This window comes from Sceloporus occidentalis, unplaced genomic scaffold, assembly GCF_023333645.1.
Source record: "Sceloporus occidentalis isolate IW3139 unplaced genomic scaffold, rSceOcc1.0.p SCAF_1, whole genome shotgun sequence".
NCBI classification, from domain to species: domain Eukaryota; kingdom Metazoa; phylum Chordata; class Lepidosauria; order Squamata; family Phrynosomatidae; genus Sceloporus; species Sceloporus occidentalis.
The window spans coordinates 5,899,704-6,035,879 of NW_028316981.1; the positions used below are offsets into that span (position 1 = coordinate 5,899,704).

At 42.3% G+C, this 136,176-nt stretch overlaps 5 protein-coding genes and 1 long non-coding RNA gene across 6 annotated transcripts in view; 3 read left to right on the forward strand and 3 right to left on the reverse strand.

Annotated features, from left to right (window-relative positions):
* Positions 1 to 7,717: 7,717 nt before the first annotated feature.
* Positions 7,718 to 14,195, forward strand: LOC149320495 (uncharacterized). Its single transcript, XM_089501394.1, has 4 exons — positions 7,718 to 7,796; positions 8,988 to 9,114; positions 9,685 to 11,004; positions 13,446 to 14,195. The coding sequence occupies exons 1-4, from the start codon at positions 7,722 to 7,724 to the stop codon at positions 13,538 to 13,540; spliced, it is 1,617 nt and encodes a 538-aa protein (XP_089357520.1). The 5' UTR covers positions 7,718 to 7,721; the 3' UTR covers positions 13,541 to 14,195.
* A 2,898-nt stretch (positions 14,196 to 17,093) lies between these two features.
* On the reverse strand, positions 17,094 to 31,044 carry LOC149320496 (uncharacterized). The gene is made up of 5 exons (XM_089502612.1): positions 30,645 to 31,044; positions 29,078 to 29,204; positions 25,547 to 26,926; positions 22,922 to 22,928; positions 17,094 to 18,517 (listed from the first exon to the last, which is right to left on the reverse strand). The coding sequence occupies exons 1-5, from the start codon at positions 30,981 to 30,983 to the stop codon at positions 17,290 to 17,292; spliced, it is 3,081 nt and encodes a 1,026-aa protein (XP_089358738.1). The 5' UTR covers positions 30,984 to 31,044; the 3' UTR covers positions 17,094 to 17,289.
* Positions 31,045 to 33,971: 2,927 nt separating this feature from the next.
* Positions 33,972 to 51,651, forward strand: LOC149320497 (uncharacterized). Its single transcript, XM_089500894.1, has 6 exons — positions 33,972 to 34,009; positions 38,449 to 39,285; positions 41,053 to 41,173; positions 41,746 to 41,828; positions 43,965 to 44,091; positions 46,263 to 51,651. Exons 2-6 carry the CDS (start codon positions 38,809 to 38,811, stop codon positions 47,615 to 47,617), a joined length of 2,163 nt encoding a protein of 720 aa, XP_089357020.1. The 5' UTR covers positions 33,972 to 34,009; positions 38,449 to 38,808; the 3' UTR covers positions 47,618 to 51,651.
* A 4,683-nt stretch (positions 51,652 to 56,334) lies between these two features.
* On the reverse strand, positions 56,335 to 73,483 carry LOC149320498 (uncharacterized). Its single transcript, XM_089501033.1, has 4 exons — positions 73,334 to 73,483; positions 69,022 to 70,009; positions 66,241 to 66,358; positions 56,335 to 62,673 (listed from the first exon to the last, which is right to left on the reverse strand). The coding sequence occupies exons 2-4, from the start codon at positions 69,799 to 69,801 to the stop codon at positions 61,613 to 61,615; spliced, it is 1,959 nt and encodes a 652-aa protein (XP_089357159.1). The 5' UTR covers positions 69,802 to 70,009; positions 73,334 to 73,483; the 3' UTR covers positions 56,335 to 61,612.
* Positions 73,484 to 105,349: 31,866 nt separating this feature from the next.
* Positions 105,350 to 136,176, forward strand: part of LOC149320499 (major histocompatibility complex class I-related protein 1-like) — a 50,171-nt gene continuing 19,344 nt past the window's right edge. Inside the window, exons 1-2 of the mRNA XM_089501950.1 lie at positions 105,350 to 105,533; positions 113,959 to 114,234. Of these exons, the coding sequence (XP_089358076.1) occupies positions 105,437 to 105,533; positions 113,959 to 114,234 (373 nt within the window). The 5' untranslated portion in view covers positions 105,350 to 105,436. The remainder of the gene's footprint in view (positions 105,534 to 113,958; positions 114,235 to 136,176) is intronic.
* LOC149320500 (uncharacterized) lies at positions 121,875 to 130,025 on the reverse strand. The gene is made up of 3 exons (XR_016278829.1): positions 129,977 to 130,025; positions 124,783 to 124,847; positions 121,875 to 122,039 (listed from the first exon to the last, which is right to left on the reverse strand). It is a non-coding gene; the product is annotated as an uncharacterized LOC149320500 (long non-coding RNA).

Consider the following 136,176-nt stretch of genomic DNA (forward strand, 5'->3'; position numbering starts at 1 on the left):
TGAGACACACCTAGAACTCTTACATTTGCTGCTTTCACATTAGTGTGTGCTTTCAGGTTGTTTTCCGACTTACGGCATCCCTAACAACCTATCATAGGGATTTAATGGCAAGAGGGTCAGGATTGCCTTTGCCCTTCCCGGAGGCTGAGCGAGTGTGACTTGTCCAAGATAATAATAATAATAATAATAATAATAATAATAATAATGTTTTATTTATAGACCGCTATTCCGCAATGATCATAGCGGTGTACAGTAAAAATTGAAATAGAATACAATACAAAATACACAGTGACAGTTAAAGGAGGGAGTGGTTTTCCATGGCCAAGTGGGGATTCAAACACTAGTCTCCAGAGTCATTGATGGGGTTACACTGCCCCTGAAACACCAGGCTCACAGTTTGGATGTTCTCCTGGGCTCAGCTCCAAGCCCTGGCGTCCAGGTTTCAGCAGTGGCCATTTTCACATTTAAAACTGCTGCACCAGCTGTACCTATTCCTTGAGACATCAGATCTGGCGCGCACACACACACACAGAAGTGATGTTCAATAATGAAATAGACCCCCTTAGAAGATGGTGATCTGTCCTTTACTAGAAAATGTTAAAACAAATGTATAGTCAGCCATCTGTATCCACAGATTCAACCATCCACAGCTTGAATATATTCAGACAAAATATAAATTCTAAAAAGCAAATTTTGATTTTGCCATTTTGTACAAGGGACACCATTTTACTATGTATTTTATATGATTGAACATCCACAGATGTTGGTATCCACGGGGATATCAAGGGCCTTCTGTATTCTCTTTGTTCATCTATTATTTTACTAATACCCTGCCTTCCTTCCAAAGCTGGGACAATGAGTGTTATTTTTTTCCAAATGTTACACAATTACAGCACTTTGACCCTACTTTGAATGCTAGGATTTGTAGTTTGGCCAAGTATTTTAAATTCTGTGCTAGGGACCTGTGCCAAAGGAGTCACCTACCTTGGCTCGAAAGGGCTGCATGCTTTTGCTCTCAGCTTTGTGCCATCATATTTTTATTAATTGCCAACCTTTTCTCAGTCCAGGACTTAAGATGGCTTATAAAAGTTAAAACAGTTAGAGATAAAAAAAATAAACATACCGTATATACTCAATAAGTCGACCTCATGTCTAAGTCGAGGGCAGGTTTTGGGAGCCAAAATTATGGACTTTGATATGACCTGTGGATAAGTTGAGGGTAAATCCTAGGGGCATGTGACAAAAGATGTAAAGGATGATGGGAAGGAAGATGATGCCAAAGAAGTTAGAAAATTCTGGCAGGCATAACTTTTTGTGCTCATCCTAAAGGCTGGATGGATGAGAGAGTAGAGGGGATCCATGCTTCTTTTTAGTGCTCCCAGGATGGACTAAGCTCTCACCTTTTATTACTCTATTCAGAGAAAGGGGAGGGCTCCTTTTTATATCTATATAAGAGTTAAAGTACAGTATGTACATTGATCCTTGGATAAGTCGACCCAGGTTTTTTGAGTCAATGTTTTGACCAAAAGTTTTAGACTTACTGTATGCATGAGTATATACAGTAACAGCATACAAAGGTTTACAATATAATGAAATATCACACCAGCAGGCTGTCCTGCCACAATTGTGCTGGTTTAAGAATGGAAGCATACCAGTTTGACCTAATTTCTTATCACAGCTTTCCCCCACGACAGCGCTTCCACAATTCACAGTCACATAATCAGTTTTCCACACTGCCAAATGCCACCTTCCAGGAGGAATGATGAGAATGAACAATCATGGCTGCCAATTCCCTCCTGAAGCCAGCTGCTGTGTGAATATGCACCTAGCAGTTGACTTCAGGAAGGTGTTTGGCACTGCAATCGCTGAGGGGAGGAGAAGGGGAGAGGAGCACAATCACACCAACTCACACCATTGACTGTCTGAGAAATGGAACTGCAGCAGAAGGCACCTATCACACGAAGACAGGAATAGCAGTGAGATTGAAAGCCTATGGACAGGTTTTGCCTGTTAATAAAAAGTGCACTCCAGCAACCAATGGAGTGAAGAGCGGACACGACATTGCATGATAAGTACCAACCAAATATGCTTTTATCCTGTTAAAATTCTGCTTTTCTAGTTGTTTTGATAAATTGCCAAATTCATATTCATATTTTTTTTGTGCTTTCAAGTCATTTCCCACTCAGGACGACCCTAAGGCGACCCTATGATGGGGTTTTCTTGGCAAGATTTATTCAGAGGAATAAATCTCATTGCCATCTTCAGGCTGAAAGAGTGTGATTGCCCAAAGTCACCCAGTGGGTTTACATGGCTGAACCAGGCTTTGAAGCCTGGACTCAGAGTGATAGTCCAATGCTTAATCCATGACATGATGCTGGTTATATTTATATTTATAAATAGATATTTGTATATAAATGAATCTGAGCCAGGCTTCGAAGCCAGGCTTCAAAGCATTTGTATATAAATGAATTTAATGTGATTTTGGTGAGTCTTACTGTTGCACATGATACTAACTCTCCTTTTGGAATTGGAAGGGACCACAAGGGCCATCTATACAACCATGTAGGAATACATAACTAAAGCACTCCCAAAAGATGCCCAACCAACTTCTGTTTTTTAAAAAAAAGCTTAAAAGAAGGAGAATCCACCACCCTCCGAGGCAATCTATTCCACTATTGCAACTCTTTACTGTGAAGACGTTCTTCCTAATGTTTAATGCAGGGGTAGGCAACCTATGGCCCGCGGGCCGGATCTGGCCCGGCGAGTCCTTGGGACCAGCCCCAGCCCGGTCCTGCCGCTTATTGCCGCTGGGGCCTTTGGCCTCTCACACAAGGGCATGGGGCCTTTGGCCTATCAGGAGGAGGCGTGCAAGCGGCAGGCAAGGGGGGCAAGGGGGAGCAAGCGGCAGGCAAGGGAGGGCAATTGTCTATAGAAGCCTCAGAAACATGCATTTATATGAACATTATTTTAAAAATCAGCCAATTTTTCTGCGTGTCCTCCATTTTTTTAAAAAAAGTATCCTCCATTTGAAAATTTTGTCCTACATTTGTCCTGATATATATATATATATATATATATATATATATATATATTTATTTTTTGGCTTCGGCCCCCCAGTTGTCTGAGGGACAGCAACCCGGCCCCCAGCTCAAAAAGGTTGCCTACCCCTGGTTTAACGTTTATATTTTTTGCCATTTGAATTAATTGATTCATATCCTAGTCTCGGCAGCAGCATAAAACAAGCTCACTTGATACCTAAGTTACCAATGGCATTGCTGATATCCTAGCATCAAGGACCTTTCCCCATTGTTCGTTTAGTGGTTTGTCACTGAATTTCAGTGGCAGTCTGAATTTCAGTCAGTCATCTGAATTTAAAATAAATAAATAAAATTCTAAGGATGGGTAAGCCACATTCCCAATTTTGGTAGAAAAGAGGAAAAATATATGGGAAAGTTTTTTATGGTTTTTTTGGGTTAGGTGGCCATGTTCTAGAAGAGTTTATTCCTGACGTTTGCCTTCTAGAGCATGGTCACCTAACCCGAAAACCCACAAAAACTATGGATGCTGTCCATGAAAGCCTTCAGATTTGGGAAAGCTGGTGCTTTCATAAATGAGAGTTGAGAGAGTTCTCCGGGGCTTATGTTTTTCCCCTTCCTAAAATGTGCCTGAGAGCCAGCATGATGTAATGATTTGAGCACTGGATTAGGACTCTGGAGACCAGGGTTCAAATTCCAACTCAGCCATGATAACCCACTGGGTGAGCGTGGGCAAGTCATGCTCTTACAGCCTCAGAGGTTGGCAATGGCAAACCCTTGAACAAACTTGCCAAGAAAACCCCATGATAGGGTTGTCTCAGGGTCACCAAAAGTCAGAAATCCTGGATGTGGCCAAGGTATGACAGTCTCAGTTTGATCATCTTGGGTTCTAGTGGTATCTTATTTGGCCATCCATGGTGTCCTCAGCACTCTTCTTCAGCACCACACCTCAAATGAATTTATTTTCTTCCTGTCAGCTTGAAGATTAAAATAATAATGAGATATATAAATAATGAGAGCCAGTGTGGCATAGAGATTTGAGTCTCCAGAGTTTCCAGAGACTACAACTCTGGAGGCCAGGGTTTGATTCCTCACTCAGCCATGGAAACCCACTGGCTGACCTTAGGCAAGGCACACTCTCTAGACTCAGCCTCAAGGGAAGGCCATGGCAAACCTCTTCTGAACAAATCTTGCCAAGAAAACCCCATGACAGCGTCTCCTTGGGGTCACCATAGGTCAGAAATGACTTGAAGGCACACAACAACAGCTAAATAATGGGATAAAATACATTACTTAGTCTTAAAGGCACCACTAGATTCCTTCCTCCTGCCCTTTCCCTTTTATATTGGAGCTTTGTTTTAGAAAACTCAAGAAATGATGGACCTTGACACTATACTGCTCTGATGAGAGATCAACCTACAAATCAAGAAGAGGAAGATTGGAAACCAGTTTAAAAAATCATTGGAACAAGAAATGGGCAAATTTAATAAACACTGAAAAATAAATAGCATTGTATGTAATTGACCAGTCAGTCTTGGAAGAAAGTCAAAATAAATGGAGAAATAAGGAAATAAAGAATGAAAACGCAACTATATAAAATGATTTAGGCTTCTTTGCCTCTTCCCATTCCCATGGCGCCCTTTCTTTTTGCCTTTCAGGACTTCTACATCTCCTCATGATGCAACCAGGTAACAAGATACATTTGGTGAAATCCCCTCTTATGCACAGCCAGTAAAGGGACAGGTGTGTTCTCCAGGCCTCATTCCCACTTACAGTTAATTCGGTTTCCGATCCAAATCGATTAATACGTTGAGTAGCAAAGCATGGTTCACACTAGGTTTGCGCCAATCAAAGCATCTCCTCCTCCCCCCCCCCCCCAGTCAAGCCTGACCCTCCCAGTCCAGGCAATATGCTGAGGAAGGGGCAAGAGGCTGCAGTGGTGGAGGTTCCCTCTCAGCGCCTGATCTTTTGCTTCACCCTCCATGGCGCAGGTGAGACATGTGGCTATGGAAAGCAGCAAGGCTCATCAAAGGGGACTACTGGCTCTCTCCGGGAGAGGAAGGCCAACTCTGCGCCAGACCATCAGTGCTGCGCCACCGCCTGTCCCTTAAGGTACCTCTGTTTCAGGGGGCTCCCCAGTGAGTACGGTGGGGAACCCTTGGGAGGAAGAAATGGTGGTTAGGGAAGTGGCATCGACAGTGCAGCCATTGTAGGAAGCCCCCCCCCCCCCCCCCCCCGGAAGCATGAGAAGAGGAGGCAAGCACACCTTCACCCACTTCACAGGGAGCATATTCGAATCCACACTTGGTTGACACTTGGACTGAATCACTTTACTGTAAAATAAATTGTTTTATTGAAAAAGACACAGAAAGAATGTTAAAATGACGTGCATTATATGGGTCTAGCACAGGGTCTCCCTCTCCAAATCACTTCAGCAATTCAGATCTAGTGTGAACCAGGGTCGTTTAAACCAGTTCGAAATGATTTGTGAACCGGTTTAAAAGGTAGTGGGAATGAGGCCTCAGTTTTAAGTCTGGCAACTTTAAATGGAAGAGAATTTCCCAAATCTGTATTTACCCAGCAAGGGTTAAAATGATAAAATCTTGGCTCCTAGAGAGGCGTCTAGCAAGAAGGGGAGGAAATCCTTCCTATTCCTCCTCCCAGAAGGCAAACCCACTTTTGGAGCCTCTCAGCTGGGCTGCAAAAAAAGTAAGTGTCCAGCAGATCTATGGGGAGATGGAGATCTGCAAAACCAGATTTGGTTGGATAGATTGCTTTGGTTATAGGGAAATGCACATAAGGGAGAGATGGTGGAAAGGGGATTTTTTGCTAGTTGGGTGGATGAGCTTTACAGATTCAAAACACTATGGCCAGAGCTGCAGCATTCATGCTGTATATTAAGGAGACCATTTTCACTGCAAAAATGGGATGGGGGCAACAGAAGGGTTTGGCCATGGGTCACTCAGAAAAGTGACCCATAGGTACAAAAAGGCATCTCAGTGTGCATCTTGTTGCTGTTGTGTGCCTTCAGGTAATTTCTGACAATGGCAGGTTTCTTCAGAGAGATCTTGCCATTGCTATCTTCTGAGGCTGAGAGAGTATGACTTGGCCAAGGTCACCCAGTGGGTTTGCATGGCTGAGCTGTAATTCGAACCCTTGTCTCTAGAGTCATAGTCCAGTGCTCAAACCACTAGACTGGCTGTGAGTGTACATTTACACTGTAGAAATAATCCAGTTTGATACCGCTTTAAGTGCTGCAGCTCCATCCTATGTAATCCTAGTTTTGTGTGATATTTAGGCTTCAGAGAGCTCTGGTGCCACAACAAACTACAGATCCCGAAACTCCATAGCATTGAACCATGACAGTTAAAGTGGTGTCAAACTGTGTTGTATCTGCAGTGTAGCTGCACCCCCAGTTAATGTATTTTAAAGTATGTTGCGAAGCTTGCAAAACACCAGATCAATTTAAAATGCAATATGTTTCACTCGTGGAAGGGCTGGAGAAACTTAATAAGCTTCCACACATTATGGAAGGTGGCCTGATCTAATGCTTTGAACTGTTAAGAACATCTGATGACCTGTGATTTCCTTGCAAACTTGGGTCCCATCTCCAAGATATCTCATTATGCATATCCAAATATTCCCAAATCCCCAAAACTCCAAAATGCAAAACACATTTGGTCCAAAGCATTTCAAATAAGGGGGACTCAACCTGTAATTTCCATTTTAATATTCACATGTACAGATTTGTGGTTCTTTAACATGCTAGGAGGTAGCTGGTGAGGCAGGTTAATCCGCCTTATCTTTTTCTCTCTGCTGATTATCTTGCCTATTGTACATAAACTCACACAACTGCAGTAGGATTAGCTAGAACCAAATCCCATTCTTTCCCGGCTACAGCTTTTATTGCATTGTTTATTGCCGAGATGTCGGTAAAAAATGCTACTCAAAGTCTTGTTTTTCTCCGGCCCTCTTTCACCATGCTCCTAACGCTGATGCTGCTAAAAAATAATCCCTTCCAGCTAGACAGAGAACAAAAAGAAAAAAGAGGGGCTAAGTGGGTGTAAAAAGACTTATTTATTTATTTATTTATTGGATTTATATTCCACCTCTCCCCCAAAATAGGATTCCAGGTGGCTTACAATAATGTGAAAAAGATAGTGGAAAAAATTAATGATTTTAACTGTTTTTAAATTCTGACTATAAGTTTTTAAAATATTTTGGGGGCATATGCACATCTGGGAAGGGCAGGTGTAAATGTTGTGTTTGTAGCTGGTTTGGGGTCATTTTGGCTGGTTTTAAAGTGGTAAAAGTGGCAGGAAAATATATTTTTAAAAAATGGGTTCAGGACCTTAGGTTGCTGGGAGGGATTTAGAAATCACAAAAATAACGCCCACTGGCCACATTTTACCCACCCATAAACTAAATGAACTAAGTTTTCCTCCATTCTGTTGGTTCAGTGTTGTCCTTTGTCTGGTAACCCTGATCCTCAAAATAACCTGAAGTGTAAAACCTGTTTTGTCATGCCTTTCCAATTGAGGAAGTGCTTTTGCTTTTTAGAGCCCATGTAGATTTTTGTACATTGGTTAGCTAGTCATGTGTTTCTGCAGCTGTGAAATAAAACATATATGGAGAATAAAATGTCTTCTAATCTCACCACCTTGATCTCATTTTGTAGGGCATGGAATGAAGCCCGAAACACATCCTTATTCATCTCTTTCTTGTGGAGGAATGGAAACGGTTTCCATGCAACCAGATCAGGTACTTATTTATTTGTAATACAGTTTTCCCTCCTTCTCCACAGATTTTTTATCACCAAAAAAAAGTATAAATTCCAAATAGCAAACCTTGACTCCCCCCCCCCCCTCCATTTTATATAAGGGACACCATTTTACTATGCTATTGTATTTAATGGGACTTGAACATCCATGGATTTTGTCATCCACAGAGTGTCCTGGAACCAAACTGTACTTAGGCCATACCTTTCAGCCAGAAAGGATCCTAGAGTAGCTTTCAAATAATTCCCTTCTCTCAAGCTTTCAGTCTAAGACTGTATCTGCACTGTAGGAATCGTCCAGTTTGACACCACTTGAATTGCCATGGCTCCATGCGATGGAATCCTGGGATCTGTAGTTTGTTGTGGCACCAGAGCTCTCTGACAGAGAAGGCTAAATGTCCCATAAAACAACAATTTCCAGAATTCCATAGCTTTGAGCCAGTGGTGTCATTAGGGGATGTGCGGGATGTGGACCAAAATGGGTGACACCCAGAAGAGGGGTGACACCTGCTTGGAATATAGAAGGAGAGTTTCTTAACCACATTGACGCTCAGCCATGATGAAGCTGTGCCTGGCTGCTCTTCTGTCCCTCAGACCAAAGCAGTGGCCATTGGAATAGAGTGAGGGCTTCTCCCTGGCTACTGGGGCCAAGGCAAGATGCAAAGCAATGGTAGTTGGAATATGAAGGTAGAGGGAAGTCATTGGGGAACAGTCCAAAGTAACCTAGATGCTTTGTTTCTGCTGCATACCTCCCTGGTCTTGAAAGAATCTATCCTTTTCCATAGGCTTCCGTGAAAGCTGCTGACCACAGAGGCTAAGAAAGTCAGCAAACAGTTATACCCACTGCAGTAGGCCCTTGGTATTGACTGGGGTTTAGTTCCAGGACCCTCCGTGGATACCAAAATCCATGGGTACTCCAGTCCCATTAAATATAGTAAAATTGTGTCCCCTATATAAAATGTCAAAATTCAGGTTTGTTTTTTGGACTTTATAATTTTGGGGAATTTTTTCAAGCTGTGGATACATGAATTCATGGGTGAAGAATCCATCAATACAGAGGGCCAACTGTACTCATAACTTCCATCCATCTTGGCAGCTTAGTTTGCTACCAGGATTCTGTTTTATAAATAGCTGCTGCATTAAGTGTGAAGCTGAAAGGTTTCCTCTTCCTTCAGGCTCCAGTGACCTTTGAGGAAGTTTATGTGAATTTCACTGAGGAAGAATGGGCTCTGCTGGATGCAGAACAAAGGGCTCTGTATAAGGGAGTCATGGATGAGAATTTGGCCCATGTGATGTCTCTGGGTAAGCAGTTCTTTTCTCATTGGCTGATAAAATCAGTTTGCAAATTATATGAAAGTTTAAATAATATGTAAGGAGAAGAATGTGTTTTCTTCTAGTCTTGGTGGGCTTGGGACTCCCAAACGGTGTTTAGGTTGACTCTTCCTATCTGGAATTTGAAAATACTCCAAAATTCAAATAAATAAATAAATAAAAATGCATGAGTGGCTGAGATAGTGACATCTTTGCTTTCTGATGGTTCAGTGTACACAAACTTGTACACTGTTTCATGCACAAAATTATTAAATATATTGTGTAAAGCTACCTTCAGGCTATGTATATAAAGTGTATACAAAATATTTAGACTTGGTCCCATTTCCAAGATATCTCATTATTTATATGCAAGTAGCCCACACACACACAAAAATCCAAAATCCAAACCACTTCTGGTTCAAAGCATTTCAGATAAGGGAGACTCAGCCTATAGTGGAATGAAGATTCCTCTGTAGATGTTCTATTAGAGTCAGTTGATTTTGTTCCTGATTTGAAATGTCATTTTTCATTTTGGCTCCAACCAAAATTTTCTTTTTGCAGCTGCTGATGTTGGAGAGAGCAGAAATGTGAAAAAATTGCATAGATGGTGCTTGGAAAGAGTCATTCATAAAGATGAGAAACAATTGAGAAGGAAAAGTGAAGGAAAAAGTGGAAAGAATGATTCTTTTGCCGTTTCACATGGAGAATTCCACGAAGCCCCACTACAAGAAAAAACAGGGAAAGGCAAAGAAAGGCAGAAATGTCTTTTGTGTAAGAAAATGCATTTAGAGAAGGATCCTCTGAAATGCACAGAATGCAGCAAGTATTTTTGTGCTTACTCAACCCTTGAAAGACATCTGAGAATCCACACAGGTGAGAAACCGTTCATGTGCTCGGAATGTGGAAAGAGCTTCAGTCAGAATGAACACCTTGTTTCCCACATGAGAATCCACACTGGTGAGAAACCATTCAAATGTCTGGAGTGTGGAAAGAGCTTCCGTCAGAGCAGAAACATTACTTCCCATATGAGAATCCACACAGGGGAGAAACCGTTTCAGTGCTTGGAGTGTGGGAAGAGCTTCGGTCGGAACACACATCTCACTTCTCATATGAAAACCCACACTGGGGAGAAACCATTTCATTGCTCAGAATGTGGAAAGAACTTCAGTTGTAAAGAAAGCCTGGGTTCTCATAAAAAAATCCACACAGGGGAGAAGCCATTTAAGTGCTTGGAATGTGGAAGAGGCTTCAGACAGAGCGCACGCCTGACGGCCCATATGCGAACTCACACCGGGGAGAAACCATTTAAGTGCTTGGAATGTGAAAGGAGCTTCTGTCAGAGCACAAGTCTTACTACCCACATGAGGATCCACACAGGAGAGAAACCATTTAAATGTCTGGAATGTGGAAAGAGGTTCTATTATAAAATCAGCCTTAATTCCCATCAGATGTCCCACTCAGGGGAGAAACCATACAAATGCTCAGAATGTGGAAAGAGCTTCACTGGAAGCTCACACCTTGCTTCCCATATGAGGATCCACACAGGGGAGAAACCATTCCAGTGCTTGGAATGTGGAACGAGCTTCAGTGAAAAAAGAAACCTGAATTTCCATCAAAGAATCCATGCAGGGGAGGAACCATTTAAGTGCTTGCAGTGCGGAAAGAATTTCAACCACAGAGTCAGCCTTACTTCTCATCAAAGAACACACACAGGAGAGAAACCATTTAAATGCCTGGAGTGTGGGAAAAGCTTCAGTTGGAGCTCACACCTTGCCTCCCATGTCAGAACCCACACAGGGGAGAAACCGTTTAAATGTTCAGAGTGTGGAAAAACCTTTCGGCAGAGGATACACCTCACTTCCCATCAAAAAATCCACCAAGGTGAGAATGTTGTGGATTTTCCTCTGCCATCTGGCTATCAGTTTTTGTGCATCACTGGAGAATACAGTAATATTTGTTCTAATGATAAGAGATAGAGATTTCTGTTGCTCTAATAAAAGGGTTTTGTCTACAGTCTGGATTTATAGCTTCTAAAATCTCTCTTATGCTAGCCATCTTTTTCTCAAACAACAACTATTATATCTTCTCTCAAGGTCCTCTGAAGATTGCAGTGACTGTTGTAATCACTTTGAGTCTGGCTGTGGGGACAAAGAAAGCCAGCATGGTGTACTGGTTTGAGTGTAGGACCTGGATTCAGTTTCCTTCTCAACCATGAAAACCCACTAGGTAACCCTAGGCGATTCAAATATATTCAGCCTCAGAAAATCCCATGATTGGATTGCCTTAGGGTTGCCATAAGTAGGAAACAACTTGAAGGCACATAACAACAAAAAATGGGGAAAAGGCCAGATGCTTCTGTAGTCCTCCCAACTGTCCTCCAGGCATAGGTTGTTTGAGGGTACATAGAGTGCTTTTATGGTATGTTAGGGGTGGTGGCTTTAGTTACTATAGAGCAGTGGTTCCCAACCTTCCTAATGCCACAACCCTTTAATACAGTTCCTCATGTTGTGGTGACCCCCAACCATGAAATTATTTTCGTTGCTACTTCATAACTGTAATTAAATACATGTTTTCCAATAGTCTTAGACGACCCCCAAAGGGATCCCGACCCACAGGTTGGGAACCGCTGCTATAGAGGAAAGAAGGGAATACCAATCTCCACAGCAACCAAAAATAGATGTACGCAAGCATAAGTTTAAGAGAGCCAGTGCGGTGCAGTGGTTTGAGTCTTACGCTATGACTCTGGAGATCAAGGTTCATTTCCCAGCTAGGCCATGGAAACCCACTGGGAGTTTCAAGCAAGACCCATTTCTAGACCTACCTGAACATCCCTGATCTTCCATCCTCACAGTCTTCCAGCCACATATTAACCAGCCATGACCCTGTTTAGCTTCTGAAATCCAATGAGACAAGAGGTCTTCAAGTAGGGTGTGTTCTTTGGCTTTGTGGTTATAGAGATCAGCAATCACTTTCTTGCCCTCTAGTCTAGAATATCTCTTGCCCCAACAACAGCAAGATTTAAAAAATCAGGAGGCTATAGGACTGTTTGAACCCCAGCTTTTAAGGATTATCTCAGATTAATATGCATACAAGAGACAAGGATAAAGGAAAAAAACAAAAGGCACTTGAGATGTTTAAAATTAGGAAAAGACTTTATTTCAACTTCTAAGCTTAAGAAAAAGGGAGTGGTAATATATGTTAATCTAAAATATGAAGTAAAAGAAATATATAACGATCCTGGCGGACATTATGTCATTCTAGAACTACAACATATGAATCAAAAAATTCTTATAGTAGGATTGTATGGCCCATTGGAGAACAAAGGTAAGTTCTATAAAAAGTTAAAAGAAAAACTAGTGAAAACTATACTTACGTTAGGCGATTGGAATGGAGTGAGTGACCCAAAATTGGATAGATTTTCAGAGCGTAAGATTAAAAAAGAACAAGGGAAACTACCACAAGAATTATTTAATTTAATGGATGCAATAACAATAGGAGATGCATGGAGATTGAAATATGGAAATTGTATAGATTTTACTTTTTTTTCTAACTCACACAAATCACACAAGGGGTGTTGAACTGGAGAATAAACCCCCCTTCTCCTGATAACAAATAACACCGGCCCATATTCTTCATCATCTGCTTAGTTATGAATGTATATCTAAATACAGCTGGGCCTTGGTATCCACTGGGATTTGGTCACACACACACCCTATGGATACCAAAATCCATGGATGCTAAAGTCCCATTATATACAACACCGTAATAAAATGACATCACTTATATAAAACGGCAAAATCAAGGTATGCTTTTTGGAATTTTTGTGCTTGTGAATATTTTCAAACCCGTTGGTTGAATCTGTGGATCTGGAGGACTGACAAATGTCTCTTGACTCAATCCCTCAAACCAACTTAATGAGGCAGAACCACACTGAGAGATTATCTGTTCCGCTGACTATCATGGCGCAGGAGGATGACATTTCCAGTCCTTTCCTGCCAGCAAGGAAGTGAGGCTATGATAACAAATTATGATCGGGATCCTGCTTTTGATTGTCGCAGCCGTGTTTACTGGTGGTAAAGGGCTGGAAATGTCATCCTCCTGCACCCCGGTCACCAGCATAACAGATGTCCATCTCTTGGTGCGTCTTCTGCCTGTTAAAGTAGGTTTGGGAGGGCATTTGTGATCATGGCAATAGTCCCATAGTCTTAATGGAACAGTTACAGATTCATAACTATGTTACAAATCAATAACTGCAATACAGAATACCAGCCATCATCTCTCTAACTCCTGTTCCCTACATGGGATGTTTGCTTGTGTTTCAGATGCTGGAGCTGCTGTCCCTGGAGGTACTAGTATCCCTGAATGTGTTAGTGAATACGCAGGCATTCAGACCATTCTTATGATCATTCCAATGTAGACAGCAAAAAAGCTGTTTATGTTCTTGGAGCAGATTGGTGGAACAGTGGGAGAAGTGTCCGAAAATTGGAGACTTAGTGGACAAGGTTCCCAGTTGGATGGCCTTTCTTGCCTTCCTTTGGATACTCAGCTAATGGATCTTGTCCAGGGGATCTTCTAGCTATTTCTGCCTTATACCTGTCCAGAGAGGTACCGGTTGAGTCTCACTTATCCAGAATTCTGAAATATTCCAAGAAACCAAACATTTTTCATGGGTGGCTAAGATAGTGACACCTCTGTTTTCTGATGGTTCAGTGTATACATACTTTGTTTCATGCACAAAATTATTAAAAAAATATTGTATAAAATTACCTTCAGGCTGTGGGTATAAGATTCCATGAAATGTAAATGCATTTTGTGTTGAGACTTAGGTCACATCTCATTATGTTCATATATGCACATACAGGTATTCCAAAATTTAAAAAAAATCCAAAACACTTCTGGTCCAAACATTTCAGATAAGGAAGGCTCAACTTGTATTTTGCTTTTTCATGAAGATCAGAAAAAGGCAGAGGAAATTGCAAATGTATATGTATATATCAAGGACAGCATGTACATATAGAAAAAAGAACAAATGAACTTTTTTGTTTGTTTATTTATTTATTTAATTTGTAATACAGAAAGATAATTGAAATTCTCTCTCTCAGGAGAAGTTGTTTCCCAATTCCAGGAGTATTTCCAGTGAGAATCACTGTCAATATCTGTTACTTTTACATTTTTCTCCTGAATAAATATTCCTATTTCAATTGATTTGCTTTGTTTGTATAGATAATTTTTTTATTTTATTTTTTTGCCAATGAAATGAATCCTAGCAAAGGGATTCAAATAGGGTTTGCAGTCTGGTGAAGTACAGACTCTCCTGTATAGTTTGCACAGACAGCACAGCTGGGAACTAATACCCAGTTCAAGAGATATTTTGTTTGGATAAGGTCTCATCTGGAATACTCTGTCCAGTTCTGGGCACCACAAATAAGGAAAGGACCTTACCTACTCTTCACAGTTGGTTTAATGTCTCTTGCAAACCTCTTGGCCAAAATGTGACAATAAAAACCATGGTCTGTGGGTGCCTCACAGCTCCAACTTCTCTGTCCTAGATTTTTATAGTTGATAACAACCATGCTGGCATGCCCATTTTTGAGTCTTTTTTAAAATAAAATAAAATAAAATAAAATAAAATAAAATGTATTTCTGGAGGAGGATTATGGATACCATGGACTGCTAATAGGTCTGAGAGCAAATCAAGCCTTTCACTGGAAACCAAAATGATCCAATTGTACTGTAGTTTGAGAAAATTGTACTGTACATCATGAGAAAAGCAGGACTTGCTAGAAAAGACAATAATTCTGGAAAAAGCTGGAAGCAGTAGATGGAAAAAAAGAAAACAGCATTACAGATGGATTGACTCAAATCAAGAAAGCCACACTGCCCTGAGTGTTCAAGACCTGAGCAGGGCTGTTAAAAACAATTGCTGGAATCTTATATCACCATCTGTGTTATGTAACTTTACCTATGCACTAGATCCCCTGTATCCATGCATCCAGTATCCATAATTTCACCTATCTGTGAAGAGCTACAGGTCCCTTCTGATGCCTTGCACTGCCCCCACAACCAAAAATGTTTTCTATAGTATTTTCTAAGTCCTCTAGTGCAATTCTATGGTGCGCTTCCAGTGGAGGTTAGAGTCACACTAGAAATGCCTAGAGGGGTTATCTCTAGGAATCTTCCTGCATCTCTCTATGGTCAACTTCTGCAGGAAATTGTTCATTCAAATAGGGTTTGCTACTCTGTGAATTTTGTTGTCCACAGCAAGTCTGGGAATATGATACTCTAAGAATAACCTTGCAAAGACTGATGACAGGGCATTAGGAAGCTTGCTCAATGTAAATTGGGGCTCAATATGCAGCAGGACTGATATGATACATATTCTGTTGTGCACTGATCCTGTTGCACAATGGTCACTTTGCCAGTAAGGGCTGTTTGACAGTGGAATACCCTCCTTCAGAGTCTAGTGGTGTCTCCTTCTTTGGAGGTTTTTAAACAGAGGCTGGATGGCCATCTGTTGGGGATGCTTTGATTGAGATTTCCTGCATGGCAGAATGGGGTTGGACTGGATGGCCCTTGGGGTCTCTTCCAACTCTACGATTCTATGATTGTTCTTTGGTGATTGGCTATTGTGAAGTTTTGAAAAAAAATTTTTTTTAGAAACACTGCTAATAACTTTTTGTCTTTGACATGCTGTAATGACTTGATGGAATTTATGCTTAGCCAGAAGGTGATGAAATAGGCTTATTGAATCCCAGAAATCCAGGGAAACTAGTTGGAAGTAGTGTTTATGTACCTGTAATAGTAGTTGTTTGATTGTTTTATATGGTGTTTTGTGTTTCTGTTGTATGATTGTTGTTTATGCCTTATAGATGTTAATGAATTTGTAAAATTATGATGTTAAAATAAACAAACCAAGAAATAAATTAATAATGTAGTTTGACACAGCTTTAATTGCCATGGCTGCATACTATGGAATTCTGGGGTTTGTAGCTTTGTGAGATATTTACCCTTTTCTTTCGGAGAGCTCTGGTGCCCCATCCAACTACAAATCCCACGATTCCACAGCATGGAGCCATAGCAGTAAAAGTATCAAACCATATTATTTCTGTTGTGCAGCTAATAATAATAATAATAATAATAATAATAATAATAATAATAAAAGCTTTATTTATATACCGCCCTTCGAAAACATCAGGACGGTTTACAGCAATACAAATTACATATACATAAAGTAACAGGGCAGGAAACAACAACAATAATACAATTAACTTAAAACTCATGCCGGGTCATCAGTGCAGCTGGCAAAAAAAAGAGGGGGAAGGCATTCAGGGGGAGGAGTCAGGGGTAGGCCTGCTCAAAGAAAAGTGTTTTCAACCCCTTCTTAAATTGGGCCAGGGAGGTAGCTGAGCGGAGTTCAGTGGGCAGCGAGTTCCAGAGGGTGGGGGCCGAGATGGAAAAGGCCCTTCTAGAGGTGTTAACTAATCTGGCCTCTGGAACTCTTAATAAATGCTGCCCTGTTGATCTGAGTGTGCGGGGCGGATTGTACGGAGAGAGGCGGTCCTCTAAGTACCCTAAGTAACAACCTCATTTCCTGCAAATCAAACTCCAAATCCATGAAGAATATTCAATGGGAGGAACAAAGAGGCCTGTGATCTCACTGGAATGGAGACATATTGTTTGCAAAAGAGGGATCCCTGTTGAGATGCAAACAGACTTTAAATTTCCTGGACTTTGAAAATTTCCCTATTGTTGCATGGTCAGGAGAAGGAACCTGACTGCAAAAGATATCCTTCCCTGTCTACCATCTTTATTAAGGACTGAAACAACATACAGGCATCTGACTTACATCTCCAATTGTTTTTTTTCCCTCCTGTTTGGTTTGTAACAACTTGCCTGATGAAGAAGCCCATGGAGCTTCGAAAGCATGCAGCAAGTGTATTGTGCATTTCGATTGGCCAATAAAGGTATCACTGATGGATTTTTGTTTGTACAATGAAAGGCAGCCATCCACCATCTTTTCCCAAAGTGTCTCACAGCATTTAAATTGCCTCTTCCCTCTGTGGGTGATCTGCAGTAAAACAAGGTGTGAGATCAGACTGAAACTCTTGACCACAAACACTGAACTGGCATCCTACCAGTGTTGAAGCTCTTTCAGTATTGCAAACATTAAAGTGGTTTCCCCCGAGTGTGCTTTTTCATATGGGAAGTCAGGCGCCAGCTGTAACGGAAGCTCTTTCCACATTCTAGGCATTTCAACTCTTGGTCCCTCGTGTGGGTTCCTGTATGGAAAGTAAGGGTTGCTTCCTGACGGAAACTCTTCCCACATTCCAGACACTGAAACGGTTTCTCCCCAGTGTGGATTCTCATATGGCAGGCAAGGTGCGTGCTCTGGATGAAGCACTTCCCACATTCCAGACATTTAAATGGTTTCTCCCCCGAGTGGGTTCTCATATGGGAAGCCAGGGTTGTGCTCTGACGGAAACTCTTTCCACATTCTGAACAATGAAATGGTTTCTCCCCTGTGTGGATTCTCATGTGGCAAATAAGGCCTGAACTTTGACTGAAATTCTTTCCACATTCTGGGCATTTAAATGGTTTCTCTCCTGTGTGAACTCTCGTATGAGAAGTAAGGTCTGTCTTCTGCCTGAAGCTTTTCCCACATTCCAAGCATTTAAGGGGTTTCGCCTGTGTATGGATTTTCATATGGGATGCAAGGCCTCTGCTCTGAACAAAGCCCTTTCCACATTCTGAGCACATAAATGGTTTCTCCACACTGTGCACCTTCATATGGCAAGTAAGGTGTGCACCTTCACAGAATGTCTTCCCACATTCCAAACATTTAAACAGTTTCTTCTCAGTGTGGACTTTCATATGGGAAGCAAGGTATGTGCTATACCTATAACTCTTTCCACATTCCAAGCATTTAAATGGCCTCCCCTTGGCATGAATGTTCATATGGGAAGCAAGGCTTGTGCCCTGATGGAATTTCCTTCCACACACCAAGCAGTGAAATGGTTTCCCTTCTTTGTGGATTTTTGTATGGGATGTGAGCCGAATTCTCTGACTGAAGCTCTTTCCGCATTCCAAGCACTTAAATGGCTTCTCCCCTCTATGGGCTCTCATATGGCGAGCTAAGTGTCCCATTGTACTGAAGCACTTTCCACATTCCAAGCATTTAAAGGGTTTTTCTCCTGTGTGGATTCTCATATGGATAACAAGAGTTGCACTGCTACGAAAAGTCTTTTCACATACTGAACATGCAAATGGTTTCTCCCCTGTGTGGGTTCTCATATGGGAGGTAAGGTTTGTGCTGCTATTGAAACTCCTCCCACATTCTGAACATTTAAATGGTTTCTCCCCAGTGTGGACTCTTATATGGGAAATAAGGTATGAGGTCCGATTGAAGCTCTTTCCACAGTCATAGCATTTAAATGGTTTGCCCCTTTTGTGAATTCTTTCGTGTTTTTCAAGGCTTGAATTATCCCAGAAACTCTTACTGCATTCAGAACATTTCAGTACTTTACGCCTTGTGTGGATGTTCATATGAGCATTTCGACTTGCTTTACAACTGAAGTTTTTCCTACACAAAAAGCACATATATCTTTGCTTGCTTTTACTATTCTTTTTTCTTTCATGGTGCAAGTTTTTGTACAAATTATCACCTGCTGATGCAAAAGATTCATTTCTTCTTCTGTTATTTGCTTCACTTTTCTTTTTCTGTCGTTCTCCCTCTTTCTCACTTTCTCCTTCCAAGCATCCTCGATGTAGCTGTTCCCCATTCCAGATCTCTCTCATCTCAGAAACTGAAATTTAAAATAAATAAATAAAGAGAGGCGAAGTGGAAGGCGGAGTTTAAAAGCAGTAACCAAAATCTATGAACGCAAAAACAGCTCACAAACCAACCAGATTGAAAGAGGACATTCTGAAAGCACAACAGTAGACATCTGTAGACTGTACATTGCTGTTGTACATTGCTGTTGTTTTTTAATTAAGCAAATGGAAAAGCCAATCTTACTCAATGATGTCACATTGGCCAGATTATCCTCCATGACATCGCTGTGCAGAGCTCTTTGGTCCGGATCCAGTAGAGCCCACTCCTCCTCCGTGAAATACACAGCAACATCCTCAAAGGTCACTGAACCCTGGAGGATGAGAAAAAGTTTTAGCCTTAGAGATTATCATGGTCCCTGCCTTATGGACTATAGTTCAGAAGAAAACAAAGCCAAGAAGCTGACTGGGAGTTGAAGTGCAGGATTCAAGCCTCCAGTAATAACATACCATATATATTCAACTATAAGTCAACCTCATGTATAAGTCGACGTCACGTTTTGGATAAAAATTATGGATTTTGCTATGACCCATGGTTAGGTCGAGGATAAAACTTGGAGGCTCCTACAGTGTGTGTATATGTGTGCGTATGGCAAGAGAGACTCTCACTGAGGCTCTTCGTTTCAGCCAGAAGTGCAGGAGGAAGAGGACTCTGAAACAAACAGCAGTATCAATTAATCACTCAGGACTCTTTCTGCTTGGTGCAAGAAAGAAATAAACTGTCTGCCGAATGCATGGGGAAATCTGAAAGAGCTGCTATCACATTACCATAGTGACTTGTAAATAAGCCAACGTGGGATTTGGGGATCAATTTTTAGGCATACATTTTTAAACTTATAGACAAGTATATATGGTACTCATTCTCCCCAAGAGGGTGGTTTTGAGAGATCTAAATGTTACCAAACAGATTCTTTCAAGTCCAGTGAAACAAGGGAGAGAAATACTGAGGCAAACTCTTGATCATCTCCCCAGTGATTGCCCCCTACCTGATCTCCTGGCATGGAAGCTGTTTCCATTTCTTCACAAGGAAGAGGTGAGCAAGGATGTGTCCCTGGCATCAGCTGAACACCTGCAAAAGAAATCAAGATGATGGAAACAGTTTTTGTTCTTCTCTGTATTTTGAGGTTTTCCTTCTGGCAAAATATCTTTCTTCCTATTTTTAGGAAGTTTAAACATATACAAATTCCTATTTTTAGGAAGTTTAAACATATACAAATTCCTATTTTTAGGAAGTTTAAACATATACAAATTCCTATTTTTAGGAAGTTTAAACATATACAAATGTTTAAACATGTACAAGTATTCCTAATAGTTTAAACATGTGCAAGTATGCATCAGTTATCAAAGTAGATGTGCTCCTAGTCACTGGTTATTTAACAGAAAATTTGGTACTAGAGGCACAAATAACATAGATAGGGTCCCACATCATACCACAAAAACAAGAGGAGGAAGAGGAGGAGAAGAAAAAGAGGGGGGGGAGGAGGAGGAGGAAAGAAGGAAGGCAGGAAGGAAGGAAGGGAATTCCACACGATCCACAAAATTTTTGATTCAAAACTAACAATACGAACCTCGAAAAGGAAACAAGACAGGCAAGCTTTCAGTAAATAAAAAACTGAATTGTTTAGGGACCATTTCAAGGCTTTCAAATGCATCTGGGAATGACTTTTACTTTCACTAGCCTCCACTTTCTTATGATTTCCATTCTGGTGGCAAAACCTGTAGATGTATGCTTTTTGAAAATGTTGGAGGTAGCTCTTGAGGCTGTCTTATCTGTTCTCCCCTATTCTCTATTTCATGGGTGCGTAGTATGAAATAATGGAAGCTGCCACTGTTTATCTTGCCTGTTGTAGGCAAGCAGACACATGTGCAGTAAGACTGGCTTGAGCAGAATCCAGCTCTTTCCCAGCTCTAGCCTAAATGGACGGTTTACGTCAGACACACTTCTATAACCCAACCAAAAAAGAGCTGTGTCCCTCCAGTCCTCTTTTACAGTTCTCCCAATAGCAATGATAAAAAAATTCAACTACACAGAGGATGAGTGGTAAACAGACTTTGTAAAAAAGAGTTTCACTATCAGTGGCTTTGTTAATTGAGGTATGCCTCTACTCAGACTCTGGAGAGCTCCATTTCACCAGCCTAGTGAATATATCAGAGAAGGAGGCTATGTAATAACATGCTTACTAAATCCTCACCCTGAACATTGGTTCCCACACCGTCCTCCTCCTGGATCCTCAGGAACAGTGGCCTCTCTCTGGTGTCTGATGGGACTCTGCACTTCCTGCAGGAGGCCAGTTCTGAAGAACCCTACACCCAAAACAAAATCTGGAATTTCAGAACAGGACTTCAGAAAGGAAGTACAAGACAAATAGTGCTGGCAAGATACTAGATGCCAAAATAAGTGGAGTGGAGATGCTTTGCTTGGACAATTTAAACACGAGATTATGCACATTAGCAATAGCAATAGCAAGTACATTTCTATACCGCTTATCAGTGCACTTAAGCACTCCCTAAGCGGTTTACAAATTGTGTCCCCAACCGTCTGGGTAATCCTTTTAGCCACCTCCTCGGAAGGATGCAAGCCTAAGTCAAGCTTGACCCCTTTCGCTGGTATTGAACTCGCAACCTTATGGTTTTGAATGAGTGGCTGCAGTGCAGGCATTTAACCACTGCGCCACATTCTCAGTTCCTATGAACCATCACCACTTTTTTTCTCACCTGCTGCTTGTCCTGCTTCTTATCCACTGCTTGACTAAAGCGGAAGCCTTCTGCGATGGACACCATCTGAGAAGTGGATTCCAGCCTACGTTTTCTGTCTCAGCCTTCCACCTCTGGTGAAAGAACAATCTGGAACAGGTTCTAGAGTCACCAGGTCTAGAATCTCAGCCTTGGTGTGTTTTCCTGGCTGCAGCCACTGGCAGCCACTATTATTATGGTTTGAGGACCAGCTGAAACTTTCACTTACATTTCCATCTTTTCTTCCTTCAAGTGGAGCCAAAAGACTTACAGTGATTTAATCTTCCTGTAGGAAAGACAGAAAAAGACCAAACGTTGCATGGTCAAGTCCCAGATCAAAGGCTCCATTTGACTGGCTGCTGCAGGAAGAAGCACCCCAACCATTGTCTGTCCCTGGCAACTTCTCTCTGCATACCTTCTCTGCCTTCTCTCAGCTATAATTTATTTCTTCATAGAATCATAGGATCATAGAGTTGGAAGAGACCACAAGGGCCATCCAGTCCAACCCCATTCTGCCATGCAGGAACTCACAATCAAAGCATCCCCAACATATGGCTATCCAGCCTCTACTTAAAGACCTCCAAGGAGGTAGACTCCACTACACTCCAAGGGAGTTTATTCCACTGTTGAACAGCCCTTACTATCAGGGGGTTCCTCCTAATGTTGAGCTGGAATCTCTTTTCCTGCAGCTTCCATCCATTGCTCCAGGTCCTAGTCTCTGGATGGATGTGGGTTGTGTGGGGCCACTCAGAAAAGGCTCAGCTACTCAGGACCCTTTCCTTTGAAGGGAACCTAAGGAAAGGGGGTCTTCTTCATAGGCTATGGATACAGAGGAAAGAATACCACCCTCTTCCTATAGTCCACTACCCACCTTCCCAAGGGATCCTGGGGTTTGTAGTTTTCTGTGGCACCAAAGCTCTCTGCAGGATGGAGCCATGGCAGTTAAAGTGGTGTCAAGCTGCATTAATTCTGCAGTGCAGATGCAGCCTCACCTGGTCCTTTCTGAGAGTCAGCAAGAAGGGAGGCTCCGGAAGTTGTTTTGGTTCAAGGGCGGAAGGAGGGAAGCAGAAAGGAAGTGGCTGCTGGAGATCCCTTCCCTTCTTCCGGTTGTCCTCTCTAGGACTGAGGATGCTGTACTTCTATGGCTCTCAAACTTTAGGCTTTGACTTCAACTCCCAGAGGTCTTAGCAAGGATGGCTAATGCTCAGGAATCTTGGGAGTTGAAGTTCCCCAAAATCTGGAGCCTCAAGGATTGTGAGCCATGTCACTTCAAGCCTTTTCTAGCTAGGGGTGAAAACAGTCAAAAGGCCCCTCTAGGGCTGCATCCACACTGCAGAAATAATCCAGTTTGATACCACTTTTAACTACCACAGCTCTATACTATGGCATCCTGGGATTTGTAGTTTGATGGGGGCAACCAGAGCTCTCTGACAGAGAAGCCTAAAAATAGCTCACATACATAATGTTGCATGAAATATTTCTGTTCATTATTTGGGAACCTTACAAAGGTTTCCAGAGCTTTGAAACCCCAGTGGAAGAATTAAATCTTTGGACCTCTATAATCAAGTGAATTCATCTTATTTTGTCACCATGGATGGGAAAAGTACTGGAAGGGAATAGATATAAAGTAAAATATGTTGATAGTAAATTTCTTGGAAACTCTTCAGCGATAGCTGCTTTTGTTAGTCCATTGCAGAGAAGGAATCTAGTAGCACCATTAAGGTGAATGAATGTCTAGTAATTGAAAAGATTGTATGTACAGCGCTGTGTAAATTTACAGCGCTTTATAAATAAAGGTTAATAATAATAATAATAATAACAATGGATAAAACCTAGGAGCACATAACCGTATGGTGCAATTACTTGAGTGTTAATAATAATAATAATAATAATAAAATTTTATTTATATCCCACCTCTCTGGTTGGATTCGAGGCAGCTTCCAATAAAATACAATACAGAATGCAATAAAGTATCCAACAAAACCCATTATCCCTGCCTCTCATCACTTAAAATACCAATTTAACAGAGGCAATGGTGAATAATAGCCAATGATAAAAGAATGTGTTGGACTTGGGACTCTGGAGACCAGGGTTCAATTCCCAACTCAGCCATGAACCCACTGGGTGACCGTGGGCAAGCCTCAGGAGAAGTCCTTGGCAAACCTCCTGTTTTCTTCCCAAGAAAATCCCATGATAGGTTCACCTTAGGGATGCCATAAGCCAAAAATGACTTGAAGGCACACAACACACAGCACTTTTAAGGCTTATTTCTCTCAGAATTAGATTTCTATTCCACTTCTATTCATTGCAAAAGACAATAATGATTTGTGAAGTCGACAGCTTTCATGGCCAGCTTCCATACTTTTTAGTGGATTTTCAGGCTATGTGGCCATGTTCTAGAAGAGTTTGTTCCCGACACTTCCCCTTCCCAGCATCTATGGCTGGCATCTTCAGAGAATGCTGGCATGGAAGAGAGTAGTGTGTGTGTGTGCACACACACACTGTGTGACCCTAGGTTGGGAGGAACGATTCCCATGTTAATCTGTGTATTGTTCTGTTGTTGAATGGCAAGGCCTCAGGATAGGAGGATATGCAAAGAGGATTAGTGTCTGCTTAATTAGTGGTCCATTATCTGCATTATCGTGTTCCTTGATTTGTGTTTGAACACTGTGTTTGGTGGTCCCTATATAGACATGTCTGCAGCTGCATGGCATGCAGGAAACTCCTGCAGCCATAAGAGGGCCTCTCCGGAGGCAGTTGATGGCTGGGAACAGTGCGAGGGAAAAGGAGGAAGAGGCGCATGCTTGTTCCTCCTCCTTCCAGACCCTTCCCGGCCTTCAGCTGCCTCTCCAGACACAGCTGAAGTTCAGGAATTGCACGGGGAAGAAGAGGCATGCACCTGTTCCTCTTCCTTCTAGGTCCTGCCTGGCTTTCTGTTGCCTGCTCGCATTCTTCCCCCCCTCAACCCCTGGGGCATTCAGCTATCTCTGGAGTCCCACTGCTGGAGGGCAGAAGTCCTGCGCCCGGAAGGTGGAAGCCTTGACCCTGGCACTGGGTAACACCTGGTGCTGGAAGGCCTTTTAGTTTGGGTACTTGTCCCCAAAAACATTTGCCATCACTGCTTTAGGGTCACCATAAATCAGAAATGACTTGCAGGCACACAGCAGCAACAAATAAAATAAATGCAGGTAGTTGTTTTTCAGTCTGTATTATTCCCACCATGAGCTTAAGAGTGACCTTGAGTGAAAACATCAACAATCACACCCAGAATGGTTTCTCCTGCATTTGAAATCGCAAAAATGCCATGTATGAGTGAATGAGTTATTGCATTATTCCTGTACCAGAGTGTATTAAAGCCAAAATTAAACTTAGACAAAAATATTCACTGTTCAAGAGTAAGAACTAAAACAGTGACAATTTAATACTAGGGAAATTATGTACCTCTTCTTAAAACAGACAAACTTTACCTGTGATGTACATAACATTGCTAACCGCAAGGGAGTGGGCTTGAGAATGAATGGAGAGATACATTCCTCTTAGTTTTAAATTTCTGACAATTTACAGAATTGGAATCCATATAATTTTTCCTGCACTTGTTGGGTCTGCAGAACAGTTCTCCTTTATGTCCCATCAGCTGGGGCAATACACTGTGAGAGGACATGGAAGAGGGCTTCCTCTGCTCTGGAATACTCTCTCCTTGGAGGCCCAACTGGTGGAAATACTGGATTACTCTCACCTCAGTGTCTTATCTGATGTAAAGGAAGGCTTGTGCTGTCCCTACAGGTCTTCTTACTTTCCAGGCATTTAAGCAGTTTTTCCCCTGTGTGAATTTTCATGTGAGAAGTAAGGCCTGTGCCCCGACGGAAGCTCTTTCCACATTCCAAGCACTGAAATGGTTTCTCTCCCGTGTGGATTTTCATATGGGAGCTAAGGTTTGTGTTCCGGCTGAAGTTCTTTCCACATTCCAAACATCTAAATGGTTTCTCCCCAGTGTGCATTCTCATATGAGAATCAAGATGTGAGCCTCGACTGAAACATTTCCCACATTCCAAGCATTTAAAGGGCTTTTGACCAGTGTGGATTTTTTGATGGCAACTGAAGGCACTTCTGTCACTGAAGCTTTTTCCGCATTCCAGGCATTTAAAGGGCTTCTCCCCAGTGTGAATTCTGGTATGGGAAGCAAGGTCTGTGCTCTGTCTGAAGCTTTTTTCACATTCCAAGCATTGAAATGGTTTCTCTCCTGTGTGGATCCTCATATGGCGAGTAAGCTGGGTACTCTGTCGGAAGCTCTTTGGACACTCAGAGCATTTAAATGGTTTCTCCCCCGTGTGACTTCTTGAGTGGGAAGTGAGGGTTGTGCTCCGACTAAAGCCCTTCCCGCATTCCAAACACTTAAATGGTTTCTCTCCTGAATGACTTCTCACATGGGAAGCCAGCGGTGCACTCTGACTGAAGCTTTTTCCACACTCAAAGCATTTATATGGTTTCTCCCCAGTGTGGGTTCTCATATGGGATGTGAGGTCTGTGCTCCATCTAAAGTTCTTTCCACACTCCAAGCATTTAAATGGCTTCTCCCCGGTGTGGATCCTCATATGGCGAGCAAGCTGTGTGGTCTGATTGAAGGTTTTTCCACACTCCAAGCATTTAAATGGTTTCTCCCCTGTGTGGATTTTCATATGGAAAGAAAGACTGCTTCTATCACTGAAACTCTTTCCACATTCCAGGCACTGAAATGGTTTCTCCCCTGTGTGGATTCTCACATGAGAAGTAAGGCTTGTGCTGTGGCGGAAGCTCTTTCCACATTTCGAACATTTAAATGGCTTCTCTCCTGTGTGGATTCTCATATGGCGAGCCAGCTGGGTGCTCTGTCCAAAGCTTTTCTCACACTGAGAACATTTATTTGGTTTCTCCTCTGTGTGGATTCTTTGATCTATTTCAACAGTTGAATGATCAGAAATACTCTTGGTGGCTTCTGAACATTTTCCACTGAGCATTCTCCACTCAGCATTTAGATTGGCTTTAGAAATGAAGCCTTTACTACACAAGGGTGACTTATTTCTTTCCTTGCTTTTGCCTGCCTTTTCTGCAAGTGGGACTTCATGGAAAGAAATAAAGGTATCATCACTTCTCTTCTGTTTTAGTTCACTTTTCTGTTTCTTTTCTTTCTTTTCTTTACCAATGACTCTTTTCAAGCATCCCCTATGCAGTTCTTCCTCATCCTTCCTTCCTCTCACCTCAGGAACTGAAATAAAAATAATAATAATTCCTTGTTTGAGACAAAGTGAATAATAACGTGCCAAGGCTCCTGCCACATTGCAGAATTAATACAGTTTGACATTGCTTTAACTGTTATGACTTCATCCTATGGAATACTGGGTTCTGTAATATTTGTGGCACCAGAGCTCTCTGACAGAGAAGGCTAAATATCTCACAAATCTCAGAATTCAAACTGCATTAAATCTGCAGTGTAAAAACAGCCCAAATCAGGGAAGAAAACAAAATAGTAATAGAACACATAGCACCTACGGAAAATATTTGCATCATCCCTTATACACCTTTTGTAAAAGAGCTCATAAGACTTCCAAAGGAGACCATGAGGTGCTGCTCCATGTGCTAGATATATCCTTGGCATCAAGCAAAGGAAAAAGCTTAGAGTAAACAGAGTAATCTGGTTAGAATCCAAGGAACAAATGGATCCTCAGATGGAGGGATCAAACCAATAAACTGTGACAAAACAAAAGAAGAAGAATCCACCGTCATTCCAGTGTATTACAATGAATCAAGAGCACACAGAGCTTGGAAATAATTTGTTATAAACTGATTTCTTACCCATATGTCATTATTGCCATTATTGGGCATTATAATGCCTATAAGGTTATGCTTTTGGTCAACAAGCCTCTTCTTGGGTTAACTTGAGGTGGTGGTGGTATTATGTTGTTAACTAGTAATGCTAAAAAATATAATAAGTTTTAAATAAAAAGTAACATCAACAAAATAATTTTAAATTAAAGATGGTGATATACAGTCAGCCCTTGGTATCTGCTGAGGTTTGTTTGGTTCCAGGACTCCACTATGAATACCAAAATACATGAATGCTCAAGTCCCATTGTATACAATGTCATAGTAAAATCACACACACACACACACACACACACACACACACACACACACAAATGGCAAAATCAAAGTTTGCTTTTTGGCATGTAAAAATATATGTATTTCCAAGCTGTGGATAGTTGAATCCATGAATGCATAATCTGTGGATATGGAGGGCCAACTGTACTAAATAAATAGTCTTACAGATGTGAGGTCCAATTTGCATTACCCTAAGTTACAATTTTTCAGATTGACATCATTTCCCCAGAAATAATTAAATAAATAAATCTTCCCCACAATATAGAGCTCTCCCAGCACATGTGCACAGTTGAGCAAGGTGAGACAACAAAGAGATGAGCTGAAAGATGGAAGTTTTTTGAAATGTTAGCATGGATTTAAAACAGACTGCATTAATAATCTAGTTTGAGACCGCTTTAACTGCCCTGGTTCAGTGCTAGGGAATCCTGGGGTTTGTAGTTTACTATGGCCTCAGAGTTCTCTGACAGAGAAGGCTAAATGTCTCACAAAACTACAGTTCCCAGAATTCCCTAGCAGGGCAGTTAAAGCAGTCTCAAACGGGATTATTTCTGCAGTGAGTTTTGGACCATAGATTTTTGAGCAGTAAGCCAAGTTGACCGGACTGGATGTCATCTAACAGCCCAGGCTGAGGAAGTGGGAAGGGAAGAATACAACTACAGTCTTGGTGTTATAGGATGGAAGGGGTTTCCTTTTGCTTGCTTAAAAGGGGGAGCATGTGAGGGAAGGAAGATATTCAAAAGTCAAATATTACTTAGTCTTTTGTGGGTTTTTCGGGCTATGTGACCATGATCTAGAAGAGTTTATTCCTGACATTTCACCAGCATCTGTGGCTGGCATCTTCAGAGAATGCTGGCATGGAAGAATGGGGTAGTATATATACTGTCTGACCTTGGGTTGGGAGGAGTGATTTCCATGTTAATCTGTGTATTGTTCTGTTGCTGATGGCAAGGCCTCAGGGTGGGAGGATATGCAAATCCACAAACACCTGGACAACTTCAACAGTGAAAGCTAATTGCCCCAAACAAGCTGGGTACTCATTTTAGCAACCTCAGAAGGTTGCTAGGCTGAGTTGACCCTGAGCCCCTGGCTGGGATTGTGGTTTTTGAGTGAATGGCTGCAGTACAGGCATTTAACCACTGCACCACCAGCACTCTGAATTTACGTTACAATTCCAGGAAGCAACCTGGATGTAAAATGGAGACCCCCCCCTGTGTGTAAACAAAATGGTTTTAACACCCAAAGAAAAAGAAAAGCTTACCCAGAGACATCACATTGGCCAGATTCTCCTCCATGACTTCCCTGTGCAGAGCCCTTTGGTCTGGATCCAGCAGAGCCCACTCCTCCTCCGTGAAAGGCACAGCAATGTCCTCAAAGGTCACAGGGCCCTGAAGGAAGAGGTAGCAATTTCAGATTCATGCAGGATGCTATGGTTTCACCCCTATGAAGGTGAATCCAGGAATGAATGGAACCAGCAATGTGCATGTGAGCAAGAGTGTGTGATTCAATCTGACAAAAATATATGATGGGTGATAGCTGGCTTGAAATGGTATATGTGAAAAGGACCTAAGGGGGTCTTAGTAGACCACAAGCTAATCAAGAGTCAGCAGTGTGATACTGTAGGCAAAAAAGCGAATGCAATTCTTCACTGCATAAACAGGAGTATAAAGTCCAAATCAAGGCAAGTAGCAGTGCCACTCTATTCTGCTTTGATCAGACCTCACCTCAAATACTAGTTCTGAGCACTAAAGTTCAAGCAAAATATTGACCAGCTGGAGTATGTTCAGTAAAGGGTGATCAAGATGACCAAGCAAGGGTCTAGAAACCAAGCCTTATGAAAAACAACCTAGAGCTGGGTATGCTTAGCTTAGAGAAGAAAAGACTGAAAGGGGACATGATATGCTAGACACTAACATGGCTATATCTTTGAATTCTACCACTTCAGGGGACATGGTAGTCATCTTTCTATATGTGAATGGATGTAATGTAGAAAACGGAGCAAGCTTTTTTCCTGCTGTTCCATCTCTAGATGTTGTTAAAGAAAGCTTTTAGGAATGCTTTAGTTGTATACTCCTGCATGGAAGGGGCACCCGTGCGGCCCCTCCAATTGCAAGGCTGCTGCCACACTGCAGAATCGATGCAATTTGACACTGCTTTAAACATCATGGCTCCATCCTATGAAATCCTGGGATTTGTAGTTTGTTGTAGCACCAGAGCTCTCTGATAGAACTACAAATCCCAGAATTCCACAGCATTGAGCTGTGGAAGTTAAAGCAATGTCAAACAGTGTTAATTCTGCAGTGCAGATGCAGCCTAGGTTTCTATGAGTCTATGAAATCTAGGGAAGTGTACAGGAAAAACCCCTAGCGTGTCAGTCCACCATCTCCACCACCAAATGTAGTTATGTAGAATGCTTTCAAAGACAGATAGTGCCAGAATATGTATGTGCAATGTTTGCTTAGATAATTTGTTTACTTATTTAGACAGGCTTTTAAAACAGCAAGTTATTAAGGCATGTGATGGGGTGTGGTTATATTGTTTTGATGTATTTTAAGCATTTTAATCTTTTTAAAGTATTTGGTTTTAGCACTGAATTTGTTTTAATTACTGTAGTAATTTAATTCTATTTTACTATACTATTTTTGTATGTTTTTAATTGTATGGTGTTTTTTAATGTAAGCTGCCTTGAGTACCAGCCCTGGGAGAAGGGTGGGATGATGATGATGATGATGATGATGATGATGATAGTAATAATAATAATAATAATATACACCAAACATTGGGCATATTCCCAGCCTCTTGGAATAAGCAGCATATAAAGCCCTCACCAACTCCTTGTCTGCGGCCTGGCCCAAAAGGAAACCTTCAGCCAGGGCCACTGCCTGAGAAGTGGATTGTGGTTTGCTTTCTCTGACCCAACTCTCCATTTCTGGTGGAAGGACAGTCAGGAATTGTTCTCGGACCACCAGGTCCAGGATCTCCATCTTGATATCTTTTCCTGACTTCAGCCACTGATGGCAAAGATCATAAAGTTGGCTACACACTGCCTCGGGCACCTCATCTTCCCAGGAAGCGATCTCCTTAAAACGCTGGCTCTGCACGTCTGAGTTGTGGGTGTCTCTAACTTGAGATGTCTCCGTTTTTTCCTCGCTCTTCCCAACCTCCATGTGATCAAGTTCTTCTTGGTCTTTATGACCAGCTGAGTCTTCTACTTTTATCTCCAGCTGATCCCACTTCAAAAAGAGCCAAAAGAACGACAGTGATAGGGTCTCCTTCTTCCTGTAGGGAAGACAAAACACCAAGACTCAGGGCCGGGAACCTTAAATAAGTTATGGTCTAATTCAAATAAACCACATTCTATCACATATATTTAAGTCAATAAATATCCTCCATCCCAACTCAGCAGGAGAGAAAAGCTTCTGCTGAACTTAATTCCCTTTTCTTTGATTCCCAACTTGGCCATGAAACCCACTGGGCAAGTCAACACTCTTTCAGCCTCAGGGGAAGATAATGGCAAACCTACTCTGAGCAAATCTTGCCAAGAAACCCCCATGATAGGGTTGCCATAAATCAGAAATGCTTTGAAGGCAAACAACCACCACCACTTGTCTTGTTTAGACGGTAAGCCTAGGGGCAAGGGACTGTCAAATTAACAATTTGTGGGCCAACCTAGGAGCCTTTTTGGCTGAAGGGCAGGGTATAAATATTCCAAAATAAATTAATAACATTTAATTCCAATAGATTTAAAATTGAGAATTGTGTTGAATTTTCTTTACTTCACTTCATTAAATAGCTGGTCCTCCATATCAACCAATTCTGCACCTACAGATTCAACCATCCATGGCTTGGAAATATTTGTGGGTTTTTTTTTAATTCCAAAAAGCAAAGGTTGATTTTGCTATTTTATATCAGGGGCACCATTTTGTCACACCATTCTATATAACGGCACCTGAACATCCATGGATTTTGGTATCCACGGTGAAGGGTCCTGCAACCAAACCCCAGCAGACACCAAAAACCCACTTTATCTTACACTGCCAGCCATGCAAAGTCAAGCCCAAGAGGACGTTAAGAAGCTGGTGTGTGTCCAGAGGAGGGTGATCAAATGGTGAAGGGCCTGGAAACCATACCTTATGAGGAGAGACTCAGGGAGCCTGGGGAAGAGACAGTTAAGAGGTGATATGATAACCTTGTTTAAATATTTGAAGGGATGTCATATTGAGGATGGAGCAAGCTTGCTTTCTGTTGTCCAGAGAACAAGACCCAGAACAATAAAAGCAATATTCTTTTAATATTCTGAGGTACACTGCCTCCAAACAAGTTGTCGGTCTCTCATCCAAGTGCTAGCCAGGGCTAACCCTGCTTAGCTTCCAAAACGTATCCTGAAATCTTAAACAGTTCTGGTCCCAAGCATTTTGGATAAGGGAAACTCAACCCTGTAAAGCCTTCAGCGCCTGGTCTTCGTTGTTGGTCTCGGTCTCCCATCCAAGTACTAACCAGGGCTGACCCTGCTTAGCTTCCAAAAAAGAGACTTGGTTTGGTGCTTTTAGGGTGCAGGGATAGCATAACTGAGAAATGACTTGAAGACACAACACCACAATAGATGTACTAGGAGCTGCTTCTTAACTGTCAACCCTGCATGTCCCTCTGCCTTATTGTTGTTATTTTGCAAACCTGGCCACACTATGTCTTCCCTCTCCTCCAAAAGATGCAAAGAACAAGCCTTTAAGCAAAACACTGGGGTCTTCCTTCCTTCTGGCCACAGGGGTCCTTGGAACTCACCTCCACCTTTTGCCCCAGCATGGAATGCAGCTGGAGCCTGGTTTGGAGACACTAGAAGTGGATTGGAACAAGGGAATGGTCCCTCAGATCCAGCCCCTCTTCTTTAGAGGTCTCTCTATGACTCTGGGCTCTATCCCTTTAACCCTCTCTTGGGTGGTACAAAGTTGAAACAAAGAGGGTTTATTATGAGTTTATTAGGGTTTATTATTTTCATACCCCAAAGAGTTTGAATTTGAATTGACATTCTCACACACTAATTGCATATATAGGTCTGTACCTGGCTTCTACTCCACCAAATGCATCTGAAGTATTATTTTTATTATTAGTAGTAGTATTCCCACCTTTATAATTATAATAATAATCATTATAAAGTGGGATATAAAATTGTTGTTGTTGTTTAGATCCCACTTTAGAATAATAATAATAATAATAATAATAATAATAGAATTCAAAGACATAGCCATGTTAGTCTGCAGAATCAGTACGTAGAGAGATTTTGTAGCACCTTTGAGAGTCACTCAAAGAAAGAAGTTGGAAGCATGAGCTTTCCTAGACTTAAGTCAACTGTACTTCCAAATGTATCTGAGGAAGTAGACTGAAGTCCAGGAAAGCTCATGCGGCTGACTTCTTTCTTTCTTTCAGTGAGTCTCAAAGGTGCTACAAGATCTCTCCACATACTGATTCCAGAGACTAACACGGCTATATCTTTGAATTTCATTTATTATTATAGTTAATAATTATATACTCTTTTTCCCTTCCTTTCCCATCCTCCTATTTTGTTTTTTTTAATATGTGATTTGTGTTTTGTGATATGGTATGTGTTTTAAATGTGTTTAGTGACAATGTCAGTTATGTATTAGTTTATGTATTAGTCTTGTCATGTTTTATATTGTCTTTTATATAATAAACTATTAAAAAACAATCATTACATAAAATAAACATACTCTGTCATGCAATGTTTATATTACAATGTGTAGGACAATAATTAAATATAAAATTCATGTCTAAAATTCATGATTTAAAAACTGCCTGGATAGCATAGGATGAAATAGATTTCAACTAGTACTAGTTTCCTAGTTACACAGAAGAAACCCACTGGGGGACCTTGGCTACAGTCAACAACAGCATGTGAACGCCCAGGACTGCAGTGTATCAGTATTGCCTTTTTGTGCAGTGGTTAAAGAACAGGGCAGGGCTTGGAGGAGGCACATTACAGTACTACAACCATCACAGGGTTAAAGCCAGAGAATGGAATACTAGAGAGGCCCATAGGAAGAAGGAGAATGCGTCACTTCCTATCCCCCATCCTCATTCCACTCCCCCTCCCCAATTCCCTGAGAAAGCAGCCCCTCTTTGTCTTTTATTCCACCACTCCCACCTCCAAGAAAGAACCGAGCCAGCACCGGGGCTGGTGAGTCCTCCTCCTCCTCTTTCTTTGTTAGGGATGCAGAGGGGGGAGAGGAAGGGAAGAAGGGGGAGGAGGGTTGGGTTTACTGGGGGGACTGAATAAAGGAGGTTGTTGGTGTTGTGTGCTTTCAAGTCCTTTCTGACCTGTTGAGACTTGGCAAAATTGGTTCAGAGAGGTTTTCCCTCCCTCTGAGGCTGAGAGAGTGTGACTGCTTGACCAAAGTCACCAAGTGGCTTCCAGTGGCTGAGCAGGGGTTCACACACTCAAACCACTACACTCATAGAGTTGGAAGAGACCCCAAGGGCCCCCCAGTCCAGCCCCATTCTGCCATGCAGGAATTCACCATCATAATAGTATCCTAGAGTTGGAAGAGACCCCAAGAGCTCCCCAGTCCAGCTCCATTCTGCCATTCAGGAACTCTCAACCAAAGCTTCTGTTTCAAAAACCTCAAAAAAAAGAGACTCCATCGCTCTTAAAGGGAGCATATTCCACTGTCCAACAGCTCTTACTGTCAGAAAATTCCTCCTAATGTTTAGGTGGAATTTCTTTTCCATCCATTGCATCCATTGCTCCATGTTCTCCTGTTATCTGGAGCAGTAGAAAACAAGCTTGCTCCCTCCTTAAATACCCTTCAAGTATTTAAACAGCGCTCTCATATCACCTCTTAACCACCTCTTCTCCAGGCTAAACATTCCCAGAACTGGACACAGTATTCCAGGTGGAGTCCTGACCAAAGCAGAATAGAGTGGCACTACGACTTCACTAGATCTAGACACTAAACTTGTATTTAATGTAGCCAAGAATCGCATTGGCCTTTTTAGCTGCCGCATCACACTGTTGACTCATGTTCAACTTGTGGTCTACTTGGACTCACATGTTAAACCCTTATCCTTTTACGTTAAGTCCTTTCCCTTTCACATATAGCCTCCTTAAGCCAGGTGTCCCCCATCCTATATCTATGCATTTCATTTTTTTTCCTACCTAATTGCAGTATCTTACATTTCTCCCTCTTGAAGTTCATTTTGTTAGTTATGGCCCAGGCTTCTAATCTATTGAGCTTTAATCTATTGAGGTCATATTGAGGTCATTTTTTAAATTTTGATCCTCTCCTCTGGAGTATTAACTATTCCTCCTAATTTGGTGTCATCTGCAAATTTGATAAGCATGCCTCTTATGCTTTCATCCAAGTCATTGATAAAGATGTTGAATAGCACTGGGGCCAGGAAAGGCCACTGTGGCACTCCACTGGTCATACAAAGATATACAGTCACCCCTCCAAGTCTGCAGACTTGAGATCCATGGACTTGGAAATCCACAGAGGGGAGACTGCCATTAACATGAATGGGGCACGTGCCCCATTCAAGCCTATGGGGCTTGAATATGCACGCATTTTGGAACTTGCGGGATCCCCCGTGAGTTCCAAGGGCCTGCTGTACATATGTCATCACATCATACACATGTGTGTGTGTGTATAGCATGTACAGGCAAATAAGGAGGGAGTTGTTGTGTGCCTTCAAGCCCTTTCTGACTTAAACAGCTTTCTTGGGAAAATTTTGTTCAGAGGACGTTTGCTATTGCCATCCTCTGAGGCTCAGAGTCTGTGACTTGAATGTCACCCAGTGGGTTTTCATGGCTGAACGGGGATTCAAACTCTGCTGTCCAGGGTGATAGTAGGGCGAGAGAGTGTCCCCAAAATGTTGAGATGCTCAGCCTAGAGAAGGAAGACAAAATTGGCTAGAAAGGCAGGGGAGGAACTTGTGGTACACTACTTTTATAGGGAGGTCTGTCTTAAGACAGCATTGCCAACTAAGGTCCAAAACACACTGCAGAAATAATCCAGTCTGAAATGTCTTTCACTGCCCTGGCTCAGTGCTAGGCAATCCTGGGAATTGTAGTTCACTGACACCAGAGCTCTCTTGACCACGAAAGCTAAATGTCTCACCATACTTCCCAGGATTCGCTAGCATTGAGCCAGGGTGGTTAAAGCGGTCCCAAGGTGGATTATTTCTGCAATGTGTTTTGGACCTAAGATTTGTTGTTATGAACTGCAGCTAACTCAACTTCGACTTATAGCGTTCCCATGAGTGCATCTACACTGTAGAAATAACCCACTTTGACACCACTTTAGCAGCCACGGCCTCATCCTACAGAACCCTAGGATTTATAGTTTCGTGAGGTACCGACATGCTTTTGGCAGTGAAGGCTATAGAGACTTTGTGAAACTACATAACATATCTCAGGATTGCATAAGATGGAGCTACAGCACTTAAAGAGGTGTCAGACCATTGCATTTGTGAAAGAACTATGCGTGGTACATTTTTATTGCATTTTTGAAGTTCAGCAACCAAAAATACACTAAAGGGTTCGAACAGACAGGCCAAAATAAATCTGCTTCGAGTCATTTTGGAAGTATACTGTTTAAATGACACATTTTAAGAGGCCAGAAGCTGTGCCAAAGCTGTGCTCCAGTCTTTAGGACTGGAGCGTGGCTTTGGCGTGGCTTCCAGACTCTTGGGGCGCATGCAGCATTTAAACAGCATACCTCCAATGTGACCCGAAGCAGGTTTATTTTGGCCTGTCTGTTCGGGCTCAAAAACAGCTACAATCTTGCAGAAAGGTTTGTCATTGCAGGTCTGTGTAAAGGTTGTGTAGAAGACAGAATTTCAACAGGTGTCACTTGTCACACAACCAGGTAATAAGCAACATATGCTGACATTTCTTCTTCTGCCCAACCATTAAAGGTGCATTTTCCCCTCTCCATTTTTCCTTGCGGCAGCTCTGAAATCGCAGAGGGATTGTCATCCCAGCATCGACTAGTCTTAGGTCCAGGAGACACTGCAGAAATAAGCCAGTTTGAGACTGCTTTAACTGCCCTGGCTTAGTGCTAGGGAATCCTGGAAATTGTAGTTTATTGCAGAACCAGAGCTCTTTGATGCAGAACACTAAATGTCTCACAAAACTACAGTTCTCAGCATTCCCTAACACTGAGCCAGGGTGGCATTCTTGTTGTGAGCTTTCAAGGCACTTCTGACTGACGGTAACTTTAAGGCTCCCAAACTCTGGCCTTCCAGGTGTTTTGGACTTCAGCTCCCAGAATCCCAGCCCTTCTGAGATATGAAGTCCAAAACACCTGGAGGACCAAAGTTTGGGAATCACAAGGCAAACCTATCACAGGTTTTTCTTTTGCAAGATTTGCTCAGAAGGGTTTTGCCTCCGCTGTCCTCTAAGGCTGAGAGAGTGTGATTTACCCGCATTTCCATGACCACAGGTGGGGATTCGAATCCTGGTTTCTGGTCATAATCCAGCCCTCAAACTATTACACCATACTGTCTTTCTTCAGGTGGTATGCTAGTATTTAAAAGTTTAAAGAGAATCAAAATGCATTCATAGAAATATGAGAAGCAACCTTCTCCTGTGTGAGACCCTCGTTCCATCTGGACCAGGATTGTCAATGGCTCTTTCACGTTTCAGTCTGGATTCTTTGTTAATCCCACTGGGAGGGATCCTTAGTATTATTCCTTGAGTCCAATTTTGAGAGAAAGGCAGTGTATAAATGAAATGTAATAAAAATAAAGCAAAATAAAATCCCCTTGTGGTCTCCCATCCAGGCCTGACCCTTCCTAGCTTCTGAAATTAGACAAGAGTGGGTGTCTTCAGGGTGGCATGAATGATATGTAAGTAACATTCCCCACCATTATAGAATTAAATCCTAGAGTTGGAAGATACTCCAAGGGCCTTCCAGTCCAACCCCCTGCCATGCAGGAAGACACAAACAGAGCACCAAAGTGCACAATCAAAGCACTTTGATACATCAGATCTTCAAAGTTTGGGGAAACAAGTTGAACTGTTCTTCTTTTTTGTGGTGTAAAAATCCATCCCTATCCTTTCTGTCAATTCAGCCTCAGGTACCAACATTTTCTATTAAAGTAGTAATGCCAATTAATGCATTGACTTTGTTAACTGAGCCACGCCTGTATACCTGTGATCTTGCAGCAATCGTTTTTGTGGGTATTTGTGTTTTTCTGCATAAACTGCCTAATGCTACTTGCAAGACAGGGAAGGAGATAGATAGAAATCGGGACACAAGTATCCAAGACAGTGTGGTGTACTGGTTTGATCATTGAGCTGTAACTCTGAGAACAGGGTTGGAATCCTGATTCGGCTCAGCCACTGAGTGATTTTGGGCAAGTCACACATTCTCAACCTCAGAGGATGGCAATGGCAATGGCAACCCCCCTCTTAAGAAACTTGACAAGAAAACCCCATGATAGGTTTGCCTCAGGGTTGCCAAGAATCGATTTGAAGGCATTCAACAACAAACCCAGGGCAAAGAGTTTGTGTTCCTCTTTTCTGTTACATCCCTTGGATCTGAGTCAAAACAAATCATTTCCAAGGGTAATCGACATTTCTACCTTTTAAGTTGCTTGCTTCATCTATTGCAGGTGCTATTGGATCATTCCATCCTGCCTCCATGTAGAAACCTGAGAGCTCCAATTTGAATGAGTCCCAGAACTCTTGACTCATAGGATAGAACTGGTTATAATTTCTTGGTGTGTCTTATAATCTATCCAGACAAATCTGAATTGAAGTTGTAACAGATCCGCTACTAACCCCCTTGAAAATGAAGCAAGAAACCGGTCCAAAGATCTAGGAATTTTTATCTCCCCCCTTTTTAGGAAGAAGATCTGAACCATAATTGGAATCCTTTCCTTCTGCCTTTGAAACAGCGAAGTGGCTCAATGGTATAACATTTTACACCAAGAGTTTCTTGGTTTGCCACACCTTAGAAAGTCAGAAAAGAAATGGGAGCCTATGGAGGTGATTTTTTGGCCCAGATGTGGACTGCCTTGGGATATAAATGGAAAATGGCAGAAGAAGAAATACCTAGGCCAGAAGTAGGACAAGACCCTGAAGGCATCCAGGCTGGGAGCAGAGGGGAATTCTGGGGAAACATGTTTCAGAAGATGACAAGCGAGAAATTGCTCAGTTGGGAAATCCAGTGCCAGCACTTCCGGCAGTTTTGCTATCAAGAAGACCAGGGACCTCGAAAGGTTTTCAACCAACTCCGTCATCTTTGCCATCAGTGGCTGAAGCCAGAACAACACACGAAAAATCGTATCCTGGAGTTAGTGATTTTGGAGCAGTTTCTGGCTGTTCTTCCCCCAGAGATGGAGAACTGGGTGAGGGAATGTGGGCCAGAGACTGGTTCCCAAGCGGTGGCCCTAGCAGAAGGTTTCCTGTTGAGTCAGGCAGAGGAGAAGAAGCTGGAAGAGCAGCAGGTGAGAAGAGTTTCCTCCGTGTGGTTCTACAGAGCTGAGAATACGGGTTGAGTCTCCCTTATCCAGAATTCCGAAAAACAAAATAATCCAAAAACTCCAAAAACCCCAAAACCTTTTCAAGGATGGATGAGATAGTGGCAGCTTTGCTTTCTGTTGGGTCAGTGTAAACACACTTTTTTCATGCGCAAAAATATTAGAAGTACACTGGTGCCTCGGGATACGAAATGACCGCGTTACGAAATTTCCGGGATACGAAAAAGTTGGATTGAAAAAAACTGTTCCGGGTTACGAAATATTTTTCGGGTTACGAAATTAATTTCGGCGCGAAATTCAAATGCTATAGGCTTCCAGCGCTAACGGAAAGCCTTTTCGGGTTACGAAATTTTCGCGTTACGAACGGAATGGCGGAACGAATTAATTTCGTAACCCGAGGCACCACTGTATTGTATAAAATTACCTTCAGGTTATGCATGTAAGGTATATATGACACTGAAATGAATTTCATGTTTATACAGATGAGTCCCATCTCCAAGATATCTCAGTATGTATGTACAGTGCACCTGCACAAAGCACAGGCTTGCCATCTACAGTTTGCACTCCCACAGATGGCACACCCTGGCTTTTTCAATGGACGCATGCACATGTGACGGTGCAAGCAAGAGTACGCATTCATTGAGAAGAACGGGACTTAAGGTCCCACGTTTTTTACTATCCTCAGTAGGATCCTGCAGAAAATACTTTTGGTTCAAAGGATTTTGGATAAGGGAGACTCGACCTATGAACAAAAATACAAGATTGTCTTAGTTAACAAAGGCCGAGTACATACCTTCTTTTCTGGTGCGGGCTGGCAGTGGCCTTTTTTCCACTGGAGGGAAGCCGGAACCCAAAAAAAGCAGGTTCTTCTCAACCCGTGGCGGTAGCGCAACAAGTGCACCACTGGTGCACTCGTTACGTAAGCGCTGCGAGATGCCGTGCGGACACCACATGGTGCTTGCATATCAATGGTGGTGCCCATGTATACAGGGCACCGCCATTAAAAATAAAAAATAAAATAAAACTTTTATTTTTATCCTGCTTTTCTGTGATGAGACAAAGCAGCTCACAACACATTAAAATATTCACATTCAACATTATGTCCCAAATCCCCCCCCCCTTAAAACAGGATTAAACATGATACAATTAAAACTGGTGATTAAAATATCTATTAACAATAAAAAATTGTTACATCCTCATCACGTGCGAGGGTTGCGGGGTGTGTGGGCACTCCAATTCCCCCCCCCCCCAGGCAACCCAGCACGTGACAAGGGCATCAGAAAAGTCAGTCTGTTCTGGGCCAAAGCTTCTGATAAAGAAGCTCCTTTTAAAAATCTACCCCCCCCCCCGGACTCCCTTTTCACTTTTCCTTCTTTGTCTAGCTGGAGGATTTTTTTAGCAGCATCAGCATTGGGAAGATGGTAGAAGAAGGCTAGAGAAACAAAAAAAATCCATACCAAGATAGCAGCAGTGTGTCTACAGTAAACAAGACAATAAAATCTGAGCTGCGAAGGAGTTGTGATTCTGCTGTTTACTCATCCTACTGTAGTTGTGTGTGCCAGTCTGTGTGTGCCGGTCTACAAACCAAGTAAACAGCTAGCTACCTCTAGAATCGCTCACTGAACATGTGTCAACAGCAAAATAGAGTGAAACGTCCCAAGCTTTTTGCTGCTACTGTTCTTCTCATCCTCATTTATTTTCTTTACTCTGGATATTTCCTCACTTCTTTTTCAGGAATTATTTGTGGAAAGGAGCACTGATTTCTCAACGGTGATGGCATCTTCAAAAAGCATCAGCCAAAAACCACTGTTCCGGTGGATCGTAGAGAAGTGCGACCAGGCAGCAACCTCTCTGCGTAAGGCTTACAATGGCATAGTTCTATTTTCTCTCAAATTATTTCTGTTTTACGGTGACCCTAAGGTGAACCTATGATGCGGTTTTCTTGGCAAAATTTATTCAGAGGGGTTTTTGCCTTTGCTTCCCTCTGAGGCTGAGAGAATGCAACCTGCCCAAGGGCACCCATTGGGTTTCTGTGGCCATGGTTTCCAGAGCTGTAGTCCAACATCAAGTCACTACACCATGCTAGCTGTCTTTCTTTCTCTTACTTACCTGCAACTGGGATGCTTTTATTATGCCCCCTGAGTTTAAGGAGAGAAAAAGATGCTCATCTGGAATCTCAATGGTTTAAAAGAGGATTGGATGATTTGTCTTACCAAAGTAATGACATATGTTACACATCCCTGCAGCTTTCTCTCCCAGTGATGATGACTTTTTAATCTCTTTGCAGTTACAATCTCTATGCCCACTTTACTTTTGCCACTACGACACTCCTATGCTGCCTCTTGCTCCCTGTCGCCCATTTTTCTAGTTACAACAGCCCATAATGTTATGATCAGTGTATTTCCTTACCACCTCTGTCTTTTCTAGATGACAAAATGAAGCCAGCGTTCCATTCTCGGTTGTCTCCTCTTTGTGGTGGAGCGGAACTAGCAGCCGTGCAACCTGATGAGGTAGGGATCTTTGGCATGGGTGAGGGAACCAGCTAAGGGCTGGAGAAATCTCTGCCACTTTGCTTCAGTGATGGCAGCCTCAAGAAAGTGAAGAAGGCAGGTCATGGACTGTAAACTCCTTCTGAACCTCTCTACCTACAGAAATACATCACTTTAACTATACAGTCGGCCATCCATATCCACAGATTTTGCATCCACAGATTCAACTATCCACGGCTTGAAAATATTCTAATCAATAAATCAGTAAATCCAAAAGCTGACCACAAGAAGGTTTGGCTGGGATGGGCTGGCTTGTCATAGATGACAGCTCCTCTCCAGAGGAACACACAGGCAGTAGGCAGAGGAAACACTTCCTTCCAGCCATAACACTCCACGATTCTACCTGTTTCTCCCCAATGTGCATCCTGCTCCTAAGCAGGCAGAGAAAATCCCTTCCAGCTGCAGTAAAATACCAAGGTTTCAGTTTCTTCATCCTCCTCACACACAACCTTCTAAGCAGGGAAAGGAAATATCTTCCACCAAGTGACAGCAGGATTTACATTCCCTGTTCTAAACAAGCAAAGGAAATCTTTCCCATTCTGCAATGCCAAGAACACAGTTGTGTTCTTCACTTACCCTTCATCTACCCCTAGGCTGGTAGATGAAACTCAGTTTAGTCATTTATTTATTAAGGTGTTTCTGGCCTGTTACAGACTGCCAAAATAAAGCTGCTTCGGGTCTCTTTGGAGGTATGCTATTTAAATGATGCATGGGTCCAAAGAGTCCGGAGGTTGCACCAAAGCCACACTCCATTCCTAAGCACCGGAGTGCAGCTTTTGGTGCAGCTTCCAGATTCTTGGGATGCATGCATCATTTAAATAGCATACCTCCAAAGAGACCCGAAGCAGCTTTGATTTGGCAGTCTGTAACAGGCCTCAGTCCCTTCCTTTATCACAGGATCTCAAGGGTGGAATAGTAAGGGTGCTTACTGTTCAAAAATCCATGCTAAAATTCCTTGATCTCTCAACTCATCCTTGCTTAACTCACTCTGCTTAACTGCACAGGTGTGGTAGAAGAGCTATGTGTCATGGGCAAGATTATTTATTTATTTATTGAAAAATGTAAATTTGAAAGGTTGTAACTTGGGGTAATGCAAACTGAAACTCACCTCTGTAAAAATATTTATTGAGTACAGTTGGCCCTCCATATCCACAGATTCTGCATCCATGGATTCAACCATCCACAGCCAGCAGATATTATACTTCCAGATTGTGACCATAAGGATAACGACTTGATTGGATCAAAGATATAAATTGTATTTATTTATTAAGGTGTTTCTGTCATTTCCCATTATCACAGGATCTCAAGGGTGGGATAGAAGTCTTTTAACATATAAATAAAATAAGCAGAGTTCCTCTTATAACCTCAAGCTGACAGTGCAGTCACAGTCTAGAAGTATAGGTACATATGTGGCTAGTAGCTTTTCCATGTGTATTATTTTCCCCGAAAAGTAAGATTTTCAAGGTTTATATCTTTTATTCATAGGTTCACAGCATGAGTCAATAACAATAAATTTACCATTCAACTAAACCATCTCTCCATAGATCCAAATGTCACATCACATGTCACTGTGGGTGAGATGGAAATTCCCTGCTGTCATTGATGAAATTACTTAAAGAAATCCATGTTGAGCTTAGTTCTGACTGGTCATTTCTGTCATCTTGTACTGTAGATGTAAGCTTTTCCTTAAGTGCTGTTTCCCAGTTTTAATACTTCAGTTGAGAAGTGGTCCATTCCCCCCCAATTCTGAGCTATTATCAGTCTCAGGTCCAGTGGTTTTAAGAGCATTTTTCCTTAGAACAGAGCACTGCTCTTTACCTGATTTTTTTAAAAATAACCCTCTTGAAGTGGCCTTCTAGTCCCACAAAGAGATCAAAGTTTCCCTCTCCTGTCTATTTTAATGTTGGTGGTTATTACCACATGTTGTGGCAGTGAGTTCTGTGGCTTAATGACATTCTGTAGAAAGAACAAAGGCAGTATAGGTTCCCATCTCTGTACTAGGGATATTGTTATAAACCTCAGTCTTGTCTTCCCACTGACCTGCCATCTTTATAAATTGAAATGGCAAAAATATTTGCTTCTCTCCTGTTCCTTCAGGGCCAAGTTACCTTTGAGGATGTGGCTGTGTATTTCACAGATGAGGAGTGGGCTCTTCTCGATCCCGACCAAAGAGCCCTGCATGTGGAAGTTATGGAGGAGAACTGTGGGAATTTGACCTATCTGGGTAATTCTTTTTCTTCTCCCATTGATTCAATAGATGCTCACATTAAAAAGGGATTGTTATTGCCTATTTATGAGGACCTAGCAACCTTTGTTGTAGTTGTTGTGTGCCCTCAAGTTGTTTCCAACTTAAATTGGCTGTAAGATGATCCTATCATTGGGGTTTTCTGGGGCTGAGAGTGTGTGATTTGCCCAAGATCACCCAATGGGTTTCCATGGCTGAGTGGGAAATCAAACCCTAATCTCTACAGTTCTAGTCCAATGTTCAAACCACGGCACCACGTTGACTCTCCTTTATCCAGGGTCAAATCCCTTAGCAGGATTCTGAGGAATCTCTCAAAAGCAAACTGTATTCAAGTGGTGGTTGGTGGTTACCCTGACTGGGCTGGGGTGGGGAAGCATACCTACCCTGGGTTTTAGTCCAAATTTCAAAGACACTGTTCTAGGTGCTTCTAATGATTCTAACTGTCCTAGTCTACTCATTTCCCAGATCAAGTAAGACTCGAGGGTCTAGCAAAGTGAATCAAAATCAAAAGTGTATCAAATGTTTTGGTCATTACATGAAGATGTTAAGAAGGGATGCAGCAATTACACCAAATGTAAAGTTAGCATACATCCCTTCAGTGGATCATAGGTATCCTTTATCACAGTTACCATTCACCAGGGTCCCTATGATGAACTAGATACCACCCCAGTGGACCAAGTTCTTAGACTGAACTACAGCTGATTGCACCCCACTGGCCTGATTGTACCTGATCTTTAAATGATCTTTCCTTCTTTTCTATGAAAAGTGCTGGCAATTTCACTGGTGAAGGGGGAAAAGAGCACTCCATTCTAACAAAGGAACTATTTCTCAGGCATTCTGGAATAGGAACATACTAATCTATCTCTGTAGCATGAGCTGACACTGGACAGGCTGCAAGAATAACTGCAGCTACTGAAAGCCACTTTATTATTATTGTTTACTAGAGGCTTGCTTGATTAACTAGTACATGCCCAGTTACTATGTTCTGTATCCCTTAGAAATAGCAATAGCAGCTTCATTTATATATGTATGTGTATGTATTTTATTGGACTGTGATCCCGCCTCGATCCACCTGGGACAGGCGGGAAATATAAATAAATAAATTATTATTGTTGTTTATATACTGCTTCATACAACTCTAAGCAGTCTCTAAGCGGTTTACAACTGGAAGCTAATTGCCCCCTCAAGCTGGATACTCATTTTAACCACCTCAGAAGGATGCAAGCCTGAGTCAAGCCAGAGCCCTGGTTGGTATTGAACTCGCAACCTTATGGTTTGTGAATGAGTGGCTGCAGTCCAGGCATTTAACCACTGCGTCACCTGGGCTCCTTAACCATATTAAACATGTATAGGATGAATGTGAGAGCTAAATACCTCTCCTCAACAATCTTCTGGAAATTCTAAATCCCTAACAGCACTAAGCAGCCCACGGTATTGGTAGAACTCGCCTTTATCACATGATTGTGAAAACTAGACATTGAAAAAAGTTCATTTGAAATGTGCTGCTGAGGAGGAGTTCTACAGATAGCTTGGGCTGCCAAAACTTAATCATCCTGGAGAAAGTGGGAGGCAGTAGGAAAAGAGGAATACCACATTACAAATGGATTGTTTCAGTCAAGGGTGCCATGCTGCTGAGTTTGCAAGACCTAAGCAGGACTGTTGATGACCTGGGCTCATAGAGGTTTTCCATTCAAGAGTCTATGACCAACATAGACTCTTGGGCATAGATTTTATAACTGAAGGACCATAACTGTATCAATTATTTAAAAAATTTGGATGAACTGAAAGGTAACATGATAGGATATGCCTTCCCTCTAGGTTTTTTCTAGGAGCCCTGGTGGCACATTGCTTAAATTCCTGGACTGCAGCCACTCACCCACAAACCATAAGGTTGCGAGTTCAATACCAGCAAAAGAGCTCAAGCTCAGCTCAGGTTTATATCCTTCCGAGGAGGTCGCTAAAATGAGCACCCAGCTTACACATTGTACACTGCTTAGGGAGTGCTTAAGTGCACTGATAAGTGCCATAGAAATGTATTTGCTATTGCTATTTTCTGTCATGTACTATGGGAGTTAATAGGTTTTGTTCCCTAGGTTAAGATTCCATTTTTCTCTCATGGTTTTACTAATTTACTCTCTTCATTTGAGCAGATAATGGTTGGGACAGCAAGAATGAGGAGCAAGAAGATAGAGTATTACTGGAAAGTGCCACATGTATAGAAGAACAACAGCAAAGCAAGGAGACTGAGGAAAAAGAGAATAGGAACACTGCTTGGCCTACTTCTCAGGGTGGTGATGTCTATGAAATCCCAGACCAGGAAAAAACAGATAAAGGGAAAGAAGGCTGTGTGTGCCTGGTATGTGGGGAAAGTTACAACAGTAAGTCTAACCTTAAAGCTCATGTGAAGATGCATAAAGAGGAAAAACCGTTTAAATGCTCAGACTGTGGGAAGAGCTTTTCTCAGAGGAAAGGCCTTATTCGACATCAGAGAATTCACACAGGAGAGAAACCCTACACTTGCTTGGAGTGTGGGAAGAGCTTCCGTCAGAGTGCGGCTCTCATCACACATCAGCGCATTCACACAGGGGAGAAACCATATACTTGCTTGGAGTGTGGAAAGAGCTTCTGCCAGAAGACGACGTTGGTTCGCCACCAGAGAATTCACACAGGTGAGAAACCATATGCTTGCCTGGAATGTGGAAAGAGTTTTAGTCATAGATCACAGCTAACATCTCATCTAAGAGTCCACACAGGAGAAAAACCATATACATGCTTGGAATGTGGCAAGAGCTTCAGTCAGAATACAAACCTTACTTTACATCAAAGAACCCACACAGGGGAGAAACCATTTCGATGCTTGGAATGTGGAAGGAGCTTCAGTCATAGTTCAACTCTCATGGCACATCAGAGAACTCACACAGGAGAGAAACCATTTACGTGTGTCGATTGCGGACAGAGTTTTGCTCAGAATGCAAGCCTTATTTTCCATCAAAGGACTCACACAGGGGAAAAACCATACACTTGTTCAGAATGTGGAAAAAGCTTTAGTACAAGCACAAGCCTCACCTCACATAGAAGAATCCACACAGGGGAGAAACCATATACTTGTTCTGAGTGTGGGAAGAGCTTTTGTACAAGTACAAATCTTGTTACGCATCAAAGAATCCATACAGGGGAAAAGCCATTCAAGTGTTCTGAGTGTGGGGAAAATTTCCGTAAAAAAGCACATCTCCTTCGGCATCACATGACACACACAGGCGAGAAGCCATATAAGTGCTTGGACTGTGGGAAGAGCTTTAGTGAGAAAAGGAACCTCATTTCTCATCAGAGAATCCACTCAGAGTATTGGAATGGGGATCCTCAAAGCACTAATTGGGTTCCTTCCTCTCTAAATTCAGAGATTCTCCCTATTTCCCAGGAATCAAGTTCTTTCCAGAACCCTCTGAGTCAGAAATCTAAACAAGTAGAAAGTCTAGAGTGTTTTACTCTATTTCTAAATGAATAGAAAGGCCATTTGTCAAACCTTACTTGGTTACAAAACTTCAGTTTTAGCAAATAGAAGAGGGGGGAAAATCTAAATTAACTTTATAAATAAACTAAAGTTTGAAGTAATAATAAAACAAAAAGAACATTGGCAAAAACGTTGATTTAAATGTAAAGGTTGGCAGGATTGTGGGGCACCTCTAAGGTGTATCTCACACTACACAGTTATAGCCTTGGGATCCCATTTTAACCACTATGGCTAAATTCAGCAGAATCCTGGGATTTTTAGTTGGCTAAGGCATTGCAGCTCTTTGTCAGAGAATTCAAATATTACACAAAACTACAATTCCAAGGATTCTGGAAAGATGGGAAATCAGCAGATAAGACTATTGGGTAGATAAGAGGACCAACAGAAGACACTCTTTAGGCTTCTATAGCATGTTTTCCATGGAGCTTTTATACATATTGTATTTTTTAAACTAGTTGTAAAAGGTCTGTTCTTGCGTGTGTTACTCTGGACACATACTGCTGGGAAAAACAGAACTCAAACTAAGATCCTGTTCACCAGTTCCACAGTGTAAAATTATCAGCTCTGTTACATCAGAGTTGCAGTCCAGTTGTACAAACTGAGTGTGCAATGGGTGGTACAGCTGTGCACTTTTTAGTTGTAAGAGAAGGAACCCAATCCTCACATCCATTGTAAAGCACTGTGCTTCCAAAACCTCCTGGGCAGTCCAAGCACTGGTGCAATGGTTTATGCTGGTGTAGAATGTCTGCAATCATGAGCAAGTGCATACTCTTACCTAACCTTTGACAAAGTGCTTCTGTAACCTTATTGATGAATAACAGCATTGATGTCTGTAAAGCAACAACAATTCTGGCCTGTGAGTGCAATCCTATACCTATACCTAGTCTATCCTATACCTAGTTACTTGGGAATATGTTTCACATGGCATAGAATTATATAGTTGAAAGTGACCACAAGGACCATCCAGTCCAACCCCCTGCCATGCAGGAACACAGTATCAAAGCACCCCCAACAGATGGCTACCCAGCCTCCTTTTAAAAACGAAAAAAGGAGGCACCACCATAGTCGGAGGCGGCATATTCCACTGTCAAACAGCCCCCAAAGACCCATCTCTAGGAGGGATGCACAGAGAATCTTCCCCCTTTCTTCTTCCCCATAGAATCGTAGAGTTGACAGAGACCCCAAGGACCATCCAGTCCAACCTCCTGCCATGCAGGAAGACACAATTAAAGCACTCCCAACAGATAGCCATCCAGCCTCTGTTTTAAAGGCTCCAAAGAAGGAGACTCCACCACACTACCAGGCAGCGTATTCCACTGTCAAACATCTCTTATCATGAAGTTTGGCCTAATGTTTTGATGGAATCTCTTTTCCTGTAGTTTCCATCCATTGCTCTGTGCTCTAATCTCTGGAGCAGCAGAAAGCAACCTTGCTCCATCCTCAATATGACATCCCTTCAAATATTTAAACAGGGTTATCATGTCCTCTTTTAATGTCTTCTCCAACTTAAACATGCCCAGCTCCCTAAGCCACTCCTCATGGACATGGTTTCAGACCTTTTACCATTTTGATCACCCTGCTCTGGATACATTCCAGCTTGTCAATATCCTTCTCGGTTTGTGGTGCCCGAAACTGGCCACCATATTCCAGGTGAGGCCTGACCAAAGCAGAATAGAGTGGTACTATTACTTCCCTCAATCTAGGCACTATACTTCTATTGATACAAGCTAGAATTACATTGGCTTTTTTTTAGCTGGTGCACCACACTGTTGACTCATGTTCAGCTTGTAGTCTACTAAAACTCTTAAATTCCTTTTGCATGTACTGTTGTCAAGCCAGGTGTCACCCACCTGATATCTGTCATTTCATTTTTCCTACCTAAGTTCAGTCTCTTACATTTCTTTTTGTTGAAATTTATTTTGTCAGTTTTTGGCCCAGCTTTCTAATCTGTTAAAGTCACTTTGAATTCTGATGCTGTCTTCTGGGATATTAGCATTATTGTTGTGTGCCTTCAAGTCATTTCTGACTAAGGTGAACTTGCAATGGGATTTTCTTGGTAGATTTGTTCAGAGGACGTTTGCCATTCCCTTCCCCTGAGGATGAGAGCATGTGACTTGCCCAAGGTCACCCAGTGGGTTTTCTGGCTGAGCTGGGAATTGAACCCTGGAATTGAATAGGACCAGGCCACAGACAGAACCCTGTGACACCCAAATAGTCACCAGAGTCTATTCTGGATCCAGTTCCATGACTTTATAGGACTTACCTCTGAGTAGTTATAACACAGAAGTGGGAATTGTGTGGCCTCCAGATGTTGTTAAAGAACAGCTCCCAGAAGGCCAAGACATCATAACTAACTTTAAAAAATGCTGGCGATTGTAATTCAACAATACTTGGAGGGCCGCATGATCCAAAGCCCAGTCCAAGTTCTAATAAATTAAAAGCCCCGATTGTGTCTCCCTTATCAAAATGCCTGAGACCAGAAGTGTTTTGAATTTTGAATATTTGCATAAGGGGATATCTTGGAGATGGTACTAGAGTCTAAAAATATTATGTTTCATATACATCTTTTACCTGAAGGTAATTTTATATATATTTGTAATTTGATGCATGAAACAGAATTTGTGTACATCAAACCACCAGAAAGCAAAAGCCACCCATTGGGGCCATTTTAGATTTTGGAAAATTTCAGATTTCAGAATTCAAGATCAGGGAAACTCATCCTATATAGTCTTTTGCATTACAGTTGTATAGCTACTAGATATACCTTCAAGCTGACTTCAACGTATAGCAATCCTATCATAGGTTCTTGTTAACATTTATGCAGAGGACATTTGCCATTGCCTTCCTCTTAGGCTGGGTGACTTGCCCAAGCCCATGCAATAGATTTCCATGGCTAAATAGTGGTCTGAATTCTGGTCTCCCATAGTTGTAGTCCAACATTCAAACCACCACATCACACTAGCTCTATACCTTCTTACTTCAATGTAAGCTCTACTTTATATTTACATAGGTTTATGCTATTAGCATTGGGGAAATTATACCTTTGAAGAGTCAGTTCGTTAACTGGGAGTCATCAACTCAATGAAACAGAATCTATTACATTTGAATAAAGGCCAGCTTACCAGAAACCTAGGCTGCATCCACACTGGAGAAATAACCTGGTTTAGCACCACTTTAACTGCCCTGGCTCAAGGCTATGGAATTTTGGGAGTTGGAGTTTGTTGTGGGATCCAGAGAGAAGCAGAGCAGTTCCTCCAAGGCAGTCACTTCTACTGGCAAACAGCAATTACTCTGAACAAGTTCTTCCTAATATTCAGATGGGATCTTCTTTCTTATCATTTGAATCCTGGTTTGTGTCCTATTCTCTGGAGTAGCAGAACACAAACTTGCTCCATCTCTACAATTACATTCTTTCAAATGTGTAAAGGTGGCTATCATTTCTCAGTCTTCTCCAAGTTAAACATACTCGGCTCTCTAATCTGTTCCTCGTAAGCCTTGGTTTCCAGATCTTTGATTACCTTGGTTGCCCTCTGGTCACATTCTTGAATTGTGGTGCCCAGAAGTGAACACAGTCTACCACGTGACATCGATCCTAATGTACAGCTACACTACTACTTACCTTGATCTTGACACTATACTCCTTGTGATGCAGCCCAGAATTACATTGGCTTCCCTGGCTGCTGCATCACACTGCTGACTTCATGTTTAGCTTGTGGTCTACTAAGATTCTTAGATATTTTTCACACGTACTGCTTTCAAATGAGGTTTCACTAATCCTATAGTTGTGCATTTCATATTCCCAGCCCAGATGCTGTACTGTATCCCTGTTGAAATACTTTTTGTTACATTTTGGCCTAGATTTCCTTTCTGTTCAGGTAATTTGCTTTTTAAATAAACTGAATTACTTTTAAAATAAAAGAGTACATGAACAAGAGGTTCTGTCTCCTCCCCATGCCCATTTTATCAGCAGTGGACAGAATTTGGGCTAGCAGGGTTTACTTTGTTTTATAGTGAAGCCCTGAGAACTGTCGACCAGAGTGAGGCACAGAAGCATAGCTAAGGAAAGCAGAAATAAATATCAGAGACAGAATGGCTCAGAGCATACCTATACCTATAGTCCAAGAATGTGGTTTCAGTACCTGATCCAGAAAAAAACAGATTCTTTGACCCAAAAAATCTGCCCCTTTCCTCTCTCTTCACCTTCTCATATCTGTATTTTCTTGATTATTACCATCTTACTTGGGAAGACAATAAGAGCATTTGCTGTTGCTGCTGTTAAATTGATGGTAAGGCTGTGATTCTTTTATCCGTTCTGTCCCATTCCAATTTCATGTGGTGATAATAACAGGACAACCCACAATTTCCTTTAGAAATGGGGTGGGAAACCTCAGGCCTTGGATTGAATGCAGCCCTCTTGGGGTCCAAAGTTTGCCTCTGGAATTCTCCAGATGATCACATCCCTTTCCCTACTTTGGTGGTTTCATTATTTATAAAATGATAAAATCAAGGGAGAAAAATGCATACACCAGGCAAAGTAGCATGATTGCATTCAGACGATAACCCATGAAGAACCAGCGATGCTCGAGCAACAAGCCATTCATGTCCTGTGAATGATTTGTTGCTGGAGCATTGCTGGTTCATAATGGCTTAAGTCCTGGATAAGTGCGACGTTGTCTGAAACTCTTCAGCACAATCTTTGCTGGGAGTATGCCTTTATTCTCAGCTTCTTTCCTATTTGATTCAAAGGTATTGGTTTTTCCTTCCTTCCCTTTTCAAAAGCTGAAAACTCTCTTTCAAGCATTCATTACTGAAGCTAACATATGCTGGTGTCTTTGGCTTGGCCCCTTTTCTCTTAGGCACTATCCACCACCGGAGTGTAGCCCCCCCCCCCCCCCCAAATCATCTCTGAAATTGAATATAGCTCCCAGAATAGACGAGGTTATCCACCCTTTCTTGCACAACTTAGCAGTTGGTAGGGGCAAAAATTAAAATAGGTTGATTTCTATGGTCCACAGATGGGGGGGGGGGGGGGACGGGACAGAGATGCCCTTGAAGCTGTATGCAGCAGCGATCTCACAGGACCCGGAGGGCCTGGGGGTTGGGTGGGATGGTGCCTTCTGAGTCTCTGGTACTCCATGGGCATGGGGGAAGTAAGGTGGTGCCCTCTGAGCCTCACACAGCAGCTGCCTCACAGGACTTGGATGGCATGAGGGGGTGCCCCAAGTCATTTGCAAATGAAGGGTTGAGACCTTTCAGAAGAGAATTTGATGTGCAGAGTTACCTACGTTTTGTAAGTAACCATTCAGAGAAAGTCTTAAAAACAACAAAATCTATTTGGTCTAACTCCTTGGTCCAGTCAGTCAGTCTGTTTGCTCCAAGCCACAGAAATGATGCCCTCTACCCAATCCCCGCAAGAGTTTCCCACCACGGCTAGTGACAGATGTGGCTAAGAGGGTGAGCTCACATGGGCAGGCAAAGAGCAGCAGACACCACCACATGAAGTGAGGCTTCCTGGGGGTTTTAAGGGTCCCTGAAAAGAAGTTTCATGCAACCCCCATCCCCACAATGGTCCTAAAGGCCATCATCTCCCCTTGTCTTTCTTGCGCACTACTACTTCTTACTGCCTCTTTCCCCGTTGCCACCCACCTGCTGCCCCCTTTCCCCTTCACCCCTCCTCCTGGATTGTTCCACTGTCCCGGCAGGCTGACGTACTGCTCACTTTGGGAATCAGTGGAGTAGACCCCCAGCGGTTGTGAATTTGCTTCAGGTTTTAGTTTGAACTCTTCAGAGAGTTATCCCAAATAGTACAGCACCATGGGTAGTTCCTTTAAAGTTGGATGAGTGTGGGCATAAAAGGTGGATCTTTTGTAGCAGATGAACCATCTGTGGCCCTGGGATCACGAGACCCCCAAGACTGGCTGGAACTGTGACTCCTGGGTACATACGCCTCTTTTTGGATGGGTCACAGGGGGCTATTCTTTAGCTTTCTGTGTCCCATCTGCAACTTCCCCTCTTGGTAGTTCTCAAGCCCTTAGAGGGACTTGCTGTTTGTGATCAGTGTTCAGTGTGAAAAGGAGTACAGTGATGGAGGGAGGCAATTCAAGGGAGGAAGGTGCAGCTGGTCTTGGCTTAAAGGGGAAGGAAAATGAGGGCACACTCCATCTGGGAGTGCACTCTTATTTCTTTCTCCTTTGCATCAAATAGCAATAGCAAGTACATTTCTATACCACTTATCAGTGCACTTAAGCACTCCCTAAGTGGTTTACAATGTGTAAGCTAATTGCCCCCAACAAGCTGGGTACTCATTTTAGTAACCTATGGAAGGATGCAAGCCTGGGTGGAGCCTGAGCCCCTGACTGGGTTTGTGAGTGAGTGGTTGCAGTACAGGCATTTAACCCCTGCATCACCAGGACTCTGGTTAAAGACCAGTTGCATCTTCTTCTTGTGAGTTGCCACCTCTTCCCATCAGTAAGCAGACAGATGCGGGAAAGGGGAGGTCACAGATGACCCAGGACTGTTTTGTAGCCTGTCCCCATCCTAGGAAATCCTCTAGGAGCATCCATTCACCTTTTGAATAGGTTGCAGGGCTTTGTGTACTATTTAACATTAAACAAAAAAGACAAATCTAGGACTTAAACCTAGTGTTTGGGGTCATTCACGTGGTGTTTTTAGTGCGACTATGCGAATAATTGCACTCACGCATTCTGGGTTTGTTGTTCACACTATGGAACTGCATCTCTGTGAGTTCTGTTGCTCACATATCTGAACTCAAATAAAGATAGAGTTGAAGATGTGAATATATTCAAAGCACGTTTAAAGAATGCAGAGTTTTATCCCGGTTTATCTCAGGCCTATTTGCATGTTATGCACACAGCCAAGAATGCAAATCTTTTAGAAAAACTCAGTAAAACTCCCGAGATCGATTACCATGGGTGAGTGGCGTCCCTAGGTTTGGTGTCACCTGGTGCAGTCATTCATGGTGTCACCCCCCTCATTGACTGTGTCTTCCCATTTCACACCATACAGAATCCTTAATAAAAAAAAAATTGCACTGTTACTCACAAATCATAATTAACATATATCATGGAATCTCATGCTAATAGTTATGATATAAACAACTAGCAAAATTTATATTAAAATTAAAATCTGGCCATGGAGGGAAAGGTTTAGGCCCAGCTCCATAGGGCCTGGCCTCGATTAAGAAGCAGAGCCCTGCCTGCAGTCCATCTGCCTTGGTCCAGGCCTCAGAGGGAGAGAAGAACTGCTGGACCTGATCGCCATCACCATTCCTTTCTCCTTTTGTGTCATGTCTTTTTAGATTGTAAGCCCGAGGGCAGGGAACTGTCTAATAAATAATAATAATAATAATAATAATTATTATTATTATTATTATTATTATTATTATTATTGTAAGCCACTCTGAGAGCCTTTAGGGCTGAAGGGCGGAGTATAAATACAGTAAGTAAGTAAGTAAATACAGTAAATAAATAAATAAATAAATAAAGGCTTTAATGTATAAATTATACAGTGCGCCCTTCCCTTACATGGGGGATCCATTCCTGACCCTCCTGCACGGAAAAAACGCAGATGCTCAAGCCCCATTCAAATGCCCGTGGTGTTGTGGCAGCAGTGCACAGGGAGCACGCCACGGGAACACGCGCCATTGTTTCCTTCCAGTGCGCGCCTCCCTTCCTTCTGTCGCGGCTTCCAGCATATGCTGGAAGCCACGTAAAACACGCCTGTGTATAACGTGGGCACACTGTACCTTCAAATGACAATACCTTATGCATAACCTAAATGTATTTACATGTACATAGTGAAGATTTGGTTAAAATGTAATAGGTTTTTTTCAATGTTAATTTTTTTTTAAAAAAATTAATTAAAAATTTTGAAATTTGAAATTTTAATTTTAAAAAGTTCGGGGGAGGCTCCTTTCTTTTCCCACTGAGATTCACCTCACTCCCACCATCTCTTAAAGCATTTTAAAGAAATACAGGCAAATGCCACAATGTTTCTGCCAAAATACAGGTGTTTGAACAGAAGTGGTGTCGCACTCTGCTAGTGATGCCACTGCCCTGGGTTAACTGGGGTTTTTAGCAGCTTCATCTCTCAAATTTAAGTAGATGCATTCAAAATGCACGTGATCAACAAATATTCAACCCTGATTCTACCTGAGTTATTTTCACTGACTGAATAACCCCATAGTCAAAACTAGACTACACTTCAGGCCCTGGGGGAAAATCTGGCCCTTCTGGGATCCCAGTCTGGCTACCAAAATGGGAACAACCCCTTCTCTATAACACTCTTATTTGATGGTGTTTTCCTAGCTTTTGTACAGTATTTTCCCCATTCTAAAAAAATGCAATCAGAATCATAGAGTTGGAAGAGACCAAATGGCCATCCAGTCCAACCCCCTGCCATGCCATGCAGGAACTCTCAATCAAAGCATCCCTCTCCTAAGGATTAGTTAAGAGCAGCTAAGATCTTTATGCTGGCATTTTTGATCCCAAAAGTAGCAATTTCTCTTTCTTTCTTTTTTTCTAAGTCAATAACAAGCCAAATGTCACTTGATGCCACTGTGAATGGTTTAAAGCAAGGGCAGGGGATCATGTTTACCCTGCTATCCAATGAAAACAGTATAGAATAACTCAGAGAAAAAAGCATCAATACACTTAAACAACTCAAGTTATTTATTCAATGGAGATCCCAAAGACATAAGAAGGCATTTAGAAATCAAAGTATCTAAAACCTGACCCTAACTTTAAATTTTCATAATAGCATTAAGACCAATGATTTAGTACAGTATTTTCCTCGAAGTGCACAAGTATGACATACAATAGTTCAAAAGTCCTTACAACAGTCCTGTGAGGCAGGACAGTGTTTTCACCCCTTTATAAGCATGGGGTATGTGCGCATGATGCGGCTGGTAGTAAATACCCATTGGCTTCACTGAGATTTGAACAAGGGATTGCCAGAATCCTAGCCCATATTCTTGACTGCAGGGCCAAAAGTCTCTGGAAGAATTAAAAAGCCCGTTTTTCAGAACTACTCGTCTAGGTATAATTCATGGCTTAAAATCAAAACAAAGTTTTTTTTCCCAAGTTAAAAAACAACAATCAGATTCCACAAGTCATGGTGATAATTGGAAATGGTTTTCTTCGGTGGATTTTATTTCTTGCCATTTTCGGATGCTTTTCTAAACATTTTTATTGGTCTTACTCTTTTTTAAAAATATATTTATTTATTTTGCAGTTTTGGATGAGTCTTTGCAAATTTTCACCATGGCCACTGGCACGTTTATTGGTTCTTCAACAGCACAACTGGGAGGCCAGCGATTTGTGGTCTGACCAATTGTCTCTGATGCCATTGCTGAGTATGTGAACATGTGAGTCAATCACAATGCAGATCTCTGGCTGCAAGGCATAAATATTTGCCTGCAGGTAGACTTTAAAAGGAAATGGAAACACAGGAATGCCTTAGGTGTCAATAGGGCACTGTTGTTGTCGTTGTCGTTTCAGACTTATGGCAACCTTATCACAGGGTTTCTTTTTGGCAAGTTTCTTCTTTTTACCACTGCTGTCCTCTAAGGCTGAGACAATGTGACTCACACAAGGTCACCCAGTGGGTTTCCATGGCTGAGCTGGAAATTGAACCCTGGTCTCCAGAGCTGTAGTCCAGTATTCAAACTGCTATACCATACTGGCTCTACCATGAGATTTTTAAAGCAAAACATTTCAATTTCCTCAAAGGGTTTCATGACATCTTTTCTGAAGTACAGTTGTCCCTCCATATTCGCTAGGGTTAGGGGAACAAGACCCCCGTGAATATGGAAAAAACGCAAATGACAAAAACACTGTTTTTACCTGAGAGGACACCTCTCTAGGAATCTCTAGGTCCTCCAGTGCAACTCTGTGGTCAATGTCCAACATACACTGACCAGAGAATGGCACTGGAGTAGCTACAAATGGTCTTTCAGTGCAACTTTTAGTTAAAGTTGACCACAGAGTTGCACTGGAGGACCTAGACAGTCCTAGAGTGAACATATTAATGAAATCCGTGAATAATCAAAGCCGCAAATATCAAAGCTGCTAATATGGAGGGATGACTGTATTTTCAATCAAGGGAAGCATTAACATTTTGGAAAATAACAACTCAGGATTCAGGGTCTACCATAGTAAATCCACCCATGTAATTTTCGTATGTAGGGGAATATTTCTACACCAGTGTTGTGTAGTGATTTGAGCACTGGACTAAAACTCTAGAGATCTGGGTTTGGCTATGTAAACCCACTGGGTGCCCTTGGGCGAGTCACATTCTCTCCGCCTCAGAGGATGGCAATGGCAAACCCCCTCTGAAGAAACTTGCCAAGAAAACTCTATTATAGGTTTGCGTTGGGCTCACCATAAGTTGGAAATGACTTGAAGGCACACAATGATACAAACACATACATGTGTGTGCGCATGTGTGTATAGTCGCTGTTGTTGTGTTCCTTCAAGTTGTTTGCAACTTATGGCAACCCTAGGGTCATCTAGTACAGAGGTTTCTTGGCAAGATTTGTCTGGGTGGGGGTCGACTTTGTCGTCCTGTGAGGCTGAGAGTGTGTGACTTGCTCAAAGTCACCCAGGCAACACCCCACAGAATTCTGGGAAGCACCCCAGAGTAGCTAAAGCCTTCTGTTAGGTGGGAATTTTCAAACAAGTAAAGGCTTGTCCTATTGTCCTTCCCTGGGTGGTTTGCTAGAGGTGGTAGGAAAGGCACCTTTTAATAGTACAGTCAAAGACAGACCCCATTGGAAGCATTATGTACAGGAGGATGGGCAACGTCTGTTGTTAGTTACAACTGTCAAGGTCCCTTACCAGTGGCTATGTCGGTATGGACTGGTGGGAGATGCAGTCCAATGACATCTGAAGGGGGATATATTCTCCACTCGATGTCAAAAAGGGTGAGTGGCAAATGGTTTACTTAATTCAGCGGTGGGAATCCTATGGTCCTCCAGATGTTGTCAAATGACAGTTCCAGGACCTAGTATTAGCTCTGCCAGATCCAGCTGATGGGTGCTGCAACTCAATATCAAGAATACCACATTCCCAACCCTTGACTCAGAAATGAGAAGTAAATGTACTCAGAGGTGAACAATCACAAGGCCTCCCAGACAGTTTTTGGACAGCAGCTCCCAGCATTCCCCACCATTGAGAACACTGGTAAGTGAAGTGCTCCTAGATGCTTCCAGAAGAGGCAATTCACCTCCTCCTCCTGACACCAAGAATCAGGGTAGGATTTTCTAAGGCCACAAAACACTTATGGAGGCGACATGTAGCTTCAGGGCTACACGTTGCCCTCCTTGTTGTATAGACATCAGGCAAAATGGCAACCCCACAACTACCCAGCTAAATGGACCCTGGTGACTGATACTATTGCAAAATTAAACTCAACAACATGGCCACCATGGGAAGTTCCAATGAAGACTTTGTGCCCATTTCACACTTTCTTTTGGCCTTTCCTCGCTAATCTGAATTTCAACGTTAGACTCAATGTTTGCATTTTTATTTATGTGCTCAACACACCTTGGGTGTTCAAGGCTATTGTTTTTAGAAGTGGGATCTCCTTTTGTCCCAGGAACATAAGCTGCCTCACTTCTCCACTCCAGTGTGGTCAACTTGAGAATAGCCCTGTTTTGGGCAAATCAGGCAACGGCTACACAAGTGTGAATGTCCCAAGCACTTGTGGTTTGCCTGAGTTCTTCTCAATATCATTGGTGCTTAGTTTCACTTTGCAGTCCATCCTCTCTGCATAGACTCTATGGTGCGTTTCATAGCTTTCCATTCCAGTCTGCTCTGCAGGATGCTCTTCACAGCTATCAAAGAGTTGGCCATCTTAGGTGCACACAGTTTATTTATTTAAACCTTGAGGTTGAAAGTGCTAAACATCTATGCTGTGGAATTCTGGAGTGGGGAGGTCTTGTAGCCACAAGAATACCAGAACAGCACGAACCAGACATAACTAAAAACATAGCCAACCGCTCTCCTTATGTTGAAGAGTTCCCCATGGTTATATGTTAACGTAAATCAAACTGCTAGCCCAGATTTGTTAGACCCATTGACTCAACAGGCCTTACATAAAAGTTGTTGTTTGTTGTTCTTGTGTACCTTCAAGTTGCTCCCCACCTATGGTGACCTTAAGGCGATTCTATCATGGCCTTTCTTCACAAGATTTATTCACATTGTGTTTGCCCTTGATGTCCTCTGAGGCTGAGAGAGTGGCCCTCTGGTTACCTAGAAGGTTTTCATGACCAGGTAGGGATTCAAAGCCTGGTCTCCCAAAGTCCTAATCCAGAACTCAAATCACTACACCATGCTGGCTCTTCAGCAATTGATTCAATGGATCTGTAGTCTACTTTGGACTAGGAATTGAATTTAGGGCATGAGTTAAAAATTATGTGGCCTTTCAGATGTTGTTGGACTACAATTTGCACTAGTGCTAGCCAGCATAGCCAATGGTTAGGAATACTGGGGGTTGTAGTTCAACTATACCTGGAGGGTGCTGTGGTTGTTACCTCTGACTAAAGACAACACTGATAAATTATGTAGAATTTCCTAAAGAAAAGGAGCGCCATTTCTCTAACCACCACAGTAATAGCAGCCAGTTTATCAACATAATTTGAAGGGGTTCCTCTCTTAATCCATACAACTCATTTTAAACTTGGACAGGGAAGCACTGGGCCTCATCCTAACATCATCTGAGGGCATTGCAGTCCTATTCTTGTTCTCCAGGGCTGACCTTCTGGAAATTCTTCCTCTATCTGTGTGTATGTGGATTTTGGATGCCACAAAAGTGGTGTTTGTTGGTCACATGTGGTCCACAGGCTACTCTTTCACCATCCCTTATTATTACAATAGCAGGGCCCCGAAATCTGAAGTGAGGAGCAAAAACATAAACCAAACTACGTAGAATTCTACTATACAAAAACCAAATAAGTGCTTTTGTCAGCCCTACTACTAATACTATGAGTCAATGCACATGCATAAATCAAATGGATGCCATCCTGGCTGTCCCGACCGTATAACCAGGTACACGTTTTACTCATTCACTTCTACTGCATAGCTTAAAAATGCAAACACTGAGGTCATTGGTTTCACTTTGCCTACAACTGGCTGTATATCAAGTGCTTATCCAAGAGGGAATCCAGAGGTATTACTTTTCCCATAATAATTTAACTGGGATATACCAGTGCTCACTAAACCTACGGTATGGGAGAATTGTGGGCCTTCCAGATGTTCTTAGGTAACAATTTTCACCATCCCAGTGTGTTGGCTGTGATGTCTGGTGCTAATAGAAGTTAGAATTGAACAACATCTGGAAGGGCATCACTTTTACCCCCAAAATCTAGACAAGGGGTGGGGAATTGTTGGGGACCCACATTGGACTCCCAGGGGATCTAGAAGGACTGAAACCCCCATATCTCCCCTCAAAATTGAACCAAATTTTACCTCCAAATGTTCCCAACATCCGCTAGTGGGTGTAGAAGATACTTTCACCATGCTTTCCGTCCTCTCAGTAGCACCCTTCCCCCCCCCCCAACAGAAAGTCACCTAATTGCAAACTTATGCTTATTTAAAATGGGGGGGGGGAAGCCTGCCTCAGGTATAAAACAAACCAGGGAAACAAAAAAAATGCACAGGCATTGCCTACTATACCCATACAGTATCTGGAAAAATCTGAGAGCAAGAAAAAACTGGGGAGGTGCAGGGGGTGTAAAAAAAAAAACAGCTCTGGGGGTTGCATGCACTTTCCTTATACCTGGAATGGAGCCACAGAGCAATGAAATGGTTACTGTTGCCTGCTCTGTTGAGCTCCTGGTTTTGATGTCCATGTCTAATAAGTTTCTTGAAGTGCTGTTGCAGCCCAGTAGAAGGGCATTACAAACCACTGGTTTACCACAGACGTTGCAGCCCACACTGAAAGTAAGGCAATGTTGGGCAGATTGAGCTTTTATGAGGCTTCGTCTGGTTCTTCCTCTATTATTAGCACATTGAGAGCGTCTCTGGTGTGGATCTTCTGATGTCTAACAAGGACCGCACGGTGAGAAAAGCTCTTCCCACAGGTTGTACATTGATGCGGCCTCTCCCCCGTGTGGACCTTCTGATGCCTAATGAGGACGGCTCGGTCACAGAAACATTTGCCACATGTGGCGCACTTGAATGGTTTCTCGCCTGTGTGAATCCTCTGGTGAACCATCAGGATTTGCCTTTGGCTGAAGCTTTTCCCGCACTCAGAGCAGGTGTACGGTCTCTCCCCGGTATGGACCCGATGGTGCTTGACAAGCTGGGAGGATGTGTTGAATGATTTCTCGCAGTCTGGGCATTTAAAGGGCTTCTCCCCTGTATGGGATCCCTCATGTATCATGAGACTGGAACTCCGGTTGAAGGTCTCTCCGCATTGTGAGCATTTGTACGGCTTCTCCCTCGTGTGGATTTTGTGGTGGTTGAGAAGCTGTGTTTTCCGGCTAAAGCTTTTGTTGCACTCTGAGCAGCTGAACGGTTTCTCTCCGATGTGGATGCGATAGTGTCGGGTGAGATCTGAGCTGACAGTGAAGCTCTTCCCACACTGAGAGCAGGTGTAAGGTCTCTCCCCTGTGTGGGTTCGTTCATGCGCAACCAGGGTAGATTTCAAGCTAAAGCATTTCCCACAATCTTTGCACATGAACGGCTTCTCCCCAGTGTGGGTCCTCTGGTGTGCAACTAGCACTGTGGTCCGACTGAAGCTTCTCCCACACACATTACATACCCTTTCCCCTCTACTTCTGCGTCTTCTCTTTATGACGACAGTTTGGTTCAGTTCGCCACTTTCTCCTAAATAAGGAAACAGTACATTCACATTGGAATCGAGGTAGTTTTTCCTCCCCTTTTCTGACTCCTTGTGACTCTCAGAAGCTTCTCCATCTTCCTGGGGCCATGGGCTTTTTTTCCAGGAGGGTCTGTGGCGCTTCACTGTTTCAGTATCGTCTAGCTGAGGCATATCCTCTTTGCTCTCTGTCATCCATTCATCATCCGCTGGAAAAGACAAAGAAACTCTACACATTATTCCCTATAGAAAGAAAATTATTAAATAAAGAAACAAGTACCCTACATATCAGAGTTTGAAATGTTTCTTTTTAATAGAAACTAGTTACTCAATTCATTACTCCAATCCCTATGAATCTGATCACTTTGCTACTACTATTATAACTCAGAAAGGAAACTCAGTTATTCCTTACTAACAAGTTACCCTCGTGGTTACTACTGTGCTATTACAAAATAGAAGGAAATACTCTCTGTTTCTCCTGTGTGGCCAATTCAGATATTGCAACTTGGGGGCTGTACAGACAGGCCAAAATAAAGCTGCTTTGGGTCACTTTTTAGGTATGCTGTTTAAATGATGCATGCGTCTTAAGAGGCCAGAAGCTGCACCAAAGCCACGTTCCAGTCCTAAGGACTGGAGCACTGCTTTGGCACAGCTTCTGGCCTCTTAAGATGTGTGTGTCATTTAAACAGCATACCCCCAAAGTGACCCGAAGCAGCTTTATTTTGGCCTGTCTTATGGGCTCTTGGATATTTTGAGGAAAATGCATAAGCTGTTACAAACAAGCCTTCTTGGATGTAGCACAGGGTGACCCTTGTACCCACCCCAGTTATCCTTCCTCTTCAGCCTCCCATTGCTCAGAATCAGTCATGAGTAATACACAGACAAATCTTACACTGAAAAGTAGTGGATTACAGCCTTTGATTAAAAGCAAAATGAAATTTGACTCTGGCTCTTTACTGTAAACCTAATTAGGTACCAAGAAAAACAAGCTACTTCCTAGCTCTGCTACACACAGGATGGACAAGCAGAAAAGTCATATGGGGCTAGCTCACTTTTTAGGAGCATGTGGGGGGGGGGGTTCCTTCAGCCTGTGGTATAAATTTGATTTTAGGGTTAGGGACCGTGCACCAACTGCACAGTGGTGGCGCAACAGTGTAGTAATGGTGCCGTCCCATCAATCCAGGTGCCGCCATTTTGTTGTGTTTTTTTATTACTATTTTTATTGGTTTTTTCCTCATGTACAATATACATACAAATTAACGTCTCAATATTATTCCTTTTCGTCTGTACATAGGTCTTCATAACTTCCATTTTTACATTTACTCCCATCTATCAATTCCTTCTTCCATATATCTTAATGCAAAATAAGGTATTATCTACATATGCTAATTACTTTTAAATAGCTTTATATATTTTTTTTGGTCATCATAAATTATTTAAATACCTTGTCAGAGGTTTCAATTTCTTTTCCCAGTAATCTGTTGATTTTTTATTATTCCAGACCGTTATTTTGTCCATCCAGGCACCGCCATTTTGACGTACACGACACGCAGTGTTCGCATGTTGCTGTGCATCGCCATTGGTGCACTCGTTACGTCTGCCCAGCAGCACAAAGAGAACCTGTTTTTTTCCGAGTTCTTTTTACTCCGGATGGATGCCATGCGGTCTGGTGGCTGTGACGTCCCTCCGGAGGGAAAAAGGCCACCGGCAGGCCGCCATTTGGGGTGGTCTGTCCTGCGCCTATAACTGTGGTTGCATCTACACTGCAAAAAATAATGTAGTTTCATACTGCTTTAACTGCCATGACTCAATGCTAAGGAATTCCGGGATTTGTAGTTTTGTGAGATATTTAGTCTTCTCTGTCAGAGAGCTCTGGTACCACAGTAAGTTACATATCCCAGAATTCCACAGCACTGAGCCATGGCAGTTAAAGTGTTGTCAAACTGCATTATTTCTGCAGTTCAGATGCAGCCTTAGACTTAAGAAAACATTTCAAATTTTTGGAATGGGAGGAAGATACAAAAGCTAGGAACATGTTCCCAGCCAATGAGGGTGTCTTGGGGAATGAGTTAAGGCCATTTGGAGAAGCCTAGTACTCTGAGTTGGAACTGGCTGCCATTCCAGGCTTCTCCAAGACTTCACTGAATATTGAACACTGACACACATCCCCGTTGAATCATAGAATAATAGAGTTGGAAGAGACCGCAAGGGCCATCCAGTCCAACCCCCTGCCATGCAGGAAATCCAGATCAAAGCATCCCTGACAGATGGCCATCCAGCCTCCGTTTGAAGACCTCCAAGGAGGGAGACGCCACTACGCTCCTAGGAAGTGTGTTCCACTGTCGAACAGCCCTTACTGTCAGGAAATTCCTCCTAATGTTGAGGTGGAATCTCTTTTCCTGCAGCTTGCATCCATTGCTCCGGGTCCTGTTCTCTGGAGCAGCAGAAAACAAGCTTGCTCCCTCCTCAATATGACATCCCTTCAAATATTTAAACAGGGCTATCATATCATCTCTTAACCTTCTTTTCTCCAGGCTAAACATACCTAGCTCCCTAAGGCGTTCCTCATAGGGTTGCCATAATTGTCCACTTTTACCAGGGACAAAATGTGGAACAAATTCAAGACCAAACTGTAGGACAACTGCAGGACAAAACTCAGCCCAAAATGTAGGACATTGAAGAAAAATGGTGGACCTTAAATGTCCTACATTTTGAGCTGAGTTTTGTCCTGCAGTTGCCCTACAGTTTGGTCTTGAATTTGTCCTACATTTTGTCCCTGGTAAAAGTGGACAATTATGGCAGCCCTAGGGCATGGTTTCCAGACCTTTCAACATTTTAGTTGCCCTCCTTTGGACACGCTCCAGTTTCTCAATGTCCCTTTTGAATTGTGGCGCCCAGAACTGGACACAATATTCCAGGTGGGGCCTGACCAGAGCAGAATATAGTGGCACTATTACTTCTCTTGATCTAGACACTATACTTCTATTGATGCAGCCTAAAATCGCATTGGCCTTGTTAGCTGCCGCATCGCACTGTTGCAGCTTTATAGATGGTAAATCATGGAGCTGGTAGTTTATAATTGCTAAAGATCATGATGATTTCCTGCCTTTTTCCCAGCCTGGGACTCAAGGCAGTTTAAACAGTTAAAAGACATAAACCTAAAAATACTATATCTAACAAAAACATTGTAATGGACTGATGCAGGTCCGTGAGCCACTGGCTGCCAGTTCAAAGACAGTTTCCCGGAAAGAAATAGATGTAGTCAATAGGGCACAAATAGGGTACTGATCTATGGAACATTGGGGGTGAGGGTGGGGAATGCTAGTTCCTCCATATCAGATAAGTCTGAGAAACACTAATATAGTACAGAAACAAGTAAAGGAACTTGAAATGTGTAGGTGTGACCCATCTCCTATTGCAATAGCTATGAGAGCTTCATAAATCAGTACCTAAAAGGCAATTTTACTTCCCTGGTTTCATTCTCAGCCTTGAACTGCTGAAACGCATCTATATAGCAGAGCTACTAAATACAAATTAACAATTTCTATGTCACTGGATAGCACTTAACATTTGGCTATGACTCTAACATTTGGCTATGCTCACTACACCCAAAAGGCCAGTGTGGCACCCAAAAGGGCTAGGTTTATTCCCAAGACCCGAGACACATTCCCCCACTCTGCTCCTGCATTAGATAGACAAATAAGAAGCATATGAGTAAGTCATCCAAGGAACCAGGACCATCAAAATGAACATATGTAAAGTCTTACTCTGTGAGCTGGTCTCGCTATCACTCTCTTGTTTGACCTCGGCACAAGGTTGCTTCTCTCTGAGGCCTGGAGGAGACTGTTCAGCCATGCAGAGATTTGAAGCTGCTTTTTGGATCAGGGCCAAGCCCTGAAACAAAACAAGAAGGAAATGTGTTCAGATAACAGAATAATGTGTGAAACTCAGAGAAATTTCAAGGGCCATAGCACACCTCTTACCTTCCTCTCACCAAGCATCTCCAGCTATCAGAGATGTGGGGTGGCAAATTCTGATGCTATATTTTTCCATGGAAAATTTTCTGCACCATACATAATCTATGTTTTATCCACAGTTCTCTGGGCTGCTGCACAAGGATCAAGTTACAGGATATGAAGCTGTTTCCTTAGAACAGCAGTTCTCAACCTTCCTAATGCCGCAACCCTTTAATACAGTTCCTCATGTTGTGGTGACTCCCCAAACAAAGGTCCCGGTTCCTAAGACCATCGGAAATATGTGTTTTCCGATGGTCTTAGGCGATCCCTGTGAAAGGGTCTTTCGACCCCCAAAGGGGTCACAACCAGCAGGTTGGGAAAAGCTGCCTTAGAAGAATGAAAAGAGTTGACAAACCTCAGAGGAATAGACTAACAAATGAACACATTGCTGAGCTTGTTTCTATTTTGCAACATTTCTTGCTTCTTAATCAGTCATACATATAAATAGTCAATAAAAAATGTGACCACTTTCTGTGCCCACAGACATACATCCATTCTCCAGTGAAAGAGTGTTCAGCTAGTTGCAATGAATCAGATGTCTTTCTACTGGGAAGCAGAGCACAGTGAGTGAGTAAAGCTGAAGGTACTGCAGTTATACCCCAATGAAAGAAAGTGGAATTATTCTTATATCATATACAGCTCTCTTTAGGTATATGTTATTAAAAATATTGTTCTTTTAGATGTAGTAATTTCTGTTAAATGTAAGGGAAATATACCCTATTCTTAATATAGTATATTATGTGTAATATAACTGCAATGTTTTTATAAGATTTGATGTTTTAGTTTTGAATGTGTTGGAATATGCTATTAAATCTAACATGCTAAAATCAGACAGCATTAAGTATTTAGAACCCTGGGAAATTTTCTGGGAAATTTTCCCGTTTTGCTCTTTCCAGAAAAGCCACATGACTGCCATGTGCAAACAATGAACACAATCTGATGATGTGTTTTGAAAATAGGTGGATGGTTGCTGTTGGGCGAGGGAAGGGGAATGTTTCTTAAGTAGCATGTCCCTGCCCAATGTTCAGTGTTTTCTTTCTATGAATCATCTCCAGAGTGAGCCTCTGATCATCTAACAGTTCATGGCTATTTTCAAAGAGATGAGGCATTACTTCTTCAACTTGTTGGGTACTCATCCCTTTTTTAATGAGGGCCCTCCATTGTGATGCCAGGTGGCTGTTCGCATGCATGTCCCACTGTGTCACCTGGTGTGGAAATAGCAATTCACTCATTCCTGAGGTGACAGCATGGTGCACAGCACTGATCACATAACTATTCTGACCTCAGAGTGAATGACTACAGCCATGCTAGGCAGCACAGTGGAATACAGTGGGAGCTTGCTGTTTTTGAAAAGCCACTGGATAAGCGCTGCTGAGGTCTGAGCTGCATACAGTTGCACTTGCCCAGCCAAAATTGAGTGTGATAACATTTGTGTTTGACTTTTCAATCCCACGTCTATCCCAGTAGGATTTCCAGGTGCAATAATCTCCTTAGACTATTTCAATCTAAAAGGAAAAGGAGGAAGAGAAAGTGTAGAATCTTTAAGACTGATTCATTTCAGCAGAAGCTCTGTGGATTCTGCCTTTCCTTCTCTTACCTTCTTTCATACAGGTTGTTAATGCTAATGGTTAATGTGCTTCCCTAGGTCTGATTTTTTTGAAACCTCTAAACCACAGTGTCCACCAACAAAAAAGATGGCTAGAAATGAGGGCTTTGGCTCCTACAAGTCTCCCAAAGCAGATATTCTACATTAAAACAAGTGACAAAAAGCTACCCAGAAGCCCTCCTATAAAGTTTTTTCAAAGAAAACTGGAAAGTTTTGGTTTTTTTGGTCCAACATATCCCACGGTAGGCTGCATACACACTCAAGTCCTACTTTATGCCAATTGTGCTCAAAATGTCCTGTGGATTAATACTGTCAACTCCTCCAAAGTGTCAGGTAGAGCTCTTTCCCAAGCCTGACAACTGTGACGTTGAAATGGAAAGGGTAAGGACAGAACCTGAGATGTTTCTATGCTTTGTTTAGGGCAAGGATGAGCAAGCGTGAGGGGTAGGGGCTACATTAGGCCAACAGGAAATGTGGAAGGCTGTACCACTTCCATACTCACTCTGCAAAAAACAAAAACAAAACTTTTTTTGCCCTAAATGAACTTTAGGGAGTATGGGGGCATTTTTGCCATGTGTTTGGGCTTCCTGACCATTTTCGGACCAGGAGAGATCTTTAAGTAACAGGAGGTGACTGAAAATAACTTCCTGCTTTGGGGGAAGGTCCTCCTGACTCCTCGTAGAAGATATTTGGAGACATTTAGGGACAATTTTTCTACCCCTGGTGGCCCTGGCAGCCTGCAGGCTGGACTTTATGCACTTGCAGGTCTTAATAAATCGATCAGAGTCTTGACTTCATAAGTTACAGTACCAAAGAGCCAATGGATGATGGGCTCATGCCAACTGGCACAATCTCAAAAGCACATTGCGAACCATTATTAAGTGGGCGGCCTTTCTCCATCCCATGTGGGATTCTCCTGTGAAAAGCATGCTCACCTCTTGTTCCAGTTGTCCAGACTCCTGCTGTCTCAGTAAGAAGTCTTCTGCCAAGGCCACCGCCTGGTCGCATGTCTGAGGGCAACCTCCCTTGACCCAACTCTGGATTTCCAAGGGAAGGATGGCCAGGAACTGTTCCAGGATCACCAGTTCCAAGATCTGCTCCTTGGTATGTCTCTCTGGCTTCAGCCACCGGTGGCAAAGATACCAGAGGCGACTGCAGGCCTCGCGGGGGCCCTCGGCCTCTTGGTACCGAAATTCCCTGAAGAGGGTCCGCTGCACATCCATGGTGACTGAGTCTTCCTTAAGGAGATCTTCCCTTCCTTTCCAGTAGTCCTCCATCTTTGTGCCTTCCATCTTTGTGAAGTCCCCTAGACTTTCTCTACTGGGATCTGACAATCCTCCGGACTTACAATAAGCATTAGGTGCCCCTTCAACGGAAGCAAGGAGAACCTTTGCATTTTCCCATGGTGGAGAACCTGATAGCTGTGGTTTCCCCCATCTGGAGTGAGAGGACAGTGTCTCTTTAAGGACCTGGTGAGATTCTAAAGGTTTCAACTCCTTTTTGCCTGATTCATTGATAATTTGTTCCGGGTCTTCCCTTTTCGGAAAGCTCTGGTCTTTCATAGCCTTCAGTTCATGAGTTACTCCTCTTTCCAATGCTACTTCTGATTTGAGTTCCTCTTGGTCTCTTTCCTCCTCTCCAATCTTTATCCCATGTTGCAACAGAGATCTGAATGAGAGACTCACACCTGGCGTTCTTCCCTTCTTGGCTGCCATTTTGTGTCCTCGGTCAGCTGCAGCTCAGCATGGGATTTTGTGGTAACAACCTTATATTTGATAGGAGATATCCCCAAAACGGCACAGCCCCTGACTACCTGCCCATGTGCAGGCTGGCCACCCAAGATCCACAAATCATTTTCAAAGGTTTTGGATAACAGGAATCTCGAGACAAATGTGCATCTCACACTGCTGTGGAGGTCTTGCCCTAATTTTTTAAAAAGAAAAAGACAAAATAAGATATTCAAAGACAGGAAAATAAGTCTATATAGACATTTATTTATTTATTTTACTGCATTTTTACCCAGGGCTGTGGAGGTGGTACACTAAACCTTCAACTCTGACTCCAATTTATCTATCTATCTATCTATCTATCTATCTATCTATCTATCTATTTATTTTTACTATCCAACTTAACATTTGTAAATTTATATGTGATTTTATATTGTGTGTAGATGATTTTAATTGATTTGAATTTTACTGAGATCTTTAAACATTTTTATCTGTGAGCTGCTTTGGGAGAAAGGCAGCATACAAAATAAACAAACAAATAAATAAATAATAAAAATAAACTGCTCCATAAATGGCAAATCAGTAATAACAATTTTGCTTTAGTAAAATGATACCACAAGGCATTTCATCAGTACTGCATGAATGATCAGTCCACTTAAATTGACAGAAGATAAAATATATTTATTTGATGAAACTTTTTGAATAAGGAAACTTTGTTAAATGTCTCTGACAGTAAGTCCACAACTCCATATCCCTGATTATATCCCACCTTTCTGTTAAAAAGAGGATAGGAATTACGCAGCCCTCCAGAAGTTATTGAAGTGCAAGTCATAACATCCTTCATAATTGTTTATTTGGCTAGGGCTGGTGGAACTGAGACTGAACAATACCTGGGGAGGGTAACTATTCCCATCCCTGCAGTCGACCAAGCCATCGTACACCAAATTCAGACAAATTTTGTCTGAATTTGGAAGCCAATCAGGACCAGGCCTGGTTACTACTTGGATGGGAAATTACCATGGAATACGCTAAAGGCATCAGATCTGACCATAGAAGCTAAGCAGAGTCTGCTCTGGTTAGTATTTGGGCAGGAGACCGCCAATGAATACCAGGTACTATTTCAGTGGAAGGAACTGGTAAAACCACCTCTGAGTATTCTTTGCCTAAGAAAACCCTATGAAATAGATGGGGTCACCATAAGTCAATGAATGACTTGAAGGCACATACACACACAATAGGAAAGAATCCTGTCTGAAACCCCAGAGAGACATTTCTGCCATCAGAATTACTAAAAACAGATTACACACACACACACACAAACCTATTACAGTGGGCCCTTGGTATCCACTGGGGTTTGATTCCATGGTCCCTCATAGACACGAAAATCCGTGGATGCACCAGTCCCATTAAATATGATGGCATAGCAAAATGATGCCTCATAGGAAATGACAAAATCAAGGTTTGTTGTTCAAAATCTATATTTTTAAAAATATTTTCAAGCCTTGAGTTGAAAATATGGTTCAATCTGTGGATAAAGAATCTGTGGATACGGAGGTCTAACTGTACTTCCCTTACGTTTAACAGAAATGATACCAAAATCTATGGTGTCCCTTATATGAAATAACTAAATTCAAGGTTTGTTATTGGGATTGTTTATTTATTTATTTATTGTGGTGGGGAGATGTTTTCAAGCTGTGGATGGTTGAATCTATGGAGGCAGAATCCGTGGATACAGAAGGCTGGCTGTAGTCTCTAAAATTAAATGTTTATAATCTGTATTCTTCATTTTGGATCAATGGGTGTCTTGGTTGCCCACGAGGAACTTCCCTTGGAGTGTGGTGGAATCTCCCTCCTTGGAGGTCTTTAAGCAGAGGCTACATGGTCATCTGTTTGGGAATGCTTTGACTGAGAGTTCCTGCATGGCAGAAGGGGATTGGACTGGATGGCCCTTGTCGTCTCTTCCAACTCTATTATTCTGTGATTCTGTGAAACAGCTTCCTAGTCACAATATGGTGCTGAACCTCTACAAAAAAGGCGGATTAAAACCCCCTCCATGCTAGCCTTCCTTAATATGATGCTCTTCAGACATGCTGGGCTCCAATGTTCCCTCTCTGAGGACAATGTTTGGAGCACACCCAGTTACTACAGCTCCCCAACAAGTTATAATTCATCAAATGATATATTCCAAACAAATATACATCTCTTTGTTTTTTCTGTTTTTTACATTATATATTAAGAATAAAGAAATTTTACAGATGGAGCACCTTTTCTTTTCTTATTATTTCTACTTCCTATTAATACAGTCGCCCCTCCTTTCTCGCAGACTTGAGGTCCACAGTCTTGATTATTCACGGATGGGCGACCTCCGTTACTTTTTAATGGGGCATGTCCCTGCGGTGAGCGCCCTGCACACATTCGCAGGCACACACCCCATTCAAGCCTATGGGGCTTGAATATCAGCGAGTCTCCATTTTCGCAGGCAGTTCTGGAATGGATCCTCCGCACAAACTTTCTCCAATCTAGACACTATAATTCATAAAATCATAGAATCGTAGAGTTGGAAGAGACCACAAGGGCCATCCAGTTCAACCCCCCTGCCATGCAGGAATTCTCAATCAACTTCTATTGATGCAGCTTAGAATCACATTGGCTTTTTTAGCTGCCTCATCACACTGTTGTCTCATTTTCAACTTGTCATCTACTAAGACACCTAGAGCCCCTTCACATGTACTGTTGTCAAGCCAGGTACCCCCCCCCCCATCCTACATCTGTCGTCTTTATAGGATTTTTGCAGATTTGATAATTTCCTAGTTCTCTCTAGGCATTTCTAAGTCCTCCAGTGCAATTCTGCTAGAAGTTGATCATAGAGTTGTGCTGGAGAACCTAATAGTTCCTACAGAAAACACTCCTCTAGCCATTCGTAGGTCCTGCAGCATGATTCTGTGACCAACCTCTGGCAGATGTTGACCATAGAGTTGCTCTGGAGGACCTGGAGTTTCTTAGCGAGGTGTTCTCTTAGGTAAAATGTATACTGTATTTTATTGTTTTTTGTCTTGTAACTTGCCTTGATTCTTTTGGGATAAGGCAGGATATAAATAAATTATTATTATTATTAAAAAGAACAGTGTTTTTATATTTGTGGTTTTTCCACATTCACAGGGGTCCTTCGCTCCTAACCCCAGCCAGTGTGGAAGGACCACTGTACATCTTGACACTTTAGGACACTGGATCCCAAACTTTGGCCCTCCAGATGTTTTGGGCTTTAACCCCCAGCCTTCTTGGCCAGCAGTCAGGAATTCTGGGAGCTCAAGCCTCAAACATCTGGAGGGCCCACCTTTGGGCATCCCTGGTTTAGGATCTTGTCTAGTTCTTTCATGGTTGCCCTTGAGGGCTAGCTCTCTCCAAACAAAATTGCCAATCCCAGGTTCCCACAGCATTGAGCCAGGGCAGTTAAAGCGGTATCAAACTGCAGTGCAGATGCAGCCCCAGGCAGTGCAGATGCAGCCCCAGCTGGACCTACCTGCAGTGCTTTCTCTCTTGCCTGCAGAAAGGGCACACAGTCTGAATTGCCAAAGGATCAGGGGGACAGCATCTGCTGGTGGATCAATCGATTGATGGATCTTGCTGCTTCCTTTCTTCTCTTTCTTTTTCTGCCCTGGGGTCCTGAGGCTCACCCTTTTGGGGGCCACGTGGAGCTCAGCCCAGGGAGACAATGCAGAAATTGGCTCAGAGCCCAGCCACCTTGCAAAAAACCCAGGCAGGGGAATGGGCACAGATGGCAGGGTGGCAGAGGGCAGGGCTGGTGGCTGGGGGGGGGGGCACTAGCTCTCCCTGGGCTGAGCTTCCCCTGCCACCCTCCAAAGAAAGGAAGAGGAAGGGCAGCCCAGAGAAGGACTCCAGAGGCCAGGCAGATGTGCCTCTCCCCTCCTCTTTCTCTCCTCCTTCTCCTCCTCCTCTTCTTCCAAGCCACTCTGGGCATCCCAGCTCTCTTGGGTTAACTCTTCAGAGCCCAGCCCAAAAAGAAAGGAGAAAAAGAAAGATATAGGGGTGTGCGTGTGTCTAGGGTTGCCAGGCTGAAAACTGGAGAGGACTTGACTTCTTCAGAGCCTGAAGGAAGAGACATATATTTTAATACTTTTATACTGTTTTTAAATTGTATTGTTTTATACTTGTTCACCACTTTGAGTCCCCAATTGGGAGAAATGTGGGATAATAATAATAATAATAATAATAATAATAATAATAATGTGTGTCTAGGGTTGCCAGGCTGAAAACTGGAAAGGACTTGGCTTCTTCAGGAACCTCATCCAAAAATAAGAAAAAGGAAGAGAGACACACATGTGAAAGGTGACCAGATGTCCTAAGTGCAAAGGAGGGCAAGAAACCACAAAATGTAGGGCATTCAAGGAAAAAATGGAGGACGTGACCAAATGAAAGCTAAGAAGATTAGAAATATAAACTCGTGTTTCTTAGTCCTGTTCAAAATGGAGGACATTTTGGAATTGTACCTGGATAGAAGGTTGACATGGAGGACAGGTCCTGAGAAAGGAGGGCTTCTGGTCTCCCTGCAGATGTATGCCTAGGGCTGCCAGATTGAAAACTGGACTTTGTTATGTGACTTTAGTCTTTCCCCACCTAGGGCAACCCTAAGGGCACCCTATCATGGGGTTTTCTTGGCAAGGCTTGTTCAAAAGAGGTTTCCAATGTCTTCCTCTGGGGCTGAGAGAGTGTGACTTCTTGCCCAAGGTCACCCGGTAGGTTTCCACAGCTGAGCGGAGACAAGAAAATCCCGTCCAATGCTCAAACCACTGGACCATGCTCCTAGAGATTTTTCATAAAGATGAGAGGTTCCACCTCCCATACCTTTAACAGAGGTGTAAAAAGGGGCCTTCCAGCAACTAGGTAACAAGCCCCATCTGCAGCAATTTCCATCTTCAGGAAACCAGGAGCTGTCTCCAGTTTTCCCTCTGGCAGCCCTACTAGGGAGTTTATCACACTGGGGCTCATTTTGACATTAAAGAGAGATTAAAGCACATTTAAAGCATCCTGCAAATGAAGCAGCAATGGCAAGTAATTGTGCAAATGATTCTCGCATGCAATTGCGCAAATAAAGTGATATCGGAAATGCATTGTGACTGAAATCCTGAAAGTAAAAAGATGTGCGTTAATGCTTCTTTATGACCACTTTAATGGTGGGTTTTGTGCGAAGTCGTGTGAAATTGTTTTGCATAATTACACAATGTTTCCATGACATTCACGAGATAAACCCTCAATTTCCTTTGTGTGATAAACTCCGAGGTCCATACCTATTGAGTGATCATTTTGACTTTCTACCTAATATAGGGTTGCCAGAGTGGAAACTGGAGGAGGCTCCTGGATCTAGAGAGATCTTGTAGCACAAACTGAAAGACTGAAGTTGGCATCATGAGCTTTCATAGACTTAAGCCTACTTCCTCAGATACATTTGGGTATTTAATAGCTTTGTTATTTATGGTCAAGTTATGATGGCCCTCTGAATGAGAGGCCTCCAAGCCCCCTTGTTATCAAGAGCCCTGATCACGTCTTGCAAACTTGGGAAAGCCCTGGCTTCTATGGTTGAACCAACTGGAATACAGTCTTCCTCTTTTCCTGCTGTTTGCACACTTAGCTAAGCCTTCTTGACTTTTCTTGTCAAAGGTTTGTGGAGAAGAGGCACTTTCAACATGTGCCTCAACCAGCTAACAAGCAACACATGCTGCAATTCCCTCTTCTACGCAGCACATGCCTAGGGTGACCAAATGGCCTCATCCCAAAGGAGGACAAGACACCACAAAATGTAGGGCATTCAAGAAAAATGGAGGACATAACCAAAGAAAAGTTAGAAACACTCATATCAATGTAAATTCAGGCTCTTCCATCATGCTCAAAATGGAGGACACTTTGGAATTCATCCTGGACAGAAGGTTGAATTGGAAGACAGGTCCTGGAAAAGGAAGCCTTGTTGTCACCCCGTTCATGCCCCCTTCTAATTGTCAGTCTGGCAACCCTAAATATACACATTGACATATTATATTTCTCTCTCTCTCTCTCTCTCTCTCTCTCTCTCTGTTTATATATATTTTGCTGTGTGCTTTCAACTCGTTTCTGACTTATGGCAAGCCTAAGCTAATTCTATCAGGGTTTTTTTTTCTGGGCCTAAGAGTGCATCTGCACTGTCAAGATATTGCAGTTTGACATCACTTGAGCTGCCATGGCTCCATCCTACAGAATCCTGAGATTTGTTATTTTGTGAGGCTCCACCACTCTTTGGAAGAGAAAGTTAATGATATGGGAAACTACAAATCCCAAGATACTATAGGATGGAGGTACAGCGCTTAAAGTGGTGTCAGAATGCATTATTTCTACACTGTAGATGCATCCTAAGAAGGTGAGACTTGCCCAAGTTCATCCAGTTGGTTTCCCACTGTGTGGGCAATCAAACCTTCATCTCCAGAATCATAGTCCAGTGCCCCATGCTGGCAAATATAGCGCTATATAAATAAAGGTTAATAATAATAATATACAATCAGTCCTCTGTATCCACAGACTCTTCATCCACGGATTCAAGCATCCACGGTTTGAAAATATTAAAAAAAATATATAAATTGCAAAAGGCAAACCTTGATCTTGCCATTTTATGTTAGGGATACCATGTTACTGCACTATTGTATTTAATGGGACTTGAACATGCACATATTTTGATATCCACGGGGGGTCCTGGAACCAAGCCCCAGTGGATTTCAAGGGCCTGCTGTACATATATATATATTTGTGTGTGTATGTGTAGTTTTGTGTATGTAAGTATATATTTGGAGGTTTTTTAAAACAGAGGCTGGATGCCCATCTGTTGAGTGTGTTGTAATATGTGCATGACAGGGGGTTGGACTGGGTGCCCATTGAGGTCTCTTCCAACTCTACAATTCTATATATGTATGAGGACCACCAGCATGTTGTGATTTGAACCTTGGGCAATTATCCTGGAGATCAGGGCTGATTTCACCCTCAAGCATAAAAAACCCCTGGGTGACCTTGGGCAAGTCACACTCTCTCAGCCTCAGAGGATGGTAATGGCAAACTCCCTCTGATGAAACCTGCCAAGAAAACCACAGGATAGGTTTGCGTTAGGGTTGGAGGCAAACAACAACAAGAAGTATATGTGTGTGTGTGTGTGTGTGTGTGTGTGTGTGTGTGTGTGTGTTTATATATATATGTTTATATATGTGTATGGATGATTTTAAAAAAGTGGGGATGCAGGAGACAGCAGGAGCTGATAGCCCTTTTTCCAAGCCTCCCCACTCCTTCCCAAGCATAGCTCAGTTTTACAGTATTTTCCTGGCAAGACACCTGGAACTTTTCCTGAATAATAGACATTCAAAGAGACAGTTGTGGTGATCTAGCAATGCCACCTGGAAACCAAAGAGGAAAAGACATATTTTCTTTCTTCTGATTTTGAAGAAGACTGTTTCTTTCTTTTGATTTTGCAGAAATTCTGGCTTTGCAGAAGATTTAGCAGATACAGCAACGGTGCCATGAAGTGCCAGCAGGTGGAGAACTCCAAACAGTCTCCACTGAAACTGGGCCATCGTCCCTGGTAGAATGACAAACACATTGTGCAGCTTTTCTATCAGGTGCAGTGATAGGAAAAGCTAAACTTGTTGAATATCTACCCATCAAACAGCAGTCTTGCTACATCCATACGGCAGAAATAATCTGGTTTTGACACCACTTTAACTGCCATGGCTCCATACCATGAAATTCTGGGAACTGTAGTTTGTAGCTCCACTCTGGTGCTGCAACAAGCTACACTTCGCAGAATTCCAGAGGATGGAATCATGGCAGTTAAAGTGGTGTCAAACCAGATTATTCTGGCAGTGCAGATGCAGTCCAAGTCTCCAAGTCTAAGAGGCAGGTGCCTGATGCTGCTCCAAAGACCTGAATGGAGCCAGGCAAAGGTGGATGTCAATCCATGGTAGACCAACCATGATGGCCAGTGTGGCATAGTGCATTGAGTGCTGAGTTCCTGTTTGTACACAGTAAATTGACTGTGGAAGGCTAGTATCATGTAGTGGTTTGAGTACTGAACTAGGACTCAAGAATGCTAGGTTCAAATCCCTGCTCCTCTATGGAAACCCACTGGGTGACCTTGGGCAAGTCACGCTGTCTCAGCCTCAGAGGAAGCCAACGGCAAGCCTCCTTTGAACAACACTTGCCAAGAAAATCCTGGCATAGGTCCACCTAAGAGTGGCGATATAAGTTGGAAATGACTTGAAGTCAATTTTAAATCATGACTTTTTAATTGTATATGTACTCTTATTATAAGGAGGAGAGAAAACTGAGATATTAGCCCCCACCACAACCATTCTGTGCATGTGGACTGCAGATTTCGAACCTGAATCTCTGTGGAGAAAGATAATTGCCCTTGATCAAGGGGGTTCCCTCTCCTCCAGAACAAAACAGCCCAGCAGTTTGTACCAGGAGTGAATCATAGAATCATAGAGTTGGAAGAGACCACTAGGGCCTTCCAGTCCAACCCCCTGCCATGCAGGAAATCCAAATCAAAGCATCCCCAATAGATGGCCATCCAGCCTCTGTTTAAAGACCTCTAAGGAAGGAGACTCCACTACACTCCGAGGGAGTTTGTTCCACTGTCGAACAGCCCTTACTGTCAGGAAGTTCTTCCTAATGTTCAGGTGGAATCTCTTTTCCTGTAGCTTACATCCATTGTTCCGGGTCCTGTTCTCTGGAGCAGCAGAAAACAAGCATGTTCCCTCCTCGATATGACATCCTTTCAAATATTTAAACAGGGCTATCATATCACCTCTTAACCTTCTCTTCTCCAGGCTAAACATCCCCAGCTCTCTGAGTCATTCTTCATAGGGCATGGTTTCCAGATCCTTCACCATTTTTGTCGCCCTCCTTTGGACACGCTTCAGTTTCTCAATGTCCTTTTTGAATTGTGGTGCCCAGAACTGGACACAATATTCCAGGTGGGGCCGGACCAGAGCAGAATACAGTGGCACTATTACTTCTCTTGATCTAGACACTATACTTCTATAGATGCAGCCTAAAATTGCATTGGCCTTTTTAGCTGCCGCATCACACTGTTGACTCATGTTCAACTTATGGTCTACTTGGACTCCTAGATCCCTTTCACATGTACTTTCATTCAGCAATGTGTCTCCCCTCCACAGTGCATTTCATTTTTCTGCCCTAAGTGCAGTACCTTACATTTCTCTGTGTTGAATTTCATTTTGTTAGCTTTGGCCCAGCTTTCTAGTCTATTCAGATCATTTTGAATCTTGATCCTGTCCTCTGGAGTATTAGCTATTCCTCCTAATTTGGTGTCATCTGCAAATTTGATAAGTATGCTCCCAATTCTGTCATCCAGGTCATTGATAAAGATGTTGAATAGCACTGGGCCCAGGACAGAACCCTGTGGGACCACACTGGTCACTTCTCTCCAGGATGAAAAGGTGCCATTGTTGAGCACCCTTTGGGTTCGGCCGGTCAACCAATTACAAATCCATGTAACAGTTACTTTGTCTAGCCCACATTTTACAAGCTTGTTTGCAAGAATGTCATGGGAAACCCTGTCAAAGGCCTTACTGAAATCAAGATATACTATATCCACAGCATTCCCTTCATCTACCAAGCTAGTAATTTTATCAAAGAAAGAGATCAGATTTGTCTGGCATGATTTGTTTCTCTGAAACCCATGTTGACTTTTTGTGATTATGACATTGCCTTCTAGATGTTCACAGACTCTCTGTTTAATGATCTGCTCTAGAATCTTTCCTGGTATCGATGTCAGACTAACTGGACGATAATTGTTGGGATCCTCTTTTTTCCCCTTTTTGAAGATGGGGACAACGTTTGCCCTCCTCCAGTCAGCTGGGACTTTTCCTGTTTTCCAGGAGTTTTCAAATATGATTGCCAATGGCTCTGATATTACATTTGCCAGTTCTTTTAGTACCCTTGGATGGAGTTCATCTGGTCCCGGAGACTTAAATTCATTTAGATTAACAAGGTGTTCTTCTACTATCTCTTTACTTATTCTGTGCTGAAATTCCCCTATTTTGTCCTCTGCTCCATTATCCTCAGGTTGAGCACCCTTTGCCTTTTCTGAGAAGACTGAGGCAAAGAAGGTGTTGAGTAATTCACTGGGTGACCTTGGGCAAGTCACACTGTCTCAGCCTCAGAGGAAGCCAACAGCAAGCCTCCTTTGAACAACACTTGCCAAGAAAATCCTGGCATAGGTCCACCTAAGAGTGGCCATAGAAGTTGGAAATGACTTGAAGTCAACCACCTTTTAGAAACGGTTTTACAAATAAATGCATAACTTGTGTTTGCTGCTTTTTTCATTATACATATTATAAAGAAATACTGCTCATGTACCTATCTGATAAAAAGCAGGTTGCCACCTTTTCCTCGCTTACTTGCTTCTCTCTCTTTTCTGGCTTAATTTATCATATTACCTGAATTGCATGGTTCACAGATGAATTAAGACAAGTTACACTGATTCAAAATTAGTCATGAAAAAGCTAAGCAACAAATAAGTTACCATATTAAAACACCAGTACTTTAAAATAGTGTAAAAGCCATGAGAAAAAAAGATCATTGAGATAACATTAACTCCTTCTGAAACCTCTTATTACAAAAACTGTTTTTAAATAAACTTAATTTGGCTCTTCTGATTTCCTGCCTTATAAATTACCTGTCAGAATTTGTGAGAGATTATTTTCTGCATTACTGTATATACTTGACTATAAGTCGATCTCATATATAAGTCAAGAGAAGGTTTGGGGGCCAATATTACAGAATTTGATATGACCCATGGACAGGTTGAGGGTAAAATGTAGAGGCGTGTAATGAAGAATGTAAAAGACAAAGGAAAATAATGCCAAAGATCTTACAAAATTCCCACAAGCATAACTGTTTGTGCTCATATAAAGGCTGGATAGAGGAGAGAGTAGAAGGGGGTTAGTGATTCCAGTCCAGATCAAATTAAACTCTTGCCTTTCACCATATATGTGTGTGTGTGTGTGTGTGTGTGCGCGCGTGTGTTAAAATACAGTACTTACATTGACCTGCGGATAAGTCCACTGTTTTTTTGGTCAATTTTTGAACCTACATTTCAAGACTTATACATGAATATATACAGTGTGTCTTCCAGAATCCCCAACCAGCATGGCCATGCTGTCTGGGGGGGGGGGGGGGGGGGTTGTGGAGCTGTAGTTCTCAACGTTTTTGATTTGTCAACCTGAACATATATTCAACTTCTCCGTCAATGTGACTTCATGCTGATAAGCTGCTCCAGATGAATTCCTGCCTGCTCCCCTTGTGAAAGCAAGTGCCAAATGACCAACTCCCTGTGTGGTGTGGGAAAGTTGGCCATTTGGCACTTGCTTTCACAGTGTGTTGGCTGTGGCTGAAGACGAGCTTTGCAGACTCTGATTTCATCCCAGGTAAAGCTTTCAAGCTTTTAATAGACTGGATCAGGATTTAAGAGATGCTGCCTTTTTTGGGGAAATCAGGTGAGAAGGAAAAAGTGGCTGTTCTCAGTCTGGTCACTAGATGGTGTCAGTGCACTATCACAATCACATTTTTCTGCAAAGAGGAGAGGGAGTGATGTGCTTCTGTGAAGGGTGACTAAGGGGTTGTTCACATGCATCCCAAAGTTTGGAAGGAGGGACCACCCAAAAGACCCTCTGAATCGGGGATAATCGATATCTGATTCCCCCTGAGTTTTTAAAAAGATCAGCATTGTCTGTAGTGTGAATAACCGATACGATTAGACCCAAGCTAAAATGCTGCATACCAAAAAAGGGGTTCCAAATGCATTCACATTGTGGGCTCCATCTTCATTTGAATGCTAGAGATGCACATTGGTGCAGTTCCATACTGTGAATAACAAACTCGGAATGTGTGAGTGGTATGATTTATGTCATTGCTCTAAAAAAGGATGTCTGAATGATCTTTGCATTGTTCACATGCATCCCAAATGCATCCGATTAAATTTGTATGGGGGCAAATCCCCCCACCCCCAAATTAATCTGGGATAATCAATATTGGGGCCCACCTCAGTTTTTTTTTTAAGGATTCATATTGTCAACAGTGTGAATAACCAATGCAAATAGACCTGGGATGAAACTCTGCATGCCTTGAGTATGTTTTGAGTACATTTGTACTGTCGACTCATATACACATAGTTGCACCTCCATAGCATGAATAAGAAACCAGGAATGCATGAGATTATTCACATAGTCAGGCTAAGAAAAACTACATCTGTATGACACTAGGCTTTTCAACCTTGGAGAGGAGAAGCCTGAGAAGTGCCATAATAGCGATCTTTATAAACATCTGAAGGGCTGTCATGAGAAGAGAAAGGAGCAAGCTTGGTTTTTGCTGCTTTAGAGACTGGAACCCAAACCAAACGATCCAAAGTAAAGAAAATGAGATTCCAGCTAACCATTAGCAAGAATATATTTACTACAAGCTGTTTGACAGTGGCATAGATTGCCTGGGAGGGTAGAGGACTCTTTTCCTTTGAAGATCTTTAAACAGAAATTGGATGGGCATCTTTTAGGCATGTTTGAGTTGTGTATTCCTGCATGGTAGGGGGGTTGGACTGGATAGCCCATGGGTGACCCATCTAACTGTAAGAGTTGACTCGTTCAGAAGGGTTCACCCAGACTGATGACTATTGCTTCTTTTAAGGCTGCAGTGTGTTGCTTTCAGCAGCTGCTTCCTGTTTCTGCACCTGCTCATTCTCTTTTTAAAAAATGCACGTGTTCCTGTTAAACTGAATGGGAAGTCTTACTACAATTTTCCTCCCCCTTGCAAAACCAGGGGGAAGATGAACATTTCTGGAGGCTGTGGGTTTTGTATCTACAACAGATCTTTTCAAAAAATAACAACCAGACCATGTTCAAGATGCCTTGAACTACAGTATTTGCTAGCAATTCCTCCCACGGTTCATCCCAACCAACTCTCTGCCTCAATCACCATTCCCCAAAGTTTCATACGTTCTCTCACTCAGAAATTACGCTCATGGGAATAATTGCAGGCTTTAGACTACAAAGAAAGATTCTGGGCATCAATTTTCCTCCTGAAAATCAGGCCCTAATTTGAAATTGCTGCTGTCCTAAATGAGGAAGGCTGGTTGTGTGGGGATAAATATGCATGCACTCCGTCTACACCCAGAGGCACTCTAATAGCGGTGCTGTAAGGCAGAAGCCATTGATAGGTTTCTGTGGCTTTTCTGGGCTATGTGGCCATGTTCTGGAAGAATTTATTTCTGATGTTCTGCCTGTATCTGTATCTGTGGCTGGCATTGTCTTCTAAAGATGCCAGTTACAGATGCAGGTGAAACGTCAGGAATAAATTCTTCCAGAATGTAGCCACGTAGCCTAGAAAATCCACAGAAACCTACAGATGCCAGCTGTAAAAGCCTTCGACTTCACAGAAGCCATTCAGGTTAGTACCATCCAATAGTGGCTAGATCTGATACTCCAGGGATTTTTCTATTTGGTTCTTTGGGAGATTTCTTAAATTGTGAGACCTGACATCTCCTGTTTAAGGAATATTCCCACAACTGGGACTTATAAATAATCTCACCCCAGCACACAACCAAGATTTGAACATTTTGACAGGTCTGGTCAACACTGGCACACTTCAGCTACTATTTATTGTTTAAAATATAATTTTGGCTTTTAAAAAAGAATATTCCCACATTTATATAACATTCTTGTTTCTGAATCCATGTCCGGGGAATGACAATGGCTCTTGAGACTTGCTCAAATTGTCCTTTTTATGATTTCTCTGAAATCATCTGAGATTGTCTCTTTTGGGGCAGGAAAGTCCAGTAGGAGGCACCAGAAGACCACAGAAGAGAAGATGAAACGTTAGGGACCCTTGAGCGATCCAATCTGTGGGAAAGAGAGAAACCATGTAGGAAACGGTTTTAACAACCTAAAGAGGTAGTTTTTGTGGGTTTTTCAGGCTATGTGGCCATGTTCTAGAAGAGTTTATTCCTGACGTTTCGCCAGCATCTGTGGCTGGCATCTTCAGAGAATGTTGGCAGAAGAGAGCTGGACCCAAACCAGGGTCACATTCTTAAAGCCCAATATACAAAATAGAAGCAAATGCAAAGTAGAAATTCCCTCCTAATACATTTCTGCAGATACCTTATTCAAAACGAACACTTGTCAGGACTTTGCATGGATGGAGAGGAGAGGGTTTGCCTCTGCCCGCCTCAAAATAAATCCATATTCATTATAAATTAAGGCACACTCAGATACGGATTGGACTTCAAAGCCTTTTCCAGTGTGGTGAAGGTTTTTGGAGGGGCTCTCAGTGGGGGCCAGGCTTCTTCCCTGTGGTTTCCGGGGTTCCTTCCCTCCTTGGGGGTTTGGTGACCCTTGTTCGTATACCCCAAGGACCTCTTTTGCCTTTAATTGAACTTTGATATCAAACTCCATCCTGAAAGGGGTTCCTTGTCACATAGGCCTGGATGGAAACACTTGGTGTGATTTAGCCAGGAAGCACTAAGGGCACATAGGCAGAAAGGTATCCTTTCGAATTCAAATCTATTCTTCCGATCTGAGTAAAAAATGACTCTTCCATTTGTCACCACCCAAATATCAAATAGACAATCCATATTGATCTGCCACCTCTTTGTTAAGTATGGCTTCACTTTACCTGCAGAGTGGTTTGCTCTTTCATCCCCATGAAAATTTCCACCTAACCTTCACCAGGGACAATCCTCCTTTTTGGTGGACAGTGGTCTGAGCTTGTTGCCAACCTTACCGGTAGTCCCAGGCACTGCTTCACCTGAACCTACAGCAACAATGTAAGTGACAATACCTATCTTGTCAAACAATGACACAAATAGCCTCAGTCCTGGCTGACTGGTGCTAAAGGGTGGGAGGAAGACTGCAGTCTTTCATCTTTCATAACAAATTCAGCAGACCTATGGGTCCTCTGAACTTTAAAAATTTGCTCACATATACATACACCAGTCTCATAATTATTTCATTGCTTCCTCAAGATTCATGGGCTGATACTAAAAGCCCAAGACATCTGATCAATATTGGGACAATTAAAAAACTATAAAAATAAAGAGGCTTGTTCCAGTCTTCTTTAATTCTACATTTAAAACAAACAAAAACAAAATTTAGAGTGTGGTGCTAGAGCTAAAATGGTTAATTGGTTTATTTTTTAAAAAAATACAGGTTCAGACTAGAGATTCTCCAGAAAATCCTGGAGGCACTTCAGCTCCATGATTTTGTGTGTCCCTGTTCTTAGTTGTAGTTGTTTCTGCCTCCCAATCCACCTACTTCATCACAATTATCTACACACTGCTTACCAGGGAAAGCTTTTTCCATACAAGGCTCTACCATTCAGTCTGTTGTTTTCTTCAGTGACACTCACTACACTGATAGGACACATTGAAACAGTGAGATCTTCATGTATACCCATAACTTCACAATGTCCTGATCAGATCTGTTTCTCTTCCTCAAGATGTAACAGATGTCGAGTTGTGCTTTCCTTCCTATCCAGAAATGGTTTTCTGCTAACTCATGAAAAGAACAACCTAGTTCCATTTCAGAAGCTACAACACTTTGGAGTGGTTGTTGACACACTGCTGACCAGAGTCTAAGTGGCCAAACAAAGGGTAAGATCCATGAAGAACACCCTCAAGCAGGTGGGTTGTTCCCAGTTATCTGAGCTAGTGTTACTGGTGCACCTATAGTGCCCGATCTGCTTCAGTTAACAGTTTGGCATGAATACGAGGAGCCTAGAGTGGTTCCTCTAGCTATTTCAAAATAGATGTCACAGATAAATCACTTGTTCTGACATATACCTAATAAGTTCAAATCCCTTTGAATGGTGGTTGTTGCTGTCAATCGAGAAGGATTGTCTGATTTGGCCCCTGCTGGAGTTCCAACTAATGGTGGAGGCCAGCTTAGGGCGATGCTAATCATTTTTTTACTTTCATAAGCAAAATGAATAAATAAAAAATACGACCAAAAAATATGGCTTCAATTAAAACCAATAGTGTTTGTTTTCAACCACAACTACTAACAGCTCAGTTCTGATTCAAATTGACAAGTTAACATTAAGGGTTCATGTACACCAAATGACTGACCCAATCCAGGTCACTGATGACAAAATCAACATTTCTAATAACTTGATTCAAGAAATGATTTCAACATATTTTTGTCACAATCAAAACAAGGCGTTGATAAAACTGTGGCTTGTCTTGGATGCATTTTAACATGCTACAAGAGGATTGTTATATCTCTGTTGTGATCAGTTGTTGATCACTCCATTTACAGTGCAGCTACTTTCTCTGCACTACCAACAATCACATCCATCTAAGATAAATGTAGGACATAATATGGCCTTCATCTTCCACATTTACATGCCACCTCTGTTGTCTTGAATCAAAAGAGGCATCCTTTGCAAGACACATCTTGTGGCTCTCACATAAGTGATAAGCCTCGGTTCACCCACCCATTGGTTGGGGAGATTTGGTAAGTCCCATGTTATAGGATGTTTCCACCTCCATCGCTGGAAAAAGGAACATTGGGTCTTACCTGTGAGATGTTCGTTTTCAGTGATGTAGGTGGGACTATCCTCCCCACCCAGAACTGAGGAGGCTGTTTCCTTTTGTTCTACAAGGCTGGTTGTTAGTTAGTTATTTTTAGTTTGACTTTATGATAGTTTCTATTCATTGTACACTTAGAATTGCATTAAATGCTCTCTGGGTTTGTATTCTACCCTCAGCTATAATATTGACTGAGGGATGGAGGGGGTTGCTCCCCCTAGTGGTGACTCCTTCAAGTCTGTTTTTCCTGCCTGTTTCGGAGCAGGAGATGGAGTCAACCCACGTTATAGGCTATTTCCACCTACACTGCTGAAAACAAACATCTCACAGGTAAGACCCAATGTTCCTATTTCAACCCTGTTTTCTGTCTGCACACAGAGGCCAAATCAGAGGAACCCTCATCTGGATTGTCCCCAGCACAAGTGGATCTAGCAGCAGCAGAAACAGCAGCAGAGGAGAGTGATGGTAAGTTTACCAACTGTGATGTTGCTCCTCAGGAATGCTGTTGTTTTCTTCTGGGTGGAAACTAGTTTAGCAGGAGCACTAAAGCGGCCTTTCTCTGCACCTGTTACAGCGGACGATGCAGTGCTGCCTTCCTCAGGAGTGGCAAGACAAGGAGAAGCAGCACTCCCAGAACGCGATGCTGCGGGAGGACAATTGGGAGCATTGGTGCAAGTGCTTTGTGATGATTGTAAGTATTTGGACTGTGCAATATGCACTTCTCCCTTTTAAGCTGCTGGCGGAAATTAGATATAAATTTCCATAGTACTAACTTATACATTTCAGAGCTTGCTATATACATACTAGATATTTAAGAGGTTGTACTTGCTAAGTAAAAGTATACACACTGCCCAGAAATGGTGCACACCCCCGTGCCCAGCAGAAGTGACCAGGAATGTCCCAATTGCGTGGGCCATGACAGGCTATGTTGGGCATGGGCAGAATTTCTAAGATTCAAAATAAGAAATTTCAGTATTCATAATGAAAAAGTCATAGTATTTTTGGAAATGTTTAGTACAAGGCACACTGAAGAAGAAATCTTTCCTTTATACTTTCCCCATGCAGTGGAAACTCTAGTGCAGACGGTGGAGCGTTTTCACTCTGTAGTGAAGCATTATGACTGCCGCATATCAACACTGGAGACCAGTGTTGATTGCATCTCCATGTTGATGGTTCATCTACGAGCAAGGAGGTCACCATCATAGAGAGACTGGTGGGGGGGGCGGGCAGCGTAGGAGGCAATGGGTACAAACATTGTTTGTGTGGGTGGATGTGGTTGTCAATGTGCCTTCTTTTGTATTTATTTTTACCACCAAGCTGTGTTGTAACATGCTGTGGTTTTATTTTACACTTAATGCCTTGTGTCCTTTTGTTCTTATTTTGTCCAGTGGCCTGTGCTGCAACAGTCACTGGTTAATTTTATTTGCTGTTAATTTCATGTCTCCCAGTGCACGGTTACTGTCTTGTTCCCCCTGGAGTATGTGTGTGTGAGAGTCTTATATGAAAAATGTCTCAAATATCTACGAGAGGCGTGTCCTAACAAAGCACGCACAGGATCATGTCCCTATATGTATACCAGAGGTGGCCTTGTCCACCCTCAAGAGAAAGAGACTCGGATGCCAGTGAGGTACAATTAAACTATGAACATTTATTAAAGTCACACAACAAAAGGGATCACACACACACACACACAATGCTATAGCAGGGGAGGGGTGAGTTTAGGGAGTAAAGGAAGAGAGAGGCACCGCTGGGAACATTACCTAAGACGTCTTCTCCAAGGAGTCGGATGCAATGTAGGATGGATGGTGGATCACGGCCGCGGGAACGGGAAAGGAAAGAGTGGCCACGGTGGCTTAAGAGCTGAGTTCCGGTGGGCAAAGCTAACTAGAGGTCTGGTGGCAGTGAGCTTGGCTTTGCTCAGTGATTTCAGCGGAGCTAGATACTCTGGAATGTCAGGCTCAAACAACTTAATGCTCAAAAGCCCGAAGAGGAGCTGAAAATTCAGGTCTTACATAGGGCTGAACAGGTCTTTAGGCTTGCCTGCTAGACAAAGGCGTGGATTGTTTGGGCTTTGTTAAGCCAAAAGTTACACAATAGTTGCACAATGCATGAGGTTTGACACCTTTCAGGAAAGCAGCTACTTTGATGGCCGAGCTGTTAAGCTAATCACTGACTCGTTAAGGAGGAAGCCACATCTTCCTTCTGCTGGTCCCTGCGAATCTGGTTTTGCAACAAACTTCCTCTGGAAGACTTTAAATCTATCATTTTCTGAGATCATGCCTTGGCAGGGCAGCTGGCTACGTGGTCTCCTTGCCTTTAGGTTAATGGTGGCTCGCTGTGGGGTCAGTCAGGGGTCATATCTTCAGACTGCATGGCACCCAAAATTTTATATAAATCCATACTTGGTAACAACGTGAAGGTTTGGAATATTGTTGAATATTGGAATTAGGTACCACTGATCAGTTGTTTCCAAATTGTTGCAGCACCTTCTGGTTTTTTCAGGTTATGAGGCCGTGTTCTAGAAGAGTTTATTCCTGATGTTTCTCCAGCAGCAGTAGCTGGCATCTTCAGAGAATGTTGGCATGGAAGAGGGTGGGATATATATACTGTTGGTTGAGAGGAGGTGATTTGGTTGGTTGAGAGGAGGTCTTGATTTTGGTGTTTTTCATGACTGGTAACCAAACTTTGTTTACTTTAAGGGTTTCTTTTTTCCTGTTGCAATTGTCCAGGTGTTTTTGGATTTCAGTGGCTTCACTGTGCATGCTCACCCAACAACTATCAGGTCAGAATCCACAGGGAAGCCATTGAAATCCACCTGGACAATTTCAGCAGGAAAGAAGAAACCCTGGCTTAAAGTAAACATAGGCCTGGTACATACCTCCTCTGACGTCCGGGCTGGTGGAGGCCTTTTTTCCGCTAGAGGGAAGCCGCAGCCGCCAAACCGCACAGCATCCCTCTGGCGGAAAAAGAACCCACAAAAAGTGGGTTCTTTTTGTGCCATAAGGGTGGCATAGCAAGTGCACCACAGGAGCACTCATTTTGTAGGCACCGTGCGGATACCGCAAGGGAGGCGCCCATGTAAAAAAGAAGCACCCATGTATACAGGGCGCCACCATTATTATGCCCTCGTCACGTGCTAGGGTTGCAAGGCGTGTGGGTGCTCTGCCCCAAGCCAACCCTAACATGTGACAAGGGCATCACTGAGGACCCGTTTGTACTGAGCCAAAGTTTGGCTACCAGTCCTGAAAAGCACAAAAATCAAGACCCAGCAAATGCAAATGAAAAGCACTCAGGGTGAGGGGGATTCCAGCAGACAATGGATCGTTAGGTAAATGGACACCCTGTAGGCCTTTCCGAAGCAGACTTTTTTATTATTATTATTTAACTTGCTACTGCCTTCCTTTTAGCACACTGAAAGGGCCTTTTGCACCCCCATTTTTTAGCATTAGATCAAGCTTTGCTAAGTGGGAAGGCCTTCCTTTCAGGAGGTTGCCAACTTTTTCCTCCAAGCAGAGCGCCTCTGCATTAAACTGCTGTAGAAAAAGGAGACATTCCACAGGGGAGTTCTCTTTCCCACTGTCTTGGTTGCCTCTTACAGCTGGGAACAACTGCACCAGTGATATATCTGCCTGGCTTGCAGTTGTCAAAGGCACAAATGCAGAAGAGAGGGAGGATTTCTTGGCTGCATCTACACTGGAGAAACAACGTGGTTTGGCACCGCTTTAATTGTCCTGGCTCAACGCTATGGAATTCTGGGAGCTGGAGTTTGTTTCGGGCCCAGAGTGGCATTTCATTCTTCCCCCCTAAGTGCAGTACCTTACATTTCTCCATATTGCATTTCATTTTGTTAGCTTTGGCCCAGCTTTCTAGTCTATTCAGGTCATTTTGAATGTTGATCTTATCCTCTGGGGTATTTGCTACTCATCCTAATTTGGTGTCATCTACAAATTTGGTGAGTAGGCCCCTAATTGTGTCATCCAGGTCATAAAGATGGTCACTTCTCTCCAGGATGAAAAGGAGCCATTGCTGAGCACCCTTTGGCTTTGGCCAGTGAACCAGTTACAAATCCACATAACAGTTGCCTTGTCTAGCCCACATTCTAGAAGCTTGTTTGCAAGAATGTCATGGGGAACCCTGTCAAAGGCCTTCCTGAAATCAAGATATACTACATCCACAGCATTCCCTTCATCTACCAAGGTAGTAATTTTATCAAAGAAAGAGATCAGATTTGTCTGGCATGACTTCTTTCTCTGAAACCCATGTTGACTTTTTGTGATTATGAAATTATGTACTTAGAATACATAGGAGGAGATATCCAGATTATGCATATTACAGTTTCTTTATTCTTTCATCCTTTTTCTGGTTTCACTGGGTATAGTGATATATAATATAGTAAACTATGTTGTTGTTGTTGTGTGCCTTCAAGTTTTTTCTGACTTATAGAGACCCTAAGGAAAACCTATCATGGGGTTTTCTTGACAAGTTTCTTCAGAGGGGGTTTGCCATTGCCTCCCTCTGAGGCTGAGAGTGAGTGACTTGCCCAAGGTCACCCAGTGGGTTTACATGGCCAAGCCAGGATTCGAAACCCAGTCACAGTCCAATGCTCGAACCATGACACCAACTGGCTCCCATAGTATATTTAGTGAAGTATTTTTTTACTATTGCCACAATCTTCACACAACCCGCTATCTACTTTACCAGACATCAGTTGCATGAGGAGATTGTTACCACATATGGATTTTAATAAATTTTGGAGTGTGTGTAGAGTTCCTTCATGATCCCAACCTGACTTGCCAGGCTAGCAGCCATAATCCTGAAAGCAGTGGGTCAGGTAGGCAGATGAGTCATACTCACAAGACCCCTGGAAAGCAACACTTTGGAAAATCCCTACAGGAAGTTTGGGAGTTGCTAGACTAGAAGAACCATCTCCTCCAAAACCATAACAATACAGGCTGTTTGTTTTCAGCCTCACACCTAATGGCCCAGTGATTAAGTCAACGGCCTTCTATTCATCTGTTTGCCTTCCTAGATCCAAGTGCATTGGCTCAGTCTATTCTTCACCTTGGTTTAACAAAAGCCCAGGTCTTCATACCCCTTTGTCTTGGCTGACGTTAAGCCATCAAGTTCATAGCCAGAGGCTACAAATTGTCTATATAAGCCTCAGTCTAAGTATACACTAGTGTGTCACATTCAGAATACAGCCTGGCTTCATGTCAGACTGAACTCTGATTTTAGCTCCCTCGGCCGTTTGCCCCCCCCCCCACACCTTTTGGTGGGCCATGTCATCTCATCATCTATATCCACATCTGGTTCCTGGAGAAGCCTTCAGAAGTGAGTATCTCCCTAGATTTGCCTCTCTCAGCACTCTCCCGATTTCCCTCCTTTACTTTCATTAAGAATGGTGTGTGTGCGTGAGTATGTGTGGCCCCTTATGCTGTGTGTTTGTTTTTCCCCTTTTAATAAATATTTGGACTTAATTGGAGCAGTCTGTCTCAGCGTCATCTCTCAAGGGATTCTTGTGGACCTCTTGTAGACATCTTGGGACCCGATCTCAGAGAGTGTTGTTAGGACCCTACCTCTCAGCAATCGAGCTAAATTCAGAAATTCTCCTAATTAGATCTGTCCTAACAAGATCCATTCTGTTGGTGATTAGAGCACAAATGACATTTCTATCAGATTTGGGAGTCAGGCAAGGAGAACTTACGTAATTAAGAATACTTAACTAAGTAGTTGTTAAGAATTTTGCCCACTTTTTGGAGATCTAACTACTGTATATACTTGTCTGTAAGTCAACCTTATGTATAAGTTGAGGGCAGGTAATGGGGCCAAAATTATTAATTTTGATATGACCCATGTATAAGTTGAGGGTAAAACTGAGTGGCATGCAGCAACTGATGTAAAGAATGAAGGAAAAGAAAATGATGCCAAAGAATGCTGCTATTTTCTTGTCCAAACATTCAGAAAGGCCAGAAGCAGCAACTCAGTGGAGAGAATAAAGGCGGTTGGTGTTTCCTTTAGCTTCTCTAGGGATGGATTAAGCTCCTCTTAACTTTTGCCACTCTTCTTAGAGAGGGAGATGGTTCCTGTTTGAGTTAAGATACAGCACTTGCATGGACCCAGGATAAGTCAACCCAGGTTTTTTTTGTTGTTCAATTTTTGACCCAAAATTCTAGACTTATAAATGAGAATATACAGTATTTATTATCTGTAATAAGACCCCAGTTCTGGTATTCTTAAAAGCTTGGAGGAAATACAAATAATCCTTAAATGGGAATGACATTAAGCAAGACTTTTGCATGTGGTAGAGCTAATGTTAACAAATGGACAAGGCACAAGGCACAGGTATATTGCACTACATTGTGACATGTTCATTTGTTGCCCTACATTGCTACCTGCCATAGGCAAAGAGGAACATTACTTTGCCAGTGGCTGTTTATGCTGTTCTGAAGTGGCATGGGATGGTGGCCTTGTTGAGGCGTGGAAAGACGTGCTGTGTCCACCACGACTACCTGCAGAGTTGAACCACATCGACAGGAGGCCAGGGAGAAGGAATCTGAAGAGATGTCTGCAAAGGTATTCAGGCCAGGAAGGAAAATATTCCTTCACCACTGCAAACAGCCTTGAGCTCCCGGCTTGAGAAATAACGACAAGAGCACTTCAAGCCTTCATTCTACACGAGGGCTTTAATAAATAAGTTACTTTGCCAACCAAACAACCATAACAACCAAACAGAGAGGCAGTTACTCTAACACCAACTGTCATAACTGACACTCTCTCTCAGAAGAACTGACTGCATCAACATTCCATAATGCAAGTGTCAACTGTCAACTGCCACTGGAACTGTAATAGGTTCCGCTACAGCTCCATCTTGTGGTCACATACATGTCATTTCCTAACATGAATATGGGTATGTCAGTATTAGCTGACAAAGACCATCTCCCAACATCTTGTGATATGTCTGCCTTTTCTCTGTGGCACTCGAGATACTTGCCATACTGTCTGCGTGGCCCTGTACCACTTCCACCAATGGACTGCTCTCCTCCTCCTCCTCCTCCTCTATGCTTTCATTGCTGGACAAATTTGTGCCACTTCCATTTTGGGCATTTGGCTGTCATGCATTTCAAGGAAGAGGAAATGGTGGCAGTGAGAGTCAGTGATTTTCCATGGAAAGAAAGTGCCCTTTATGAGAAGAGAAGCCCTTTCTTTCCCTGCTTCCTCACTTCGTTTTGCTAGGAAAGAAACAACCCTCCATCCTAATCACCTTGACTTATTTGTGCATATTAGATTATTAGACAGCCAATAAATTATTCCATCTTTCAGTCCTGGAATCTCTGGCAGACATAGGCAGTTTATCTTCATCTCTTTGTCCAGGTTGAGTATCTCTTATTTGGATTCCAAAATCCTCCCAAATCCAAAATTGTCCACATAAGAAGCTGAGATACACTTTGGCTTTCTAATAGTTCTGTGTAAACAAATTTTGTTTCATGCAGAAAATTATAACAAATATGTATAAAATTACCTTTAGGCTATGCATATAAGGTGTACATATATATTGCAGTGATCTATCAGGATTCTCTCTCCCTTACCAGGTGCCCTGTCCCATACTGGGTATGAGTGTGTCTACTTCAGGGTGGGTGGCCAGGACAGATATGGGATTCTATTGGTGTACCTCCCACGCTGTTGCACAACAGTCTTCCTTCCTGAGCTGGCTGAGTTGGTTTCTGCAGTGGCGCGGGAGTCCTGTCGGCTTGTTGTCCTGGCAGACTTCAATATCCATGCAGAGACTGCTCTGTCAGGAGCAGCTCAGGACATCATGTCTGCCATGACAGCCATGGGAATGTCCCAGGTAGTATCTGGTGCCACCCATTTGCGGGGCACATTCTGGACCTGGTTTTTTGCTCTGGTAATGATGGTGATCTGGGAGTGGAGGAACTCTCTGTAGGTCCTTTGTCATGGACTGATCACTGCCTGGTAGGGTTTGTAACCCAACCATTATCTTTACAGAGCTTCCTCCTCATAATTGATTCTTTAAAAGCAAAACAGGCTACCTTTTCAGAAATGCTTGTTTCGGTGTCCCCTAATAAAAAAAGAGATCGGATATTAGTCAGAGTTGTTTGATACCAAACCTAAGTCTTTGCATAAGGCATTTCTTATATCTTTATAAATTGGGCACTCCAATAAGTGGTGACTTAGATCTTCAACTGAGTTGGAGCCACATGGACAAACTCTTTCTTCCCAGATGGTCCTTTGATAACAGCCTTGCAGCACAGTTGTTCAGCAGAGGCATAATGCCTGAAGGCAGGCAGCATAAAGGGATCTGAGTTTTAGGATCCAGAAGATCTAGATCTGGATCCCTGTGCAGCCATGGAAGTCCTTTGGGTCTCAGCCTCAGAGGAAGGCAATGGCAAAGCATCTCTGGGAGGAGGATGCTCTAACGACCGGTCCTTTGGGGGTGGTGCCATCCTGACAGCTGGTTGCTAGGCAAGAAGCTCAGCCTCTGAGGAAGTAGGGACCAATCCCAGCACAGAGAACTCTGCAATGGGAGGGGCCTCTGTGAGTGAGAGGGTTGTTTAAATTTTTGAAAAGAGATGACATATTTGAGAAAGAGAGTTGGATGAGGCACCAGAGAGATCCCAGTCAGGATGTGTTTCAAGGAAGGGAGTTACACTGTGGATGTTATCACACAGTGACCTATGTGCTGTCATCCCAAAAATGGCTACAGTGCTGTCGGTTATCACACACAAGAGCACAACAAGGGGTTAAAGGCACAGTATTTAGGGTTAGATTCGAATTTGGCTATCAGATGGGTGAGGACAAATCCCCATTGCTTGCTTAGAAATATCTGTTCTGAGCATGCTCCAAACTGTCACTTCCACAAGTGCCCCCCCACATGCTGCAGGGAGGGAGGGAGGGAGAGGAAACCAGGGAGGGAAGTCTCTTTGTACCCAAAGCTGTGTCAAAGGAAGGCAGACAAACTCCGTGAAACCACAAAGACACACACATACACGAAAGAGTCATATGGGTCCTACGTATTTCCTCTGAGGCTGAAAGAGTGTGTGTTTCTCAAGGTCACCCAGTGGGTTTCATGATCAAAAAGGGTCCCTGTCTGTCATCCACCCATCCACCTCTGTCTGTCTGTCTGTCATCTAAACCTCTGTGTGTGTGTGTGTGTCTGTCTGTCTGTCTATCTATCTATCCATCCACCCACTTACTTCTCTCTCTCTCTCTCTCTCTCTCTCTCTTTCTCTTTCTTTGTCAGAGAGAGGGGGCCCATAAACTTGCCTGGTTCCAGTGAGGGCTGAGCCTCCCCGATGCCCTCCTTTTCCAGGGCATGTCCTCCATTTTCCCCTCCAAAGCACCCTCCCTCTGCCTTCTTCTCCCACCAGCAGCTCTGCCCTTCATTAGAGGCTCCATTAGAGAAGGAGAGAAAGGGGCAACGAGGGAAGTCTGTGTGTATCCCTTTACGAAGTTTCTCCCAGGGATAGCAAGGCAGCTTGCGAAAGCAGATGCATCTGGAGCCTTGCATTATCACACAGCAGCCATTATGGGAGAGGAGCCAATTCGCAAGGAAAAGGGACATGTAAATCTGGTAGTTTTGCAAATTTACTTATTTCCAGAGTGACCTTACATTCACCCTGGATTCTCTTCTGATTGGCTGCAGCGTCATGTGAGAACCAGCTGTGAATTTGTCCCTAAGTCCTGAATGACCTTGCATTGCCTCCACTTTAAACTTCCAATTTTCCCTGTGTGATTATGACCTCAAGGATGCTCTGTAGAGAGATCTTGGAGCACCTTTGAGACTCACTAAAAGAAAGGAATTGCATTTGTTAGTCTCAAAGGTGCTACTACAAGATCTCTCTAGGTACTAATTCTACAGAATAATAATAATAATAATAATAATAATAATAATAATAATAATAGCTTTATTTTTACCCCGCCTCTCTGCCAGAGAGACAATCAAGGCAGCTTACACTTAAGAAAGCATACCATGCCCAATATCCCAATTATTCTCTCCCTTAGATGGTTAGATCAGACTAACATGGCTATATCTTTGCATTCCGCCTCGCACCCTCAGAACGTCTGGGCAGCAGCTACTGAAGGTGCCTGGGGCTAGGTTAGCCTCCACTTCGCGGAGGACGTTTTCCATAGCTGCCCCAGCCCTTTGGAATGCGCTGCCCATAGAGCTCCGCTCGTCTACCACCCTGGCCCAATTTAGGAAGGACTTGAAAACCTTCCTGTTCCAACAGGCATTCCCCGAATAGATCTCCTGCGGGCCTCCCTCCTCTTTCGTGGCCAAGAGGCTGGGCCAAGGGGCTTTTTACTGTTGGGTTGAGTTTTTGTAACTCTGTATGTGTATTTTTATTGTATTTTTATTGAATTGTATTTTGAATTGTCTGTTTTTATGCTGTAAGCCGCCCTGATCGAAGGAAGGGCGGCATATAAATAAAATTTTTATTATTTATTATTTATTATTCTACCACTAAGGGATACTGTGGTCTCTCATGGGATGAGTTTTTTCCTGTAACTATACTGGATGTGAAGTGAATTTATACAAGATACTCTGAGAGCCAGCATTGTGTAGCGGTTTGGAAAGGGTGCCTTGGAGATGCCTCATTCACACAGTCAGGCAGAATTATGCCAGGTTAGCAACAGCCAATCAGGAGTCAGCTGATTGTTAGTGACAGTCAGAGAGGGTTTTGGCTCCAGACAGTGAGGGTCTGGTTGTGTGAAGGTTGTGCGAAGGTCCAGAGGTCAGCGGCTGTGAGAGCTAGAGTTTGGAATGACTTGGCTCTATGACCGGGTCTGATAGGAACAAGTTCAGGAGTGAGGGACTTGGTTCTAATACAGCACTCCAAGGGAGGGAGTGGCTGGTCTCATATCCTAAGGGACAGGATTAGCCTGAGGGCTAGAATAGAAATAGGGCCAGAAGGTTAACAGTAAATGAGGACCATGTGAGGGTCCTAAGTGAGAGAGAGAGAGAGAGAGAGAGAGAGAGAGAGAGGCGTAACAAAGTGTAACTAAGTGCAACAAAGTGAAGCAATAACAAGTGAATGTGCCAACTGAACAAATGAAACATTGGGGCTGTACAGACGGGCCGTGAAACGCCACCCCTCTTTGCTGTGCCGCATTGCTGGAGCAACCAAACAGGGCGACAACACGGCAGAGCAAAAAAGGAGCCACCTAGAGCGGTTCCTTTTGCAGCGCGATAAAGACGCAGCCCTTATGATAGTGCTTCCGCCCAGAGGTGTGTGGGCACTCTGGCACCCTTTTCTCACAAGGCTGCGCCCCATGTGGACAGGGCCGCAGGCTTATGGTGTAATGGTGCTGATATTAGGGCTTGGCGCATATAGATGCTGCGCCGTAGCGAGCCCTAATTTGGGCATCAGGGCATCACAAAGCACTAATGTGTACCAGCCCATTGTTAAACTGTTTTTCAAATAAAGGTTTATTGTTAATTACTTACAAGCTTGTCTGGGACTGAAATAAGTAACCACGCTACTAGATACCATCTGAAAGTGAATTCTAAAAGTAAAAATAAGCAATTTTTGGTGGCTCCTGTGACATAATTTGGTGGCAGCGGTGGGATGACAAAACCCAAGGGGCTGCCACAATAGGAAAATAGTTGGGTGAGTGGGTCTTATTGTGACAGTCACCAGAAACTGAGGTCCTACTCAGGGTGATCAGACACCCTCCTTTTCTAGGATATGCCCTACATTTCAACCTTCTGTACAGGAGGAATTTCAAAATGTTCTCCATTTTCAGCATGACTGTACATTGTTTGTGTTTTCTCTTGGTTGCTCCTTCTTCCCCTCCCTATTCCCAGCTAATAATAGTAACTTTTTCTATTCTGTTGCCAAAACTAACTTGACACTCTGCCCTTGGCATCCCTATTTCGTTAATATGGTGGTTGTGGTGGTGGTGTGTACCTTCAAGTTGTTTCTGACTTATGGCAACACTAAGGTGACCTTATCATGGGGGTTTCTTGGCAAGATTTCTTCAGAGAATGTTTGCCATTCCCTTCCTCTGAGGCTGAGAGCATGTGACTTGCCCAAGGTCATCCAGTGGGTTTCACAGTCAAGCTGGTCATAGTCCAACACAGAAACCTCTATGCCATCCTGGCTTTCCTTGATGCCTATTGTTGTTGTCAGAAGTTGAGATACTAGGGATCTTAAAAAGTAACATCCCATATTCTGATTGTTGTGTGCACACACTGCTCCTTTTAAGAGTTGTTTCTCAGGCAAAAATTCCCCAGGTGCAGCTTCTCCATTAATGCATCTTCCTGAGAGGTTGCACCAGTTGAATTATTGCCTGCTTTCTCTTTCTCAGGTTGCAAGGAAGAAGCTGACAATCTGGGTGTTGTGTTAGAAATGTGTTAGCTAGAGCTACAGATGAGTTGTCAGAACTGTGACTTTGGACTATTTATGGGCTGGATGCTTCATGGGACGCTGCCTTTTCTGGGAAATCAGGTGAGGAAAAAGAAGGTCTGTTCCCACTCTGGACGCAAGAGGGCAATGCTGCACCACCACAACCCCCCTCTTGTTTGGCAGGAGAAAGTTTCTGCATTCTGCCTGTGTCAGAAAAAAGAGTGCAAAAAGCATTGTGTACATTTGCACACCCCCAAGCATTAGTGAGGCAATTGTTTTTCAACTTTTTGCAACTAAAACCTCATGATCCAGAACTTATGAGTGATAATAAATGCCTACTGGGGCAATCCTTCTGCCAGCACAGCACTTGGCCTTTGCCCCAGGGCATTCCCAAAGCAGGACTTGGCAGCCTTTGGGCCTGGCTAACATTGCCAAGTCATCTTCTATTCCCTTCAGCATTCCAAGTCTATGATCAAATGTCAGCCACTGCTGTAAAATGCACCAGTTAAATCTCTCTGGGGGACACAGGCGCTTTGTGTGCCAGTCCACAAAGGTGAAGATATCAAAGGCAGGTCCATTTGCAGTGATGGTTTTGAGCCCTTTGGGGGAATCAGTGGGGGGCTCAGGAGGGCTGCCTGAGGAAAAGGCAACAAATGCTAGTTAATCCCCAAGGCAGTCAAATTATTTAGGCAGACAAAACTCACAAGACATTTGCTCCATCCTCCATATATATATACCATATATATGATATACATCATGGTTGATTATGTTAACTGCTCTTGAATCAACACTGATTCATGCCAAGCATGTGGAGAAGACATCTCCACATTTTTAATGGGGGGGGGGATTGTATATATTGTATTTTTTAAAGGTTGTACGCCGCTTTGATTGTGGAAACAAAAAGCGGGATAAAAATTAAAGATGATGATGATGATTATGATGATGATGATGATGATGATGATGATGATCTCCAAGCCCCACTGTCTTCCACTGCTCTACTTAGGTCCTGCAAATTCGATCCTGAGTCATATCTATCTGGCATGCAGTCTTTCTTTCTTTCTACTCCTTTCCTAGTATTATTGCCTTTTCCAGTTATTCATGCCTACTCATGATGTGGCCAAGGTACAAAAGCCTCAGTTTGATCATCTTGGCTTCCAGGGAGAGTTCAGGCTTGACCTGTTCTAGGACTCTTTGTTTGTCTTTTTGGCCATCCATGGTATTCTGAGCACTCTTCTCTAGTGCCACATCTCAAACGAGCTGATTTTCTTCTTATCCATTTCCTAGTGTTCTTCTGATTTCTTGACTGCAGTCTCCATCCTGATCAATGTTTGATCCAAAGTATGGGAAATCTTTAACTATTTTGATTTCTTCACTGTTTAGGTTGAATTTATGTTGATCCACTATGGTCATTATTTTTGTTTTATGTTCAGCATTAAGCTTGCCTTTGCACTTTCTTCTTTGATCTTCCTTAATAGTTGTTGCAAATCTGTGATGTTTTCCACTAGTAGTTGGATATCATCTGTATATCTCAGATGTTGATGTTCCTTCCTCCTATCTTACTTCTCCTTCTTCTTTGTCCAATCCTGCTCTTTGTATGATATTTTCTGCATATAAGTTAAACCGACAGAGGGAAAAGATGCAGCCTTTCCTGATCCCTTTGCCATTTGCGAACCGTTCTGTTTCTCCATATTCTTTTCTAATAGTAGCCTCTTGTCCTAAGTATTCATTTCTCATCAGAACTATCAAATCTTTGGTACTCTTCAGTAATTTAATGTTGGGAAATCATTTATATTTCTCATTTTCAGTTCTGCTCAGTTTTACACATGATAAATTATCAATATTTGTTTGATATTTTGGGACTCTTTATATCTTCATATTGGTTATACTCTTTTAGAATCCTTGCTAGATTTAATCCAAAATCCACAAGCAGCAATAGCATTTTTGAGGGAGCTCCAAAAAATAAAATAGGTTATGCAAGCTTTTGAAGCTTCATTGGCTTCTTCATCAAACAAAGGTGCTGAAAATCATAAAGAAGAAAAACTGTGATGCTATTAGAGTCATTTTGTCAGAGTTGTTGTCAGTTAAGATGGTTTTCATGGATTTCAGTGCAAGAAGAGGCCACTCTCCCTGTTGGCATTGTGAGGACTAGAGACAAAGAGCATTAAAAGACAGGTAATAACATTTCCACTCACATTAGCAACAGAAAAGTTACTTCTCTTGAGTCTCAGATGTCCCTTTAGCTAACTGTTCCTTTCTTGGGCAGAGAATGATTTCCCAAGGAATCTCTGCATTGTTTGTTGTTGTTGTTGTTGTATGCCTTCAAGTAGTTTCTGATTTATGAAGACCATAAGTCAAAGGTTTTCTTGGCAAGTTTCCTCAGAGGGTGTTTGCCATGGCCATCCTCTGAGGCTGAGAGTGTGTGACTTGCCCAAGGTTATCCATCTGGAAAAATTTATTAGTACTCTATAGGTAAAATATGCCAAATTGTAGTGCAATGAAAGAATTTTATCTTTGCTGAAGGTATAAAATGTGAGTAGTTAAGTCCCAGACTTTGTTTCCCTCTTGTTTGGGATTCCTCTGTTGTGGCTACATCTGGTATCTTGAAATTCATATATATATATATATATATATATATGGTGTGTATGTGTGTGTGTGTGTGTATATATATATATATAGGGTGTGTGTGTGTGTGTATATGTGTGTATATATATATATATATATATATATGGGGTAGCCAAGTTGGCGATGGAGCAAAATACCATGTATACTTGACTATAAGTCAACAAGTCCAGGGCTGGTTTGGGTGCCAAAATTATGGATTTTGATATGACCCATGGATAAGTCGAAAGCAAAACTTAGGGCCATGTGACAAAGGATATAAAGGATGACGCAAAGGAAAACCATGCCGAACAGCTTACAAAATTCCAGCAGGGATAACTACTGAACACTAAAGGCTGGATGGATGAGGGAATAGAGATGTGTCAGTGCTTCCAGGACAGATTATGCTCTTGCTTTTCACCAGAGGATGGTTCCTTTTTTTAAAATCAGAGTAAAAGTACAGTACTAACATCAATCCATGGATAAGTCAACTCTGGGTTTTGGGGTCAGTCAATGTTTTGACTAAAATTTCTAGACTTATACATGAGTATATACAGTACAACAAAATACAAAATTCGCAAGCAGTGATACCCTTTTTTCGGGCCAACTCCAAAGCATAAAATACATTATGCAAGCTTTAGAAGCTTCACTAGCTTCTTCCTCAAGCAAAGATGCTTTCTTTGGTATGATTTTTAGCATCTTTGCATGATGAAGAAGCCAACGAAGCTGCAAAAGCTTGCACAGAGTATTTTATGCTTTGGAGTTGGCCCCAAAAAGGGACTGTTAAGAACTCCAATTTGAGAGAGATGAAAGAGAGAAAGCATGCCAGAAATTATTGTAAGATCCTAAAGAGATAGTTTTTGTGGGCTTTTTGGGCTATGTGGCCATGTTCTAGAACAGTTTCTTCCTGAAGAGGAAGAAACTCTTCTAGAACATGGCCACATAGCCTGAAAAACCCACAAAAAACTATGGATGCCGGCCATGAAAGCCTTCAACTTCACATCCTAAAGAGAGTTATTTCTCTTTATGCATCCATAAAAATGTTATCTGCCTAGTTGTTTTACATTCTGTATTTTTCTTTCAGAAATACATGGAACACGAATAACAAAATAATGTTTTTAAAAAGAGAGAAGAGAGCAAAACCAGGAAACCACCAAGGGACTTTCCCATCTGACTCAGAGATAGTCTACATAGGAACAAACTGGGGCTTGCCTGGAGCAAAGGCCATTTGGAGGCAACAGAGCAGAGGAACAAGCAGATGGCCGGTCAATCCCAATTCCTTTGGGGAACTTCATGAAAAGGAGAAAGCTTCTTTGGGTGCATGCAGGGACATTAAGGCTGCTTGTAAGAGCTGAGGGGGATCAAACTCTGTTCTGTCAGGTTGCTCAGGTGAACATTTTGTGTACTGAATTTCAGCTAAGATGCCTTCACAACACACAACGGGGACTTTCGGTTTTGTCTACAGCTGGCCTGCCTCACCCAGAACTAAGCTCTGCTCTGAAGCGAGGAAAGATCTGAGGAGACGGCAGTCGCAGAGTGTCTGCCAAGAACGGAGGCCATTTTGTGGAGGTCAGCTGGGAAGACGAGACAGACACAAAATGGCCGCAGTCTGTTGGAAAGGACTGCCTTAAGCATTCAACGGCTGGTTTATTGCAGAAACATCCTTCTCACAAAATCTGGAGGTTACTAAATATTTCAGCCTGGATGTTGAAATTGTAGAGATAATTCAACAGCTTCCATGCATGACGCATCTAAAAAACAATGCTTATCACTGCTGGGCACATTTTAATTCTTATATCCTAGGCAGAACATATCCTTCTGATAATAGCTATTACAATTTACTCAGAGCAGTGCTACTCAAAATGGTGGTCCCTGGACTAAAGGAATGAAACAGTTGTACCCAGTGGGCAGAAACTTAGCACAGGTCCGTATAATATTGGGGGGGAAATAATTGCCAGGACCCCATCTGAGAGATCCTGAGAAGCCCTGACTTTATGCATGCAGTGGCCTCTGTATGAGCAAAGTGACCATATTTGGGTTTGATATTTATATCCTGTAGGAATACTTAGGCCTCATTCACACTATATAATAAACCCATTTTTGCATTGGATCATTTTGAATCGATTGAGGCCTTCGACACCAAATAGATGTTCAGATTTTGGATGCTGCGATCGAACCTGCTCGTTTCAAAATGGATTCCCCATGTGCAACGCCACAGGGGTGATCTCATCACAGGGAACCAAACCCAATTGACAATGTGTTTGCACTTGCATTGAACTGAATCATTTAAAAAGATGCGGTAAATGTCTCAGATTTGGAACAACCAGTTTAATCAGGTTTAATGCTGCCCCCCCCCCCCCACAAACACACACAGACAAACTGCATTGGAGAAGTTTGGCAGCAGTGTGAACAAGGGCCATTTATAGTGGTTTAAACTGGTTTGAAAACAGGTTTATTAAGTAGTGTGAATGAGGCCTTAATGTTCCCATACAAAGTACAAAAAGTTTGAGTGTCTTCTTATGGAACTGACAAAAAGGTTGATGGTTTTTTATTTTTTGGATTAACAAAACAGTGATGGAATGTAGGAAAACCCCAAGATAAGTGGATGGGGAAGTTGTCTGAGAAAATGGAAGGGGGCAGGTAGGAGAAAGGGTCTTACGCAGCTTAGTGCCGTGGGACAAGCCATTAAACCACAGTTTCTTAGTGCTATTTATTACAAGAGCATGGCCTGGAAGTTATAAAGCAACAATGGAATTGCTTTCACTTGGTTATTCTCTGCAGGCTTCCTCCTCTTGCTGCTTGACATGGACCTGAGAAGAGTTAAAAAAACCAAAAGTTTATGGGGGGGGGCAGTATTTCATTTCTAATTCAAGGTTCCTGGCCTCTCTGGTCTGGACATAGTTGTGTGATATGCAACAAACAACGTCCTGCAGGCCTCCTCTGCAAAGAGCCTCTCCAAAGGAGGGTGACCAGATGTCCTCCTTCTCCAGGACGTGCCCTACATTTCACCCTTCTGTCCTGGAGGAATGCCAATGTTCTCCATTTTGGGCAGGACTAAGAAGCCCACTGAGTAATACCTATGTTACATCGAACATATTAGATTGTAAGCCTGAGGGCCGGGAACCGTGTAATTAAAAATAATAATTGTAAGCTGCTCTGAGAGCCTTTAGGGCTGAAGGGGGGGGGGTAGAAATACCTTAAATAAATAAATAAATACATCTATGTACATCTATGCATGGACTGGCCCCTCCTTATTGATCTGAACTTCTTTCTCCTCACCTTCCCACCAGGGCCCTCCGTTCTGGTAGTCAAGGGTTCCTGTCCCAACCCAGGATTTCCTCTGCCCCATCCCGGATTTGCCCCTTTTCACTCGCTGCCCCTCACTCCTGGAACCTTCTTCCCCCACAAGCAAGAGCCATCACTTCTTTAACCAGCTTCAAAACGGAGCTGAAGACCATCCTGTTCATGGAAGCCTTCGCAGGCATCGCGTGATTGTTATTTGAGGTTTAATATTTTATACTTGATGTTTTCCATTTGTTGCCTCCTTATTTTATTGACTCCTACCTATTATGTATTATTTTATATGTATTTTGGTATTATTTTGTAGAATGTACGCCATAGACACATGCTTTTTGGTTTAGTTTATTAATCGTATCTACAGCCCAGTCTAAATAAAGGCTGACTTTAAGAGTGTGACTTGCCCAAAGTCAGCCATTGGGTTTCACAGCTGAGTCTCCAGAGTCCATGCGCCCTCTGCTGGCCAAGGCTCTCAAGGGGATTCCCCCGAAAGGACTTTCTCTTTCCCTTTCCAGCAGCAGGACTCTCGCGCTGGCGCCTAGGCATCTCCCCAGCAACAGGTGACGAAAGCGACGCCTCTTTTTCCCTATTGGTGGAACGCTTTCCTCTCGGCCAATCCTGGGCCTGGGTGCCAGATTCCTTGGCAGTGCTCTTGGGAGGGGCGAAGGGAGAGGAGGCAGGAGGTCCAGCTGCTGCGGAGGAAAGCGAGGGAAGAAGGCGAGGAAGGAGCGGGATGGCGGCGGCGGGGCTGCTGCTGCTGCCTCAGGCTCCGGTCTCTCTGCTGGCGGTGGCTGTTTCCCTGATGCTGCTGCTGCTGGGGAGTTCCCTGGGTGAGTGGGGCTGAGGAGGGCAAGGCTGTTCCTTGGAGGGAAGGGAGGCTGGGTCCCTTCCAGGAGCCCTCCTTAATGGAGGCTCTGAGGAGCACTTGCCCAGGATGCCATTCCATGGCAGTGGCTTCCTCTCCTTCTTCTCTCCTTTGCCACACATTTCTCTCCCAGGACCCATCTACACGGCAGAAATAACGCAGTTTGACCCCGCTTTAAGCGCTGTTCCTCCGCCCTATGCACCCCAGAGCCTGGATGGCCATCTGTCGCGGGTGCTTTGATTGAGAGCTCCTGCATGGCCGAATGGGGTTGGGCTGGGTCAGGGCCCTTGGGGTCTCTTCCAAATCTAGGATCCTGTGATTCCTGGGCTTTATAGTTTTCCAAGGCTTTGAGCCCTCTTTGGCTTTCTATGGCCAAGGGATCCTGTGTGGCACCTTTGAGACCGACTGCGGGAAGGACTTTATCACACTGGGGCCGATTTCGGCATTAAAGAGAGATCAAAGCGCATTTAAAGCATCCCGCAAACAAAGTGAAAATGGCGAGGAATTGCGCAAATGATTATCACACTCAATGGCACAAATAAAACGATATCTGAAATGCATTGTCACTGAAATCCCAGAGTCAAAAATATGCTTCTTTGCGGCCACTTTAATGGCGGGTTTTATGTGACGTCGTGTCAAACTGTTTCATGTAACTGTGCAATTTTTCTGGGATATTCACGGGATAAACTCCTGATCTCCTTCATGTGATGATGATGATAATAAATTGTTTTTGTATCCTGCCCCTTTGTGAACACAATCGGGGCATCTTACAGCATTAAAACATACATTCCTCCATTCCAGAGTCCCCCCCTTAAAATAGAATTAAGCTGTTTACAACTTAAAACATAATTTAAGAAGAATAAACAAATAAACAAGTAACAACAAAACAATCATAACAGCAATAATAACAGCAGAAGTCAGGTTCTGGCCAGGTTTAGCCGGTTAGGCTTTGTTGGTGTCCAGGTCTCTATCTGTTCAGGAACCTCCTTGGTCTGCTTTGGTTTTGGCGTTTCTCCGGATGAGCCCTGTCCATCCCGTCCTGCTCCAGATTCCCTTCCAAAGGCTGCTCCCATCATTCCTTCTTCCTTTCCTGAATAATTCCATGTGTCACCTGAAAGGAAGCTTTCTGCGCAAGGGAGGGGCAGTTTGGGGTGTGTTTGTGTTTCTGGACACAACACAGTGTTGTTGTAATGCACCTTAAAGTCAGCTTTGGTGTTCTGTGCCTTGAATTAGCTTCTGAGTTATGGCGACACTTAAGGCAAACATCCTATTATGGGACTTTCCTGGCCAGGTTCTTCAGAGGGGTTTGCCCTTGCCTTCTTCTGAGGCTGAGAGAGTGTGATCAGCCATGTGGGATTACATGGCCAAGCTAGGATTTGAACACTGATCTCCAGAGTTTTACTCCCACACTCAAACCACTGCTCCACACTGGCCTAGCCTATCTTCTTTATCACACCAATGTGATCTTTATCACCTACCTTGCATCAATAGGAGTATAGTGTCTAGATCAAGAGAAGTAATAGTGCTACTCTGTTCTGCTTTGGTCAGGCCCCACCTGGAATATTGTGTCCAGTTCTGGGCGCCACAATTCCAAAAGGACGTTGAGAAACTGGAGCCTTGTGTCCAAAGGAGGGCGACTAAAATGGTGAAGGGTCTGGAAACCTTGCCCTATGAGGAATGCCTTAGGGAGCTGGGGATGTTTAGCCTGGAGAAAAGAAGGTTAAGAGGTGAAGATGATAATAATAATAATAATAATAATAGGATTTATGTATATGCCGCCCAATCACTGGGAATCCAGACGGCTTAATATGATAGCTCTGTTTAAATATTTGAAGGGATGTCATATTGAGGAGGGAGCAAGCTTGTTTTCTGCTGCTTCAGAGAACAGGACCCGGAGCAATGGATGCAAGCTGCAGGAAAAGAGATTCCACCTCAACATTAGGAGGAATTTCCTGACAGTGAGGGCTGTTCAACAGTGGAACACACTCCTTCCTCAGAGTGTGGTGGAGGCTCCTTCTTTGAGGGTCTTTAAGCAGAGGCTGGATGGCTGTCTGTCAGGAATGCTTTGATTGAGATTTCCTGCATGGCAGAATGGGGTTGGACTGGATGGCCCTTGCAGTCTCTTCCAACTCTGTGAGTCTTTGATTCTATTATTCTTGCTGAGAAACTTCACCAGGTGAATTCCTGTCTGCTCCCCCCCCCCCCCCCTTTATGTGTGAAGTGGGAAGGTTGGTGATCTGTGGAAATGTCTTGGCTGCAGGGCAGGTTCTCTGACTTCACAGCAAGCAGAGCCTTCCAGTTTTTCAAAAGCCAGATCAGGGTTCAGACGCTGCCTTTTCTGGGAAATCAGGCGGGAAGAAAGAAGTGGCTTCTCCTGGATTTAACACTAGAGGGTAATGCTGCATTGTCACAGTTGCCAAAGCGTGTGCATGGTGTGTTCCTATATATGGTGACCAGGAGGCTCAAAGATCTGGTGGAAACCAGGCTTTCTGAGGTATTAGGGAGCTGGATTTATTTAGACCAAGAAGTGACATTAGTATGCAAAAGGATCTTGTAGCACCTTTGAAACTAACTGAAAGAAAGAAGTTGGCAGCATGAACTTTTATAGACTTGAGATTGCTTCCTCAGATGCATGAGGTGCATGAAAGTAGACTTAAGTCTAGGAAGCTCATAGTTACAGTTTCTTTCTTTCAGTGAGTCTCAAAGGTGCTATAATATCCTGATTTTCCAAACTAACACAGCTAGGTCTTTGAATTCAGAGGTGACATGATAGCTGTCTTCACATATCTGAAAGGATGTCTTGTAGAAGAGAGAATCAGCTGGTTTTCTCCTGCTCCAGAGATTAGCATATGAACCTGTGAATTCAAAGTAAAATAAAAGATGGCACCTAAACATTAGTAAGATTGGTTTTGTTTTGTTTTTTTAATATGTGTGCCTTGTTTGGCAGTCTTAAAATAGAGATTGGATGGGCATCTTTCAGGAATACTTCAGTTGTGTATTTCTGCATTGCAAGGGGTTGGACTAGATGGCCTTTGTGGTCTATTCCACATTTAAGATTGTTCAGAAGGCTCATTGTGACCAGCAACTGGTGCTGAGGCAGTTTACCATTTTAACATCACAGCATGTCTCCTTGGCTGCTACTTACTATTTCTGTGTCCATACACAGTGGTTAAGTGGTAGTGGTTAAGATACCAGTTCTTATGATCGGAAGATCAGAAAGTTGGCAGTTTGAGATCCAAGTGCTGCATGATGGGCTGAGCTCCCACCACTAGTCCCAGCTTCTGCCAACCTAGCAGTTCAAAAGCATGCAAATGCAAGTAGATATACAGGTACCACTTTTCAGTGGGAAGGTAACAGCGTTTGGTATGGTCATGCTGGCCACATGACCATCAGAGCAGTCCTCGGACAACGCTGGCTCTTTGGCATAGAAACACAGATGAGCACCACCCTCTACAGTCGGTTATGATTCATGTCAAGGGGACTACCTTTACCTTTTACCTTTACACTCTATTTAGATATAAAATGCATGGTCTCCTATTAAACTAAATGGAGACTCTGTGTACAGTTTCTCCCTTCCACTCCTTTTCATTCCCTGCCACCTCTCCCAATAGCCTGCTCTCACTGCAGTCTTGCAGAATAAGAGTTTTGCTAAATCCTGCGGCATGCTGTGCGTTTTGTAGCTATACTTTAGACAATAATAACAACAATGTTTTTTGTTGCCCTTCACTATTTCCTGGCAATTCCTGCTACCTACACAACTTTGTATTTCCAGCCATAAAATGGGTTTTTAAAATTCTGAAATACATTGGAAACAGAGAGGGACCACAGATAGTCCTGTCCATGGAGTGATAGAAGAACTACCTTCCAAACTGGGCTGTATGGCTTAGGGAGCTTGAGGAAGAGAAGGTTAAGAGGTGACATGACAGTCATGTATAAATGGAGATATTGTGGTCACCAGAGAGATTACTTTTCTAGGAAACTGAAATATAATTATTTATCTTTTCTTGCGCTCTGTCTCTAGTCTTGTCATGGCCAATAAGAGATATTGATATGCCCTCTGCCTGCCCTGAAGTTCATCAATACCATTTTAGCCAACAACAACTCAGACAGAATATAGGTCTGCTACTCATTACTCTTAACATCACCTTTTTCTCCTGTGTGCTTTTTAACTTTGGGCTCATTCCCACTACGATATAAAACAAATTCCCAATCAGTTTATATGACCATCGTTCCCATTTGAAACCGGTTCTGATGATTGTGTGAGCTGTTTCATTAGCAATGAAGTGAGGCACATACAAAAAAACGTTTTTGTTTTCTGACACTAGTTCTGTAGTGTTTTGGGTTGTTTTTTTTTAAAAGAATCGATTCTGGGGTGTGTTCAACAAGTGGGATTGAAGAATCTGAATTGCATCAATCTGGAGGGGAGGGACTAATGGAGGAGGAGTGTTTACTATCCCTCCTCAGCTTTTGGTAGATCCACCATTCTCCCCTTCTCCCAGTGCTGCCTTTGTGCTTTTGGTGCGACCGATGGGTGCATGTGGGTTTTTAAAAAAATTAAATTAATAGAAAATTTGATTCATTGAAGTTGCAACTATTTGCAAAGACAAGTAGTTGCAAAACGAATGAATCAAATTTTCTGTGAATTAATTTTTTTTAAAAAGACACCTATCATGCTTGGAGCGGGTAATCCAGGAATGGCAGTGGTCTGGAGGGGACCCATGGGGGTCTTTCCCCCCTGATCCAGGCATGACAGGAGGGAGAAAGACCCCCACGGTTCCCACCCAGACATCTGCCATGCTTAGATCCGGTAATCCAGGAATGGCAGTGGTCTGGAGGGGACCCATGGGGGTCTTTCCCCCCTGATCCAGGCATGACAGGAGGGAGAAAGACCCCCACGGTTCCCACCCAGACATCTGCCATGCTTAGATCCGGTAATCCAGGAATGGCAGTGGTCTGGAGGGGACCCATGGGGGTCTTTCCCCCCTGATCCAGGCATGACAGGAGGGAGAAAGACCCCCACGGTTCCCACCCAGACATCTGCCATGCTTAGATCCGGTAATCCAGGAATGGCAGTGGTCTGGAGGGGACCCATGGGGGTCTTTCCCCCCTGATCCAGGCATGACAGGAGGGAGAAAGACCCCCACGGTTCCCACCCAGACATCTGCCATGCTTAGATCCGGTAATCCAGGAATGGCAGTGGTCTGGAGGGGACCCATGGGGGTCTTTCCCCCCTGATCCAGGCATGACAGGAGGGAGAAAGACCCCCACGGTTCCCACCCAGACATCTGCCATGCTTAGATCCGGTAATCCAGGAATGGCAGTGGTCTGGAGGGGACCCATGGGGGTCTTTCCCCCCTGATCCAGGCATGACAGGAGGGAGAAAGACCCCCACGGTTCCCACCCAGACATCTGCCATGCTTCGATCGGGTAATCCAGGAATGGCAGTGGTCTGGAGGGGACCCATGGGGGTCTTTCCCCCCTGATCCAGGCATGACAGGAGGGAGAAAGACCCCCACGGTTCCCACCCAGACATCTGCCATGCTTAGATCCGGTAATCCAGGAATGGCAGTGGTCTGGAGGGGACCCATGGGGGTCTTTCCCCCCTGATCCAGGCATGACAGGAGGGAGAAAGACCCCCACGGTTCCCACCCAGACATCTGCCATGCTTAGATCCGGTAATCCAGGAATGGCAGTGGTCTGGAGGGGACCCATGGGGGTCTTTCCCCCCTGATCCAGGCATGACAGGGGGGAGAAAGACCCCCACGGTTCCCACCCAGACATCTGCCATGCTTAGATCCGGTAATCCAGGAATGGCAGTGGTCTGGAGGGGACCCATGGGGGTCTTTCCCCCCTGATCCAGGCATGACAGGGGGGAGAAAGACCCCCACGGTTCCCACCCAGACATCTGCCATGCTTAGATCCGGTAATCCAGGAATGGCAGTGGTCTGGAGGGGACCCATGGGGGTCTTTCCCCCCTGATCCAGGCATGACAGGAGGGAGAAAGACCCCCACGGGTCCCATCCAGACATCTGCCATGCTTAGATCCGGTAATCCAGGAATGGCAGTGGTCTTGAGGGGACCCATGGGGGTCTTTCCCCCCTGATCCAGGCATGACAGGGGGGAGAAAGACCCCCACGGTTCCCACCCAGACATCTGCCATGCTTAGATCCGGTAATCCAGGAATGGCAGTGGTCTGGAGGGGACCCATGGGGGTCTTTCCCCCCTGATCCAGGCATGACAGGGGGGAGAAAGACCCCCACGGTTCCCACCCAGACATCTGCCATGCTTAGATCCGGTAATCCAGGAATGGCAGTGGTCTGGAGGGGACCCATGGGGGGTCTTTCCCCCCTGATCCAGGCATGACAGGAGGGAGAAAGACCCCCACGGGTCCCATCCAGACATCTGCCATGCTTAGATCCGGTAATCCAGGAATGGCAGTGGTCTGGAGGGGACCCATGGGGGTCTTTCCCCCCTGATCCAGGCATGACAGGGGGGAGAAAGACCCCCACGGTTCCCACCCAGACATCTGCCATGCTTAGATCCGGTAATCCAGGAATGGCAGTGGTCTGGAGGGGACCCATGGGGGTCTTTCCCCCCTGATCCAGGCATGACAGGGGGGAGAAAGACCCCCACGGGTCCCACCCAGACATCTGCCATGCTTCGATCGGGTAATCCAGGAATGGCAGTGGTCTGGAGGGGACCCATGGGGGTCTTTCACCCCTGATCCAGGCATGACAGGAGGGAGAAAGACCCCCACGGGTCCCACCCAGACATCTGCCATGCTTAGATCCGGTAATCCAGGAATGGCAGTGGTCTGGAGGGGACCCATGGGGGTCTTTCCCCCCTGATCCAGGCATGACAGGAGGGAGAAAGACCCCCACGGGTCCCACCCAGACATCTGCTATGCTTAGATCGGGTAATCCAGGAATGGCAGTGGTCTGGAGGGGACCCATGGGGGTCTTTCCCCCCTGATCCAGGCATGACAGGAGGGAGAAAGACCCCCACGGGTCCCACCCAGACATCTGCCATGCTTAGATCGGGTAATCCAGGAATGGCAGTGGTCTGGAGGGGACCCATGGGGGTCTTTCCCCCCTGATCCAGGCAGGACAGGAGGGAGAAAGACCCCCACGGGTCCCACCCAGACATCTGCTAGGCTTAGATCGGGTAATCCAGGAATGGCAGTGGTCTGGAGGGGACCCATGGGGGTCTTTCCCCCCTGATCCAGGCATGACAGGGGGGAGAAAGACCCCCATGGGTCCCACCCAGATCCCTGTCGTGCTTGGATTGGGTGATCCAGGAATGGCAGTGGGGAGGAAGACCCCCCACAGGTGTAAACTTCACTGACATATGAGGTGGTGGGCTCTCGTTTGTCAGATGTTTTTTAATAGATGTTTGATGGCCATCGGTTTTAAATGGAAGGTTGTTGATTCCTGTACCAACAGAAGATTGCATTGGATGACCCCTGTGCACCTCCCAACTCTACATGTGGACACTTTAGATGGCTGAACACTTGCTTTTCCTGCACAACCCTTATGTTTGGCATCTCCAGTTACCCAACAGTCAATCACAAGAATCCTCACCCGAGAGCCTGGATAGCCACCGCCAGTTAGAACAGGTAGTCCAATGGAGTAATTCAATGTAAAGCAAAGGTATAGATGTTTATGCAGTAAAAATACCCCAGTCCAGTTCTGTACACCTCAGTAGTAATAATCCTCACCATCTAAGTCATCCACTCTTTCCTGGTCAATCCAAAACACGATTTCTATTCACAAGGTGATGTGTGTACCTTTTCTTTAACCCTGGGCTTTCTTATTCAGCCCTCCCCCCTCCCCCCCAAAAAAAGAAAAGGAAAAAGCTACCAAGAATCAACTGAAGAACCTACCCCACTTTCTGCAGGTCTCCCCTTCCTAAAGACCATTGAGAAAAAGGGATCCTATGTGGATGTGATCTCCGCTATGTTTTATCCCGCAACCCCAAGGCAGAGGGTTTTTAATTGGTCTTAACCCTGAGGGGTGATAATGAAAGTCATTACAAAAGTTGCACAAAAGCTGTACTTTCTAGGTGCCAGTGAACCCTTTGCTTGTTTAAAATAAAGGGAGTTCTGGATGCTATTGACAATGTCTGCAGCAACACAGTTGGATCCAAAGCTGCAGGATGTATTCATGGATGCATCTTCCTTAATCACAGATAGAACCATAGTATGATATTCATATAAGGCTATGAAGACTGGGACAGAACACTGTCATTGTCATTATCTATTTCTTTATCTTTTTCTCAGGTATTTGTTTTTAATTAATGTCCATGTTGTTCACTGTTTTGTTTTCTTTACTGCATCAAATGTGTCCAGTTAGAATAATGCTTGTTTTCATCCCTCTCTGTTTCTTTTCTAGGCAACTCCTCACATTCCCTGACTTATTTCTACACATCTGTGTCAGATCCTGGACAGCAGGTGCCTCAGTTTTTTTCTGTGGGGTTTGTGGATGACCAGCAGATTGTTTACTATGATGCCAACACAAGGAGACATCGTCCTAAAGCTCCGTGGATAACAAAGGTGGATAGTTATGATGCTCAGTACTGGGAGCGAAACACTCAGTATGCGCGGAATTTTGAGGAAGTGTTCCGAGTGAACCTGGTGAATGTGCCCAGGTACTACAATCAGAGCGGAGGTAAGTGGAAAGTGGCAGGGCACAGATTTTCCCCATCCTGATCATTCTTCCTCTCAGAAATAGCTAATGGGAGGCATAGGTTGCTGAATAAAAGGCAAGCGAGGGAGGTACAACCACATCAGAAACTTTTCCTTACCACCACCATCCTGCCAGTCAGTTTGTTAACTGGGAGAGGACTGGGGGGCACTGAGCTGTCTCCCCTTCACCTCCCCATCAATGAAATACCAAGAGCAAGGTCCTCCAGAGAGTGGGGAGAATAAAATAAGGGATCCTGTCTCCACAGGAAAAATAGCAGAGGATCAGAGTGCTGCCTTGCAAAAACAAACAGTGACTTGATCCAGACAAGCAGTTGGTGAGACTGGGAGCAAGGAGTACCAATCCCATTCTTTAAATGTGAGCATTCTGGACAAAGGATGCAAAATGAATGACCAACGTAGCAAAAGAGAAGTCTCCAAGGTCTGCTTGGGGCTGTGAGGGAGCACATACATGTCTCAGGAAGCATCCAGGGGAAGCTGTGTTGGCCATTTAGCAAATCGAAACAAAACTCCACCAGTGATACCACCTTTATTGGCCAAATGGAATGCACAATATCCATGTTGCAAGTGTCTGAAGCTTCTCTGGCTTCTTTATCAGGCAAGCTGTTACAAACCAAACATCAGGGGAGACAAATTGGAGATGTTAATCATCTAGGCATCCTGCAGAAAGAGAGCAGATCCCAGACCATCTGGGAATGAAGGAGAGGGAGTTTGCTGCTGCTCAGCAACTGCATATCCCATCTGCCACCTCTTCCTTCACCAGGGACTCCTTCACCTCCACAGAGAAAGCTGCCTCTTGGCAGGACTGAGGTCCAGCCAGCAGTTCCCACCAAGTGCCCAGCTACCTTGCGTTAGCCCCTGGGCTGGGGACTACTGTGGGGGCAAGGCTGCTGCTAGTGGGGTCACTGGGGACTTACATGAGGGTAAGGTCTGTCTCCCTCAGCCATCTATCTATCTATCTATCTATCTATCTATCTATCTATCTATCTATCTATGCATTTACCTCTCTCTCTGCCATCTATCTATCTATCTATCTATCTATCTATCTATCTATCTATCTATCTATCTTTCATCTATCCACTTACCTCTCTCCCTCTGCCATCTATCTATCTATCTATGCACTTACCTTTCCCTCTCTCTCTGCTATCTATCATCTATCCACTTACCCCTTTCTCTGCCATTTATCTATCTATGCATTTACCTCTCTCTCTCTGCCATCTCTCTCTATCTATCTATCTATCCATCCATTCATCCATCCACTTACCTCTCTCTCTCTGCCATCTGTCTGTCTGTCTGTCTATCTATCTATCTATCTATCTATCTATCTATCTATCTATCTATCTATCTATGCACTTACCTCTCTCTCTCTGCCATCTATCTATCTATCTATCTATCTATCTATCTATCTATCTATCTATCTATGCACTTACCTTTCCCTCTCTCTCTGCCATCTATCTATGCATTTACCTCTCTCTCTGCTATCTATCTATCTATCTATCTATCTATCTATCTATCTATCTATCTATGCACTTACCTGTCTCTCTCTCTGCCATCTATCTATATATGCACTTACTTCTCTCCCTCTGCCATCTATCTATCTATCTATCTATCTATCTATCTGCACTTACATTTCCCTCTCTCTTTTCCTTCTATCTATCTATGCACTTACCTCTCCCTCTCTGACATCTATCTATCTATGTATGCACTTACCTCTCTCTCTGCCATCTATCTATCTATGCATTTACCTCTCTCTGTGCCATCTATCTATCTATCTATCTATCTATCTATCTATCTATCTATCCATCCATCCACTTACCTCTCTCTCTCTGCCATCTATCTATCTATCTTTCTATGCACTTACCTCTCTCTCTCTCTGCCATCTATCTATCTATGCATTTACCTCTCTCTCTGCCATCTATCTATCTATCTATCTATCTATCTATCTATCTATTTATCTATGCATTTACCTCTCTCTCTGCCATCTGTCTATCTATCTATGCACTTACCTCTCTCCCTCTGCCATCTATCTATCTATCCACTTACCCCTCTCTCTGCCATCTATCTATCTATCTCTCTATCTATCTATCTATGCACTTACTCTTCCCTCTCTCTCTGCCATCTATCTATGCATTTACCTCTCTCCCTCTGCCATCTATCTCTATCTATCTATCTATCTATCTATCTATCTATCTATCTATCTATCTATGCACTTACCTTTCCCTCTCTCTCTGCCATCTATCTATGCATTTACCTCTCTCTCTGCTATCTATCTATCTATCTATCTATCTATCTATCTATCTATCTATCTATGCACTTACCTGTCTCTCTCTCTGCCATCTATCTATCTATGCACTTACTTCTCTCCTTCTGCCATCCATCTATCTATCTATCTATCTATCTATCTATCTATCTATCTATGCACTTACCTCTCTCTCTCTCTCTGCCATCTATCTATCTATGCATTTACCTCTCTCTCTGCCATCTCTCTCTCTCTCTCTATCTCTCTCTCTATCTAATTATCTATGCACTTACCTCTCTGCTATCTATATCTATCTGTGTATGCACTTACCTCTCTCTCTCTGCTATCTATCTATCTATCTATCTATCTATCTATCTATCTATCTATGCACTTACCTCTCTCCCTCTGCCATCTATCTATCTATCTATCTATCTATCTATCTATCTATCTATCTATCTATGCACTTTCCTCTCCCTCTCTCTCTGCCATCTATCTATCTATCTATCCACTTACCCCTCTCTCTGCCATCTATCTATCTATCTATCTATCTATCTATCTATCTATCTATCTATCCATCCACTTACCTCTCTCTCTGCCATCTATCTATCTATCTATCTATCTATCTATCTATCTATGCACTTACCTCTCTCTCTCTCTGCCATCTATCTATCTATGCATTTACCTCTCTCTCTGCCATCTATCTATCTATCTATCTATCTATCTATCTATCTATCTATCTATGCATTTACCTCTCTCTCTGCCATCTATCTATCTATCTATCTATCTATCTATCTATGCACTTACCTCTCTCTCTCTGCCATCTATCTATCTGATTATCTATGCACTTACCTCTCTCTGCTATCTATATCTATCTATGTATGCACTTACCTCTCTTTCTCTCTGCTATCTATCTACCTACCTATCTATCTATCTATCTATGCACTTACTTCTCTCTCTGCCATCTATCTATCTATGCATTTATCTCTCTCTCTGCCTCTATCTATCTATCTGTCTATCTATCTATCTGTCCACTTACCCCTCTCTCTGCCCTCTATCTATCATCTGTCTGTCTATCTATCTATCTATCTATCTATCATCTATCCACTTACCCTTCTCTCTGCCATTTATCTATCTAGCTATGCATTTACCTCTCTCTCTGCTATCTACCTATCTATCTATCTATCTAACCATCCATCCACTTACCTCTCTCTCTCTCTGCCATCTATCTATCTATCTATGCACTTACCTCTCTCTCTCTCTGCCATCTATCTATCTATGCATTTACCTCTCTCTGCCATCTATCTATCTATCTATCTATCTATCTATGCATTTACCTCTCTCTCTGCCATCTATCTATCTATCTATCTATCTATCTATCTATCTATCTATCTATCTATGCACTTACCTCTCTCCCTCTGCCATCTATCTATCTATCTATCCACTTACCCCTCTCTCTGCCATGTATCTCTATCTATCTATCTATCTATCTATCTATCTATCTATCTATCCATCTATGCACTTACTCTTCCCTCTCTCTCTGCCATCTATCTATGCATTTACCTCTCTCCCTCTGCCATCTATCTCTATCTATCTATCTATCTATCTATCTATCTATCTATCTATCTATGCACTTACCTTTCCCTCTCTCTCTGCCATCTATCTATGCATTTACCTCTCTCGCTCTGCTATCTATCTATCTATCTATCTATCTATCTATCTATGCACTTACCTGTCTCTCTCTCTCTGCCATCTATCTATGCACTTACTTCTCTCCCTCTGCCATCTATCTATCTATCTATCTATCTATCTATCTATCTATGCACTTACCTCTCTCTCTCTCTCTGCCATCTATCTATCTATGCATTTACCTCTCTCTCTGCCATCTATCTATCTATCCACTTACCCCTCTCTCTGCCCTCTATCATCTGTCAGGTCTGTCTGTCTATCTATCTATCTATCTATCTATCTATCTATCTATCTATCTATCTATCATCTATCCACTTACCCCTCTCTCTGCCATTTATCTATCTATACATTTACCTCTCTGTCTCTGCTATCTACCTATCTACCTATCTATCTATCTATCTATCTATCTATCTATCTATCTATGTATCTATCCATCCATCCACTCACTTACCTCTCTCTCGGCCATCTATCTATCTATCTATCTATCTATCTATCTATCTATGCACTTACCTCTCTCTCTGTCATCTATCTATCTATCTATCTATCTATCTATCTATCTATCTAATTATGTATGCCGTTTCCTCTCTGTCTCTGCTATCTATCTATCTATCTATCTATCTATCTATCTATGCACTTACCTCTCTCTCTCTGCTATCTATATCTATCTATATATGCACTTACCTCTCTCTCTCTCTCAGCTATCTACCTATCTATCTATCCATCCATCCATCCATCCACTTACCTCTCTCTCTGACATCTATCTATCTATGCACTTACCTCTCTCTCTCTCTGCCATCTATCTATCTATGCATTTACTTCTCTCTCTGCCATCTATCTATCTATCTATCTATCTATCTATCTATCTATGCATTTACCTCTCTCTCTGCCATCTGTCTATCTATCTATGCACTTACCTCTCTCCCTCTGCCATCTATCTATCTATCCACTTACCCCTCTCTCTGCCATCTATCTATCTATCTCTCTATCTATCTATCTATGCACTTACTCTTCCCTCTCTCTCTGCCATCTATCTATGCATTTACCTCTCTCCCTCTGCCATCTATCTATCTCTATCTATCTATCTATCTATCTATCTATCTATCTATCTATGCACTTACCTTTCCCTCTCTCTCTGCCATCTATCTATGCATTTACCTCTCTCTCTCTGCTATCTATCTATCTATCTATCTATCTATCTATCTATGCACTTACCTGTCTCTCTCTCTGCCATCTATCTATCTATGCACTTACTTCTCTCCTTCTGCCATCCATCTATCTATCTATCTATCTATCTATCTATCTATCTATCTATCTATGCACTTACCTCTCTCTCTCTCTCTGCCATCTATCTATCTATGCATTTACCTCTCTCTCTGCCATCTCTCTCTCTCTCTCTATCTCTCTCTCTATCTAATTATCTATGCACTTACCTCTCTGCTATCTATATCTATCTGTGTATGCACTTACCTCTCTCTCTCTGCTATCTATCTATCTATCTATCTATCTATCTATCTATCTATCTATGCACTTACCTCTCTCCCTCTGCCATCTATCTATCTATCTATCTATCTATCTATCTATCTATCTATGCACTTTCCTCTCCCTCTCTCTCTGCCATCTATCTATCTATCTATCCACTTACCCCTCTCTCTGCCATCTATCTATCTATCTATCTATCTATCTATCTAATCTATCTATCTATCTATCTATCCATCCACTTACCTCTCTCTCTGCCATCTATCTATCTATCTATGCACTTACCTCTCTCTCTCTCTGCCATCTATCTATCTATGCATTTACCTCTCTCTCTGCCATCTATCTATCTATCTATCTATCTATCTATCTATCTATGCATTTACCTCTCTCTCTGCCATCTATCTATCTATGCACTTACCTCTCTCTCTCTGCCATCTATCTATCTGATTATCTATGCACTTACCTCTCTCTGCTATCTATATCTATCTATGTATGCACTTACCTCTCTTTCTCTCTGCTATCTATCTACCTATCTATCTATCTATCTATCTATGCACTTACTTCTCTCTCTGCCATCTATCTATCTATGCATTTATCTCTCTCTCTGCCTCTATCTATCTATCTGTCTATCTATCTATCTGTCCACTTACCCCTCTCTCTGCCCTCTATCTATCATCTGTCTATCTATCTATCTATCTATCTATCTATCTATCTATCTATCATCTATCCACTTACCCTTCTCTCTGCCATCTATCTATCTATGTATCTATGCATTTACCTCTCTCTCTCTGCCATCTATCTATCTATCTATCTATGCATTTACCTCTCTCTCTGCTATCTATCTATCTATCTATCTATGCACTTACCTGTCTCTCTCTCTGCTATCTATCTATCTATGCACTTACTTCTCTCCCTCTGTGCCATCTATCTATCTATGCCGTATCCTCTCCCTCTCTCTCTGCCATCTATCTATCTATCTATCTATCTATCTATCTATCTATGCACTTACCTTTCCCTCTCTCTGTGCCATCTATCTATCTATGCAGTATCCTCTCCCTCTCTCTCTGCCATCTATCTATCTATCTATCTATCTATCTATCTATCTCTCTCTGCTATCTATATCTATCTATCTATGTATGCACTTACCTCTCTCCCTCTGCCATCTATCTATCTATCTATCTATCTATGCACTTACCTTTCCATCTCTCTCGGCCCTCTATCTATGCATTTACCTCTCTCTCTCTGCTATCTATCTATCTATCTATCTATCTATCTATCTATGCACTTACCTGTCTCTCTCTCTGCCATCTATCTATCTATGCACTTACTTCTTTCCCCCTGCCATCTATCTATGTATCTATCTATCTATCTATCTATGCACTTACCTCTCCCTCTCTCTGCCATCTATCTATCTATCCACTTACCCCTCTCTCTGCCATCTATCTATCTATCTATCTGTCTGTCTATCTATCTATCTATCTATCTATGCACTTACCTCTCTGCCTCTGCAATCTATCTATCATCTATCTATCTATCTATCTATCTATCTATCTATCTATGGATTTCCCTCTCTCTCTCTGCTATCTATCTATCTATCTATCTATCTATCTATCTATCTATCCACTTACCTTTCCCTCTCTCTGTGCCATCTATCTATCTATGTAGTTTCCTGTCCCTCTCTCTGCCATCTATCTATCTATGTATCTATGCATTTAGCTCTCTCTCTCTGCTATCTATCTATCTATGTATCTATCTATCTATCTAGCTATCTATTTCTCTTTCTCTGTGCTATCTATCTATCTATCTATCTATCTATCTATCTATCTATCTATCTATCCACTTACCCCTCTCTCTGCCCTCTATCTATCATTTGTCTGTCTATCTATCTATCTATCATCTATCTACTTACCCTTCTCTCTGCCATTTATCTATCTATCTATGCATTTACCTCTCTCTCTGCTATCTACCTATCTATCTATCTATCCATCCATCCATCCATCCATCCACTTACCTCTCTCTCTGTGCCATCTATCTATCTATCTATCTATCTATCTATCTATCTATGTATTTCTCTTTCTCTGTGGTATCTATCTATCTATCTATCTATCTATCTATCTATCTATGTATCTATGCATTTACCTCTTTCTCTCTCTGCTATCTATCTATCTATCTATCTATCTATCTATCTATGCACTTACCTCTCTCTCTGTCATCTATCTATCTATCTATCTATCTATCTATCTATCTATCTATCTAATTATGTATGCCGTTTCCTCTCTGTCTCTGCTATCTATCTATCTATCTATCTATCTATGCACTTACCTCTCTCTCTCTGCTATCTATATCTATCTATATATGCACTTACCTCTCTCTCTCTCTCAGCTATCTACCTATCTATCTATCCATCCATCCATCCATCCACTTACCTCTCTCTCTGACATCTATCTATCTATGCACTTACCTCTCTCTCTCTCTGCCATCTATCTATCTATGCATTTACTTCTCTCTCTGCCATCTATCTATCTATCTATCTATCTATCTATCTATCTATCTATGCATTTACCTCTCTCTCTGCCATCTGTCTATCTATCTATGCACTTACCTCTCTCCCTCTGCCATCTATCTATCTATCCACTTACCCCTCTCTCTGCCATCTATCTATCTATCTCTCTATCTATCTATCTATGCACTTACTCTTCCCTCTCTCTCTGCCATCTATCTATGCATTTACCTCTCTCCCTCTGCCATCTATCTATCTCTATCTATCTATCTATCTATCTATCTATCTATCTATGCACTTACCTTTCCCTCTCTCTCTGCCATCTATCTATGCATTTACCTCTCTCTCTCTGCTATCTATCTATCTATCTATCTATCTATCTATCTATGCACTTACCTGTCTCTCTCTCTGCCATCTATCTATCTATGCACTTACTTCTCTCCTTCTGCCATCCATCTATCTATCTATCTATCTATCTATCTATCTATCTATCTATGCACTTACCTCTCTCTCTCTCTCTGCCATCTATCTATCTATGCATTTACCTCTCTCTCTGCCATCTCTCTCTCTCTCTCTATCTCTCTCTCTATCTAATTATCTATGCACTTACCTCTCTGCTATCTATATCTATCTGTGTATGCACTTACCTCTCTCTCTCTGCTATCTATCTATCTATCTATCTATCTATCTATCTATCTATGCACTTACCTCTCTCCCTCTGCCATCTATCTATCTATCTATCTATCTATCTATCTATCTATGCACTTTCCTCTCCCTCTCTCTCTGCCATCTATCTATCTATCTATCCACTTACCCCTCTCTCTGCCATCTATCTATCTATCTATCTATCTATCTATCTATCTAATCTATCTATCTATCTATCTATCCATCCACTTACCTCTCTCTCTGCCATCTATCTATCTATCTATGCACTTACCTCTCTCTCTCTCTGCCATCTATCTATCTATGCATTTACCTCTCTCTCTGCCATCTATCTATCTATCTATCTATCTATCTATCTATGCATTTACCTCTCTCTCTGCCATCTATCTATCTATCTATCTATGCACTTACCTCTCTCTCTCTGCCATCTATCTATCTGATTATCTATGCACTTACCTCTCTCTGCTATCTATATCTATCTATGTATGCACTTACCTCTCTTTCTCTCTGCTATCTATCTACCTATCTATCTATCTATCTATCTATGCACTTACTTCTCTCTCTGCCATCTATCTATCTATGCATTTATCTCTCTCTCTGCCTCTATCTATCTATCTGTCTATCTATCTATCTGTCCACTTACCCCTCTCTCTGCCCTCTATCTATCATCTGTCTATCTATCTATCTATCTATCTATCATCTATCCACTTACCCTTCTCTCTGCCATCTATCTATCTATGTATCTATGCACTTACCTCTCTCTCTCTGCCATCTATCTATCTATCTATCTATGCATTTACCTCTCTCTCTGCTATCTATCTATCTATCTATCTATGCACTTACCTGTCTCTCTCTCTGCTATCTATCTATCTATGCACTTACTTCTCTCCCTCTGTGCCATCTATCTATCTATGCCGTATCCTCTCCCTCTCTCTCTGCCATCTATCTATCTATCTATCTATCTATCTATCTATCTATCTATGCACTTACCTTTCCCTCTCTCTGTGCCATCTATCTATCTATGCAGTATCCTCTCCCTCTCTCTCTGCCATCTATCTATCTATCTATCTATCTATCTATCTATCTATCTATCTCTCTCTGCTATCTATATCTATCTATCTATGTATGCACTTACCTCTCTCCCTCTGCCATCTATCTATCTATCTATCTATCTATGCACTTACCTTTCCATCTCTCTCGGCCCTCTATCTATGCATTTACCTCTCTCTCTCTGCTATCTATCTATCTATCTATCTATCTATCTATCTATGCACTTACCTGTCTCTCTCTCTGCCATCTATCTATCTATGCACTTACTTCTTTCCCCCTGCCATCTATCTATGTATCTATCTATCTATCTATCTATGCACTTACCTCTCCCTCTCTCTGCCATCTATCTATCTATCCACTTACCCCTCTCTCTGCCATCTATCTATCTATCTATCTGTCTGTCTATCTATCTATCTATCTATCTATGCACTTACCTCTCTGCCTCTGCAATCTATCTATCATCTATCTATCTATCTATCTATCTATCTATCTATCTATCTATCTATCTATGGATTTCCCTCTCTCTCTCTGCTATCTATCTATCTATCTATCTATCTATCTATCTATCTATCCACTTACCTTTCCCTCTCTCTGTGCCATCTATCTATCTATGTAGTTTCCTGTCCCTCTCTCTGCCATCTATCTATCTATGTATCTATGCATTTAGCTCTCTCTCTCTGCTATCTATCTATCTATGTATCTATCTATCTATCTAGCTATCTATTTCTCTTTCTCTGTGCTATCTATCTATCTATCTATCTATCTATCTATCTATCTATCTATCTATCCACTTACCCCTCTCTCTGCCCTCTATCTATCATTTGTCTGTCTATCTATCTATCTATCATCTATCTACTTACCCTTCTCTCTGCCATTTATCTATCTATCTATGCATTTACCTCTCTCTCTGCTATCTACCTATCTATCTATCTATCCATCCATCCATCCATCCATCCACTTACCTCTCTCTCTGTGCCATCTATCTATCTATCTATCTATCTATCTATCTATGTATTTCTCTTTCTCTGTGGTATCTATCTATCTATCTATCTATCTATCTATCTATCTATGTATCTATGCATTTACCTCTTTCTCTCTCTGCTATCTATCTATCTATCTATCTATCTATCTATCTATCTATCTATTTCTCTGTGCTATCTAGCTATCTAGCTATGTATCTATGCACTTACTTCTCTCTCTCTGCCATCTATCTATCTATCTATCTATCTATCTATCTATTTCTCTTTCTCTGTGCTATCTATCTATGTATGCACTTTCCTCTCCCTCTCTCTCTGTCATCTATCTATCTATCTATCTATCTATCTATCTATGTATCTATCTATGTATCTATCTATGCACTTACCTTTCCCGCTCTCTGTGCCATCTATCTATGTATCTATGCATTTACCTCTTTCTCTCTCTGCTATCTATCTATCTATCTATCTATCTATCTATCTATCTATCTATTTGTCTTTCTCTCTGCTATCTATCTATCATCTATCCAGTTACTCCTCTCTCTGCCATTTATCTATCTATGCATTTATCTCCCTCTCTGCCATCTCTCTCTCTCTCTCTCTCTATCTATCTATCCATTCATCCATCCACTTACCTCTCTCTCTCTGCCATCTGTCTGTCTATCTATCTATCTATCTATCTATCTATCTATCTATCTATGCACTTACTTCTCTCCCTCTGCCATCTATCTATCTATCTGTCTATCTATCTTTGCACTTACCTTTCCCTCTCTCTGTGCCATTTATCTATCTATGTAGTTTCCTCTCCCTCCCTCTCTGCCATCTATCTATCTATGTATCTATGCATTTACCTCTCTCTCTGTCTGCTATCTATCTATCTATCTATCTATCTATCTATCTATCTATCTATCTCTCTTTCTCTGTGCTATCTATCTATCTATGCACTTACTTCTCTCTCTCTGCCATCTATGTATCTATGTATCTATGCATTTACCTCTCTCTCTGCTATCTATCTATCTATCTATTTCTCTTTCTCTGTGCTAGCTATCTATCTATCTATCTATCTATTTCTCTTTCTCTGTGCTATCTATCTATCTATCTATCTATCTATCTATCTATGCACTTGCTTCTCTCTCTCTGCCATCTATCCATCTATCTATCTATCTATGCACTTACCTCTCTCTCTCTCTGCTATCTATCTATCTATCTATCTATCTATCTATCTATGTATCTATGCACTTACTTCTCTCCCTCTGCCATCTATCTATCTATCTATCTATCTATCTATGCACTTGCTTCTCTCTCTCTGCCATCTATCCATCTATCTATCTATCTATGCACTTACCTCTCTCTCTCTCTGCTATCTATCTATCTATCTATCTATCTATCTATCTATCTATGCACTTACTTCTCTCCCTCTGCCATCTATCTATCTATATATCTATCTATCTATCTATTTCTCTTTCTCTGTGCTATCTATCTATCTATCTATCTATGCACTTACTTCTCTCTCTCTGCTATCTATCTATCTATCTATCTATCTATCTATCTATCTCTCTCTGCTATCTATATCTATCTATCTATGTATGCACTTACCTCTCTCCCTCTGCCATCTATCTATCTATCTATCTATCTATGCACTTACCTTTCCATCTCTCTCGGCCCTCTATCTATGCATTTACCTCTCTCTCTCTGCTATCTATCTATCTATCTATCTATCTATCTATGCACTTACCTGTCTCTCTCTCTGCCATCTATCTATCTATGCACTTACTTCTTTCCCCCTGCCATCTATCTATGTATCTATCTATCTATGTATCTGTGCACTTACCTCTCTCCCTCTGCCATCTATCTATCTATCTATCTATCTATCTATCTATCTATCTATCTATCCACTTACCTCTCTCCCTCTGCCATCTATCTATCTATCTATCTATCTATCTATCCACTTACCCCTCTCTCTGCCCTCTATCTATCATCTGTCTATCTATCTATCTATCTATCTATCTATCTATCATCTATCCACTTACCCCTCTGTCTGCCATTTATCTATCTATGCATTTACCTCTCTCTCTGCTATCTATCTATCTATCTATCTATCTATCTATCTATCCATCCACTTACCTCTCTCTCCCTCTGCCATCTATTTATCTATGTATGCACTTTCCTCTCCCTCTCTCTCTGCCATCTATCTATCTATTCACTTACCCCTCTCTCTGCCATCTATCTATCTATCTATCTATCTATCTATCTATCTATCCACTTACCTCTCTCCCTCTGCCATCTGTCTATCTATCTATCTATCTATCTATCTATGTATGTATCTATGTATCTATGCACTTACCTTTCCCTCTCTCTGTGCCTTTTATCTATCTATGCAGTTTCCTCTCCCTCTCTCTCTGCCATCTATCTATCTATCTATCTATCTATCTATCTGTGCACTTACCTCTCTCCCTCTGCCATCTATCTATCTATCTATCTATCTATCTATCTATCTATCCACTTACCTCTCTCCCTCTGCCATCTATCTATCTATCTATCTATCTATCTATCTATCTATGCACTTACCTTTCCCTCTCTCTGTGCCATCTATCTATCTATGCAGTATCCTCCCCCTCTCTCTGCTATCTATCTATCTATCTATCTATCTATCTATCTATCTATCTATGCACTTACCTTTCCCTCTCTCTCTGCCATCTATCTATGTAGTTTCCTCTCCCTCTCTCTCTGCCATCTATCTATCTATGTATCTATGCATTTACCTCTCTCTCTCTGCCATCTATCTATCTATCTATCTATCTATGCATTTACCTCTCTCTCTGCTATCTATCTATCTATCTATCTATCTATCTATCTATCTATCTATGCACTTACCTGTCTCTCTCTCTGCTATCTATCTATCTATGCACTTACTTCTCTCCCTCTGTGCCATCTATCTATCTATGCCGTATCCTCTCCCTCTCTCTCTGCCATCTATCTATCTGTCTATCTATCTATCTATCTATCTATCTATCTATCTATCTATGCACTTACCTTTCCCTCTCTCTGTGCCATCTATCTATCTATCTATGCAGTATCCTCTCCCTCTCTCTCTGCCATCTATCTATCTATCTATCTATCTATCTATCTATCTATCTCTCTCTGCTATCTATATCTATCTATCTATGTATGCACTTACCTCTCTCCCTCTGCCATCTATCTATCTATCTATCTATGCACTTACCTTTCCATCTCTCTCCTCCCTCTATCTATGCATTTACCTCTCTCTCTCTGCTATCTATCTATCTATCTATCTATCTATCTATCTATCTATCTATGCACTTACCTGTCTCTCTCTCTGCCATCTATCTATCTATGCACTTACTTCTTTCCCCCTGCCATCTATCTATGTATCTATCTATCTATCTATCTATCTATGCACTTACCTCTCCCTCTCTCTGCCATCTATCTATCTATCCACTTACCCGTCTCTCTGCCATCTATCTATCTATCTATCTATCTATCTATCTATCTATGCACTTACCTCTCTGCCTCTGCAATCTATCTATCTATCTATCTATCTATCCATCTATCTATGGATTTCCCTCTCTCTCTCTGCTATCTATCTATCTATCTATCTATCTATCTATCTATCTATCTATGCACTTACCTTTCCCTCTCTCTGTGCCATCTATCTATGTAATTTCCTCTCTCTCTCTCTCCCATCTATCTATCTATGTATCTATGCATTTACCTCTCTCTCTCTCTGCTATCTATCTATCTATCTATCTATCTAACTATCTATCTATCTATCTATCTATCTATGCACTTACCTGTCTCTCTCTCTGCCATCTATCTATCTATGCACTTACTTCTTTCCCCCTGCCATCTATCTATGTATCTATCTATCTATCTATCTATGCACTTACCTCTCCCTCTCTCTGCCATCTATCTATCTATCCACTTACCCCTCTCTCTGCCATCTATCTATCTATCTGTCTGTCTGTCTGTCTATCTATCTATCTATCTATCTATCTATCTATCTATCTATCTATGCACTTACCTCTCTGCCTCTGCAATCTATCTATCTATCTATCTATCTATCTATCCATCTATCTATGGATTTCCCTCTCTCTCTCTGCTATCTATCTATCTATCTATCTATCTATCTATCTATCTATCCACTTACCTTTCCCTCTCTCTGTGCCATCTATCTATCTATGTAGTTTCCTCTCCCTCTCTCTGCCATCTATCTATCTATGTATCTATGCATTTAGCTCTCTCTCTCTGCTATCTATCTATCTATGTATCTATCTATCTATCTATCTATCTATCTATCTATCTATCTAGCTATCTATTTCTCTTTCTCTGTGCTATCTATCTATCTATCTATCTATCTATCTATCTATCTATCTATCCACTTACCCCTCTCTCTGCCCTCTATCTATCATTTGTCTGTCTATCTATCTATCTATCTATCATCTATCTACTTACCCTTCTCTCTGCCATTTATCTATCTATCTATGCATTTACCTCTCTCTCTGCTATCTACCTATCTATCTATCTATGCACTTACCTCTCTTTCTCTCTCTGCCATCTATCTATCTATGCATTTACCTCTCTCTCTGCCATCTCTCTCTCTCTCTCTATCTCTCTCTCTATCTAATTATCTATGCACTTACCTCTCTGCTATCTATATCTATCTGTGTATGCACTTACCTCTCTCTCTCTGCTATCTATCTATCTATCTATCTATCTATCTATGCACTTACCTCTCTCCCTCTGCCATCTATCTATCTATCTATCTATCTATGCACTTTCCTCTCCCTCTCTCTCTGCCATCTATCTATCTATCTATCTATCTATCTATCTATCTATCTATCTAATCTATCTATCTATCTATCCATCCACTTACCCCTCTCTCTGCCATCTATCTATCTATCTATCTATCTATCTATCTATCTATCTATCTAATCTATCTATCTATCTATCCATCCACTTACCTCTCTCTCTGCCATCTATCTATCTATCTATGCACTTACCTCTCTCTCTCTCTGCCATCTATCTATCTATGCATTTACCTCTCTCTCTGCCATCTATCTATCTATCTATCTATCTATCTATCTATCTATGCATTTACCTCTCTCTCTGCCATCTATCTATCTATCTATCTATGCACTTACCTCTCTCTCTCTGCCATCTATCTGATTATCTATGCACTTACCTCTCTCTGCTATCTATATCTATCTATGTATGCACTTACCTCTTTCTCTCTGCTATCTATCTACCTATCTATCTATCTATCTATCTATGCACTTACTTCTCTCTCTGCCATCTATCTATCTATGCATTTATCTCTCTCTCTGCCTCTATCTATCTATCTGTCTATCTATCTATCTGTCCACTTACCCCTCTCTCTGCCCTCTATCTATCATCTGTCTATCTATCTATCTATCTATCTATCTATCTATCATCTATCCACTTACCCTTCTCTCTGCCATCTATCTATCTATGTATCTATGCATTTACCTCTCTCTCTCTGCCATCTATCTATCTATCTATCTATCTATGCATTTACCTCTCTCTCTGCTATCTATCTATCTATCTATCTATCTATCTATCTATGCACTTACCTGTCTCTCTCTCTGCTATCTATCTATCTATGCACTTACTTCTCTCCCTCTGTGCCATCTATCTATCTATGCCGTATCCTCTCCCTCTCTCTCTGCCATCTATCTATCTATCTATCTATCTATGCACTTACCTTTCCCTCTCTCTGTGCCATCTATCTATCTATCTATCTATCTATCTATCTATCTATCTCTGCTATCTATATCTATCTATCTATGTATGCACTTACCTCTCTCCCTCTGCCATCTATCTATCTATCTATCTATCTATCTATCTATGCACTTACCTTTCCATCTCTCTCGGCCCTCTATCTATGCATTTACCTCTCTCTCTCTGCTATCTATCTATCTATCTATCTATCTATCTATGCACTTACCTGTCTCTCTCTCTGCCATCTATCTATCTATGCACTTACTTCTTTCCCCCTGCCATCTATCTATGTATCTATCTATCTATCTATCTATCTATCTATGCACTTACCTCTCCCTCTCTCTGCCATCTATCTATCTATCCACTTACCCCTCTCTCTGCCATCTATCTATCTGTCTGTCTATCTATCTATCTATCTATCTATCTATCTATCTATGCACTTACCTCTCTGCCTCTGCAATCTATCTATCATCTATCTATCTATCTATCTATCTATCTATCTATGGATTTCCCTCTCTCTCTCTGCTATCTATCTATCTATCTATCTATCTATCTATCTATCCACTTACCTTTCCCTCTCTCTGTGCCATCTATCTATCTATGTAGTTTCCTCTCCCTCTCTCTGCCATCTATCTCTCTATGTATCTATGCATTTAGCTCTCTCTCTCTGCTATCTATCTATCTATGTATCTATCTATCTATCTAGCTATCTATTTCTCTTTCTCTGTGCTATCTATCTATCTATCTATCTATCTATCTATCTATCTATCTATCTATCTATCCACTTACCCCTCTCTCTGCCCTCTATCTATCATTTGTCTGTCTATCTATCTATCTATCATCTATCTACTTACCCTTCTCTCTGCCATTTATCTATCTATCTATGCATTTACCTCTCTCTCTGCTATCTACCTATCTATCTATCTATCCATCCATCCATCCATCCATCCACTTACCTCTCTCTCTGTGCCATCTATCTATCTATCTATCTATCTATCTAGGTATTTCTCTTTCTCTGTGGTATCTATCTATCTATCTATCTATCTATCTATCTATCTATGTATCTATGCATTTACCTCTTTCTCTCTCTGCTATCTATCTATCTATCTATCTATCTGTCTATCTATCTGTTTATTTCTCTTTCTCTGTGCTATCTATCTATCTATTTATGCATACCTCTCTCTCCCTCTGCCATCTATCTATTTATGTATGCACTTTCCTCTCCCTCTCTCTCTGCCATCTATCTATCTATCTATCTATCTATCTATCTATCTATGCACTTACTTCTCTCTCTCTGCCATCTATCTATCTATCTATCTATCTATCTATCTATCTATCTTTCTTTCTATCTATCTATGCACTTACTTCTCTCTCTCTGCCATCTATGTATCTATGTGTCTATGCATTTACTTCTTTCTCTCTCTGCTATCTATCTATCTATCTATCTATCTATCTATCTATCTCTTTCTCTGTGCTATCTATCTATCTATGCACTTAGTTCTCTCTCTCTGCCATCTATCTATCTATCTATCTATCTATGCACTTACCTTTCCCTCTCTCTGTGCCATCTATCTATGTAGTTTCCTCTCCCTCTCTCTCTGCCATCTATCTATCTATGTATCCATGCATTTACCTCTCTCTGTCTGCTATCTATCTACCTATCTATCTATCTATCTATCTATTTCTCTGTGCTATCTAGCTATCTAGCTATGTATCTATGCACTTACTTCTCTCTCTCTGCCATCTATCTATCTATCTATCTATCTATCTATCTATCTATTTCTCTTTCTCTGTGCTATCTATCTATGTATGCACTTTCCTCTCCCTCTCTCTCTGTCATCTATCTATCTATCTATCTATCTATCTATCTATGTATCTATCTATGTATCTATCTATGCACTTACCTTTCCCGCTCTCTGTGCCATCTATCTATCTATGTATCTATGCATTTACCTCTTTCTCTCTCTGCTATCTATCTATCTATCTATCTATCTATCTATCTATCTATTTGTCTTTCTCTCTGCTATCTATCTATCATCTATCCAGTTACTCCTCTCTCTGCCATTTATCTATCTATGCATTTATCTCCCTCTCTGCCATCTCTCTCTCTCTCTCTCTCTCTATCTATCTATCCATTCATCCATCCACTTACCTCTCTCTCTCTGCCATCTGTCTGTCTATCTATCTATCTATCTATGTATCTATCTATCTATCTATCTATCTATGCACTTACTTCTCTCCCTCTGCCATCTATCTATCTATCTGTCTATCTATCTTTGCACTTACCTTTCCCTCTCTCTGTGCCATTTATCTATCTATGTAGTTTCCTCTCCCTCCCTCTCTGCCATCTATGTATCTATGTATCTATGCATTTACCTCTCTCTCTCTGCTGTCTATCTATCTATCTATTTCTCTTTCTCTGTGCTATCTATCTATCTATCTATCTATCTATCTATCTATCTATTTCTCTTTCTCTTTCTCTGTGCTATCTATCTATCTATCTATCTATCTATCTATCTATGCACTTGCTTCTCTCTCTCTGCCATCTATCCATCTATCTATCTATCTATGCACTTACCTCTCTCTCTCTCTGCTATCTATCTATCTACGTATCTATCTATCTATCTAGCTATCTATTTCTCTTTCTCTGTGCTATCTATCTATCTATCTATCTATCTATCTATCTATCTATCCACTTACCCCTCTCTCTGCCCTCTATCTATCATTTGTCTGTCTATCTATCTATCTATCATCTATCTACTTACCCTTCTCTCTGCCATTTATCTATCTATCTATGCATTTACCTCTCTCTCTGCTATCTACCTATCTATCTATCTATCCATCCATCCATCCATCCATCCACTTACCTCTCTCTCTGTGCCATCTATCTATCTATCTATCTATCTATCTAGGTATTTCTCTTTCTCTGTGGTATCTATCTATCTATCTATCTATCTATCTATCTATGTATCTATGCATTTACCTCTTTCTCTCTCTGCTATCTATCTATCTATCTATCTATCTGTCTATCTATCTGTTTATTTCTCTTTCTCTGTGCTATCTATCTATCTATTTATGCATACCTCTCTCTCCCTCTGCCATCTATCTATTTATGTATGCACTTTCCTCTCCCTCTCTCTCTGCCATCTATCTATCTATCTATCTATCTATCTATCTATCTATGCACTTACTTCTCTCTCTCTGCCATCTATCTATCTATCTATCTATCTATCTTTCTTTCTATCTATCTATGCACTTACTTCTCTCTCTCTGCCATCTATGTATCTATGTGTCTATGCATTTACTTCTTTCTCTCTCTGCTATCTATCTATCTATCTATCTATCTATCTATCTATCTATCTATCTCTTTCTCTGTGCTATCTATCTATCTATGCACTTAGTTCTCTCTCTCTGCCATCTATCTATCTATCTATCTATCTATGCACTTACCTTTCCCTCTCTCTGTGCCATCTATCTATGTAGTTTCCTCTCCCTCTCTCTCTGCCATCTATCTATCTATGTATCCATGCATTTACCTCTCTCTGTCTGCTATCTATCTACCTATCTATCTATCTATCTATCTATCTATCTATTTCTCTGTGCTATCTAGCTATCTAGCTATGTATCTATGCACTTACTTCTCTCTCTCTGCCATCTATCTATCTATCTATCTATCTATCTATCTATCTATTTCTCTTTCTCTGTGCTATCTATCTATGTATGCACTTTCCTCTCCCTCTCTCTCTGTCATCTATCTATCTATCTATCTATCTATGTATCTATCTATGTATCTATCTATGCACTTACCTTTCCCGCTCTCTGTGCCATCTATCTATCTATGTATCTATGCATTTACCTCTTTCTCTCTCTGCTATCTATCTATCTATCTATCTATCTATCTATCTATCTATCTATTTGTCTTTCTCTCTGCTATCTATCTATCATCTATCCAGTTACTCCTCTCTCTGCCATTTATCTATCTATGCATTTATCTCCCTCTCTGCCATCTCTCTCTCTCTCTCTCTCTATCTATCTATCCATTCATCCATCCACTTACCTCTCTCTCTCTGCCATCTGTCTGTCTATCTATCTATCTATGTATCTATCTATCTATCTATCTATCTATCTATCTATGCACTTACTTCTCTCCCTCTGCCATCTATCTATCTATCTGTCTATCTATCTTTGCACTTACCTTTCCCTCTCTCTGTGCCATTTATCTATCTATGTAGTTTCCTCTCCCTCCCTCTCTGCCATCTATGTATCTATGTATCTATGCATTTACCTCTCTCTCTCTGCTGTCTATCTATCTATCTATTTCTCTTTCTCTGTGCTATCTATCTATCTATCTATCTATCTATCTATTTCTCTTTCTCTGTGCTATCTATCTATCTATCTATCTATCTATCTATCTATCTATGCACTTGCTTCTCTCTCTCTGCCATCTATCCATCTATCTATCTATCTATGCACTTACCTCTCTCTCTCTCTGCTATCTATCTATCTATCTATCTATCTATCTATCTATGCACTTACTTCTCTCCCTCTGCCATCTATCTATCTATCTATCTATGCACTTGCTTCTCTCTCTCTGCCATCTATCCATCTATCTATCTATCTATGCACTTACCTCTCTCTCTCTCTGCTATCTATCTATCTATCTATCTATCTATCTATCTATCTATGCACTTACTTCTCTCCCTCTGCCATCTATCTATCTATATATCTATCTATCTATCTATTTCTCTTTCTCTGTGCTATCTATCTATCTATCTATCTATCTATGCACTTACTTCTCTCTCTCTGCTATCTATCTATCTATCTATCTATCTATCTATCTATCTCTCTCTCTCTGCTATCTATATCTATCTATCTATGTATGCACTTACCTCTCTCCCTCTGCCATCTATCTATCTATCTATCTATGCACTTACCTTTCCATCTCTCTCGGCCCTCTATCTATGCATTTACCTCTCTCTCTCTGCTATCTATCTATCTATCTATCTATCTATGCACTTACCTGTCTCTCTCTCTGCCATCTATCTATCTATGCACTTACTTCTTTCCCCCTGCCATCTATCTATCTATCTATGTATCTGTGCACTTACCTCTCTCCCTCTGCCATCTATCTATCTATCTATCTATCTATCTATCTATCTATCCACTTACCTCTCTCCCTCTGCCATCTATCTATCTATCTATCTATCTATCCATCTATCCACTTACCCCTCTCTCTGCCCTCTATCTATCATCTGTCTATCTATCTATCTATCTATCTATCTATCTATCTATCATCTATCCACTTACCCCTCTGTCTGCCATTTATCTATCTATGCATTTACCTCTCTCTCTGCTATCTATCTATCTATCTATATATCTATCTATCCATCCACTTACCTCTCTCTCCCTCTGCCATCTATTTATCTATGTATGCACTTTCCTCTCCCTCTCTCTCTGCCATCTATCTATCTATCCACTTACCCCTCTCTCTGCCATCTATCTATCTATCTATCTATCTATCTATCTATCTATCTATCTATCCACTTACCTCTCTCCCTC

Bases quoted from the DNA above. Each gene is read 5' to 3' on its own strand.
- LOC149320497 (XM_089500894.1), top strand. From the start codon at position 38,809: ATGGGAGCCTATGGAGGTGATTTTTTGGCCCAGATGTGGACTGCCTTG. The intron at 41,174-41,745 runs GTAAGGCTTACA...TGTCTTTTCTAG, and splicing joins CCAGGCAGCAACCTCTCTGC to ATGACAAAATGAAGCCAGCG. The intron at 41,829-43,964 runs GTAGGGATCTTT...CTGTTCCTTCAG, and splicing joins CAGCCGTGCAACCTGATGAG to GGCCAAGTTACCTTTGAGGA.
- LOC149320496 (XM_089502612.1), bottom strand. From the start codon at position 30,983: ATGGAGGTTGGGAAGAGCGAGGAAAAAACGGAGACATCTCAAGTTAGA. The intron at 29,205-30,644 runs GTGAGGGCTTTA...CTCTTCCTTCAG, and splicing joins AGGCCGCAGACAAGGAGTTG to GGCCCTGTGACCTTTGAGGA. The intron at 26,927-29,077 runs GTAAGCTTTTCT...TTTTTATTTCAG, and splicing joins GGCCAATGTGATGTCTCTGG to TTCCTGAGGTGAGAGGAAGG.
- LOC149320498 (XM_089501033.1), bottom strand. From the start codon at position 69,801: ATGGCAGCCAAGAAGGGAAGAACGCCAGGTGTGAGTCTCTCATTCAGA. The intron at 66,359-69,021 runs GTGAGCATGCTT...GTTTTGTTTCAG, and splicing joins CTGGACAACTGGAACAAGAG to GGCTTGGCCCTGATCCAAAA. The intron at 62,674-66,240 runs GCTCACAGAGTA...TGTCTTTTCCAG, and splicing joins AGAGAGTGATAGCGAGACCA to CGGATGATGAATGGATGACA.
- LOC149320495 (XM_089501394.1), top strand. From the start codon at position 7,722: ATGAAGCCCGAAACACATCCTTATTCATCTCTTTCTTGTGGAGGAATG. The intron at 9,115-9,684 runs GTAAGCAGTTCT...TTCTTTTTGCAG, and splicing joins GGCCCATGTGATGTCTCTGG to CTGCTGATGTTGGAGAGAGC. The intron at 11,005-13,445 runs GTGAGAATGTTG...CTTGTGTTTCAG, and splicing joins CCATCAAAAAATCCACCAAG to ATGCTGGAGCTGCTGTCCCT.